The 140,362-nt window shown below is 49.4% G+C and overlaps 5 protein-coding genes, 1 long non-coding RNA gene and 1 pseudogene across 10 annotated transcripts; 4 read left to right on the top strand and 3 right to left on the bottom strand.

Annotated features, from left to right (window-relative positions):
* Window positions 1–4,654: 4,654 nt before the first annotated feature.
* Window positions 4,655–6,062, bottom strand: DEFB121 (defensin beta 121). Its single transcript, XM_025876277.1, has 2 exons — window positions 6,005–6,062; window positions 4,655–4,782 (listed from the first exon to the last, which is right to left on the bottom strand). The coding sequence occupies exons 1-2, from the start codon at window positions 6,060–6,062 to the stop codon at window positions 4,655–4,657; spliced, it is 186 nt and encodes a 61-aa protein (XP_025732062.1).
* An 18,020-nt stretch (window positions 6,063–24,082) lies between these two features.
* DEFB123 (defensin beta 123) lies at window positions 24,083–31,421 on the top strand. The gene is made up of 2 exons (XM_025876197.2): window positions 24,083–24,337; window positions 31,179–31,421. Exons 1-2 carry the CDS (start codon window positions 24,280–24,282, stop codon window positions 31,322–31,324), a joined length of 204 nt encoding a protein of 67 aa, XP_025731982.1. The 5' UTR covers window positions 24,083–24,279; the 3' UTR covers window positions 31,325–31,421.
* A 9,123-nt stretch (window positions 31,422–40,544) lies between these two features.
* LOC112827946 (U6 spliceosomal RNA) lies at window positions 40,545–40,638 on the top strand (annotated as a pseudogene).
* Window positions 40,639–45,556: 4,918 nt separating this feature from the next.
* DEFB124 (defensin beta 124) lies at window positions 45,557–48,929 on the bottom strand. The gene is made up of 2 exons (XM_025876676.2): window positions 48,872–48,929; window positions 45,557–45,749 (listed from the first exon to the last, which is right to left on the bottom strand). Exons 1-2 carry the CDS (start codon window positions 48,927–48,929, stop codon window positions 45,595–45,597), a joined length of 213 nt encoding a protein of 70 aa, XP_025732461.2. The 3' UTR covers window positions 45,557–45,594.
* Window positions 48,930–50,391: 1,462 nt separating this feature from the next.
* REM1 (RRAD and GEM like GTPase 1) lies at window positions 50,392–59,147 on the top strand. Its single transcript, XM_025876675.2, has 5 exons — window positions 50,392–50,493; window positions 51,519–51,893; window positions 52,970–53,052; window positions 56,961–57,162; window positions 58,400–59,147. Exons 2-5 carry the CDS (start codon window positions 51,554–51,556, stop codon window positions 58,669–58,671), a joined length of 897 nt encoding a protein of 298 aa, XP_025732460.1. The 5' UTR covers window positions 50,392–50,493; window positions 51,519–51,553; the 3' UTR covers window positions 58,672–59,147.
* Window positions 59,148–68,352: 9,205 nt separating this feature from the next.
* On the bottom strand, window positions 68,353–80,512 carry LOC141370572 (uncharacterized). Its single transcript, XR_012374734.1, has 4 exons — window positions 80,362–80,512; window positions 77,987–78,174; window positions 72,072–72,182; window positions 68,353–69,646 (listed from the first exon to the last, which is right to left on the bottom strand). It is a non-coding gene; the product is annotated as an uncharacterized lncRNA (long non-coding RNA).
* A 137-nt stretch (window positions 80,513–80,649) lies between these two features.
* HM13 (histocompatibility minor 13) lies at window positions 80,650–120,276 on the top strand. 5 transcript variants are annotated; one of them, XM_073880599.1, is made up of 13 exons: window positions 80,650–80,947; window positions 90,519–90,617; window positions 95,579–95,661; window positions 100,732–100,820; window positions 102,509–102,648; window positions 102,745–102,870; window positions 104,108–104,165; window positions 107,356–107,439; window positions 110,429–110,465; window positions 112,439–112,541; window positions 116,909–116,994; window positions 118,755–118,958; window positions 119,821–120,276. In XM_073880599.1, the coding sequence occupies exons 1-12, from the start codon at window positions 80,765–80,767 to the stop codon at window positions 118,903–118,905; spliced, it is 1,239 nt and encodes a 412-aa protein (XP_073736700.1). In that variant the 5' UTR covers window positions 80,650–80,764; the 3' UTR covers window positions 118,906–118,958; window positions 119,821–120,276. The 5 variants fall into 5 exon arrangements, with proteins under 5 accessions (XP_073736700.1, XP_025732187.1, XP_073736701.1 ...); XM_073880600.1 differs by having other exon boundaries at window positions 80,651–80,947; window positions 102,563–102,648; XM_025876400.2 differs by lacking the exon at window positions 118,755–118,958 and having other exon boundaries at window positions 80,651–80,947.
* The last annotated feature ends 20,086 nt before the right edge of the window (window positions 120,277–140,362 follow it).

Below are 140,362 nucleotides of genomic sequence, written 5' to 3'. Positions count from 1 at the left end.
TTCCAGGCCCCGCCTTGTGACAGTCCTTTGCAATATTTCATAAGCCCCTTTATGAATCCTTGTAGACAAGAGATTGCCTGGAAGCACTGGGATGATTCAGAGAAACAGCCTTGACTGAGTTAAGGAGAAACAGAAAAAGATGGGTTAATTGCTATAGCACGTCTCTAGTTGGGTATCTGAGATTATATTTGCCTTACATTGTGTTTATATGTACTTGTGTGCATGAGTAAATTTGTGCATAGCTGTGTATGCTCACATTTTGTGCATTTTATGTATATTTTGTGTGCCCGGGTTATTTGTGTGTACTTTGTATATGTGAGTACTTGAATATTTATGTGTGAGTATGTTTATACTTGCATGTCATTTGTGCATAGACGTGTAATTGGGTGGGTGTGTGTGTGTATGTTCTTGAGTACATGTGAGCATGTGTATTTGTTCTCAGACCATCAAGTGCCAGGGCCTAGAGTTCTGTCCAGTTCAGCCCCATGGTCCCCCTCGAGTCCCTACGTGCTCTGACTCCAGAGTGTGACAGTTGCCTGGTGATTTTCTGTTAAGCCAGGAGACGGGGCCAAGGCTAAGGGCAGTGGGCAGCAGGGGGCACGGGTTGCCAACGTGGCCAGTGTGGGAGAAGCCACCATGGGAGAAGAGACCAGGAGACAGGGAAAGAGGCAGACCTTGGTCAGAGAGCCAACTTGGCCCCGGGGAACTGTGTGGTATCTCCTGGATCCTGCCAAGACCAGAACAGACTGTAGCTTCAGCCTTGGTAATGCCTCCCACACGGTACAGCCCGGCCTGGCCAGTTCTCTAAGACCTGTACCCCCCACCCCCTGAAATCTGCACAGTTGTATTTTTCAGCTCCTGAAAGGCTGCCCACGGCCCGCAGCCTGAATCCCATGGTGCAGAGGGGGAGGCAAGTGCTAGTGATCGAGTTCCCAGCAGGTCCCACCTGGGCCACGTACTTTTACTCTGTCTCAGCGAACCCTCCCTCTAACCTGTGAGGTTAATAATATGACAAGAAGGGGGGCGCCCTGGGGTGGCTCAGTCTGTTAAGTATCTGACTTCAGCTCAGCTCATGATCTCCGAGTCCTGGGATTGAGCCCCGAGTCAGGGTCCCCGCTCAGTGGGGATTCTGCTGGTCCCTCTCCCCTCCCTCTGCCCCTCCCCCTGCTTGTGCTCTTTGTCTCTCAAACAAATAAATAAAATCTTTTAAAAATATATATATGACAAGAAGGTGGAAGAAACGAGCACTGTAAAATCACAGCCTTCTACAGACTTCTTTGACTTGCACGTACTCACGTCTTCTCCTCGCCTTCCCAGTGAGGCAGGAAAAGTATCCAGATGAGGGGCTTTGGCTTGAGAGAGGCGATGAGGCCAAGTTTGCATGCAAGTGTGAGCGAGGCTGTGAGAGAGGGGCTGGCGGTTGGAGATGCCCCTACGCCAGTATATCCCCGACTGCGTCCTGCTTCAAGCAATGTGCCATGACGCGGTGCTGATGAGAGTGTTGCTTCTGAGAGTCATTAACACGTTAATAGCCACACACCAGTCGTGAAGGCGCCACCACACTCAAGCCTCAGCCAATGCTTTATTTATTTATGTGCATTTTAAATTCAGCTCCAAGATGCCACTTACCAAGTTGGGGAGATGCCCAATGTTAGTGACTGTTGGGGTCTTCTGCCTTCCTCCCCTTGACCCTGCTAGGACCCCACGATTCTGGGAAATGAGGAGGAACCTGCTCCTTACTTCATGATGACGATCTTCAGTTCTCTTGCTCTTCATGCTCAAGCTACTGCTGATGACTTCCACCAGCCATTCATCGGGCAGCTCTGGGCATTGGAGAATTATTGCTCACCAGGGCCTTCCCCGCTGACCACAGGCCCAGCCATGGAGGCTTGTGCTGTGTCTCCCAAGACCACAGCCATCACGGTGGCTGTCTCCACACCCGCGGTCCCATCCAAGGACTTAGCACCTCGGGGCGCTTTATCAAACAGCCTGGGAACCAAACCCCCATCTCTTCTCCCTGTTGTGCGGAGATTCAACACCTCCAAACGCCAGGCCTCTCCTCTCCTGAACTTGAAGCTAAAATCTGCATCCCACGCCTCCTGAGACAATCCTGTTTAACTGCATTCCTTGTGCCTGGGTCTCTCTAACAAAGATGGGGGGAGGGGGAGAGTTGTCTTCAGGGCGCCCCTGAAACTCTCTCTCTCTCTCTCTCTCTCTCTCACACACACACACACACACACACACACATTTTTTTTTTCAGTTCCCCGGTGGCAGAGGAAGGCCAGGATTTAGAATAAAAAGTCCTGGCTCCCCTTCCAATAACTGGGCAGAAAGAAAATGAACTTTTCACTCCAGGCTGATGCCTGCTCAAGTAACCTGGGGGGAAAAATTATCAGGTAACCACTACATTAAATTCTTAATATATCACCCTGCCACATTTGTTTTTAATACGAAATATGTTTTTATAATTGATCTTATTAATAGGTAATGATTTTGCTTTTAAGGCAAAGCCTGGTGTCCACAAGAACTCCAGACATTCAGAGAAGACACCACCTGACTCACGCAAGTGCATCTTTCTTTTTTTTTTTTCAGTTTTTATTTATTTGACAGAGAGAGCGAGAGAGCACAAGCAGAGGGAGCAGCAGAGGGAGAAGGAGAAGCAGGCTCCCTGCTAAGCAGGGAGCCCGATGCGGGGCTCAATCCCAGAACGCTGGGATCGTGACTTGAACCGAAGGCAGACACTTAACTGACTAAGCCACCCAGGTGCTCCAGCAAGAGCACCTTTCAATCTGCTCTGCTATAATGAAAGCGTTGACCAATGGCCATCCCAGTGATGGATGATGTAACCGTACCCACCCTGCTAAGTGTCTTGTCTTACAATCACAATATGAATCTCTAGTATCATTCCATGATTCTTGAATATCAAACACTGATACTATTCCAAGGTGAAGTGATGCCTAAAAGAGGGAATTCTCTTGTGAGATCATTCCTGCTATCTATTTTAAGTCAAACATATATCTCATTAAGTCGAAATTGTTCAACTAATATTGACTGAATGCTTGATTTGTGCTAGATTCTGTTCTGAGATACAGAAAATAAATCAGCCTCTGTGCTGGACATTTCCTACCTGTTATTTCATTTAATCTTACAACAGCCCTGTGCCTCGGGTAGGATGAATCCTCTCTTTAGAGATGAGAAGATAAAACAGAGAAGGTTAAATGGCTTGCCTAGCGTCATGCAGCAGATATGTGGTCAAGGATTTGAACCCAGACCTTCTGATTCTGAATCCAGTGTTCTTCCTTTGACACTTTCATTAAGACTTAGACACTGAGGCTGGAAGTTTCGGCAGAGGGGTGCGCTGGGGATGACGGAGGCAAGCCATACGGCTAAGGCCAGTTTTAGTGTTCTCATATGAAGGGACTGGAGAGTGAGTAGGTGATGGGAAGATACCCATTGTCTCAGTTCAGGATCAGTCCTGGAAAAAGACTAGCCCACAATTCAATATCATATGGCCCCAACCGGGAAGAAAGGAAAGAGATGGAGCAGGAACCCACATGGGGCCTGATACCAGCTCTCTCTGCAGGTTGAAGAAAATGATGAGACATGATCCTGGAGTCCCTAACAGGTAGAATTGCAGGTCTTATCCAGGGAGGGTTACAGCCTTTTGGAGTGAAAGTAGAGAAAAAGAAGCAGCCTGTATCTCAAGAGGCTAAATCTACAGTGTCTAATATGATAACCACTACCCACATTTAACTATCTAAACATAAGTATAGATTACATTACATTAAATTAAATACTCAGTTCCCCAGTTACACTAGCCACGTTTCTTTTTCTTTTTCTTTTCTATCCTCATGGAGCTTAATGTCTTTTCAGGGGAAAAGATATTAATAAAAATCACATAATATGTATTTGTGGAATGATTTAGAAAACAAATGATCTGCATCTGCATTGTTGTCCCCTGCTGACTTTATACATATATACACACCTTTAGAAAACATATAGTATTGGCTGATGTTTTGTTTTCCATTTGAGGGGATGTCTTTCTTTTTTCATCCCACAATATGTCTTGCGGAGTTAGGTATGTTTACATCATCTTTTTTAGGTGAGACATAGTCGTCATTAGCATGGAGACTTCATTTTCCTACTGATGGACATTTAGAATGCTTTTGGGCTTTGCTTTAGCATGACAAACAAGGATACAACAGGTCACTCTGTGCACTTATTCACTAGCCACATTTTGAATGCTCAATAGCCACATGTGGTTGGTAGTTACCATATTGAACAACACGGAGATGGGACTTTCCATCATTGTAGAAAGTTCTATTGGCAGTGCTGGTCTAGAAAACAAGAATCAAATGGATAGAATGAACGTTCTTCATTTATATCATCTGGGACGAGCTATGCGCCAGCAGGCTAGGAGCGATGTGCAAAACAGACTATTACTACCTACTGGTCCATCCCATTCTCCCTGATCCACACACACACTTTCCTTTGTTATTGATTTGTAAGTATAATGAGGCTGAACTGCCAGACACAAATGGTACAGCCAAGAATGATTTAATAGAACTGTGGGTTCTAATGATGTTGGACTCAACGTTGGGCTAGAGGGGTCAGACTAAAGAGGTTACCCCAGGGTTCCAGGTGCACTTAAGGATCAAGTTTTGACAGGCACATTCTTGGGGTTTACACAACACTTAGCTTCATCTGTGCATAATATATGGAATACTTCATTCTGTTCACACGTTGTTTTGCACCTTCCCAGCTTACCCCAGCAATACATGGCTGCAATCAAAAGGGAAGGAGAGAACAAAAAAAAAAAAAAAAAAAAAAAGGAGAGGGCAGGGTCAGTCTTGAAATAAAGCAGAGGGGAAGGGGGAGATCAAAGTCCAGCAGAGAAGCCAGTAGTGAGGGAAACAGGACATATATGGGGAAGAAGCCCTTACAAGGCATCCTCCCCATTTAGGAGAGATGATGGACCATTATCCTTTCTTCTCCCCTTTGTGTCAGTCACAATCCCAAAGTCCTCCCCACTCCATGGCCTGGGACCTATTATTGGGCAGCTTCCCCTCCCTGGCCAGCTCCTTTGGGGGAGACAGGCAGTCCCCCTCTCTCCATGGTTTCGTCTCCCCCATAGTATAGTGTAACCAGGTGTCCCGTATCAGTTCCCTCTCCCCTTTGCCCTCAGTACCCTCTCTGACCATATCAATGAAACGGGACAGGAATCTGAAATAAATCCATCTGGACATCTTCTAAGGCATTGGTAAAATTCCCAAGAATGTCATACTCCCTTCTCCACAACATCCTAGGCCGTTTTGCTGGTCTTAACCAGCCAAGATAATTAGGAACAGCTGCTCTGCAGAACCTGCAAGCTAAAGTAGCCCGGATAAACTGAGCTTGCCTGAGGATGGAATTGGAATCCTTAGAGGGGCACCTGGGTGGCTTAGTCGGTGAAGCATCTGCCTTCAGCTCAGGTCATGATCCCAGAGTCCCGGGATCAAGTCCTGCATCGGGGGGGGGGGGGGGCCCGGGGGGGGGGGGACCCTGCTTCTCCCTCTCTCTCTGCGCTGCTCTCCCTGCTTGTGCATTCCTTCTCTCTCTCTCTCTCTCTGATAAATAAATAAAATCTTTTAAAAAAGAATCCTCAATCAGAAATTCAGGAACCATTTTCATGGAGGCAACAATAGATCAAAATTCAAATCCTGCTCCCCCACCACTGTTTTTGGGAAAGTACCTATTTTTACTGTCTTCTACATCCAAATCTCTTTCTTGCACATACCCTCTGCCCAGATCATCATGTTCCACTTTTCCAGAGAAAGCCAGAGATCAGAGTGTCAAGTAATGGCGCTGGCAAGGTCAGTTGGAACCAGACAACTCAAATTTTCCCTTGGCTACAGAGATCATCCAAAGGCCTCTGTGGAGCCTGCCATTCTCCTAGCGCAGGCTGTCAGAGACCCTAGAATTCCCCGAACATGACCCACTGCCCCTTAGGAGAGATCCTGTTTACCTTGGGTGACCTGGATCAGGAGCAGGGTAATAGTCAAAACCAGGAGAATGAGCTTCATGGACGCTGGGGGTTCAGGGGGAGATTAGGAGGCTTGGAGGCTTCTGGGCTGGCAAGACAGGCAGAGGGCTCCATTCGGGGCAGTCCAGACTGGTATTTATTGCCCCGAGGAGCATGGCAGACTCATGATCAGTGAACCAGAAAGGGAACAGTCACTGAAGATTGGACAGACGGGCAAGTAGTCAACCACACTGGTGGATTGGCTACTGAATACACCACCTTGTCTGCAACTTCCAGAGGAGGCTGGGATAGGAGGGGAAGAGATGTTAACAAAGAGAGGACATAGCCTTGCCTTTGAGGAAGTTTATAATACAACCGGGGAGCCAAGAAGGGGGAAAATGTTTTTACTAGTAATTCAAGTCTGGGAAAAGAAAAGAGAGTGAGCAATGAGACAGGAAAGGAGTGCTACTTCTGTGTTCCTTGGGTCTCCTCCAGCAGGGAGGACACCCTACGATGTTGGTGGTTCATTAGTAAAGGAAGGGCAGAAGCAGAGGGAAATACCTAATGGCCCCATGGCCATCACCACCGGAAACTCGCTTGTCAGCATTTGTGGAGTGCAATGAGCAGGGAGGCCACAGACCTTTCTTTTAACAGTGTTAAAAGAGGGCATGTGTTTGGGAAGAACAAGTAGCATCTTCCTAGGTGCCAAAGGAAAGGCCGGTTTGCTCCCATTGTGGTGTTTCCTATAATATACGGTAGATGGCGTTATCGGCCCCAATTTTACTCCCACTTGAACTCACACATTTGTAAGGTCTTACCCCAGGGGGAAATGCACTTTGCTCTCCCTCACTTTTGTCTTGGCTATGGGACTTGCTTCAGCCACTGACACATGGGCAGAAGTGACAAGGTGCCGGTCTTGAGCCTAGGCTTTAAGAGGTGATGAATGTTTTCACTTGCCTTGTCATGCCTCTGCCGTCCCCAGGAGAAGAGCACGCCCCCGTGGTCCAAAGACAATGAGAGATGCACAGAGCAGGGCCACCCCAGCCCACCCAGAGATTTGCGGTGAAAAATAAAGCCGCCCCTGCTCCTCCAGCCCCAAGCAGAGCCATCCCGCCAAAGTGCATTTACCCATTGGCACATGAGCAATAACAAAGCATTTCTGTAGTGAGGTCCTGAATTTGGGAGTGGAAGGAGGTAGAGTAATGGCTTACAGACACATAAGGCTGGCAGATACATCAGAAAAGAGCCAAAGGCTTTTTAGCACAATAATGGAAAGATCTGGGTGCTTGGGTGGCTCAGTTGGTTAAGCGACTGCCTTCGGCTCAGGTCATGATCCTGGAGTCCCGGGATCGAGTCCCTCATCGGGCTCCCTGCTGGGCAGGGAGTCTGCTTCTCCCTCTGACCCTCCCCCCTCTCATGCTCTCTCTCTCTCATTCTCTCTCTCAAATAAATAAATAAAATATTAAAAAAAAATAATGGAAAGATCTATCATATCAAAATGGGCAGAAACCGGGGCTCACCGACAGGAGGACTATCTCCTTTCTGATATGGAATAAGACCATTGTCCCCAAGAAAAATTAACCCTCTAGACCCGGGGTCATCAGACCTTCTCTGTTAAGGCCCACATAGTAACTGTTCAGGGTTTGCGGGCTGTGTGGTCTCTGTTGCAATGCTCAGCTCTGCCTTTGTAGCACAAAAGCGACCACAGTGTGTGAGCAAATGGGTGTGGCTGTGTTCCAATCCAACTTTATTTATAGACACTGAAATTTCATATAATTTTTACACGTCACTGTTATTCTTTTCATTTTTTTCAACCATTCGAAAATGTAAAAACCAATCTTAGCTCATGGGCCATACAAAATCAGGCAGCAGGCTGGATATAGACTGCAAACGTTAGAAAGCTGAATAATGCCATAAAATGTCAGGGAATTGAGAAGAGAGGAACCTTCACGGACTGCTGGTGGGGTGAGGATCAGAGGCAGAGCGACTATGAAGTTCATGAAGTTTCAGGGCCCCTCGCTTGCTTGGACTCTTGTGAGTGCTGAGAATTCTAGAATGTTCTAGCTAAGGAGGGCAAACAAGGTTGCAATCAGGAAACGTTAGTAGGTAAGCATTTCAGGCTAACGATCTTAAAGGGTCCCAGTAACCTACTGTAATTTCTTAGCTCGTTCTCAATACATATTCACTTTTGGGCCTAATTTTGAATTTGTAATTTCATGTTCTTCTTGAAAAGAATCCCAAAATTCTAAGAGTAGCAAGCCCTACAAAACCTGGCTCCTACTCTGAGATGGAAACACCCATTCTGGGGAGGATCTAATGATGTGTAGTCCAATTAAGTGTAAGCATTTGTCGTGACTCAGAATTTTAAACCTGGGTACATGTTCCAAAGAAATCCCCACACTTTCCATAAGGGAATATGCTGAGGGCTATTGTAAGCTGGAGAATTAGGTGCACACAAATCAATATGGCTGAGTGTTGAATACCAGTGCTCCCTGTAATGGTATCACCACTTTGGAAGTCAGTTTGGTGGGGGTTTGGTTTGGGTTTGGTTTGGGTTTTTTTTTTAAAGATTTATTTATTTATTTAAGAGAAAGATGTGGGGGGAAGAGTCAGAGGAAGAAAGAGAGAGTATCTCAAGCAGGCTCCAACACTCAGCACAGGTCCCGACGCGGGGCTCAATCCCAGGACCCTGAGATCATGACCTGAGCCGAAATCCAGAGTCGGCCGCTTACCCCACTGAGCCACCCAAGCACCCTGGGGGTTTTTTTTAGTTTGATGGTTTCTTATAAAGTTAAACGTACTTACCATACAATCCAGCAATTCCATTCCTAAGTATTTATCCAAGATAAAGAGTTATGTCGACTCCAAAAAGTATACATAAATTTTCACAGCAGCTTTATTTATCATAAGTAGAAACAACTTAAATATCCATCCAGTCGCAAAGAAATAAATGGCAGTTTATCCATATAATAGAATACTACTCAGCAATAAAGAAGCTTTAATTGCTGTTACACACAGCATGTAGGAATCTAAAAAGAACTGGACTGAGTGAAAGAAGCCAGACCAAAAGAGAATATACTGAGTAAATCTACTTGTATAAAACTCTAGGAAGGACAAATCTAATCTACAGTGACCAAAAAACCCACATCAGTGGTTGCCTGGGGCTGGTGAGAGGAGTGGGCATTGACTGAGATGGGACAGGAGAGAACTTTTAGGATGATGAAAATGTTCTATACACAGGTGTCAAAACATCAAAATTTACACACTTAAAATGGGTGCATTTTATTTTATGGAAATTATAGCTGAGTGAAGTTGACTTCTCCAAACTACTGCTAATTTTAAAAGATAAACAACAGAATGAAATATATTACCTAAAACCATTTATGTAAAATAAAAATACATACACTCTAAAAAGGTACATATTAAAACATCAGAAGAGTTGCCTATGCAGGACATGGATGGGAGTTGATTGTGGGGATAAAAATCAATACATCAGTAAAAATAAAACAAGAGAAGGGCTTCGCCTAAGACCAACAATGACAAATTTGCTGTAAATAACTAATCCTCAAAACAGAAAACTAAAAGAAAGAAAAGAAAGAAAAAGAAAGAAAGAAAAAAGTGCTCTTTGACAAGGGGCTTTCTTCTAAGGATCACTAGTGAGGACATCAGCCCTATGGACTGGAAGCATTTCCTTTCCTTCCAGAAAGGGTGGCTGAAAAGAAACCCAAGGTGCCATTTGAGTTTACAAGGCTCAGGGCCAAACCAAAGGCATAACTTCCTCCATTCTTGAGGAAGGAGATGGTTTCTAGAGTCGTGAAAGACTGAAGAGAGAGAGAAAGGAGAGGAACTCATGGGAGCCCCATTCCTGCAGAAGCCTTAGTCTTGAAGGGACTTCCTTTGCACATCCAAAGAACCCTTAAAGGTACAGAGTTTCTCCTACACTAAACTGTTTCAAGATCTACTTCTCCTCCAGTAAAGAATGTCATCATAACCCTGCATGCTTGTTCTTGTGGATGCTGATTAGCAGACTAGTGGCCTAACGAAGGAAAGACCTGAATCCATTATGTGCATTATTTAGCACCATCAACACTGGCTTTCAGCAGTAGAGGAGACTCATAAAAAGACCACTTCCCATCTACATTTTGCTTCATTGCAGTCTTTGGGGGTGGGGACATTGGAGGGTGGTGGGGAAAGACAATGAGACTACTGGCCCTCGTGAGGCTTGGAGATTTTCTGGCTTTCTATCTTTATCTCTATTACATTCCAGCTCCTTGGCTCCTGGTGCTATGTGTAATTAGCAATGGCAGCAGATATGCTGGCACTTTTTCTTCTAGTATCTTGAAAGGATGTATGACAATCTATCACCAGGAATTAAAAAAAAATGGGGGCGCCTGGGTGGCTCAGTCGTTAAGCGTCTGCCTTTGGCTCAGGTCATGATCCCAGGGTCCTGGGATTGAACCCCGCATCGGGCTCCCTGCTCGGCGGGGCGCCTGCTTCTCCCTCTCCCACTCCCCCCTGCTTGTGTTCCCTCTCTCGCTCTCTCTCTCCCTCAAATAAATAAATAAAATCTTAAAAACAAAATGAAAGCTTTGAACCCAAACAAATCTGGGTTTAAATCCTCACTTTACAACTTATCAGCCATGTGACCTTTTTTTAAGTTTTTGTTTAAATTCCAGTTAGTGAACTTACAGTGTCATATTGGTTTCAGATGTACAATATAGTGATTCAACACCCGGCGCTCATTCTGATAAGTGTGCTCTTAGTCCCCATCAGCTCCCCCCCCACCTCCCCTCTGGTGACCATCAGTTTGTTCTCTAGAGTTAAGTCTGTTTCTTGGTTTGCCTCTCTCTCTCTTCTTTTCCACTTTGCTCATTTGTTTTGTGTCTTAAATCCCACATATGAGTGAAATCATATGGTGTTTGTCTTTCTCTGACTGACTTATTTCACTTAGCATTACACTCTAGCTCGGTCCATGCCGTTGCAAATGGCAAGATTTTATTCAGCTGTGTGTGTGTGTGTGTGTGTGTGTGTGTGTGTGTGTGTGTGTCACTAACCATGTGACTTTTAACAAACCAGTTCATTTCTTTGAACCTCAGTTTTCGTTTCTAATATGGAGACAACACTGCTGAGCTCAGAGGTTTGCTGTGAAGATGAATAAGGTAATACTTGTAAAGCACATAGAATGGTGTAGAAGAGTGTCTGACATACAGACAAGCCCTAGTGACTGGTCGCTGTCGGTATCTACCATGAATTCTCAGCTGCCTTGACTTCTTGGAGCGTTTGACCGTTTATCTCCTTCCGCCCTGCGCCTCTCCTAGCTCCTCCCTTGTCAGCACTGTCAGCATTCCAAACAGGGGGCAGGGATTGTCAGTGATTCAGAGACCTCTCTGCTCCCTGTGCTTTTTCAAATCAAGGTTGAAAATTTCCAAACTAACTAAACTAATGTCAAGTCTAAGATCCAGGGTGTTTACCCAGAATCCAGGCTCAAGGACAGATCTGTCCTCTGTGTTTGAACCATAGACAATGTTACCTTTCTGTTCCAGCTCCAGGGAAAGAGTATAACTCTTTCGTTTCCAAGTGTATCCCTGTCTCTAGCTCTCTTGCACCTCTCAGGATGACTTCACTGGCTTCTTTACTGTGGCCCAGACCTTTCTAGAAGCTGCTCTTTCTCTCTCACTGCATCATTTCATTTGTCTTCTTTCCCGGGAATTAACCACGGCTGTGTCCAGGTCAGGTCACGTTTTCATCCTTCCTAGAATATCTTTCTCTAACTGCCCCTACCCCCACAACCTATCCCCCCCTATGCAGGCCGTTTTAAGTTTCCTGTGGACCGGTGCTCGGGACATAGTGGCAGAGCAATTATCTAAAGAGGTTCCTGGCCCTAAAATGCTTACGGCTTCTTCAGGAAGATGGAAAGGAATCATTTTTAGATGAACTTCCAAAAACACTTCAGAAAGGTTTGCTAAATAAATCAGATCTTGATTAAGCATCTACTATGAACAAGTTACTCTGTTGAGCATCAGAAATACAAAACAGTGTAGGATACTCTCCCCTAATAGCCAACCGTATTAGGATAAACTAGGTTATGGGGCGGGATTGGGCGGGGGGAGACTCTGAGTGGCTTATAAGAACAAAGGTTTATTTTTCACTCGTGCTGCGTGTCCACCTCAGGCTGGCTGGAGACACTGCTCCACAGCTTCTTACTCAGGCACCCAAACTGATGGATAGCCACTCAGTTGTTGCTGATCACCACGGCAGAGGGCAAGACTGGTGGGTCTTGAACTGCCCCTTACATGCCGGGACCTTGGAAGTTATGTGCAGCGCCTAACTCCCTGACTACAACAGTGACATGGCCCCATCCAGCCACAAGAGGGCCAAGAAGTGCGATCCTATCACAGGCCTAGAATGCAGAAAGCAGGAAATCTATCATCACAGTGGTCAGGTGGGATGGCGCACATGAATAAAAACAATACAAAGTTGTCTGTGCTGCATCCAAGTCAAACAAAACAAAGCAAAAACAACAACAACAAAAAAAACCATATTCCAGTAGAACAGAACATGGGACAGTCAGCAAAGGCAAAGGCCAGGGTGGTCAGCGAAGCTTCGTGGAGGACATTCTCGGAGCCTCGAAGGAAGATGGGTTTCAGAGAAATGGCAGAGGGGAGGGTGTGAGAGCGTACTGCAGGGAGGGGGGTGGTGCACACAGCAGGGGCAGCCGGCATTTGGAAACAATGAAAAACACTGCAGGGATATAGCCGGGAGCTCATGTACAGAATAATGTTGCAGAATTGCATAGCCAGAGGACTTTTAAAGTCTTGAATGCAAATATAAGAAACTTAGACTTAGCTCTGGCTTCAAAATTAGAAAATCAAGGTTAGGCTAAGATGGTAGGGCTTTGGTCCCTCCTCCCTTCTCCCTTCCAGCTTTAACCTGAACATCTTTCCTTTGATCTGTTTGATGCATGGAATTCCATTTAAGTTTTTGTTTTTAAAAAGTTTTCTGCTGCTTTAGAAAGAAGATTGAAAATCCTTGGTGTCAACAATAGGGAGGCTTTTTTTTTTAAGTTTTTGAGCATAGATTCTTAGAATTCAGAACTAAGAGGCTGTTTCATCTGTGATGTATCAAAAGCAAAAATTCACTCTAAACAACCCTCACATTTTCTCTTAAACTCTTCCAGTGATGGAAAAATTAGTACATGTCAACATAGCACATTCCATCCTTGGACTCCTGTCATTTTAGGAAGTTATTTCTATTGAACCAGAATGTACCTTCCATAACATTTCACCATCATCCTGACTTCTGCCCTCGAACAGCCACAGAGAAGGAAACCAAAAACAACTCCATGTCAAATACTGGAAGACAGCTACCCTGGTCTTTTCTCCTCCAGCTCATCACCTCAAATTTCTTCTCTCCACGCTGAAAGCAGGACAACATGCTCTCTTCTTCTGGTGAGATCTCTCAACATACTTCTCTTCCTTTATTAAAGCGGCAGACACCTCAAAAGAGATGTTTAAAAAAGAAGAAGGCCCAGTAGCTTGTCTATATAAGGCCTCCCTCCAAATTAGAATATATTCTGGGTCTGGGAGAAAACTTATGTGGTCCTTCAATTTGAACCCCCAACTAACAACCAGGGACCTAAGAAGACCAAGGCACCTCAGGCAGGATCCTGTCGTGGTTAAGAGCAGAGGCACTGGCAGTAGACCTATCTGGGTGATACCCTAGGTCTACTCCCTATTAAATGGGTGATACATATATCGTTTAGCTTCCTTGAAATTTTTCTGATCAATAAAATAGGTTGTTTCAGGTCCAGTTTTCCTGGAGGCAGAGTCTGAAAGAGGGATTTGGGTCCACATGATTTCCTGCAGGAATATTCTCAGGAAAAGGAAGGTGAAGGAACAAGACAGGACGGGAGAAAGAGCTAAGCAAGGATATGGTCCCAGGTGGAGAGCACCTTCAGCCTGACCTCACAGGGAACCTGCAGTGTGAATTGTACCAGAGCTGGTCCTGCCTTGAGGCAAGGAAACCCTCTTATATATTTCAGTGTCAGTCAGTCTTGGTGACAGACTGCCCCTGAGGGGAAGATGATAAAAGCTTCCGGGCAAGGCAGCGCCCATGCCGTCTGGTCAAGGGCAATTCTTCTGAAAAGGGGGCAGCTGTGGCCCTCACAGCAACGCCCATGGCCTCTGGGGACGGGTTGCGTTTTGATTTTGTTGATCATTTCTTCCGCTGTGCAGAGGCTTTTTAGTTTGATGTAGTCCCACTTGTTTATATTTTTGTTTTGTTGCCTGTGCTTTTGGTGTCATATCCATGAAATCAATGCCAAGACCAATGTTAAGGAGCTCCCTATATTTTCTTCTAGGAGTTTAATGGTACAAGTCTTACATTTAAGTCTTTAATCCATTTTGAGTTAATTTTTGTGAATGGTGAAAGATATTTTCATTCCTTTTCATGTGAGTATCCAGGTTTCTCATCACCATTTATGAAAAGACTATCTTTTCTCCGTTGAATATTCTTGGCTCCCTTGTCAAATATTAGTTGACCATATAGGTGTGGTTTATTTCTTGACTCTCAGTTCTGTTCCATTGGTCTGTGTGTCATTTTTATGTCAGTTTCATAGTGTTTTGATTACCATAGATAGCTTTATAATATAGCTTGAAATCAGGAAGTGTGATGCTTCCAGCTTTGTTCTCCTTTCTCAGGATTGCTCTGGATATTCAAGATCTTTTGTGGTTCAATGCAAATTTTAGGATTTTTTTTTTCTATTTCTGTAAAAAAAAATGTCACTGGACTCTTGATTTAGGAATTGCACTGAGTCCATAAATGTCTTTGGGTAGTATGGACATGTTTACAATGTTAAGTCTTCTGATCCATGAACATGAGATACTTTTCCATTTATTTGTACCTTCTTCAATTTCTTTTATCAAAGTCTTGTAGTTTTCAGTATAGAGATCTTTCACCTTCTTGGTTAAATTTATTCTGGGAAATACTTTATTGCTTTTGATGCTATTGTAAATGGGATTGTTTTCATTTATTTCTTTTTCAAATACTTTGTTGTTAGTGTACTGAAACAGAACTGATTTTTGTATGTTGGTTTTATATCCGGCAACTTGGCTAAATTTGCTTATTACTTCTAAGTTTTTTGGTGGAGCCTTTAGGATGTGTTATATATAAGATCATGTCATCCACAAACAGAGAAAATTTTATTTCTTCCTTTCTGATTTGGATGCTTTTCGTTTCTTTTTCTTGCCAGATTGCTCTGGCTAAGACTCCTAGGACTATATTAAATATAAGTGGCGAGAGTGGACACCTTTGCCTTGTTCCTGATCTTAGAGGGAAAGCTTTCAACCTTTCACAGCTGAGAATGACAGGCTCTGAGGTCGGGGTGGGGTGGGGGGGCGGGTGGGCAGGGGATGTTGTGACTCCACGGTTGGGTGGGCCTGCTGGCTGGGCTCTGCATTCAGGCAGAGCTGCCGGCTGTGCCCCATGGTCGGGTGGGACCACTACAAGGGCTCTGCAATCACCTTTGTTTGGATCAGATCTCAGGCTGTTTCCTGACATGGTGGTACCACTGGGTGTACTCTGCTGTTGGACCCGGCTAAGGCTGGGCTCCATAATCGCCCCTGGTCAAGTGGGATTTCAGGCTGTGCTCCCAGACAAGATGGCACCACTGGCTGGATTCCATGTTCAGGTAGGGCTGCAGCAGGCCTTTGTGGTGTGGTCCAATGAGACCTCACATTGTGCCCTGCCAACAGGTGGGGCTTAGGCTGTGTCTTGAAGCTGAGCAAGGCCACCGGCTGTGCTCTGCTGTTGGGCAAAGTTGCTGACCATACTCTGGTCAAGAGGTGCCTCCAGGGCGCCTAGGTGGCTCAGTCGTTAAGCGTCTGCCTTCGGCTCAGGTCATGATCCCAGGGTCCTGGGATCGAGCCCCACATTGGGCTCCCTGCTCTGCGGGAAGCCTGCTTCTCCCGCTCCCACTCCCCCTGCTTGTGTTCCTGCTCTCGCTATGTCTCTCTCTGTCAAATAAATAAATAAAATCTTAAAAAAAAAAAAAAAGAGGTGCCTCCAGAGGTATTCCACAGTTGGGTGGCACTGGAGGCTGTGCTCCGTGGTCAGTGGGGTTGCTGTTCAGACCCCCTCGTCACACAGGGCTACAGCCTATGTGCGACAATTGGGTGGAGACACTGGCTGGGTTCCCTGCCTGGGTGAGGCCACAGGCTGTCTTCAACCATTGAACAAGGGTGCAGGCTGGGCTGGGCTGCAGCAAGGAGGTAGGGCAGGGATGTAGGCTGTTGGCTCCTCCTCTGTGAAGTGCCAGAGCCTGGGTTCCAAAGCTGCTCAGGGTCACTGTTCAGGTTCCTTGATTATGTAGAGCCAGAGGCTATATATGTAACAGTTGGACAGAGCTGCTGGCTTGGTTCCCTGCCCAAGCACAGCTGTAGGATAGCCTAACCTGTGGCTGCCCAGGTTCTCCAGCCAGGCTCCCGGTCAGCAGGACTGGAGGCTATACTCTGCAGTTGGGCAGGGCTGCAAATTTGCTTCCCTGCCTGGACAGGCCATAGAATGAGCACCATGGCAGGTGTGGCTCTTTGGCTGGGGACATAAATCAGATGGAACTGCCCACGGAGTTCCCTAGCCATTTGGAATCACTGGCTTGGCTCTGCAGAGGAACAGAAACGCTGGCTGGGATCTCTGCTCAGGTCTGCTGCAAGCCGGAATGCAGTCCAAGAACTGAGTACTAACTGGTGTATGCTTTGCCCCCTTCTCCATCTCTATCTGATTCCCACTAATCAAACCCTGCAGATTCTCCCAGTGACCCCCGTGAAGCAAGACCCCCGTGAGCCCCTCTGAAAGCATCCCACAAGGCCCAGCAGGATGTCCACCTTAGGTTCTCTTTCTCCCCCTGGAGAAATCATAGACCAGGGGGTCCCTCTGGGTGCAGCACTGTTCTGGCCTGGGGGGAGGGGTCGTACCATCGGAGTGTACACTTTTACTCCATTTCTGAGGTCCACATTTCCATCTCACCCCCAGGTTCTGGAATTGCCATAATGCTGTTTTGTCTGTAGAGAGTTGCTAGTTGGTCTTTCTGTGAAGGGGACTGAGGTGGAGAATGACCTATGCCACCTTCTTAATGATATCACTCCCCCCTCTTATTTCCTCGAGGAACTTAGGAAATCAGGGGACCCTGATTGGATGGAAACCACATTGCTACTCTCTGGAGGAACGACGCTTTATAAGTGATACAGACTGTGTCACAAGAAACAAAACTGTACTTCCTGCACATGGAGAGAGAACTCTCATGGGGGTGACGGAAGGCTAGGTGGGAGGCAGGGGACAAGTCTGTAGGGGGAGGGTAGAAAGGACTCCATAGCTGGTAAAGGAATCAAACGAGTACTCAGCCCCACAGTGAACACCCAGGTTTGGAATCAGAGCCAGAAGAGCAACCATGTTTGGGGGGGGCACTCTTGGTGCCAAGTCCCAAACTGCGGGGCTGACGATGGTGAAACCCCTGCTCTTTCTGGCCAGTCTGGCTCCAGGGCCAGGGCAGGGGAGCAGAAAGCTATGAGGCCAGGCAGTGTCTGACTGTCCCCCTCCTTCTGGGTGAGTATAGCCCACTACGCTATACATGCCTGATGCTATGTCAAGTGCCAGAATTGCGCAGAACTGCAGGTGGAGAGAGAAAGAGAACATGTAGCTTTTTGCAGTGAGGGTAAAGAGGGGAGGAGGTAGCTCCTTCTGTCTAACTCTGGTGACCTAAATCCACACTTGCGTGTTCCCGAAACACCACCGAGCCAACAGCAAAGGGATTTTATTTGTGGTATTAAAACCACAAGGACGAAAGGAAACAGGAAAAGAAACAATAACAAGCCGTTGTGAACACTGGAAACGGAAGCAGAAGCGATTCTTAAGAGAGCTGAGAAGAGAAATTGCTAAGCCAACAGCTCAGAGGAGGCCAGATCCGGGCCACCAAACTCCCAGGAGTCACGGGCTTGGCGGTGGCCAGCTCTCTCTGGGAGTGGGGTAAATGGGGTCTCCAACACCAGGATCCATGAAAATCTGCACAGCCCAGGTCTCCTCCCCCGTGTGACACTGACTTTCCTTCTCCTATCTGAGTGGAAGTCTAGAGCTTTCTTATCTGCGGAGGCTAATACATGGTCTCTGGGCAGGGGAGAGGCGACATGATGCCATGTGAGAGCAGGGGTAACCTACTGAACACCGGAGACTTAAGTGAAGTTGTACATATTCAATTTTCAGACCCAGCATTCTTTCCCATCTCAGCTTTGAGGCCTGTGGCAGGCATATTTATACATTTTGAGCAGGGTTTTGGAGAAATCTGACCAATCCCAGAGGAAAAAAAAACCTGAAGATGCAGACACTGTTTTATTCTGTTCAGGCTGCTGTAACAAACTACCATTGACTGGGTAGCTTCAACAATAAACATTCATTTCTCCCAGTTTTGGAGCCTGGGAAGTCCAAGATCAAGGTACCAGCAGATTCAGTGTCTGGTGAGGCTCTACTTCCCGGTTTATAGGTGGGGACTTCTTACTGTTTCTTCACGTGGTAGATGATAGGCTGAGAGAGTTCTCTGGGGTCTCTTCTAAGGAAGACACTAATTCTATTCATGAGGGCCCTAAGCACCTCCCAAAGGCCCCACCTCCTGACACCATCACACTGGGGGTTGGCATTTCAATGTATGAATTTGAGAGGAGCCAAACTTTCAGGTCATAAAGATTGCAGAGGATTCTTCCCAGGAAAATTTGACCAGTTCAAGACGAAAAAACCCGAAGACACATACACTGTGTGTCCTTCAATAAAATAAGCCAGTTAGTGGCGGCCCACCCAAAATAGAAGCAAATAACCAACAACTACTAGCCAGATGAGGAAAGCTTCTAATATACAAAAAAAAAAAAAAAAGAAGAAGAGGGGTGGGTGGCAAAGAGAAAAAAAAAACTTAAAAAAAAACATTATGCAGCAGACAATGTCATCAGAAAAATCATCAAAAGAAGAGAAACTATTAAGACCAGGACACTAAAACAGGATACTGTTTTTAAAAAGAAAGAAAAATAATGAGAAAAAAACTTTAGTGAATAAAAGTACAAAGATAAAACTCCTAGAAATTAGATTCAATGAGAGAGAGCAAAGCAGCAGGGAAAATAGAAGCACATGAGAGAATGAGTCAGGGAATTCCCCGTTGGAAAAATAAGAATTCCAGAAATAGGGATCAAGAAACACAAAGGGCAGGAAATCATCAAACACCTAAATCAAGAAAAAAATGTCCTAGAATTGAAGGGTGTATGTTTCCAGACTGATAGGGCTCACAGAGAGCTCAGGGGAACTGATTAAAATAATCCTACAGGGGCGCTGGGGTGGCTCAGTCATTAAGCGTCTGCCTTCGGCTCAGGTCGTGATCCCAGGGTCCCAGGATCGAGCCCTGCATTGGGCTCCCTGCTCCGCGGGAGGCCTGCTTCTCCCTCTCCCACTCCCCCTGCTTGTGTTCCCTCTCTCGCTGTGTCTCTCTCTGTCAAATAAATAAATAAAATCTTTAAAAAAAGAAAGAAACTAGAAAGTGCTATTAAAAAATAAATAAAATAAAATAATCCTACAAAAAATGTAGGCACATCGTCATGAAATTTCAACACCCTGTAGTTAAGAGAAAATCGTGAAAGCTTTCAGAGAGCAGGCACAGCTTATATACAAAGAGACAAGCTTCGGAAGGGGCTCAGATTTCCCCATGGTGACACTAGATGTTGAAAGGCCACGGAGCAATGCTTTCAAAATTTTGAGAGGAAATCATTTCCAATATGGAATGAGCAACCACACTATTAACCAAGTGTGAGGTTGGTCCATGGAAGTCAGACATTTTCCAGAGGCCATCAGGAGATGCTCCACCAAAAGTAAAGGATCAGAAAAGGCCTTGGATCCGGAAAGCAGGCATTCATCTCAGGAGGGTATCAAAGAGAATCCTCCAGGATGATGTAAAAGGAGACCCAAGATGACAGCAGGTCAGCAGGTATGGAGGCACCCAGCTCAGTGTGGAGCAGGTGCAAGGGTCCAGGGGCAAGGTCTCCAGGCAGATAAAATTGATAAGATACCTAATGATTCTGGACATACTCAAAGGAGATGACAGAGAGCTAAATTCTCATTTTTCAGAGCAGGAATTCAATGCGTAATACCTAAAAGTGAAAAAAAATAACAATAGTAAGCATCTTATTTATAGATATGGAAGTGACATCCAAAGAAACAACCAAAAGATACGAACGTGGTTTTCTATGGAGAACAAGGAATGGAGAAAGGGAGATATGTGGCACCTACACTCTTATTCAAAGCTGACTCTGAAAAGCATGTGGATGTGTGGGTTTGATGAAAATTTAAACTAAGTATAAAAAATTAAAATAAGGCATGCCTGGGTGGTTCAGTTGGTTAAGCGTCTGACTTTGGCTCAAGTCATCATCTCAGGGTCCTGGAATTGAGCCCCACGACAGGCTCTGCACTCAGCAGGGAGTCTGCTTCTCCCTCTCCCTATGCCCCTCCCCTGACTCATTCTCTCTCTCTCTCTTTCCCTCTCTCTCTCAAATAAATAAATAAAATCTTTTTTTAAAAATTAAAATAGGGCGCCTGGGTGGCTCAGTTGGTTAAGCGACTGCCTTAGGCTCAGGTCATGATCCTGGAGTCCCGGGATCAAGTCCCGCATCGGGCTCCCTGCTCAGCGGGGAGTCTGCTTCTCCCTCTGACCCTCTTCCCTCTCGTGCTCTCTATCTCATTCTCTCTCTCTTAAATAAATAAATAAAGTCTTTTAAAAATAAATAAATTAAAATTAAAATTAAAATAATACACATAGAAACAATGGATTAAGAATTAGGCCTGGGAATATATACAATTTTCTGCTTAACTCTTCAGCTTCTAGGGGCACCTGGGTGGCTCAGTTGTTAGGCGTCTGCCTTCGGCTCAGGTCACGGTCCCAGGGTCCTGGGATCGAGCCCCGCGTCGGGTTCCCTGCTCCGTGGGAAGCCTGCTTCTCCCTCTCCCACTCCCCCTGCTTGTGTTCCCTCTCTCGCTGTGTCTCTCTGTCAAATAAATAAATAAAATCTTTAAAAAAAAAAACTGTTAAAAAAAAAAAAGATCCTCTCTCTCGCCCTCTGCCCTTCCCCCCACCCCTGCCTTTCTCCCTCTCTAAAAAAGAAAAGGAAAAAAGAAATGAGTAAATTGGAACAGAATTAATAAATGGTGGAACAGGGTCTAGCTCGGGATCTGAAGGTGCTTCCCTCTTCCCCAGGTGAGTGGTATTGCACGCATGTGTCTACCAGGAGCAGACGCGAGCCATCCCTTCACATCCTGACCCTGTGGAAAGATTGGAGAGATGCCGAGGGTGGCAGGGGTAGAAGCTTCTGTCAGATTGGAAAGAGGGGCCGGTGCTACCACCTTGGGCTGGGCAAGTTTGACAAGGACTCTCGTCTACTTAAAACCTTTCCAAGGCTCGGGTACAGGGGCTGCTACAGACAGGCAGTGGTGGTTCGGGACCCTGTCCTCCCTAAGGCAGCTGTGAAGGGTGCAAAAGCCAAGTGATTTCAGGGGCTAGTGTGAGAAAAGGTCGCTATTGCCTCCCTTCTTTCCTGCTTTCCCTGTCCTCCCCCACTCTCCTCGCACACCAGACCTCCTCCCCCGACCCCTGGGGCTAGGAGAGGAGGTCTGGGGGCGCCAACCGAAAAATCTGGAAGTTACACTTGGCGCCTAAGTTCTGGCACCTGCCCCTAGAGAAGATGTCTGGCTGGGTGCCAGCTCTCCTCTTATGAGGGTTTAGAAAACAAAGAGGCTACATTTGTTGCATCAAATTTCAGTGTGTTCCGGGCGCCTGGGTGGCTCAGTTGGTTAAGCGACTGCCTTCGGCTCAGGTCAGGATCCTGGAGTCCTGGGATCGAGTCCCGCATCGGTCTCCCTGCTCAGCGGGGAGTCTGCTTCTCCCTCTGATCCTCTTCTCTCTTGTGCTCTCTATCTCTCATTCTCTCTCTCTCAAATAAATAAATAAAATCTTTAAAAAAAAAAATTTCAGTGTGTTCCATGTTGAGCCCTCAAACCTGATTTATTATTCTAAACCGAAGAATGAGACATTGAAACTCAGAGGAGCCGAATAGTTTGCTGGGGGTGTCATAGAGCTAGCAAATGGTGGGGCAGGGTCTCTCCTAGGATTTGGGGGCTCTTCCCTCTTCCCCAGATGAGTGGTGTTTCACGTTGCTGCCCGCCAGCCCGTCCTCCCAGGCATTGGAGTGCCCACGCTCTCCCTCCACTGAAGAGACTTGGGACAAGGTCTTCAGCCAAAGTTAGCAAAAAGGGCTTCATCACTCCAGGTGGCTCAATGACTAGTCTCTGGTCTGACGAAGTGACAAGCAAGTGGTTGTCCTTGGCCCGGAACAGCCTGCCTCCCTCAGACCTCTCAGTCACCACCCTGACTCCCCCACACCCACAGCTGGACCAACACCCCGGAGCTGACACGCCTCCCCTTATCCACTTTTGCCTTTTAGAGACCAGTAGGGAACATCACACAACAGCCAGAAAGTTTTGTTGTTTTTTTTTTTAATATGTCAGCCCTTCTCATAACTCAACTTAAAACCCTCCAAGACTCCACATCATACGTAGAAGAAAAAAAAAAATGCACAGTCTTTACTGTACCCTACAGAGTCCTGCATTATCCGGTCTAGAGAGCCACCATTACCATGGTTTGAATGTAAGTTAAGTAAGCTCCTTTTTTCAAATGTAGTTTTCCAGTTTGGGAGCAGAAAAGTAAAGAAGGAAAGACATTCATTCAGACCTCGGGAAGAATATGTCTATCCAACTCTTTTCTAGAGAGAAGAGAAGAGGCCCCACCATCCCTGCTCTGTGTCAGGGAGGATTCGGGCATTGAGGGGGAGAGAGAAGTGAAAACAGTCAGCTCCCTGTGCAAACCCACTGGCAGTGTGACCCTAGGAGGGACACTGATTCCCTCGCTGGGCTTCAGTCTCACCAATGAGCAGATCGGAACAGCTGGGCTGTCGGGATCCATCCAGTCCTCATACGCTGTGGTTCTCTGGATGCTGAAAATCAGGGAAAATGGAATGCTGCAGAACGTCATGTTTTTGCCAACACAGGTCCCATCTTTTCACTTTTGCCTGGAATGCAATGTCTGGAACAAACAGTATGGGTCACCTATGGTACCCTGAATGGGAAAAGTGGCTGTGTTTTGAGGAGTCCCAGAGGCTGGCACTCCCATGTTTGTGGTAAAGACCAGGCTGCCTGCCCATGACTCTTGTGGTTTCATCATCATCTTAAGGTGCCACATGGGCCACCGGGCCTTCCCCCAGTGCACCTGTGGTCACCGGCAGATGCTGCCTCTGACAACACCAGCACCCCCAACAAGGTGGTGTTGGAGACCCAGGCAAATGTTTTAAGGAAGGCACCCCAGCCTGGGTATCTTTCTGGAAAAGCTATAAAGAGCCCCTCATCCCCACTACCAACAATCTCTTTTCACAGTTGGCTTTGTAGAATCTTGATGCTGTCCAGACCACAATGGCATTCAGCCTTCGAGGCTTCTGTGTTGTCCAGAACATGCCAGGGTCCCACTTTTAGCATTAGTCAACATTAATACTTAGTACATCTTGGGGCGTCTGGGTGGCTCAGTCAGTTAAGTGCCTGCCTTCGGCTCAGGTCATGATCCCAGGGTTCTGGGATCGAGCCCCGCATCGCGCTGCCTGCTTGGCGGCGTAAGGCGCACGGCGCGGATGGCACTCGGATGGCGGAGGGCACTGCCAGGCTGGTGCTGGGAGCTTCGTCTCTCACCACCATTCTCCCGGTTTCCCTCCAGTCACATCATGGGTCTCACTTTCAGCCCCAGCGTAAGCCTCTGGGCGGACTTCCTCTGCCTGGGACGCCAGGTGGGCTCACCTGCAGGGGCCGTCACCTCGGGGAAGTCTCGCCCGCCCCTCTGCGTTCCCCCGTGCGTGGCGCCCCCTGGCGGTCCCTCGGTGCAGGCGGTTTAGAGCGGGTGGAAGGACCTTGGACCCGGTTGCCTGCCCCACCCTCCCGCCCCCGGCTGACCAAATGACCGCAGGAGGCGTGCCAGCTCGGAGCGTGTGGCTGGCAGACCCTGGGCTCCGGGAGCGCGGGGGCCGAAGCCGTGAGCGGCTGAGGGCACGTGCGGGTGACATCGGTCCGGCTGAACAAAGGGACCTCCAGCCGGAGAGGCCGGAGCCTGCCCCATTCGTTTTGCCGTCGCCTCGGACTTGCAGCCTCACCTTGGGCCACTTCCAGCCATGAAGCTCCTTTTGCTGACTCTGGCTGCACTCCTGCTCTTGTCCCAGCTCACTCCAGGTAACGGGGACCTCTTCGGGGAGGGGCAGGGCGAGGAGACCCAGGCCTGGTCCCGGAACCCCCAGGCCTGGGAGGATGGGCTGCCCTTTTGGAAACACCGAGAGAAGGCGCCCTCGCCCGCAGCAGGTGCCAGATCTTAGGTACCAACCACGACATCCAGAGCTTCTGGCTCAGCCACCCCGTCCGTCTCGGCTCTCTCAGGGAGCAGCTGCAGGTGCCCGTGCACGTGAGAAGGAACGGAAGGCGTGCGCAGGAGAAGAAGGAAGAGGGCAACCGTGGGCCTTTTACAAAATAGTCCCCAGAATGTTCGAGGCTTTGTAAAGATCACAACCACCTTAACCAGAGAGAAAAACTCACATACTCTGTCCCTCTGTGCCAGAGACCCTGTGTTGGAGGCTAGGGCCACAGAGATAAATGACAACGGCCCTGGGGGAGACAATGAACGGCATTTACAACCCAGGGTGACATGAGCTGTGACAGAGGGGGTCTAAGGATCTGAGGTGCACATGGGAGGGACCAGCCCAGTCTGAGGGCCAGGAGAGTCCTCCTGATGGGATACCCTGAGTCCTGAAACGTATGTTGAGATTGGAAGGGGAAGGAGAAGAGAAGGAAGTAGGAAGGGTGTCCCAGGCAGAAATCAGCTTATGTAAAGAAAGGTCCAGCTGTGGGAGAGAACGTGGCACCTTCAGAAAACTGGCACACCATTGAGTGGGTTAGGGGCACGGTGTGGGGGAAAATGAGGAAGCATTCAAGGTCCAGGTCTTGATGGGCCTTCACTACCAGGTGAGGGAGCCATGGGAAGGCTAACCATGGTCAGACTTGCCCATCCCACCACCCCCGGCCTCGCTATCCGCCCACGTCAAAGGCTTCTGCCCACATCAAGGCTTTCACCTAACATTTCCAAAGGGGCAGAATGTGTAATTTCCTCAACCAATCTGACCTCCGCCCTCGTATCTGCCTGTGGCAAATGCCTGACCCACCACTCACCACAGGGTAGAGACGCAAGCATCAGAATCCGGGTCAGAATGCCCCACCATTTGCTAACTCCCTGACCTCCTCAGTTTCAATTTCCTCTTCTCAACCTGCTACAACAGTAACGTTTTTGTAATAGTATCAGATTGAGGGAAGACACAGAACACACTGAAGTGCATCTTCTTTATTTTATATGATTTTCACTGGTTCCTGGAAATTTATTATACTAAAATAATAAAGACACTCATCATCTACTGTTAGGTTACTCAGTGGGACAGTTTATATAAGACAGAATAAATGCTTGGTGATTTTCCTGTATGTGTGAATCCACCCGATAATTTTTTTTTCTATCATCCCCCAAATGTGACAAAATAGTTTTTAATATATTTGATGAATTTTCACTCATTGCAATCTTTATTCTTGCTGAAATTCAAATTGCCCCATCTTTGGCTTGTGGTAGCCTTTTTTTTTTTTTTTTAAGATTTTATTTAGGGCGCCTGGGTGGCTCAGTTGGTTGGGCGACTGCCTTCAGCTCAGGTCATGATCCTGGAGTCCCGGGATCGAGTCCCGCATCGGGCTCCCTGCTCAGCAGGGAGTCCGCTTCTCCCTCTGACCCTCTTCCCTCTCGTGCTCTCCATCTCTCATTCTCTCTCTCTCAAATAAATAAATAAAATCTTTAAAAAAAATAAAGATTTTATTTATTTGACAGAGAGAGACACAGCGAGAGAGGGAACACAAGCAGGGGGAGTAGGAGAGGGAGAAGCAGGCTTCCCGCAGAGCAGGGAGCCGGATGAGGGGCTTGATCCCAGGACCCTGGGATCATGACCTGAGCCGAACGCCTGGGTGGCTCAGTCGTTAAGTGGCAGCCTTATTTTTACGTATATCCCTGCTAGTTTGTAATAGTTTCCTTGTGATAAAGTCCAGTTTATAGGCACCACGAGAGACACACTTGCAGTCGGACAGAGTTAGACATATTAACTTGGCACAGCAAAGGAAAATACACACCAAAGGAACTGTGGGCAAAAGAAGGAACAAATAAGGTTTCTATAGGATTAAGGAGAGGGAGAGAGTTTAGGTAAAATGTAAATGAAGTTATGTGTTTTGTTTTCTTTCAAGTTTTTATTTAAACTGTAGTTAGCTTATAGTGTAATATTGGTTTCGGGAGTAGAATTTAGTGATTCATCACTTACATACAACACCCAGCGCTCATCACAAGTGCCCTCCTGAATGCCCATCAACCAGTTCAACCAGTTAGCCCATCCCCCCCAAACTCCCATCCAGCAACTCTGTTTGTTCTCTATAGTTAAAAGTCTATAATGTTTTGCTTCCCTCTCTCTTTTTTTCCTTCCTCTATGTTCATCTGTTTTGTTTCCTAAGTTCCATATATAATCATATGGTATCTGTCTTTCTCTGTGAAGTAGTGTTTGATAGACTTCATGTATAAACGGATTAACATCAGGCCGAGGCTCAGAAATGGATTCAAGGTTCCATTTCCATGGAAAGTACAAAATTAAGAGAGATGTGGAATTTCGTATCCCAAAACCCCTTCTCTGACACTCTGCCCTTGGCTCTGAAATCAAGGACACTTTTCTGTATTGAAAGACTGGCTCCTCAGAAAAGAATGTAATGTTCCAGTCCTGCCCATATGATTTCAAATACAAAATTTCAGAAAGATGTGACTTCAAACTTTGTCCTTTTGTTAAGTGACAAAAGCAGTTTCACGGGTTCATAAGTGGTTATCTGGTGTGACGAGATAGTCTAGGCTCATCTTGTACAGTTCCTGCCCCAGATCTTGAATTCCCCATTTCCTCAAGAAGCTCTGATTTTTTTCTTTAAGTAGGAAAATGGTATTTCAGAACCGTGATTTAGATGCTAGAGATATTCAATCCTATTAAATTAGTCCTTCATTCCACATCTTTTCAGTAGACAGAGCTAGGTGGGAAAATCAACCCATTGAATACATATAAACTACCTCATGAATTATTATTAATACTTCCTATTTAAAGTGATCCTGATTAGGCACGATAGGGCACACTTAATGAGAAAAAGCATCACTAACAAAAATGTGCACCTAGGACCAGAGTCCTGTTGGGAATATCCAGGAAAAGCCACCAGAAGCAAACTCACGGGTCCCAGAGGTCAGACTATATTGTTCACTCAACAAATGCTTTGGTTGCTTACACGGATGTATACACACACACACACACACACACACACACACACACACACGCACGCACCAGAAAGGTTTCTGAGAAATGTGAATGTGGCAAGCATTACCAACAATTCCACATGTGGCTCCCTCACATGGCAAAATGATGTCTAATGCAAGTTGATGATGGACAGTGGTTTTCTGGAACTCCTAGAATTGTCAAGAGACTACGGTAGTATTTTTAGTGACATTGTCAGCAGCTCGGATGACTTCACGAATGAGCACATGGAAAACTCAGGCACTGCACTGAACTTCTCCAGTACCCTCCAGACCGTTTCTCTAGAAATTGCCATAGCATAAAACCTCACCCCAGTGCTAGTAAGCCCATCTAGCTTACCAGGTTTTTCAGCTCCTTCACGCAATTCTTTTCATCACCATGTGAGAACCAGATGTTTTGCAAAGGAGTGTATTTATCCCCAACCACTGATTTCCTGACATGAAAAGGCAACAAATTGTTCCAGCTTGATCCAGTTGCACAGCAAGAAAAAGAAAAAGAGCTGGGCAAGCTATCATGGCCCTTTACAATTCACGGGGCGGGGGGAACGGTGAACATTGGACCCACAAACAAACTGTGAGTCACTTAGGCTCTTCAGGGCCTTCTGTCAGTTTAGCAAGTTTTAATTTTAACTTATGGTGAGTTCTTTCTATTTTTTTCTGAGGGTTGAGAAGGATAAGGACATATGATTTTTGGCAAAACTGCCATTCCTTAATTAAAGTCCCAGTAAAAATAGCACCTCGGTCACTAGAAAGTTAGATAGGCGTTCCCAAATAGGAAAGACAAACCACAATTGTTTTTAGTCACAGGAAACACTGTTGCTTTCTGGCAAGGAAAAGCATCTAGTCCTTCACAGAAAAGGCAGATGGTAGTGAGTACAAATCCTTGAGATTTAGGGAGCTGTATAGAGTCCCCGAGACAGTGGTTCCTTTTCGCGTCCCTCTTTTACTGTTTTTCCAACGGTTATTAAGCTGGCAGGTGGCACATATACTGGAGCTACCCTCACTGATCAGTTAAAACTTCTCCACCAGTGTTGTCTTAGAACAGTTTATAAGTTTTCAGGGCACCTGGCTGGCTCAGTCAGTGGAGCATGTGATTCTTCGTGGGGTTGTGAGTTCAAGCCCCACGTTAGGTGTAGAGATTACCTAAAAATAAAATCTTAAAAAAAAAAGAAGGGTTTATAGGTTTTCTTTACTGTGATGGGTCAAATTTTCCACCAAGCTCCATTTTAGACAGTCCAGAAACACCAGTTAGCCATCTTAGTGTCTCCATAACACATCAGATTTCTCTCAGTATATTTTTTCAGAACCTAGTTCTTGTGATGGCAGTTTGCCCAAGGTTCAAAAGAAGTTTTAAAAGATAATTAGAAAAAAACTCCTGGCACATATATATGTGTGTATATATATAAATATATGTATATCTATGTGTGTATATATATGTATTTAACACGTGTTCATATGTATATATGAACACGTGTTAAAGATTTTATTTAACTCATAATGAGAGAACAAGGCAGATTTTATAACTGGATCAAAGCATAAATAGAAACTGGCTTTTTTCCCCCCATGGTGCAGGGGAGGAGAGAGAGAGTCAAATGAACCTCTTTGCAACAGAATATACTTGCAAATATAGAGAAATAATTATTTTTGCCCTACTATTATTTATCAACAGCTCATAGAGTTGTAAAATAGCTCCCACATAATCAAAATCAGATAACCCTGAAGACTGTGATCTACCAAGACCAAGGACTATTGACACTATTGGTGATTATTGACCTTTTGACACTATTGATGTTTGGGGCCAGATAATTCTTTGTTGTGGCTGCGCTATGCATTGTAGGATATTTAGTGGAATCCTTGGCCTCTACTGACTAATTGCCAAGAGTACCTCTCACCTGTTGCAGCAACTAAAACTGTCCTCACACATTTCATTGCCAAACATCCCCTCAGGAGCGAAATCACCCCAGTTGAGGACCCCTGCTCCGGACGATGCGAGTTTTCTCCTGAAGCACACATTTCCCCCGAGAGTCTCCCCTGTATTGGTCTAAAGATCATCTCAAAGAAAGCTTACTCCCGATCACAAAATACACCTGGTCAAAACCTACAGCCAAAAAAAGGAAATAATAAAGGTTACAAATTAATGAAACTTGCAATGAACTTAAGAATGAATGAAACAGAGAATAGGCAGGGCTTGAAACTGCCCAAAGAAAATGGTTGAACGACATAACTAGAGGTCCCAGGCTTCATTCAGCTGCCAGAGCCCCTGAAGACTCGAGTCAGAGCAGGCTTGGGGCTTTTACAGAACAAAGAGAAGGGTACAGGTCCTTGTTTGGCTCAAGTAGAGGATTTCATCTTTAACTGCTGCAAAACTTGTGGTTGGAATAGCAACTGTCCCGGATTTGTGTGCCTCTAGGTTGAGGTCATAGGTGCCATCCCACCCCCAAAACTGTCAGAACACTTCTTTCGGGAGCTGTGTTTGTAAGCCTTGCAATTTGTTGATTGGTCAAGATTCCAGAACAGGAAAGGCATCAACAACAACATGGATGGGTTGTTGTCAGGGGCTCCAGGGGAGGGGAAAATGGGGGTTACTGTTTGATGAGTGTAAGAGTTTCAGTCTTATGAGATGAAAAGGGTTATGGGGGTGGCTGGGGATGATGGCTATACACGATGTAAATGTATTTAACACCACCAAACTGTGCACTTAAAAATGGTTAAGATGGTAAATTTTATGTTATGCGTACTTAACTACAATTAATGAAAAAAACCTAAGTACAGCCACCTCGTAATGATAGGACCTTGGCAAAAAAAAAAAAAAAAAAAAAAGGTAAAATTATGAAGAAAGTGATGGAATGTTAGCCAAAAACAAAAACAAAAAATAGCCAGTATGGATGAACATTGAAAACAAGCTAAGTGAAAGAAGCTAGACACAGAAGGCCACATATTATAATTCCATTGGCATAAAATATCCACAGTAGGCAAATCTATAGAGAGAAGGGCCGATTGGTGATTGCCCAGGGCTGGGGAGAGGGGTGCAGGGTTTCTCTCTGGGATGATTAGAAAGTTCTGGAACTAGATGATGGTGATGGTTGCACAACACCATGAATGTACTTAACGCCCCTGAACCATGCACTTTAAAATGCTTGATGGGTGCCTGGCTGGCTGGCTTAGTCGGAGGAGCATGCTATCTTGGTCTCAGGGTCATGGGTTTGAGCCCCACTTTGGGTGTGGAGATTACAGAAATAGATAGATAGGGGCGCCTGGGTGGCTCAGTTGTTAAGCGTCTGCCTTCGGCTCAGGTCATGATCCCAGGGTCCTGGGATCGAGCCCCGCATCGGGCTCCCTGATCTGCGGGAGGCCTGCTTCTCCCTCTCCCACTCTCCCTGTGTCTCTCTCTGTCAAGTAAATAAATAAAATCTTTAAAAAAAAAAAAAGAAATAGATAAATAAATAAATAAATAAGCAAGCAAGCTTTAAAAAAAAAATAAAATGCTTGAACTAGTAAGTTTTATGTTCTTTGTATTTTACCACAATTTTTAAAAAGGGAAGGAGAGAAAAAGGAGGGCAATGGTCAAAGGCGAGGGAAACCGAGGACCCTCTATCACACCTGCTCTAATACCACCTCTCAGGGCTGACATTGTCTCCATTTTTCTTTTTGTGTGTGTGTCAGGCGGCACCCAAAAATGCTGGAATCTTCACGGCAGATGCCGTCAGAAATGCTCCAGGAGAGAAAGGGTCTATGTTTACTGCACCAATAATAAACTGTGCTGCGTGAAGCCCAAGTTCCAGCCAAAAGAAAAGCTATGGCGATTTTAAGTTCTTTGAAGCCTGAAGCCATGAAAATGCAGACGGAGCCGCCCTGAGTCTGACCCCAGTGGATTCCTAAATTCTATCAATAAACACATGCGGCTGATCTCTGTGTTCGCCTCTTAGTCTACCCCAACAAGTTCTCAGGAAATCCCCTTTGAGGTGAAGTCAAAATATTTTCATAATAATAATAAGACAGTATTTGCCTTCTTCAGTCTCACCATCTCACAAGTGTGCAGTGGAATCTTCTGGAATCTATGTGACATATGATGATACCATTTTTCCATCAGCTAATGAAAAGTGTGTTTATGTATCCTTATGTTTCTAGAATTTTTTAAGATAGCAGGCTTAAAGTATGAGGGTGTTCATTTTCAGAGATTAACTCAGGTTGTTCTCAGTAATTCTATTGGGCTCTTACTAGCCATCTTTAGTTACATCATTAATCTCTGTAACCTCATGCTCATCTAATAATAAATCAATACTTTGAAGGGGCACCTGGGTAGCTCAGTCGGTTAAGCATCTGCCTTCGGCTCAGGTCATGATCCCAGGGTCCTGGGATCTAGCCCCTCATCGGGTTTCCTGCTCCACGGGGAGTCTGCTTCTCCCTCTCCCCCTGCTGCTCCCTCTGCTTGTGCTCTCTCTCTCTCAAATAAATAAATAAAAATATTTTTAAAAATCATTACTTTGAAATTCCAAAATGTTCCTTTGTACCTGTGTGCAAACCCAAGGAGAGCGAAGAACACTTTATTACCTTGGTTTGCAGAGGCTATACGCTCCCTGAGTGAAAACAACACTTACTCTACACTCTGCAGGTCTTTCAAATACAATTTCTAGCACACAATTGAAAAATATTAAAAGACCTTCACAGAGGAAGGAAAATAAGATCCATAACCAAGAATAAAAATCGTGGGTGCCTGGGTGGCTCAGTTGGTTAAGCGACTGCCTTCGGCTCAGGTCATGATCCTGGGGTCCCGGGATCGAGTTCCGCATCGGGCTCCCTGCTCAGCAGGGAGTCTGCTTCTCCCTCTGACCCTCCCCCATCTCATGCTCTCTTTTTTTCTCATTCTCTCTCTCAAATAAATAAATAAATAAATAAATAAATAAATAATTTTTTTAAAAAGTCAATAGCAGCAAATCCAAACATGGCACAGGTGTTGGATTTCACAAACAACTTTAAAATAACTATTATAGGGACACCTGGGTGGCTCAGTCATTAAGCGTCTGCCTTCCGCTCAGGTCATGATCCCAGGGTCCTGGGATCTAGCCCTGCATCGGGCTCCCTGCTCAGGGGGAAGCCTGCTTCTCCCTCTCCCATTCCACCTGCTTGTGTTCCCTCTCTCACTGTCTCTCTCTGTCAAATAAATAAATAAAAATCTTAAAAAAAATAAAATAACGATTATAAATATGTTATAGAAATTAGAGGGAAAGATTGAAAGGATGAATAATTTAAACCAATATACAGAAAAATACTCTATCAGTTTTCTATTGCTACATGACAAATCACTCCAAAACTTAGTGGATTAAAATAACAACTATTCATTAATTCTCAGATTTCTGTGTGTGAATTGAGTGGTTCTTCTGATATTCTCACCTGGGGTCACACATATGACTGCATCTCTGTCCATGTGACCCTTCCGTTTCAAGGAAGTTAAAGCTAGGTCTAAGAGGGTAAGCCCCAGTATGCATCATTTTCAAACTTCTGTTATCATGCTTTCTTAAACCCCATTGGCCAAAGCAATATTTGCTTTTTAATTTAAATTTTAGTTAGTTAACATACAGCTCAATATTTGTTTCAGGAGTAGAATTTAGTGATTCATCACTAATATATAATACCCAGTGCTCATCACAAGTGCCCTCCTTAATGCTCAACCTCATTTAGCTCATTCCCCCCACCGCCCACCTCACCTCCATCAATCTTCAGTTTGTTCTCTATCGTTAAGAGTCTCTATGGTTTGTTTCCCTCTCTCCTTTTTTTCCTTTCCCATTCCCATATGTTCTCTGTTTTCTTTTTAAATTCCACATTTGAGTGGGATCATATAGTATTTGTCTTTCTCTGACTGACTTGTTTCACTTAGCATAATACACCCTAGCTCCATCCATGTCATTGCAAATAGCAAGTTTTCTTTCTTTTTTTTTTTGATGGCCGAGTAAATTCCATTATATATATATATACCACACCTTTATCCATTCATCAGTCGATTGGCCAAAGCAATATGACCCACAGTCAGTATGAAAAAGGACTACACGAAGGCATGAATACTGGAGACATGATTCATAGGGATCATCAATGTATCGGTCTACCACAAATGGAATCTCTTAAGAATAAATTTGACACTCTAAATTGAAAAATACAAAATCTAAAGTTAGGAATTTATTGGATGGGCTTAACAGCAGACTAGGCTGAGTGGAAGAAAGAATCAGGAAACTCAAAGACAAATCAATAGGAAATAAAATCAAAGCACGGGGAGAAAAAGTATGCAGAACAAACAGAACAGAGAATAAGAGAGTTATGGGACAGTTTCACATGTTCTAACATATATCTAATTGGGAGTCTTAGAAGGAGAAAAGAGAGGAAACGGGGAAGAAGAAATATTTTTTAAAGTATTGGCTGAAAACTTTCCAAAATTGTTGAAAGACATCAATTCACAGACTCAAGAAGCTTAATGAACTCCCTGCAGAATAGACATGAAGAAAATCAAGTTTAAACATAGCATAGTCAAACTGCTAACAAACAAAAGAAAACACACTTCCCAATACCTGTGAATATTTCAAACAAAATACGTTCAATAATTTTATGGAGAAAATTAGAAGCCCTTATTGAAAGACAATATAGAAAGTCTAAATTTATAGAGACATACCATGTTTATGAATTAGAAGACTCAATGTCTTAAAGACATCAATTCTACACAAAGTGTTTCCCAGATTCAATGATATTCCAATCAAAATCTTAAATCTTAACCAAACCTTTTCCAAAACTTGATCAAAATTGTGCACTTATTAACAAATGTTTTATTAGGGGTATAGACATAGATGATGAAATGAGAAGTAAAGCACATATTGAGGATAATGGTCAACTCTAAGTATAGGAATTGGAAGGGGTAATGCTGATACTCTATTATTTTATCTGGAGGGTAGGCATGGAGATATTTGTTGTCTTATCATTTTTACACTTTTATATATTTTTAAATATTCTTTTGACTTCTCAATCTATAATAAAAATCAAGTTTTTCAAAAAGAGATAAAATCCATGAACATTAAGTGTCTCAAAATCTTTAAGCCCAGAAAAAAAGGAAAAGATAAATCAATCATGAAGACCTAGAGAAGAATATATGTGAAAATTACATGGTGGGAACATAAAACAGTGCAACCACTTTGAAAACACTAGACAGTTTCTCAAAAAGTGTAATGTACCATATGATCCAACCATTCACATCTAGGTGTTTACCCAGGAGAAACAAAAGCATATGCCCACACAAAGACTCATAATATAATTGCTCACAGCAGCTTTATTTGTAAAAGTCCAAAACTGGAAACACTCTAAACATCCATCGACAGGTGAACTGACAAACAAGTTGCGGTATATCCATACAATGGACTCTTACTCAGTAATAAAAAACAATGAAGTACTGATACATGCTACAACGTGGGCGATTCTTCCAATAATTATGCTGAATGAAAGAAAACAGACAAACCATGAGATATTCTTGGTCCAAAAATGTCTGTGTCATCTGACCTCCGTGCATCCTCCAATTTTGACACATGGCATTTTGGGTCCCTAGTTATTAGAGTCAACTCAGAAACAGCATTGCCTTTCCCAAATATAGAATCACCCTGGTCAATGGCCACAGGTGCCCTGGCCCAAAGAAAGATTTTCAGCATGTGCTTGTGGTGTTGTTACAGAGTCCTTCCTCAAAGGGACCCAACCCCCACTTCAGGCAAGGGCTTTTGGGTCTATGAATTTAAATGAGAAGACATGGTTCTCCACAGAGGCATCTCAACAAAGGGTTTCCCTCCCGCCCCAGGGCAGGAAGTTATCTGTTTTTGTCAGCTGCTGAATCCTCAGTAGTTAGAATAATGCCTGGCACCCCTAGTAGGTAGTCAATAACTGTTAGTTCAATTAATGGAAAACAGAAAAAGTAGAGTGTTGATGCTGGTGAAGTGAAGGTGGGCATCCTGAGCTGAGTATGGTTGAGATGGCAGTGGAAATCATGAGGCGCGCCCGATCAGGGAAGCCTGAGCCTCAACCAGATGCTCACTGGACTGTGGGTTCAAATTAGGGAAAAATGGAGAAAAATTAATGAACATGCACATAATGCTGGAAATATATCATTGAAAACCGTATCTAAATTGTTGTAAAACTAAGGATTTTTTTTACCATGTCTTAGAGCTACTGAACCATATTTCCCATAAAACATAGATCCATTTGTTCATTTAGTCATATAACAAGTACTTTTTTTTTAAAGATTTTGTTTATTTATTTGACAGAAAAGGAGAGAGCACAGCAGGAGGAGCGGCAGGCAGAGGGAGAGGGAGAAGCAGGTTCGTTGAGCAGGGAGCCGGATGCGGGGCTCTATCCCAGGACCCCGGGATCATGATCTGAGCCGAAGGCAGACGCTTAACGACTAAGCCACCCAGGCGCCCCAACAAGTAGTTATTTTTTTTAAAGATTTTATCTATTTATTTGACAGAGAGAGACACAGCGAGGGAGGGAGCACAAGCGGGGGAGTGGGAGAGGAAGAAACAGGCTTCCCGCGGAGCGGGGAGCCCGATGCGGGGCTCGATCCCAGGACCCCGGGATCACGACCCGAGCCAAAGGCAGACGCTTAACGACTGAGCCACCCAGGCACCCCATCAACAAGTACTTATTGATACCTGTTATTTGCCAGATGCCAGGTTAGTCTCTAGCTATAATGTAGTAAGTAAAACAAATACGCACTTTGTCGTCGTGGAGCCTACAACCTGTGGAGGAAAAGGCATTAAAGAAATAAATTCATAATTACATATGGTAGCAAGGGCTATGAAGAGTGTAGTGATTGAGAATAGGAGTAGGGGCCTCATGAGGGAGGTGGACCTCCATGTGCTGTCGGGGTAGTGCTCTCTGAGGGGGTGGCCTTCAACCTGGGATGGGCAGGGTGAGAAGTCATGCTTGCGGAGAGTTGGGAGTGGGTCTGCAGAAGAATATTCCAGGTAGAACAGCATGGGCATGAGCCTTTTTTAGGGTCAGGTGGCTTGTTCCAGAGACTGAAAGAATGGCCATTTGGTTAAAGCCTGGTGTGCAAGGGAAGAGACCTTCGGGAGGAGATTTGAGAGGCAGGCAGTGTGATAGGCCGCACAATATTGTGATGTTTGTATTTTTTTTTAAGATTTGTTTATTTATTTGAGAGAGGAAGAAATGGGGAGGGGCAGAGGGACAGAGAGAGAGAATCCTCAAGCAGACTCCCTGCTAAGCAGGGAGCCCCACTCAGGGCTCCATCCCAGGACCCGGAGATCATGACCTAAGCAAAAGGCCGATGCTTAAAGGACTGAGCCAGCCAGGTGTCTCGTGCTTGACTTTTACTAAGGCATCTTTTCAGCTTTCATTCCAATTATAAACTGCTTATTCTCTGCATTTCCCAATTCTGTTCCCAAGTTCTTACTGATGCAATTCGTCATTTTGTACCAACCCACTTCCTAGGTCGCTGGCCAGCCTATAGGATTGGTTTGGCTTGGGGAGGTGCCAACCTCTTGTCTAATCAACTATGTCTGGGGCATGGGGGAGAGTGGTCTCCTGGTCTGCATATGACTGTCAACTTCAGTCAAGGCTGTGAGCAAGGCTACAAGAGTATACATGGATGAGTCATGCAGTGTTCCATGTATTCACATTTCCGTGTATCCTTGCTATAAACTTCTATAGGGAGGAATATGTTCGCTCTTTCTTTGTGAAACACTGAACCCCTATGCTTAGGGAGAAATAGACATCAGTGAAATGTGGGTGTTCTTGGCGAAATTCTGAGGAAGGGTATTTATGGCCCTTCTCTCTATCCCCAAATGAGGTCCCACTAATCAATTGGTGAGAGCTCGACATTCCCAGGGTCCTATTAGACCCAATGCTCCTTTTTATACTAAATATTTTGCAGGGGCACCTGGTGGCTCAGTCGGTTAAGCGTCTGCCTTCCACTCAGGTCATGATCCCAGGGTCCTGGAGTGGAGCCCCCACATTGGGCTCCCTGCTCAGCAAGAAGCCTGCTTCTCCCTCTCCCTCTGCTGATCCCCGCCCCCTGGCTTATGCTCTCTCATTCTCCCTCTCTCAAATAAATAAATAAAATCTTTTAAAAAAATGAATAAACAAATAAATATTTTTGCAGGGCCCCCTCTCTGTCCTAAAATAAAATTCATAAAATTGTAACTTATCTTCTCACATAATTGCAAGATAAAGATCAAATTAAGTCCTAACCATAATATAAAGGAGAAAAGAGACTATTTTATAAAAATACGTATTTTGATGTGTAAATACACTTAAAGACATAATGAAATACGTCAGATCTTGTACCTATACATAGTATGAGTGCAAGAGCTACAATTGCAGGCTCAAATGTGTGTGCCATATGCACAATTCAAGCACTACCCTAAGGGTCTGCTATCTGTATCCTCACTTTCCAAATGGTAAACAGCTTGGGCAAAGTTCTGACCAAAACAAAGTATAATCATTCCTTAATTTACACAGTAGTTTCATTCCAGGAAAATTCAATATGCAAAAAGCGCTTGCAAAATAGCCTTAGATTTTGGGCTCAGAGAATTATAAATGGGTTTCTCACTTACATAAATGTCTAGCAGGACATTTGAATTTTGGTTGGGAAATGGGTCAATACTTCATTTTCCAGGACAGTCACACACATTGCGTGCCATCTTGCATCCCGAGTCGCCAACCTACTAAATTACAATAAGGACTCCTTTAATTTTGACTATCAAAAGAAAAAGAAAAAAAAAGCCATCAGCAAATTCCAAAAATAACCCCTAGAGGACAGTGTCTTCCCATTGAGAATCATCCATTCGCCATTAACAGAGTCCTTTCTCTTCGGTGTGTCTATTCTTTGTGAGACGAATGGAGCTGCAACATAATCACAGATAACTTACCCAAATTTAACTAAGTGTGCTCAAAAGAAAAGAGATAAGGGAGAAATGAGTTGTTTCAGGTGTTTTTTTTCTTCAATCTTTTTCTTACATTTTTTTTTATTTATTTATTTGAGAGAGCAAGAGTGCGCCCGCGTGTGCATGCATGTAGGAGGGACAGAGGGAGATAATCCTCAAGACGACACCCTGTTGAGTGCAGAGCCTGACAGGGGCTCGATTTCAAGACCCTGAGATCATGACCTGAGCCAAAGGCAAGTGTCGGACACTGTAACCAACTGAGCCACCCAAGCGCCCCCCTTTCTTGCTTTTTAAGTCAACCTAGTTTTGCCTTTCTGAACGTGGTATAAATAGAGTCATTCAGTATGTTCATCTTTGTATATGGCTTCTTTTGCTTAACATAATGTTTTTGAGATTAACTCATGTCATGCATATCAGACTATATTGTTACTGTTGTTTATTGTTTATTGTTGTTAGTATTGTACTGTATGGATATAATTCAATTTATCCAGTTACTTGCTGGGTTGTTTCCAGTTATGGGATATTAGAAATAAAGCTGCTATAAACTTTAATAGAGAAGTCTTTGTATACACATATTTCTATTTAATTTTATAAGTAACTCTTATAAAAGTTATGTACCAACTGTTTTTCCAAAGGGGTTGTCCATGTTACATACCCATCAGCAAGGTATGAGCATTCCCGTTGCTCCATTATCTTCACCAACACTCACTTTGGTCCAATTTTTTTTTTATTTTAATTATTCTGGTGGGTGTGTAATGGTATCCCATTATAGTTTTAATTTGCATTTCCCTGATCCCTGATTATTTTGAACATCTTTTCATGGGCGTATTGGCCGTTTGTATACCTACTTTTGTAAAATGTCTAAAATATTTGCCTACGGGGCGCCTGGGTGGCTCAGTCGGTTAAGCGTCTGCCTTTGCCTCAGGTTGTGATCCCAGAGTCCTGGGATCAAGCCCTGCATCAGGCTCCCTGCTCTGCAGGAAGCCTGCTTCTCCCTCTCCCACTCCCCCTGCTTGTGTTCCCTCTCTTGCTATGTCTCTGTCAAATAAATAAATAAAATATTTTAAAAATAAATAAATAAAAAATAAAATATTTGCCCACTATATTATTAGATTGTCTTTTTCTTGCTGGTTTATAGGAGCTCTTCATCTATTCTGGAAATGAGTCCTTATGTTCATGCAAATATAAGCAATAGTAGTCCAAATAAACCAGAAGAATCCCTCCTGGAGCCAGCGGCTGTGTGCATGAGAAATGGGAATTGCCTCGATTGCCCTGCAGGAAAAGCACACGACAATGAAGACATCACACTGTGTTGTGTGATGCTACTGTGGAGAGATACTTCTTTTTCATACAAATGGCCCATTGATAAAAGGTGCTGCATACGGTATATAGCCCATGGTATCGTAATAGTGCTGTGGTGCTCACATCATAACCTAGAGAGCTGTCAAATCACTATGTTGTACACCTGAAACTAATGTAACATTGTGTATCAACTATACTTCAGTGAAAATATAAATAACAAGGGGCGCCTGGCTGGCTCAGTCAGTGAAGCAGTGTGCGACTCTTGATCTCGGGGTTGTGGGTTTGAGCCCCACACAGGAGTAGAGATTACTTTAAAAAAATAAATTATTTTATAAATAAATAAAATACATTTTTTAAAAATAAGTCTATTTTTCTATTTTTTTAAAAAAGAAAAGAATATCCCCTAAACATAACCAATAACTTCCTTTGGTGTATTGCCAGAGAAGCCTGACGTGTTCCACTGATGGAAGAAAGTTCACTCTGTATGTCAGTCTCCAGAAAGGTGCCTTCCTGAGCCATTGTCAAGGATCATTTGGGCCAACATGTGATTGTTGCCTGGCTCTCAGACTTCGAGGCAGCCCTGGAACAATAAGCAATTCCACTCAACACTCTGCCATGGAAAACCCAGGTGGGGAAGGGAACAGGGAGTCACCAAATCTTATCCCAAACCCCCTACCCTACCTGTCATCGTCACCCCCTTGTTCTTTTCCTTTCTTGTAAGCCCAAAGAGATCCACCCATCAGTGAAACAAGAAACTCCTCTAATCTCTAATACAAGAATCTCTGTGAAAATGCGGATGGTGCTCGCTTTGGCAGCATATATACTAAAATTGGAACGGTACAGAGAAGATTGGCACAGATGACACTCAAATTCATGAAGCGTTCCATGTTTTTTGCCTGTCGGGTTCCCTGCTCTGTGAGCCTGCTTCTCCCTCTCCCTCTGCCCCTCCCCCCAGCTCGTATGCGTTCTTTCTATCTCAAATGGATGAACAAAATCTTTTTTAAAAGCATAGATATAAGGGGTGCCTGGGTGGCTCAGTTGGTTAAGTGACTGCCTTCGGTTCAGGTCATGAGTTCCAGGATCGAGTCCTGCACCCGGCTTCCCTGCTCAGCGGGGAGTCTGCTTCTCCCTCCGAGCACCCCTCTCATGCACTCTCTCATTCTCTTTCAAATAAATAAATAAAATATTTTTTAAAAAGCGTGTATGTATATGAATATAATATATATTATATATTATGTATTATGTATTAATATTATATATATGAATAGTATATACATGACATATAATAGTATATATATACACATACAAACAGGTTTATAACTTTTTAAAAAATATATGGGTATCTCCATCCCGAAAAAATATGTAACAAAAGCTAACGGGGGGAGGGGGGCACCCGGCTGGCTCAGTCAGAGGGGCATGTGACTCTTGACCTCAGGGTTGTGAGTTCAAACCCCACTCTGGGTGTAGAGATTACTTAAAAATAAAATCTTTAGGGGCGCCTAGGTGGTTCAGTCAGTAAAGCATCCAACTTTTGATTTTGGGCTTGATTTTGGAGAGAGCATGATCTCAGGGATTAAGATTCTCTCTCTCTCCCTCTCCCTCTACTCCCCCTGCTCATGTGCTCACGCATGCTCTCTCTCTCTCTCTCAAATAAATAAATCTTAAAAACATAAAATAAAAATAAAATCTTTTTTTAAAAAGCTAGCAGAGATTATAAGAATGGTAAATATTTTGAAGCTCATCTATGTTTTATTTTCCTACAATGTGTTCTAACCATTCTACTCAAGTAATAAAAATTGGAAAATTTCAAAGAAATTTTGGGAAGCCTTTTAGTGCTAAAAATCTTGTTTTGGAAGACTAAGCACATATGGAAATGCTCATGATACATTGGTAAGTAAAAAACAAAACAAAGACAAAAAACCCAAAACACCACAAATTTTGTTCAGTTTTATTCCTTTTATTTGCAAATCACACTTTACATATATTTTATTTGTGGGTATTTATGTATAGTGAAAACTGGTGTTGTTTGCTTTCTTATTTGTGCTTCTGTTTTCCAAGTTCTCTCCAATGAACATACATTACTTTTACAATTAGAAAAAAAACGTTATTTTAAAAAACACAAGTAAGGGTGAGTCTGGAAGATAAAATCAAGCGCTAGAGGACCAGAGTGGAGGCCCAGCTCCATTTACTAGGTGTATGACCTGGACAATTCACTTCACTAAGAGCTTCAGCTGCCTTCTAGAAAAGGAAGGGATAAGAGTACCATGACTGTGAGAATTAAATGAGCTGAGGTGTGTAAAGCAGTTGGTCCTCACTAATGGCCGATTGATAGTATTGTTATCACTAGCTCAGCCATTCAATGACTCTTTGGGGAATGAATGTTTGTACCCTGAAATAGTACTTCAATACACAGCAAAAATCCCTTCTGTAGCATTGTCCACCCCCCTAGCTCACCTTGCATATGTCCAGCGCCAGGGAGCTCTCTTCCTCCCAAACCTGCCCCTTCACGATGTCCTGTTCTACCAGTGTGTGGTTATTGTTCTGTCTCCAAAGAAGCCTTGACCCGAAGTCCAAAGATTTAAGTCCAAGTCCCGGCTCTGTGCCTCGGGAGCTGTGTGGCTTTGGACAAGTCACTTTCCCTCTCTGAGCTTGGGGGCCTCATCTGTGAAGTATCCTGAGGAACCTTCCACCCTAGAATTGCCTCATCTCCTTGGCCTGTTAGGTGCATCCGTGTGACTTAGGAGGTGGGATGTAGGCTTAGACGATGGTCTGTTAGGGTGCTGGGTGGGAAACAGCCCTGCATGTGTGAGGGGTGAGCTTCAGAAAAAACTGTCTAGACTGCTGGGTCTTGGTTCAGCCCCCAGAAGGGTGATGGCTGCCTCCAACATGATGCTCTGAGAGAAACACGGCATCGCTTCTGGAATATTCCTGCCAAAAGTGCATAAGCTGAATTCAGTCATGAGGAAACATCAGACAAACTCAAACTGAGGGAAATTCCACAAAACAACCGGCCTGGACTCCTCAAAGACGTCATTGTCATGAAACACTGAAGAATTGCTGCAGGTTAAAGGAGATCAAAGAATCTTGACAGCTGGGTGTACTATGTGATCCAGCGGTTTTGTTTCGCTATAAAGGACTTTCTTGGAAGAGCTGGTAAAAGCTGAAGAAGATCTGAAGATTAGACAATAGAATTTTGTCAGTGTGAATGTCCTGAGTTTTATCACTGTACTGGGGTTATATAAGAAAATGCCTTTGTTTTTAGGAAAAACCCACTGAGGTATTTAGGCATAAAGAGAATCATGTCTGATATACAGATAAATACACACACATATATTTATATTTTTTATACACACACAGAGAGAGAGAGAAGAAATGATAAGGTAAAAGTGATAAAATGTTAATATTTGGAAAAACTGGGTGAAGGATCTATGGGAATTCTTTGCATTGTCCTTGCAGATTTTCTGAAGTCTGAAATGCGTGAAGAAGGCAGCCAGCAGCGTGCCGCTTGCTCAGGAGAAGAGACAGCTTTACGGAGCCCTTGCAAAGTACGAGAGGATCTCATCTGACCCCACAGCCACCCCATTCAGAGCTAGAATGACCATTTTGCAGAGGAGGATTCTGACATCAGACACAGGAAGTGACTTGCCCCGTTCGCACAGCCCGTGGCCCAGACATGGCAGAGCTGGCGTATGAACTTGAATCTGACTCCTCACTCCTCAAGCGCATCACCATCTTCACTGCAACAAGGTCACAGACTCCCTCGCACCGTGTCTGGGACTGAGCAAAGAAAACATAGCTTCCTCACTCTTTGTAGAACAACGCAGAGGGGAGGGGGTGGAGCGCAGAACTAAATTTAGTTCACATGAGTTTAAAACTTAGTCTAATTCAACAACTTAAATATTCTCTGGAGGTTTCTTGAATTCGGAGAGACTCAGTCTCTTTGGCATAATTGCTCAGGCTTCCCGATTCCTCCTCTCCTCCCCTGCTCCTCCCAAATATGACGGCTGAGCTAGGGGTGAGGAGATTCAATGATTGGGTGTTGGCTGGCACCTGCTGGGATCTGGATGTCACTGAAAACATCCACTGGCTTTCTAGCCACAGCTGGTTGCTGGTGAACTGGTCAGGCCTCCTGCTGACTCATCAAGGCCTAGTGGTGATACTGGCCAACGCCACCTCACATTAGCTCGCTGTGGTTCTGTGCCTGGCTCTGGGGTTCTTATCTCGTCCTCTTTCTAGGCCCCCAACACCAAGCCCACCTCATCCCCACCACATCGGGTCCTAAAACAGACCCAGTGGCCATCAGTTCAATGTCTAGATTACCCAGAAATTAAGGGGGGTACAGAGGCAGGGCTGATACTCAGAGGGTATGCTTTGTTATTAAAATAATTCAGTGCTTCCCTCCTGGTTGGTAAAGAGCTGCTGCCCAAGACCCTTCAGTATCCCCTCCTCTACTCCAGCTGCCTCTGGCACATTCCCAGGTCCCTCTCATACCAGAAACTAAAGGGTTATCACCGCAGCTAGTCTCCAAGACTCTGCACCAGCCCAGAGACTCACTCAGCATCCTTCCTGATGTGAAGTATTTTGAGTATCACCACTCTTCTTAGCCAGGCCAAGCAGGGTCCTTTCTCTTACTCCAAGACTGCCCCGGACTTCTCTGAAAAGTCTCAGAGGACAGTGGAAAAGAGCCCCTCTGTCCTAGGCATTCCCCTCAACTTACTTAACATGCCTGCCCCTTTCTGGGCTCTACCCCAGGAGAAGGTGGGCCAACACTGGGGGTCTTCCCCCATCTCCGTTCCCCCACCCCCAGGTCTCGTCTACTATCCGGGCAAATACATTCTTCCCAGCCTCCCTGACACCGGGAGTGGCCAGCCATAGCCATATGACAACCCTCTGGCCCATGAAAAGGAGGCAGAAGTCTGCTGAGGATGGTTCCAGGGACAATGTTTGCTTTCCTGGTAAAAGTGAGAAACTAGCTCAATCCAACCCTCCCCCTGCTTCCTGCTTTAAACAATGATGTTGAGCCTGAAGTTTTGGCAGCCATAGGGGACCCAGCAGGATCCCAAGATGCTCGCCCTGATGTGGTTGCTGCCTAACTCCAGATAAGCCCCTGCAAGTTGAGCTACCTATTTTTTCAGCCAGACGTAATCCTGATGCAGGGTAATTGGCATGTGAGTCTGTCGGCCTACCTCCCTGACTCTGCTCACATTTTCTCCCTGCCTTCCCGTGCCCACGGTTCCCTGGGTCTGGCCGAGGCCCACTTCTCTCTCTGCTTTCCCTGTGTACATGAAAACTGCTTTCATAAAATCCTGTGGTCTTTTCCACCTGGGCAGGCCCTTGCAATGCTAAAATAGGAGATAAAGGAACATAGAGAAATCCTGTCGCTCTCCAGGGCCTGCCTTTCAAAATGCCAAAGTGTATTAACTCTACCATTATTCAGCCTTACTATAATTAACTCATTATTATTATTAACTCATATTGTTACTATTAATTCTAACCTCCTTTTTGCATTCTTTCTATAAAGTCCAGTTCTCCTGATATTATAATTTATCCCCATTTTATGGATGAGAAGACCCAGAATGCTTACGGAGATTGAGTAATTTTTCCGGAGCTGGAGGGAGTGTAAGGGATATTATAGGCAGGCCTGGAACCATTTACCGAGGTCATTAATACCCACTTGCCCCGGGCGCCCCACCTCCCTCCACCAACCATCCCTCCACCCCTCCCATACCAGGACCTCGTGCTCCCCCATACACTCAGCACGGGGGCGGGCAGGGTGGTGAGCAAGCAGCAAGAGGAGGCAGGTGCAGCAGGTGTTTATTGGAGAGCAAGGGTACCAACCCCAGAACCAGCTACACATATACAGGCTTAGAGGCCAGAGGCCTGGTTCCATAGGCGAGGCAGCACAGAGAGGCATCTGGGCACATGTGCATGTAGATTTCTTGCCTTGTACAGTAAGTCCGGCAGGCCCCCTGGCCCTTCCAGCAGCGCTTAAATTCACTTCTCCCTGTGCAGAGGAAGACCACAGGTCACAGAGCAGCCCATGGGTTGCAAGTTAGACCGCTGTTCACAGCTTTGACCATACATCAAGAGTTAGGCCACAGGTCACAGATAAAACCACTGACCACAAGTTAGGCCACAGGACCCACATTAGATCACAAGTCTGGTCTTTTGTTAGCTCTCCAGTCATTGTGTTGGATGACTGGTCATACAACAGCCCACAGGTCCTAACTTAGGCCAAAGGACACGAACTCTGACCACAGGTCAAGGGGTTAGAGCAGATGGAACAGACTAGACCCCTAGTCACAGATGAGACAACTAGTTACAAATAAGCCTACCAATATCAGTCCGGGTTAGTCCACAGGTCACAGGTTAGACCACTGGTTATAAGTTAAAAACCAATTTCCCTTTTTTTTTTTTTTTTAAGATTTTATTTATTTACTTAGAGAGCAAGTGGAGGGAGGGGCAGAGGGAGACAGAGAGAGAATCTCAAGCAGACTCCACACTGAGCTTGCAGCCTGACATGGGGCTCCATCTCACAACCCAGAGATCATGACCTGACCCAGAATCAAGAGTCGGATGCTTAACCAACTGAGACCCAGGCGCCCCTGGAAACTAATTTCTTGTCCAGGTTAACTCACCCCCTGCTCAGGTACACTCTAAGCCCTTTTCATCACAACACTATACAATTATAGTTGGTCTTATTATGATCCCCATAATACAAGGTAAGGAAACTAAGGCACAGAAAGGCTAACAACCTTGCCCAAGATTACAGTCATTAAGGAGCAGAACCAAGATTCAAAGCCAGGTAATCAGACTCTAAAGTCCACACTGGTAACCATGACATAAACTGCTTTGCACACATAGGGACCTGTTTAATGTTAGTGGAGGAATTTCCAGCCCTGGGCCATGGAAAAGGTAGGACTTTGGAAGAACAGGTCTGTACCCCCTCTAAGGGTCTTCCGTCATAGCATGAGGCATCTCCTTCATTTATTTCTTCAACAAACATGGCACATTGGAGATACCACAATGAACAAGATGGGCCAAGGTCCATGCCCTCAAGGAGCTTCCAGAAGGAAAGGCAGTTAAAACCCTAGCAAATAAATACAATTAGTAGAGTTGTGGAAAGTGCCCCGAAGGAAACCATCAAGATGTGGTGATGGCCAATTAGGACAGGTATACAAATGTGAGGAGAGAGGCCACTCGGGCAGGCCTGTCTGTTACAGCAATATTTCTAGACATGTGACCCAGATAGGCAGAGAGCAGCCTCTGAAGAACCGGGGCTGAGCGGGAGGTGGAGGGGAAAGGCTTCCCTCCCTCTCCCTGGATTAAAAGAGATCCCTTGCGGGCGCCTGGGTGACTCCATCAGTTGGGCGTCTGACTCTTGATTTTGGCTCAGGTCATGATCCCTGTGTTTGGCTCCAGGCTCAGTGGGGAGTCTGCTTGGGGTTCTCTCTCTGCCTCTCCCTCTGCCCCTCCCCCCATGCTCTCTTACTCTCTCTCTCTCTAAAATAAATAAAGAGAGAGAGAGGGAGAGATCCCATGGAACCCTCACAATGGGCCAACCCATGGATGTTATTCTGCCCTGTCCACCAGCCATCCTTCCATCCTGCCAAGGTAGAGAATCTTAGCCTGAGACAGACCTGGCCTCAAAATCTCTACAAGGAAAAGGATCCACACTCTGAAGAAGGTGTGTGTGTAATAGTTAGCGGCATGCTGTGAACCCAGCTCAGACCACCTTCGTCCAAATCCCAGCTCTGCTATTTCCCAGCTGAGTGACCTTGGCCTCAGATTCCTCCTCTGTGGAACTTCCCCCCTTTCAGGGAGGCAGTTATACGGGCTTTAATCACCCTAGCACAGTGCCTGGCACATAGTAAATACCCAATAAATGGAAAGGGAGATTACTGGAATGACTACACAGAGGGGGGAGCAACCAGGGCTCATTCGCGGCCAAACTTCTCCTTTTATAGCTCAAGAAAGGAAGCAACTTACCCAGCTTTTCCTAGCCAGTAACTGGTAGGTTCTGGAACCAGAACCCAAGACCCTGATTCCCAGGTAAGGGCAGTTCCTATAACTCCTCTTAACACATCATCACATTTCGACCTTCTGATGACCCTGAGACCCAGAGTTGCTATTTTCTCCTACGTGATCTGTAACCACCCCCCCAACCCTCATCTCTTTGACTTCATCTTCTCTCCTGGTGCACCCCCACTCCAGCCATCCTGGCCTCCTCACTGCTCCTCAGACACCATCAGTCACCTTCCTGCCTCCTGGTCCCTGTAAAGATCTTCTTAATATTCTCACTGCAGTTAGATCTCTGCTCACATCAGCCTTATACAAGATAGTTAAGATACCTGAGACTGACTTCACGACAGTTCACTAAAACAAGACTGGTTCCAGTTGACAATTGTTGAGATTGGGTGAAGGTACACGGGGGTTTTTCATACTATTTTTTAATTTATGTTTGACATTTTCTAAAATAAAAAGGTTTCTTTTAAAAACTTACATCATTACATTATTCTCTATGTTTGCAGAAATTTATATTTTTCTACAATAACATGCTTTAAAAAAAAAAAGACTCACCTTGTTCCTTATATTATTCTCTCTACTTTCATGTAAATTTCAAGTTGTTCAAAATAAAAACTTAGAAAACAACCCCTTACACAGGGCCTCCCTTGACCATCCCCATCAGCTCTCCCATCCACCCCTCCCACGTGCACACATCACACTGACCCCGGGTCCTGCTTCTACTCTTCTGAGCACTTATCACCACCTGACATATAGTGTTTATTTGGTTCTTTTCTGTCTAAAATATCAGCACCATGAAAGCAAGGACCTTGTTTTCTTTCCTTCCTGGTTCCCCGATAGCTGTCATGGTGCTGGCCCACAGTAAGTATTTTTCAAAAAAATATTTGTTGAGTGAATCCCATTTTAAAGATTAAGAAACTGAGGTGCAGACTGATTTAGGAAGTTGCCCTAAGGTGCCCAGCAAGTCAGAGGTGGCACCAGGACACATACACTGGTCTAGGCCTCCTCCATCCTCCAGAACCTGGGAGGCTATTCCTCATTTTACACACACACACACACACACACACACACACACACACACACACACACACGGCTGGTTACCTGGAGGCATATGACCCAGGGCCAGGAGAGCCACAATGAGCAGAAGCAGCTGTGTCATGGCCGCAGGGCTTCTAGGGAGGTCACTGGGGAGAACACCAGAGGAGCCAGGCATACTGAGTTCTGCTGCCTGCAGCCCAGCCTTTTTCAGGCTGCAGATCAAGGCTGGAGTGTGGGCAGCAGGAGACCTGAGTGGGAGGCGGAGGTTCTGTGATCCCAAGGATGTAGCTGGATCTCAGCCAGCTATGTGGGGGACTGCTCAACCATACAGCAATTGAGCTGCAGAGCTGGGACTGGAAGCTAAGTTGCCTCATTCCCAGACAATGTGTGACATGACACCAGTCACAACCCATCTTGTGGGTAGGAAAGGGATGCCAAGAAGGCCAAACCACAGAAGGAGGCCAGGCGTGAGGGGGTCCATTGTCTGCCCCCAGCCCTGCGGAGGCTGAACTAATCTACAGGCTACTGTGGGAGTTGCTCTGAGCTGGACACCTGGACCCCCTCAGCCATGACAATGAACCCCACCCACAGGTACAGCCTGGTCTGCAAGGGCCCACATACAAACCCGCCCCGGTCCCTCAAGACCTCAAAGGAAGCATCCTGCCCAAAGAGCCTGGATCCTGGCTCCTTGGATGGCCAAAATCACCAGTTCCCAACTGCCTTACTCTACCAGGATCACAGTGTGTCTCTCCTCCTCCAAGTGCCTAGGAAGGCTTTTTTTTTTAAAGCCATGGGCGGTGATGGAAAGGGACAGTTGGCTAAGAGGCAGAATCCTGAGTCCCAGACCCAGGTAAGCCTCAGTGTAATCAGCCTTTTAGTGTTGTGCCGGGATTAAATGAGCTAATACTCCAGGCAATGTGCTCAAAACATACCAGCCACAGCCCAAATACCCAGTAAATATTTATCAGAGTGGGGACAGCCACTCTCCAGGCACAGGGCCGCCCCCTGCATAAAGAGTGCTTAACCTAGAATTTGGTAAATGAATGAATGGGATGCCAAAATCAGATATTCAGAAGTCTTCAGTGCAGACTTCCTAGGCTCCCTCCTCCCCTGGAGCCACCTCCCAAAATTAATTCTCCATCCAGAGCTGAGTTTCTCAAAGTGGGGTCCATGAACTCTGCAAGATCATTGGGCACTTGTTTAAAAGGCAGATTCCGGAAGCCCTCCCCCAGAACGGCTGAATCCTCCGTTCTTGAAGGGTGAGACCTGGAAATCAGCAGTCCACCAGCTCCCCAGGTGGATTCTGCGAGGGCTAAAGTTGGTGCGCCCCGTTGCTGGCGTGGATGCAGAGGGGATGCAGACCCAGGAATTCAGAAATCCCTTCTTTCCTCTCTCTCGCTCCCCACCCCGACACTGCCACCACCACCCCAGGCGAAGACCTTGCGGCAGTGGGTCAACTGAGCTCTGCGAAAAGTCTTAAAATCATTGGGCGGCCGCGGCCTCGGGGCGGGTACCCCGGGGCTGCCCTGACGGGGCGGGGCTGGACGGGGCGGGGTCGCGGCTCCTCCCCCGGCCCGGGCGGCGGGGCGGGACTGGCCGGAGGGGCTGCGCGCCGAGGCGGTGGTGCAGCCTGGAGCAACCGGCAGCTACGGCGGCCGGGGACCCTGGACCCCTCCCCACGCGAGGTAAAGGCCCGCGCAGCCCGCCGCCAACTTAGTCAAGTTGGAGCGGAGTTCGCCAGGCGCCTGCATGGGGGGCTCTGCGGCGCAGGCAGGGACGAGGGAGGCCTCGAACCCGCGTCCCGGGGGGAGGGTCCTCAGGCCTGGGGCCTGGTGGGTTGCATAGCCTCGGGCAAGAAGCCCTCCCGGGATCGGGGGACTCACACCCAGCACCCGGGGCGGGGGAAGCTTGGATTCAGACTCCGGGAATGGCACATGCGCCCCCGGGCCCTGTAGGTCCCTTCCCCACCCCCCGCCAGGACCCTGTCCTGTCACCAAAACCGGGGCCCCGCTGCCTCGACACCCCCCCCAATAGCCGCTGGAGGCCGTCGCCCGGCCTCTCCTGAATTTTTCACGTAGGGGGCGGGCCGGACACGCCGTTCCCATGGCACCAGGGCGCTCGGGTTACAGCCGAGGGAACCCCCAGACTCCCCTCGCCCTTCGGAATACCAACCCACTCCGTCCTGCCTCTTCCTCCGCCCTCAGGAGATGGGGCAGCGGAAGTGAACCCCCCAGGAGCCCTCCACCCTCCAACCCCGATCTGAACCTTGGGGAAGAGAGCTGTGGGGAAGAGGAGGACTGGGGCAATTCAGGAGCCTTTCAGAACGTGGGTCCCATATTCCAAAGGGGGGGGGCACGTCTGTGTACACGGGTGTGTGCATGCTTGTATGGACATCCCACCTCGCTGCTGCCCCTCTGTCTGTCTCTGTCCGTGTGTGCTGGGGTATTGGGTCATCCTCAAGGCAGAGGAAGTCACCTGAGGGTGTGCATATGCGTGTGCTCGCTGCTTGCATAGTCACCCCACCCAGCCTGACCCAGGTTTACTCCGTCCCGAAGCCAGGAAGCCCCCACCCCAAGGAACTGAGGTGCCTCCTCCTGTCATTTGAACAAGAGAAGGTTTTGGAGGAAGTCCTCTCAGAAGCTCATCTGGACCCTGCAGAAGGGGCTCACAGGTGCCTGGCTCACTGCCCATTCTTGCTTCTTGCTTACAGAAGGAAGGAAGGATCAAAGCCCCTCCCCGCCAAGGATGACACTAAACACCCAGCAAGAAGCAAAGACCCCCCTGCGTCGGCGAGCCAGCACTCCACTGCCCCTGTCCCCCCGGGGCCACCAGCCTGGCCTCCTGTGTACAGCACCTTCCACAAAATTCCAGCATCCCCGGCTGAGCCAGTCAGCCTCCCTCAATCCTCCCACCCGGCAACCTTCGCCTGCCCCCAATGGTTGGTCCTCTGAATCCAGTGACTCTGAAGGCTCCTGGGAGGCCCTCTACCGCGTGGTACTGCTTGGAGACCCGGGCGTAGGGAAGACCAGCCTGGCCAGCCTCTTTGCAGGGAAGCAAGAGCGGGACCTCCATGAACAGCTGGGAGGTAGGGACCCTGTGGGCTGGGCTGGGATGTGGCCAAAGGAGTGAAAGCCCTGTTGTCAGGGGCACAAGGCTGCCAAGAAGAGTTGTGCAACTCACACACTGCTCAACTCTAAAGGGCATCATTCACATAGACTATGAAGTGAATGATGCCCCCCCACCCAGAGTGGTGCAGGGCACAGCCAGCACAACAGTCTACAGGAGGGAAATGCCTTGAATAGTGAGAAAGTTGCCAAGTTCTCATGGATGAGGTATATGATTAATTTCCATGTCATAGGGAAGCAATTCTGCGTTCCATGAGTCTCAAGTGGAAAGAAATCGTAGGCTTCCACCCCACTCAGAAACTCCCAGCTCCAACTTCCCCTGACTCTCAGATCCTCCCAGCTCCAGACAACCATCTAAGGCCACCAACAACCTGCAGCGAAACTAAGATCCTGCCCCAAAAGGAGACTCCCCAGTTCCCTTTTCTCCTGAGAGATGCAGTGAGCCAAGAGGGCCAGGGGCCCCAGGATGCAGGGAGGAGACAAGGGCAGGACAGAGGAAATGAAGATGGGTTCCTATAGAACCAGCCGGGAGGACACAGGCTGAGTGCAGTGGGAGGGCGGTTAAGAGCAAAGAGAAAGTGGGGACACTCTGGCCAGGCCCCTTCTCGAGCCTTGACCCCTCTGAGTGTGAGAAGCCTAGATGAAAGGTGTAGATACGTGCACCTGTAGGTGTGACAAGCAGGGAGCCTGAGACCCAAAGAGGATACTGTGACCTGCCCGAAGCATACACTAAGTCAGGGACAGAGAAGGACTGGGAGAGTCCCCAGCCCAGCTTTAACCCCACCATCCCGCACTCATCAATAAACCAAACTAGCAAAAGCTTTCTCAGCACCTACTATTTGATTCTGGCAGCGGGGGAAACATGGGCTCCTCATGGAGCTTCTTGAGCTGTCAGGAGAGACAGACATCAAACAAGGGGGTGCGCACTTCCAGCACAAGTGGAGGGGGCACTGTGACCAGAAAGGGGACTAGGGGGGCCACGTCCTCCTCACGCCTGCCCCTCCTCCCTGAGATCTGGCTCTTTCCTCGGTTGCAGAAGATGTGTACGAGAGGACCCTCACAGTAGATGGAGAGGACACAACGCTCGTGGTCATGGACACCTGGGAGGCTGAGAAACGGGTATGGCACCACAAGCAGGACTTGGGGGGAGGGGTGCTGAGCCTGGTACCAGACCTCTGTCTGTCCCCTCCTTGGACACGACACAGCAGGGACATGGCAGAGGTCATCCTCAGCAGCCCTGGAAACCCACAGCTCCCAAGCAGCCTTTGCAACCAAAGGCAGAAGAACCTCATAACCCCGAGTCCTTTTCTCACTCCACTGATTCCCTCTGTAGCCATCCAGGATGTGCTTCTCCCCCTGCAAACCTCCACCTCATCCTCAGCACCCTCAGCCCACTGCCCCCCCCCCGCCGCCCACACACTGTGCAGAGGAAGGAACGCTGCATTTAACACCAAAATGCCTGAGGGTAAACCCGCCACCCCTTTCTTTCCTTACCAGTTGCGTGGCTTTGTGCAACTTGCGTGGCTTTGTGCAACTGACTCACCACCCACCCTGAGATGACTTCAGTTTTCTCACCTGATAGATGGGTTAATCATTACCGCCTTCCTTACCAGCTAGTTTTTAAAAGTTCTTATGCAATTTCCCAGCAGTGAGCACAGTGTGGAGCATGAAATAATGCTGAACATAGGTGAAGAAATGTAAATAATGATCATTCTTATTCCTCATAACTTGGTAGCTAGTAAAGAAGGAAAGCAAAGGATGTCCTTCCCCTACCCCGTTCCAGAATAGGAAGAAAGCAGCAGGCAGGGATATGCCCCTGTTATGCTTTTCTTACCTTGAGTTTTCTTTTTTCTTGCTATACAGATAATACATGTTTATTGTAGAACTTTAAAGAAATACAACCAAGCAGAGAGAAGGACGTAAAAATCACCTGGGAACCTAGCTCAGTAAGGGGGAGGCCCCGCCCACAGGGTGGAGCTTAGGAGGGCACTGTCGGGTGATTGGTAAGAATGACTGACAGCCCCAGTGATAGGCGGGAGGATAGGGATGAAGGAGCTAAGTGGCCAATTCCTTTCCACGAGGATTAAAAGGACACCCAGCTCCAAATGAGCATGATGATGATGATCATGGTCCTCCTAGCAGCAGGGATTTATGGAGTACCCTCTTCCCAAGTGTCAGCCCCTGTGCTAAGCGCTGGATATATATTATGGCGTTCAGTCAAAACAAATACTATAGGTGAGTATTCTGATTCCCATCCTAGTGACGAGGAAAGCAAAGCTCAGAGAGGTTCAGTAATGCGTCCAAAGTTCTCAGAGATCAAGGGGGATTCAAACCCAGATCTATAAGCCCCTGAGCCTGTAATCTTATGCACTAGGACTGTCGCTCCCATTCCCACTGGGAACATCACCTTCTGAGCCTTCAGCTGGGGTTTCACTCCTTCACTCATTCATTCACTAAGAAACCCTGGCTGGGTATGAATCATGGGCCAGGACACTGAAGACCCAGCAGTGAGTAAGACAGACATGTCCCTTGGCCTCATGGAGCTCACAGGCTGGGGGGGGGGGGGCACTTTTTGAATACAGTCGAAAATCCAGTGGGGCAGAGTCCAGTAAATTATGAAAAGTGATCAGCCTGGGAGTCCCATTTAGGAGACCGGGGAAGAAGAGTACTGGAACTGGAATTCTGTGCCCACCTGACTGTATGGCCTTGAGAATGTTTTCTCTTCTCTGGCCCTTGGATTTCCTACAAATAAAATGGGAAAACAGAACCAGTTTCCCTGGCTGGTCACGGTGGAGGCAATTTCCACAGAGGGTCCACCCAGTAGCAACGTCACTGGAATAAGCATCCATCCTTTCGGTAGATGGTACCCTTTGATGTCAGAGAGGCAGGATCTCCCAGAATTGGGTGGACCTTTGGCTCATGCAGTAGTGCCCTAGCTGGCCTGACCATCAGGGTCACCTAGAGAGTATAAAAAAATCAAATATCTGGGGCACCTGGGTGGCTCAGTTGGTTAAGCGCCAGACTCTTGATTTCGGCTCAGGTCATGATCTTATGGGTCGTGATATGGAGCCCTGCATAGGGCTCCGTGCTCAGCGGGGAGTCTGCTAGAGATTCTTTCTTTCCCTCTCCCTCTGCCCCCCCCCCCTCGCAAGCTCACTCTTTCTCTCTCTCAAATAAATAATCTTTAAAAAATAAAATAAAATTCTCAGGTCTCACCCCAAACCTGATGAATAAGAACCTACAAAAATGGGGTCCTGTAACCTATATTTCTAATCACACCCCCAAGGGGTCCTACCCGCCAATCCATGTTCCAACCGGCTTCTGTGATCCTAACACATATCAAATCCTTCATAAACATTTGTGCAATGAATGAATGAATGCTCAAGCCCCACACTTTCATTCTACAGATGGGGAAACTGAGCCCCAGAGGGAAGAAGGAACCTGTCCATAGTAAGGTGAAGAACTCACATGCATCTGACTCAGCCCATGGTTATTTGGCCTGGGGAAGGATCAGAAAAGCTGTTGGGAACTTAATCCCTCTGACAGTGTGTTGACCATCGATCTGATGCTTTCATAGTCATCTATCTTATCGGGTTATCAGAAAATTCTTCTGGGGCGCCTGGGTGGCTCAGTTGGTTAAGCGACTGCCTTAGGCTCAGGTCATGATCCCGGAGTCCTGGGATCGAGTCCCACATCGGGCTCCCGGCTCAGTGGGGAGCCTGCTTCTCCCTCTGACCCTCTCCCCTCTCATGCTGTTTCTCTCTCTCTCCCTCTCTCAAATAAATAAATAAAATCTTAAAAAAAAAAAAAAACAGGAAATTCTTCTGGCTTCTTCCCCTCTCAAAAACAGTGCCTCCACCACACTGGGTATTTCCTCCCCCTGGCCTACTCTCCGCTCCTGTTCATCCTCTCAAACCCCACTCGCCAGTCCGCTCTTAAGCCCTCCCCGCACTCTGCCTGGCTGAGTTCTTCTGACCTCCTCCCCTCACCCCCCATGGCTCCTCCAGCCACATGCTCCTGCCTCTTAATGGTACTTATGACAGGGCATCAGAACTCTCGACTTCCATAGCATCCCTTCCAGACCATGAGCTTTTGGAAGATAGGAATGGTGTCTTACTAAACACTTGTGAAGTTGTTACCCAGATGGTCCAGTCTCAGCGTGCTGTCCCTGACAAAAGATTGCCACCCAAATGGCCTATCAAAATTGCTCCAGTTCTTCCCTTCCTTGTCAAACAACTTGCAAAGACTCTGCTTCTTAAAGTGCCCCACCTCTCCACCGCTTCCCTTATACCTCCTACACTCCACAGTTGCTCCTTCACTTCTCTCTTCAACGCTGGCCTGGAAAATGCCTCCCCTTGAAGTCAGCTCCCTTCTCTCTTCTCTCCCTTCTTTTTGCCTCTCTTTTTAAAAGATTTTGTTTATTTATTTCTTTAGAGAGAGAGAGACATAGTGAGTGCGGGAGGGGCAGAGGGAAAGGGAGAGAGAGAATCTCAAGCAGAGTCCACACTGAGCATGGAGCCCGATGCAGGGCTTGATCCCATAATGCTGAGACCATGACTTGAGCCGAAATCAAGAGTCAGATGCTTACCCCACCGAACCACACAGGCGCCCCGCCCCCATTTTTGTCTCTTAATTGGACTGCAGAAGGCCACAAGAACTGTCTGGCAAGACTGAGCCCTCCTCAGAAACCAGACAAAAGAGCTGAACCCTCCTTAGCAGGAGGGGGAACCAAAGAAATCTTTCATCTCCAGTGCCTGGCCTATAGAAGCAATCAACGGATGAGAAAATGTAGTGAGGTGTTATTAGCCCAGTTTTTCACATAGAGAAACTAAGGCTCGGGGAGGACTGGTGGCTTACCCAAGGTGACACAGAATAATGGCAGAATTGGTCCCCCAAACCTGTCCAAAGTATAAGCCTCAGCTCCAGCCCACCCTTCAGACCATCCCAGCCCTACCTTTCTCAGCCAGGGCCCTCTGGCTGAGAGGTAGGTACCCTTGGGGAACGGGCCTGGGGTCGCTCTGTTGCAGGATGAAAGCTGGAGCCAAGAGTCGTGCCTGCAGGTGGGCAGCGCCTATGTCATTGTGTACTCCATCGCGGACAGAGGCAGCTTCGAGAGTGCCTCTGAGCTCCGCATTCAGCTGCGGCGCACGCATCAGGCGGACCACGTGCCCATCATCCTGGTGGGCAACAAGGCCGACCTGGCACGCTGCCGGGAAGTCTCCGTGGAAGGTGAGCGCTCTCTACTCCCCCCTCCTCCTCCAGCTTCCTCTCAACCTGCTGTCACTGCTCCTCCTCCAGTGCTCTCCATCTCAGGGACTGTCACCCCACCCCGCCCTCATCGCGCACCTACATGCCTAAGCCTGAAAGCTAGGAACTATTCTCGTTTCCTCTCCCACTCCCCCAAACCAGCCCCCAAATCCTGTCAGGTCCACCTCCCTTAACCCCACCTGCCCTTCCCCCTATGCCCACAACCTCTGCCCCATCCTGGCATCTCTACCTTAGCCTGGGCCAGCCCCTGTACTTCTCCCTATTCAATCAGTTCTCCTCACCAGCTGGCAGAGTTTTCCAAAACCAGATCTGACCTTGTCACTCCTTTGCTTAAAAATTCCACTATGGCTCTCCCATGCCCTCAGTCAGAGACACTTTATCCACTGGGCATCACAGGCCCAGTGCGTACAAGCTTTCCAAGGGCTTACATCTGGGATCTGAAACTATTAGCTCCGAAACACAGTGAGAAAATTGCAAATTAAAATTTCACAAAGTTTGAATCATCCACAAAACACGATATTGTGGCAGCTGACAACTACAAACCAAAACGTTTAGTTATATATAATTTGTATTCAAAGTGGGATAAGGAATATTTCAATACATTTGATAATATCATGTGGGACCCACAAAGATCTCAAAATGGCCCGTCTCACGGGCAAAATATAAAAATTATGGAAACTGAGAGCCGGAGAGGGTAAGCCAGTTCCACGGGGTCACCAGCCTCTAAGGGCTAGAACCCAGGCCCCTGTCTCCCAGCCCAGTGGCTTCCTGAAGTTGGAAGACCATATGCTTTGTGAGCAGACAGCCCCACACTCCCCAACATAATCCCGAGGAGATTTTGTTAAAACACTGGTTCACAGACCTCATCCCAAACCTACCGAATCAGATTTTTTGCTGGTGGGCTCAGGAATTTGCATTTTAACAAGCTCCCCCAGATAATCCTGATGCACAGCTCAGACCCCTTACCTGGCATTCAAGCCCCTTCCCAGCCTCTCTGTCTTCCCAGCCTCGTTCTGCTACCAGTATCAGTCACTAGCCTGTGAACTAACTCCGCAGAGCCAGGTCTCATTTACCTAAGAGTCCCCTGGCACTCAGCACAAGATAGGACCAAAAGAAAAAGCGCTTGGCTTGAGACTCAACACACCTCTTCCCACCTTTATGTCCCCCTCTACCGGGCCTGCCTGACCCCGCCCCTCAGAGGGCCGCGCCTGCGCGGTGGTGTTTGACTGCAAGTTCATCGAGACGTCGGCCACGCTGCAGCACAACGTGGCCGAGCTCTTCGAGGGCGTGGTGCGCCAACTGCGCTTGCGCCGCCGAGACAGCGCGGCCCCGGAGCTGGCCGCGCCACGAAGGCGGGCAAGCCTCGGCCAGCGGGCCCGTCACTTCCTGGCCCGCCTGACGGCCCGCAGCGCCCGCCGTCGGGCACTCAAGGCCCGCTCCAAGTCCTGCCACAACCTGGCCGTGCTCTGAAGCCGCCCGCCCCCCTAGGGCTGGCGGAACACTGGGCTGCATTCTGAGCTCCACCGATGCCATCGAGGGGCCACGACGTAGTTGCCCAGTCTGCACGGTGGGCCGTGCCTGCCCGCTGTCCCGAGGGCCAGAGCATCTCCCGGAGCCGCAGCTTCAGGGACCCCTCCAACCTGGGGAAGCAGTGGACAGACTATGGGGCCGAAGCCTCAAGCTGCACACAGAGTAGGGTTTTTTGTTTTGTTTTGTTTTGTTTTTTACGCGGTACGAGCCTTTTTGTAAAAATCTTCCTGGTCCTTGGGCTCTGGCAACTCCCCACAATAAACCAGACCAGAAGGGTGTCCAGTCTGAATGCCCAGACCTCTTCTTTTGGGCTCTGCCAGGTGTCTCCACCTCCCACCGTCCCATCTACACTGGCTGCAGACCGGGTTAACCTGCTGACCTGGGCGAAGGTCACTCAATAAAATCGCTGGACCAGTTGTGTGTTCAGGCCTTCTCCCAACCACTGGGCATGGCCCCTGGCGCCGGTCTTTGGGGAAGACCCAGTGGTGCACAGACAACCACAATTCAATGTGATTGATGACCTATTTTCTCATAAGCCCATTTTTCAGATTATAGATTCATAAAGTCTTATCTGGAAGGAATCTCAGCATTCATCCTCACAATATAGTAGCTTTTGTTTGTTAAGAGCTATGGTTTAAGCTGTCACAACTAGTGATTAATCTTCACAAACCCTGTATACCTCTATTAGAAAAATAGAGGCACAGGATGGTGATGGTTCATACTCCAGATCATATAGCTACCGGGCGCCTGGGTGGCTCAGTCGTTAAGCGTCTGCCTTCAGCTCAGGTCATGATCCCGGGATCCTGGGATCGAGTCCCGCATCGGGCTCCCTGCTCTGCGGGAAGCCTGCTTCTCCCTCTCCCACTCCCCCTGCTTGTGTTCCTGCTCTCGCTATGTCTCTCTCTCTGTCAAATAAATAAATAAACTCTTTAAAAAAAAATCATACAGCTACTATAAGTGAAGTAGTCAGGATTCCAACCCCGGCTTGTCAGGCTAGAGTCTGTGCCCTGTCCACAATCCTCTTGGAGAATGTGACAAAAAGCTATAGAGTCCCAGGGAAATGGACTTTCAAACACAAGTTTACTTACAATTTAAAGTGGAGGGGGATGCTTGCCTCCATGAAACTCCATCCACTAATCCCTAAGACAGATACCCGATTTAATCCATCTCATTCATTTTCCTGAATATGGAAACTGAAGCCCATAGAGGGCAAGTGAGCATCCCAGGGTCACCCAGCCAGTGAGGGTGAGGACTAGACCCCAGGGCCCAGCCTCCTCCTCTGTCTGTGCGGGAAGGAGGAGGTAGTGGGGCATCCAGCTGTGGGGCTCGGGCCGGGCCTTAGGGATCAGGTCAGGAGTTTCCAGCTGAAGGGGAAAGGGGTGTCGCGACTTTGAGAGGAGAATAAGATGCAAATGGTTTGGACCATCATGTCCCTGAGGCCTGACACCCCTTCCCCCAACCAGCTGCCTGCCCACATGCTTCAGCCACCAAGAACACAGTGCCAAAGAAGACCGGAGCTTGGGCAGATGAGCCATATCCTCCTTCTTCAAGCCCCCAATCTTGCCAGCAGGGCACTGATAGCACTTATTTCCCCATCCTAACTCCAGCTTGGGGAAGGGAGGAGGAGGAGGGTCTTCCCCCACCCCAAGCTGGCTCTGGCCTGCGGTCGTGGGGGAGGGGCTATAGTTGTGGAAAGTTGGCAGAGGCAGCCGGCAGCGGCCGGAGAGTGGAAAAAATGATATCAAACCCGGAAAAATGCAGGCCGGATGGAGGGCCTGAGTTGGCCCTGGGAGGTGAGAGGGGAGGGAAGGAAGGAGGGGGGCCCACAGGCTGAGAAAGGAAGAGGGGCCAGGGAAAGAGCACAGGAGCTGGCTTTGAGAAAACTGTAGGTAATCGCTGTCATTCCTTTCTTCACCCACAAGTATTTACTGAGGGCCTACTAAGTGCGGGGCACAGTGCCAGGCTCTAGGGAGATAGAAGTGAACAGAAGCAGTAGGATGCTGCTCCCTGGAGCCCCCCCATCTGGTGGGGAAAGCAGACTAGAAAACAAGTGAATAAAATGATTACAAACTGATAAGGGGCTGAAAATCAGGGTGGTCATGGAAGGCCCTGAGGATAATCCAGTGCAATCCTCAAAGTCCACAAATGGGGAAACTGAGAACTGCGGGGGGGGGCTTACCCCAGGCTACTCAGAGTGTGGAAGAAGTCCTTGAGACCAGGACTGGGAATGGAAGGGGAGGAAAGAAAGAAGGAAAGAGCACAGACCCGGGTCAGGGGGAAGGAAGAGCATGCAGCCAGGATGGCAGGACAACGCAGTGGTTGAGGTAGGTCATGGGTCCTGAACCAGAGGGTCTGTGTTCAATGCTCCCTCTCTCTGTTTCTTAGCTCCCTCATCTGTAAGATAGGATTCATGGCAATTCCCTCCCTCAGGGTTGATGTGAGGATTAAATGACTTAGGATGTTGGGCACCTGGGTGGCTCAGTCTGTTAGGCGTCTGCCTTCGGCTCAGGTCATAATTTCAGGGACCTGTGATCTAGCCCCGAGTTGGGCTCCCTGCTCAGTGGGGAGTCTGCTTCTCCCTCTCCCTCTCACCATCCCCATGCGCTTTCTCTCTAATAAATAAAATCTATTTTTAAAAATGACTTAAGATGTGTAAAATACTTAAAACAGTTCCTGTGTCTAGAAAGATTCAGTAAATGTTGGTTCCTACTAGCATATCTTAAGACCTTGAGGAAACCAGGCCTTGTTAAGGGTAGGATATTCTGGGACTGTGAAGACTTGCTTGCAAGTCTTTGCCCTGCTATGACACTGGAGGACTTTAGGAAAATCTCTTCCCCTCTTAGGCCTCAGTTTTCCCATCTGTAAAATAAAGGGATTGAATGGGAACTTGTATCATCTATTCATGGACTCACCCATTTACTGTCTATCTCCCGCAGAGGAATAAAAGTCCCATGAAGGTAGGGCCCTCGATGCTGCTCTCTCCCCAGCACCTACAACAGTGCCTGGCTCACAGTAGGTGATCAGTAAATATCTGTTGAATGGATTGATTAACGGACCTGTAAAATGGCCCCTCCAATCCTGACCTCTCTGATTCTAGCAGTCTGTGGATAAGGCATAGCTGGGAAATCATGTGACAAAACCACAATACTCCTCCCAGGGACATGGCCCATTATAGTTAAGAAAGTTCTTTCTCATCCATTAAAACAAAACAAAATAAAACAAAACTGCTGTTCTAGCTCTTTCTATGTGCCAGGTCCCAGGCTACATGCTTGGTACACATTTTCTCATCTAATTATCACCACACCCATCTACTTAATAAGTACCATTTAGCAGATGAGCAGATTAACAGATTGAGGCTAAGAAAACCTGAGAAATCTGTCCTAGAAAGGGTTGTCAGGATTTGCACTCAGGTCAGGTTGTAACTGCTTTCTTCATTGTACAGTTGGGGAAACTGAGGCCCAGAGAAAGGAGAGGAATTGTCCAAAGGCATGTAATAACAGCAAGCAATTACATCACTTTTACTATGTATTGGATGCTGTTCTAAGTGCTCTTTGTATATTAAATCCTCAAGACTGGTCATATTATCACCATGCCAGTTTTCAGATGGAGAACCGTAACTCATAAAGGTCCAGAACCCCTGCCGAGGTTGCACAATTAGCAAATAGCAGAGCCAGGATTCAAACCAGGGATGTCTAGTCCTGTGGCTTGTTAAGGGCTACATTACACCCCCTGTCAGTACAGCAAGTCCGGAGCAGGCTGGTATAAAAGAGAAGGGGACTTCACCCAGCACCCCGCTGCCTGCACTGGGGGCAGGGTGGAAAACAAAAACACATTGAGAGGATCCTCAGCCGCCAGCTGGGACTTTCCACCTTGAAGGGAGAGTACTGTTATGGAAAAAATGATAAAGCTCTGGAAAGATGAATGTCTCCCAAGGGGCCCCCAGTCTCTTCAGAGTCCCTCCTGTGTTGGCCTGATCCAGATGAGATGAAGGCCACCTGGAACCCAGCACACCCCAGCCAGGCTGCTTGATTACTGAGGATCACTGGCCTCGATGGAAAGTTCCAGTTTCTCAGCCAAAGGGCACGAAGCTTCCACTCAGGGACCCCCCCACCCCCTGCCACGTAATCAGTTTCAGGCTGACACTGCTTGTCCTTGGATGGTGGGAAATTCCCATCTCCTAGGGGCAGCTCAAGCCTCCCTTTATTCAGCAAACTTTGACAAGGATGTGTACTCTGAAGGAGGGTAAAGAGCATCACAGCTGGCTGCTTTATAAAGACTAAGAATCTCTCAGTTCTGCCACGACCATGTGGCTTTAGGCAAATCAAAATATACAGAGTGAAGGGGTTAGGGTAGAATTCTCCACGTGACTGTCTCTGTCTCAAGAATATTTGAATATTCTAGTTCAACAGCTTGAAAAAATATACAGGTTCAGTTTCAATTTCAGTAGTGTTCCCTTCTGTTCGGATCAGGGTTCAGTTAAAAATAATACTAATAAGGGGCGCCTGGGTGGCTCAGTCATTAAGCGTCAGCCTTCAGCTCAGGTCATGATCCCAGAGTCCGGGGATCAAGCCCCGCATCGGGCTCCCCGCTCAGCGGGAAGCCTGCTTCTCCCTCCCCCACTCTCCCTGCTTGTGTTCCCTCTCTCGCTGTGTCTCTCTCTGTCAAATAAATAAATAAAATCTTTTTAAAAAATAATAATACTAATGATGGGATGGGAGCTCTGGGTTCAGCAATGCATGCAATTTTCCCCAGTTCCATCTGGTTCAAGTTCAAGGCTAGGATAGTCACCGTTCCTGTTACTATGCTGCCTAACGAACAACCCCCAAAGCTTAGTGGCATAAAAACAATCATTTTATTATGCTTCTAGATTTTGTGAGTCAGGAATTCGGGCAGGGCAGAGCAGGTACAGCCCCTCTCTGGGGCCTCAGCTGGGAAACTTGAAGACTAGAGTGACTGGAGTCAGCTCACAAGTCTGGAGGTTGATGCTGACAGTGAGCCGGGATCACACCTACCCGTGGCCTGGTGTCTTTCCTTCCTGTTGTTACTGTAACAAATCACCACAAATGTAGCAGCTTAACACAGCACAACCTTATCACCTCACAGTTCTGTATAGTAGAAGTCCAACGTGGGTCTCACTGGGCTAAAATCAAGATGTCAGCAGGGCTGCATTCTTTTCTGGAGGCTCTAGAGGAGAATCTGTTTCCTTGCCTTTCCCGGCTTCTAGAGGCCAACCACTTTCCTTGGCTCATGACCCTCCCTCCATCGTCAAAGCCAACAACTTTCAGACCAAGTCCATCTCTTGTTTCCATCTCTCTGGTTCTCCCTCGTCTGCCTCCCTCCCTGCCCTTGTGATCACATTCAGCCCACCTGGATAATCCAGGATAGTTTCCCTGGTTTAAAGTCAGCAGATGAGCAAACAATCCCATCTGTGACCTTAATTCCCTACTGCCATGTAACATAACATAATCACCGGTTCCAGGGATTCGGACAAGGACATTTTGGGGAACTGGTTTTCTGCCTATCACAGCAGGATAGAATGGGGGATGTGGCAAGGTGGTGGCTGGGTCTGCATTCTCCCCCAACACACCCACACACACACACACACACACACACACACACACACACACACTCGGTCTTGTTTTAATGAATAAATAGAGAAAACCCTAAATTGAAGGGCTTCCCTTCTATTGGGATGTTTGGGGCAGTAGAACGCTGTTCCTAGAATCTGACCTTGCCTCCCTTCCTCAGGTTAGTGCTTCTCTCCAGGAGCACCAGCTTCTTCAGAACCCCACTGGGCAAATCTCCATCCACCTTTCAGAAAACCTTACTCCTTAGCCACAGATGGAGGTCTTGCCTCAGAATTACCCCTCTCCCCTAGCAGTGCATCTTCAGAAGTCTGGATTAAGACCCCAGGTGACGCACCAGGGCAGTCAAGGGTGCTCTAAGCTCTTCCGGTCCTACAGAACAGCCTAGAGAACAGCTTACTCTGAATCCGGCCTTCTTCAAGATCTGCCCGTATGTGTGAATGATAGATACCTCGTACATGGCCAGTTGCCTAGAAAGCAGTTGTCAAATCTTACGTACACACACATGCACGTGTGCATTAATCCTAAACCCCAAGCCCAGGGGTCACTAACACAAATGCTCACAGAGTCAGCTAGTGAAATAGACTGGAGAAGCAGACATTAGGGAGCATCAAGATCTGCGGCCCACCAGAAGCACCTGCCTTGCGTAAAGGGAGCAACAGATTGAAGCTGCCAGTTACTACTGTTTGGAAATGAAACCAGCATTGCCTGATATTTCAGTTTTTCCAAGAAAGCCAGCAAGCCAGATTTTATGTGAAGTATCCCAATTCTTAAATACTAAATGCTAATTTTAATTTTTAAGAAACCCTGGACAGGATAAGCAAAACATGTCCACCAACCAGATTCCGACGAGAGGCCCACAGTTTGTAACCTCTGGTCAAACCCAAATAGAGAAATGTATTCCCAGCCATTCCCCCCGTCTGCAAGGTCAACCCTCAGACCATGAAGCTAATACTTCATTATAAGGAACAGCTTGTTCCTTTGTTTAGCTCCTACTCCCCTCCTTTTCAAGAGTGCCTCTTCAAGCCTGTTGGGATACCAAAGGTGCCCAATGCCAAGTAGTATATTTTTTAAACTGAACTTTGAGTTACAAAAATAATGCATCTTAATTATCAGAATAAATCAAAACAACAGAAAATATATGGTAAAAAGTAAAGATGCATTTATCTGTTAAGCTGCCCTCTGCTACACATGACAGAAATCCTTATAAGGTTATTTTCTAACAAGATGTCCAGAGGCCTTAAAAATTCCATGACACGGGGTCTGCGTCTCCATAATTCTCTCAGCATATCCTTCATGGTTGCCATATGGCTGCCACAACTCCAAGCATCACATCTTCACACCAGTATCCCAAGCAAGAGTGGAAAGGGAAAGGTCAGAGAAAGGGTTTCTTTTTATCGAAGGGGAAATCATTCTCCCAGCAGTTTCCCTTCATATCTCCCTGGCCAAACAGCATCCTCATGACCACCACTAGCTGCAGGGGATGCTGAGAAAGCAACTATGTGGAAAGAGGTTGCCACAGCTGGCTTGGGCCAGTCACGGTTCATCCCTTTGTTGCCCTAACAAAATGGCTTTTATAAGCAAAGGAGAAGTGGGGAAGGTCGTTGGAGAGGCACCTTTAGGATTTGCTGCCGAACTCCTTTCTCCCCCAGTCCCCCTCCTCTCCCCTGGGGGTTCCCACCATGAGCAGTTTGGGGTATCCTTGTGGATTTTTCAGCATATATATATGTATATATACACACATATATATATAGTGGCAGCCATTTGGCCATTTTTCTTTTCTTCCACACCGTGAAAGCCACAATTTTACTTGGTTGTTCTCTTTTCAAATGGATCAAAAATAAATCTCAATTGCACTAAACCAGAGATTGTTTTAAAGATGGACCTACAACCCAGCTATGGCCAATAAGACGTGAAGGAAGTTTTGCTGGAAGGTTCTAGAAAAAAATTGCTCTTAAAAAAGAGCTGGAAAATAAACAAACAGAGCTACAGCAGGAAGAAACCATCCTTTTCCTTATACTGGTCATTGAAGTGTATGAATGTGATGCCAGGGCCTGTAGCCACATTTCCCAGTTGTGACAGGATCTAATCAGAGGATGACAAGCTAGAAAGATGGGAAGGACCCAAGTACTTGATGATGAAGTCAAGTCACTGAATCATCCATCACTGAATTAAGCTGTTCCACCTCTAGACTTATTGTTATGTAAGATAATATGTCTTCAGGGGCTCCTGAGTGGCTCAGTCAGTTAAGTGTCTGCCTTCAGCTCAGGTCATGATCCCAGGGTCCTGGGATCAAGTCCCACATTGGGCTCCCTGCTCAGCGGGAAGCCTGCTTCTCCTTCTCCCTCTGCCTGCCACTTTGTCTGCTTGTGCTCTCTCTCTGTCAAATACATAAATAAAATCTCTAAAAAAAAGATAATATGTCTTCAGTGCTGAAGCAAATTATCTTGGGGATTTCTGTACCAAAGTCAAAATCATCCATTTGATCTACATATATATAGGTTTGCTATTTTTCACATAAATGGAATCATAGTTATATGCATTGGCACTAAGTTTGTTTGCAAGGAATGAAACCCAAAATAGCAGTGATGGAAATAAGATAGAAGTATATTTCTCCTTCGTTGTAAAGGAAGTCCAGAAGCAGGCAGTCTCAAGTTGGCATGGCAGGGACGTAGACTCCTTCCATCTTGTGCTTCCACCATCCTCAGTACAGTACGCATCTCAAGCTGTAACAGTCACATCCACAATCCAGCCAGCAGGAAGTGGGAGGGAGCAAAAAGCGGGGTGGGGGGGGCAGCCACAGCCACTCAGAAGATACACACATGTCTCTGATCACATCTCATTGGCCAGTGCTTAGTCACGTTGCCACATTTGATTGCAAAGGGGTGTAGGAAATGTATTTTATCCTGAATAGTCATGTTTCAGCTCAAAATCAGGGATTCTTTGTTTAAAAGGGGGGAGAATGGACATTGAGAGGCAACAAGCAATCTCTGCCATGATGTGTATATATTAGATATAATTTGCTTTTTTCATTCAATGTGTCCTGGCTTCCTATTGATGCCAGTACATATAAATGTACCTCACAATGTTGAGGTTTATTTTGTTTTTCTTTTTCTAGAGAGAGCCACAAGCAGGGGGAGTGGGAGAGGGAGAAGCAAGCTCTCCACTGAGCCCGATGTGGGGCTCAATCCCAGGACCCTGGGATCATGACCTGAGCCGAAGGCAGATGCTTAACCATCTGAGCCAGCCGGTCACCCCCTTTTACTAGCTTCTTAAGATAGGAAATTACATCATTTATTTGATAACTTTCTTCTTTTCTAATATGAGCATTTAAAGCTATTTTAGAAAAAAACTATATAATTTATATAAAGCTATAGATTTCCCTCTATACACTGCTCTAGATACAGCCCAGAGATTTTAGAGTGTTGTGTTTCCATGATAATTCAGTTCAAAATATTTTCTATTTGCCCCTGTGATTTCTTCTTCCCATAGGTTATTCAAAAGTATGTTGTTTAATTTCCAAATATTTAGGAGGACTCTACCTATCTTCTTGGTCATTGATTTCTAATTTAATTTGATTGCAAATCTGAGACTTGTTTTGTAGTTCAGCATTTGGTCTATCATGATCCATGTTCCATTGTGCACTTGAAAATAATATTCATTCTGCCATTACTGGGTGTAGTGTTCTAAAATGTCAATTAGGTCAAGGTAACTTACAAATGCTGTTCAAGTATTCCATGTGCTTAATGATTTTATCCCTCCTGTTTCACCAATTGCTGAGAAAGGCATGTTGAAATCTCTGATTATAATCGTGTTGTCTCTATTCTGCTTTCTGTCTGTCTGTTTTGTTTTGTTTTTACCTTGCTCTTTTTCATGGGTATAAAATATTCCACAATATGGATGTACATAGTCTACCCTTTGAAGGACATTATGTTACATTATGTTATGTAAATGTTTTGCCCTTACAAGCAATGTGGCAGTGAATATTTTGGACGAAGAGGAAAAATTACCAAATGCAAATTTACTAGGTCAAAGAACATGCACATTTTATGTTTTGTCAGACGCCGCCAAATTGCCCTCCAAAAGGACTGCTTTTGTTTATATTCAAACTAACAATGCCCAATTCCCCACACCATGAACCACATTAGATATCACTAGTTTTTTCTCATTTGACATTTTCTTGGGCACAGGATGAGGGAAGGTTGGAAACGAAGATGCCTCATTGCTTACTTTGCATTTCCCTAATTGTAACAAAATTAAACAATATTCCTCTCAATGACTGTGCCCCTTAGCTGCCCAAAACCCCAGCTGAAGCTTTGAAATTACAGTTTGTAAGGGCTGGATTAAAATCTCAGCCAAAGCCATTCTGCTCTTCATTATCTGCCTGAAGCAGGGGGGTGTTCTTTCTTCTAGTTACCAGAGCCTTGGTTAGAATAGGAAAGCCGGAATGAGTCAGATCTGAGTTTGAATCCCTCTGGCTCAGCCATTTGATATCTGTGACCTTGAACGTGTTACTTAGCTTCTCTGAAACTTTGGACCCTCAGTTTTACAAAGGGGATGACAAGCACTTTGCACAGGTCTTGTATGGATTAGAAATCGGGTACATAAAGCCCTAACACAGCATCCGGCACCAAGTAGGCTCTGATTGATTAATTAATTAATTAATTAAAAAATAGGTACTCATTGACACTTGCCATGTGCAGAGTGCTGAGCTAAATCCTTTCCTCAGCTTATTTCATTAATCCTCACAACAGTAAGAGAGAACACTATCTACAGATGGGGAAAACTGAGCCTCCAAGATGTTGAGGATCTTGTCCAAAGTCACACAGTAGCTCACAGTTAGTGAGCTAAGGATTAAATCAGGAATGTCTGACTCCTGGAGCGCCTGGCTGGCTCCGTTGGTAGAGCATGCAACTCTTGATCTAGGGGTTGTGGATTTGAGCCCCACGTTGGGTGTAGAGATTACTTAAAAATAAAATCTAAAAAAAAAGCCTGACTCCCAAGCCTGCTTCTCAGGGTAGCTAGCTCATTTCATAGATTAAGAAACTGAGGCCCATGAAGATAAAATGGCATACAGAATGAAGGGGTCAGGGAGCAGCAACCAGTTGACCAAGTATTTCCCCTCCTTCTGGGTCCTGGTGATGGGCTGGAGAGAGTGGAGGCAGGGACAGCTACCCAGCAGAGGAGTCAAGAGTATGGAAAATGTCTCTTTCAGCCAATTTTCCTGAGGAACCCTGGCGGAGGCTCAGGGCTGGGAATAGAAAGTGTGCAGGGAGGAGGGAGCAGCCGCATCCATCCGTCCATCCGGAGAAGCTGTTTGCAAAGTCCTGCTGGGAGAGACAAGCGGGCTGGGGGTGCGTGGAGAGGAACAGATCCCAGAGGCCAAGGGTCTGGCATCTGCCCAGGGGCTGGTCTCCTGGGAGAGGAGGGGCAGGTGTTCCCCCCGAGCTCTCTGCTTCCTCCTTGGGCCCCCCTGCTCTGCCATTTCCTGCTGTGCCCTCCCCACTGGTCTGGGCATCAGCCATTCTGGAACTGAGATGCTGGCAGCCCTGGCTCTCCAGGAAGTGTGCACAACCTAGTCAGAATGTGCAGCGAGCCACCGGGAAGAAGGATCAATCCTGCTCTCTGACGAGGGCAGGGCTTGAGAGCCCTCGGCTCCCTCAGTGGCCTGATCTCTATGACATCAGCGTGGTCCCTCTGCTCAGAAAATCTCCCTTCACTACTCACAGTGCCTGTAACTCCACCATTATAGATACAGCAGAGGCTCATGTTCAGCCAGTAGGCGAAGGTATGGCCATACCAGTTGTCAAAATATTTAGGTATTTGCCTACTCGTTGTTCATAGCCCCTGCCCTGGGCGCCCTCCATGTACCCCTCAAGCAGACAGGCTGCTCTGGACCCTCCTCTGGGTCTAACCAGCCCTCCCCACTTCTAGCTGCTAAAGGGGTAACACCTACCTGGCAGGGCAGTCCAGGCCTGTGTGGGGAGGTCAGGAAGTGACGGTCATAACAGTTGTTAATACTTTTCATATCATTCCTGGAAACAACCCTTTGGCTTAAAAATTGTCTCTTATGTAAAGGCAAATTGATAGGAATTTAGAGTAAAAAGGGCCCTGGGCAACCTCTTCATCTTCCAGATGTGGAAAAAAGGCCCAGAGAGAAGCAAAGACTTAGCCAAGGTTACACAGCCCGTCGGTAGAAGACAAAGCACGGCAGTGTGTAGGTCCCTGACTCCTGACACCTCTCTGGCCCCACCAATGCTGAATTTTAGGGGAAATGGAAGGAGGTGACAGGGAGGGAACTGTCTCGAGGCAGAACTGATAGTCATTTGGCTCTTGGACCTTGTGATCATAGTCATGTCAACAGTGCCCTTGGTCACTATCTCTACAGGTTGTCATAGCAACCACCACCTGGGGCCCCAACTTCCTGACACCAAGAGCCTTAAGATAAACCAGAAGCAACTCTGTTCCACCGCACTGACCCAGATCAGAGCTCCAAGGAGCAAAGAGTCTTGCCCAACATCACACAGCAAGTTGATGGTGAAGCCTGGCTTCCTGAGTCCCCAGGCCAAGGATCTCACAGCTGCCCCGCCCTTTGGCTGACACCCCCCACCCCTGACCCATTTTTCTGCCTGCCTTGGTGCTTCCCACATTCCTCCAGGCCTCAGTCAGGATCTCCTTCCCACGGCATCTCACCCTTGGCTGCCTGTCAGCCAGATCATCCTCCTGGGAACAGGCTGACATGAGCTTAGTGTAGGACTCATCACAGGGGTTTTCATCATTAGTCGGGGCTCCCTAGAGACCAAAAAGCCTTCAACACCCCTTGCTCCCCAAAGGAAGTGATCTCCAATGACAGAATTTCAGGCACTATTAGAATTGAGGGGCTCTTTTTGGGCGCTCAGACCCTGCTCTCTGTGTAACGCCAAATGGAGTTACTGCCCCACTGTGGAAAGGGCTCTGGGCTGGGAGACCAGCAGCCCAGGTTTTAGCGCAGCCCTGAATCTGATCCCCTGCTTCACTTTTACGAAGTCCCTTCTTCTCTCTGGGACTCTGCATTCCCACCAGAGAGATGGGCACAAAGGATACTGTTCTTCCGGCCTCCTCCGGCACCACCATCATCATAAGGCTGCTGGAGACCAGACGCAATCCAGTGTTTTAGTATTACCAGAGAATGACATGGTTTAAAGACCTGGCCTCCCTTCCCAGTTTCTCCTTTTAGAAGAATGGAATCTCAGGATTGGAAAGATGGTCCCCGCACAAGGAAGAGCTTGAGCCAAAGCAGGGAGGCTGAAAGAATCTAGGGGCTTAAGAATGGTTGGTATGTTGAAGTGTAAGTATAATGCTGAGAACAAAGAGAGAAGAGGCTAGATGGAGAGGCCGGATGTGACTAAAAATGATCAATCACCAGTTCTAAGGTGAGGACATCGCCTCAGGGACTCCCTGACACAGTGTCCTGCCTGGGTCTGACCCAAGTACTTCCGACATTGTGGGACACAGCTGTGTAGGATGAGGGAAAGCCAGGGGGCCAACAAGAGCACGCCAGGAATCAGTCCCTCATCCATTCATTCATGAATACTTACTAGGCATGACCCAGGCTGTGTGACCTAGGGCAAATTAGTCTTCCTGTACCTGAGATTCCTCACATGTAAATGAGGACAATGAAGATGCCTGCCCATAGGGTGGCGTGAGGATCAAACGGGTTAGTTATATTATATATAAATGTGAAGTAGGTACCCCCTGAGTGTGCGTTATAATTACCAGGATGATGATTGAGCATCTACTATATGCCTGATGCTCTCTAGACAGTGGATGTGCAGGGTGAACACTGGTGAACACTGTACATCATTCTGCCATCAAGGGGCTCACAGTCTAAAGCAAGAGACAAACCAAAAAAGAAAACTTCATAAAAGCAGAAATAATAAAAAAAAATTACAGACTGTTGCATCAGATCTAAATCTTAACCCCCAAACTCAAGCGTGCAAGAAATACTCATTTCTTTATTTTCTCAAAAACCGAATTAATTTTAGGGCGTCTGACTGGCTCAGTTGGAAGAATATGCGACCCTTGATCTCTGGGGTTTTGAGTTTGAGCCCCATGTTGGGGGTAGAGATTAGTTAAAAAAAAAAAGAAGAAGAAGAAGGGGTGACTGGATGGCTCAGTTAAGCGTCTGCCTTTGGCTCAGGTCATGATCCCGGCGTCCTGGGATCAAGCCCTGCGTCGGGCTCCCTGCTCAGCGGGGAGTCTGCTTCTCCCTCTCCCTCTACCTGCCACTTCGCCTGCTTGTGCTCTCTCTCTCTCTGTCAAATACATAAATAAAATCTCAAAAAAAAAAAAAAGATAGTATGTCTTCAGTGCAGAAGAAGATTATCTTGGGGACTTCTGTACCTTTGTGTCTCCCGCTGTCCTTACCCTCAGAAGAAATGAGTTACTCTCCCTACAACAAGACTTTACACACTCAACAATAAAAAAAGTGTGGAGCTTGGTAACTAGAGAACACATGTCCTACCTAGAGCGGGCAGCTCAGCTCAGCCCACAAAACTGCTATCAGGCAGCATGGTCTAATGGTTAGGAGCCCACATTCTAGAGTTTGCTGCCTGGGTTCACTTCTGGTGCTACTGGTAACTGCCTGTGAGTTCTCGGGCAAGCCACTTAACCACTCTGTGCCTGCTTCTGTAGCCACGAAAAAGAATAATACTTGTCCCTAGCTGGATGACAACCTCACCGGAGAAAGCACTTTGAACAGGGCCTGCCATCAGTAGGTAGTCAATAAATATTAGTGCCCATCCCATGCAAATGCAAACCCGAGATTGCCAGATCCTCTAACTGTCCAAGAGAAGCCAAATATCCAAATTTCTATTTTGAAATTGCTCTATGTTTTAACTTTGGCCACAGAGTGAAAACAGGTGTTGAACCTGTGAAGGTAAAGGTCATACAAAACACATCTGTGAGCGGGACTGGACCTAGGGAGCTGACAGTTTCCCTATCCGTTCCATCCACCTGTTCCCTATCTGTTCCACCATAAACGTATAGAGAATGGAAGCCAGAAAGGAAGGAGTCTTGGAGGCAACTTCTGCTTTGAACTCTATGAGCAAAGCTTCCCTAGGCAAGAAATACAGAAAGGGAAGGAGAAAATAGAGACAAAAAACACAAATTGATTTATCAAATTATCCTGGTACTTAGCACATTGCACACTACAGTGTTATGTGCTATGAGGATTTTTTTTTAAGACGCTGAGAAAAAGAATTTAAGGTAACATTTAAGCTAAGACCCGTGAGAAGGAGCTAAAAAATCCAGGAGAGTGCACCTGGGTGGCTCAGTCAGTGAAGCATCTGCCTCCAGCTCAGGTCGTGATCCCAGGGTCCTGGGATGGAGCCCACATCGGGCTCCCTGCTCAGCAGGGAGCCTACTTCTCCCTCTCCCTCTGCCCCTCCCCCCTGCTCGTGCTCTCACTCTCTCTCTCAAATAAATAAAATCTTAAAAAAAAAAAAAAGAAAATCCAGGAGAGAGGGGCGCCTGGGTGGCTCAGTTAAGTGTCTAACTCTTGATCTCAGCTTAGTTCATGAATTCAAGCCCTGCGTTGGGCTCTGTGCTGGGCATGGAACCTACTTTTTAAAAAGAAAGAAGGAAAGAAAATTGGGGAGAAAGAAGACGAGGAAGGGAGAAACAGCTTATGCAAAGGACCTGTGGCAGAAAAGAGCTAGATGCAAAAGAAGGAAGCGATAAGGGATGGAGCTAAACATCTTGGCGGGGGCAGTGTATGCAGGGCCTTGAAGGCCATGGTGAGGAGCATGAGCTTACCATGAGGGGAGGGGGACACTTAAGGGGTTTCAAGCAAAGATACAAGATGCAGAGGGGTCTCCAGGAGATGAATTAGAAAGCTATTGAAATAGCCTGGAAAAGATGATGCGGCCCTGAATTGTCCAGCAGCCTTGGACATGGACAGCCCCCAGATTTCTGTGTCGGGATTGACCTCAAAGTCAAAGGCTGGATTTAAGCCTCAGAGAAGACCTACTTCTTTTCCATAAGCCAGACAACCTGGTTTCCATAGCCAGTGTCCCTAGGACCATCTGGGCTATCCCGGTACCGCCCACTCTGTGCCTGTTCATTGGCCTAGGCTGCCCTCTGCTGGCAGGAGAGGACATTAGTGCAAGGGAAGCCGCAGCCTCCCACAGAAACAGAATACCAAATTGAAAGAGAAAGATAGAGGACGCCTGGCCGCCCAAAATCTTCCCTCTCTCCGTTAATGGCATCTTTATCATCCAGTAGCTCAGTTCAGAAATGCAGGAGTCGGTTTCTCCTCCTCCCTTACACCCCATCAGGGAGTCTTGTTGATTCTATTTTCTAAATGAAATCCTAATTCAGAAATTTCCTGAGTGTAAAACTTAATCACACCCGCTTGTCTCCATCTCCACCAGCCCCGCCTAGCCAAAGCCACTACCATCTCTTCTTTGGTCTATTTCTCTTGTTCTGGCCAATCCATTTCCCACTCAGCTGCCAGAACTCTCATGATATCCTCTGATTCCAAAAGTCTTTCTCCTCAGTTGGTACCCCCTCACTCCATTCGGTGTTGAGCCCAGCAGGAATTTCCCCCCTCTCTCCACATGGTGTCTCAGACTCAGGCCATTTTGCAGGCTCCTATCCTTCTTCCAACCTCCCCTTCATTTCTGTTTATCTCTTTCTCTCCCTCCTGTTCATTTCTAACGCAAAACAGATTTGCCGTTTCTGTTTCTTCTGCACTTGCCATCCAGGGTTCTTAGGGTCTCACATTCAGCTCATGCAGATTGTCAAGCTATCTTCCCATACTCAACATACACACCGTGCCCTCCCTAGGGAAAGTACCAATGCCAAGACAATAACGCTTTCACCCTGAGCACATTGGGATGCTAACATCCTGTGACCCTTAACATTTCATCACTCCAACATCCCATGGCTTTGCCCGTGATTACGGAAATCCTCACTGACCCCCGACTCAGACTGTTGTATTGGAAGTCTCACCCACCCCAGAGGCCTTTTGATGGTGGAGCTGGACATCATGACAACACTGAACCAAGAGGGTTCATGAACCCAGGAGCCTCCGGGTTCCTGAGGCAAATCATTACATGTTAAGTCAGCTCGTGGTACCATTTGTGGCACACGGGTTTGCTATGAAGGAGAATAAAGACAGTACGCAGAGATGAGCAGAGAGAATTCAGCAGCCTGGATGCCCTGGTTGCTGGAGGTAACTGAGGCCCAGCTCTGTCCCTGCGGGTCCTGTCCAGCAGTCCAGTGGTTCAGTTACTTACAATTTCCTTGGAGTTCAAGAGCCAAACAATCCCACCTTTGCCCAAAGTGCTTCCAGCCAGGCCTTTAGCTCTTGTAAACCAAAGAACCCGACTCACTGTCAGAGGGGCACTTGTCATTCCTTTTGCAAATCCAGCCTCTGTCCCCAACCCAACAAAGAACAAAGAGAACGCTGACATGACAGCTTTTTCTTAAAGTCTTCAAAGATCTTGTATTTTCTTTTTTCTCTCTCTCTCTTTTCAGTGGGCTCCAAGCCCAACGTGGGGCTTGAACTCACGACCCAGAGATCAAGAGTCACATGCTCCACCAACTGAGGCAGTCAGGTGCCCCATGTATTTTCTTTTTTGAATCTCAGAAGCAGAGGGATGAGTTCATCGCACTCATTCCTTCAGGGCAGACTATCTTCACCATTTTCCGGCAAAGCCCCTGTTTTATTTTATTTTATTTTTTTTTAGATTTTATTTATTTATTCATGAGAGACAGAGAGAGAGACAGAGAAAGAGAGAGGCAGAGGGAGAAGCAGGCTCCCAAGGAGCAGGGAGCCCGATGCGGGACTCGATCCCAAGACCCTGGGATCATGACCTGAGCCGAAGGCAGACGCTTAACCATCTGAGCCACCCAGGTGCCCTACCCCTGTTTTATTTTACTTACACACATTTTGTTGCTGCTGTTGTTTAAAGTTTATTTATTTTTAGTAATCTCCGCACCCAACATGGGGCTCGAAGTCATGGCCTCGAGATCAAGAGTTGCGTACTCTACCGACCAAGCCAGCCAGGTGCCCCTGTTGTTGTTTTAATCCCCAGTTCCCACTCTCATTCCCATCCCTCTATAGGGAACCATTCTAATAGGCTTGATGTATATTCTTTAATATGTAAATATTCTTGTTAGATTTTCAATGTTGCTATGCAATACTTACTTTTATGCAATCATATCACACATTTCTTAATGCTCAGTTCCACATTTTAGAATTCTATACATGTTCTTGAGGTTAGGGGGATTATAGGAAGGCATTTGGTGCCCCACCCACATCCTCTTTACCAGACATAGTGGCCCAACCCCCAGCTGTTGAGAGTGTTGACTGAAAGCCGCTCACAACGGCCACCTTCTCTGGAGCATTGCCCTTGGTCACACAGAAGCCAGCTAGCCAGGGTACCTCAGCCCTGGACTCCTACACTGTGGCCAGTGACTGACAGGTACAGGGTACAGGAGGCCTGGTCTCAAAGCAGGAACAATTCTCTGGTGTGGTCTGTGCCCCAGAGCTCTCCTTGGGGTCACAGTGAAAGGAGTCTCTGGCCAAGACCCACTCCTCATTTAGCCTTTTATCGCCTGCATGCCCTCATACCCTTCCTCCCAAGAACACTCCCCCTCGGAATCGCTTAAACAAGAATCCTCATCTCAGGCTCTGCTTCTACTTGACCCATGAAAGTGACCAAACATTATCGTGCCAACTGGTACCCTTTTGAGAGTGCAAGGGATTCTATTAATAATCAGGCCAGGGCAAAGGGCATATAGCCTAACTGTCCTCCCCAAACCAGGAGGCAGCATCACCCCAGCTGAGCGTGCTCAGAGATTATTGCTTCTTGCTGCTGCCCAGCATCCCAGAGTATACATCCAATACATCTTGTCGATCCCTTTCCCAGCGACACACACCTGGGTTTGCTCCCACTTCCTGCTACCAAGAAAAATAACAAACACTGCTGGAAATCCTTGGATATGTCCCCTCATAGACATGTGGGAGAATTTCTCTAGGATGGTGGAGCTGAAAATAATTCACATGAGCAGTTTAGGCCTCCAAAAAGATTTTCCCAAAAGAGGATTCCAGCCCTAAGGCAAGGCGGTATGGAGGCACCAAAAGTGTTTCTCCCTGTTTCTTTTTTTTTTTTAAGATTTTATTTATTTATTTGAGAGAGAGAATAAGAGATAGAGAGCACGAGAGGGAAGAGGGTCAGAGGGAGAAGCAGACTCCCTGCTGAGCAGGGAGCCCGATGTGGGGCTCGATCCCGGGACTCCAGGATCATGACCTGAGCAGAAGGCAGTCGCTCAACCAACTGAGCCGCCCAGGCACCCTCTCCCTGTTTCTTTGATCTTAGTAAAATCCCTGGGGCACTCATGCCCGCCACACCCTGCTAGAAATATAGGGGTTCCTTGGGGTTCCCCGACATTGGAACCCGACATGGAGCTGACATTCGACTCAAGCTCTGAGGGATTGTGAGGTGAGAAAGTGAAGGTTAGGTGGAGAGAACAATATATTCGTTCATTCATATACAAAGAGTTGTTGAGCACATATATGTGAGGGCTCTATGGTCTTGGCAGATAATAAGAACAGTAAATATTTATACAGTTTTACCGCTTGCCGGCCCATTCTCTCACAATGATCAAGAACATGAGGTTACCTGGGCCCTGAGGCAGACACATACCACCCTCGAATAAGGAGCTTCTCCTACACCAGCATGTCTCAGACTAAGTGTGCGTGTGGATCAGCTGGAGATCCAGTAGCTCTGGGGTGGAGCGGAGATTCTGCGTTGCTTCAAGGCTCCCAGGTGATGCTGATGGGGCTAACCACACCTTGATTAGCAAGGTCCTGCAGTCACAATACAATCAAGCCCAAACAATCCATATTCAAATTTCCCCATTCATCTGAAAATTTTCTTTACAGCCTATTTAAAAAGGTTGTGACCCAGAATCCAATCACAGATGGTACTTTACACTTGTCTCCTTTCATCCGTAACAATCCCCATGGAGTTTTTGGGTTGTTTTTTTTTCACAGCGCTGACATTTTTGAAGAGACCAGGCTAGTTGTCTTGTAGAATATTCCACGGTCTGTATCTTTTCTGACTTTTTCTGATGTTCCTTCCTGAGTAGACGTGGGTCAAACATGTTTCGCAAGAAGACTGCACAGATGATGTGTCCAGCACATCACAGCACAGCCTGTCATGTTATCTCATCCCATCCCATTTTGCCACTCCATCATAAAGGAAACTTCTTCCTTTGTAATTAGTAGGTAATCTGTGGGGTGACGCTCTAAGACTGTATGGATATCCTGTTCCTCAACCTTACAACAGTTTCAGCATCCATTCATGATCTTTACTTTTTATTTTCAGAAGTAATTAAACATTTAATAGTATGTGTAAGTATGGGTGAGTGTGTGTGTGAGCATATATGAGAAAAAAGTTGGAAAATCTGAAATCCATTCACAGGGACTGGATACAGGAACAAGTGAACAGGAGAATGGGGCCGCATCCTTCTCTGGAACAAATATTTGGTAATTTAACTATCCCAGGCTCTAAACAAGCTCTGTTCTTGACCTCCAGTTCAGATAGCCTCTTGGAAAGTAACCCCATATAGGAGGCTTCAGCGGATAAAGCCTCAGGGCACCCACCTGCAGACTGTCTCATCTCTGTTTTCAGACAATATCAAGACACGTCTGCTCCAAGCCAGAAATCCAACCCTCCAGAAGCCTTGACAGGATCTTTCTGAACGTGGGTCACCCCCTTAGTTCCCTGGGTCATATTCACAATCTCCCACTCTGGAGTGTAAAGAGAGATGGCCAGATCTGCCCTAGAACACACTAAATCAAATGTTCAGCCTAGGGGGAAGCAGAAGTGTCTCCAATTTCCAATCATGTACTCTCAGATGAGGAGGCATAGAGCCATGAAGCCTGGTTGCTGGGCAAATCCTGTGGCCTGAATTACTGATGGATGAATTCAGCAGGCAAACTGCCTTCATCCATCCATTCAGGTCATGTTCGGCTTATTGAAAAACACAGCCTGAAACTGTACACCATCTGCCCAGAACTAAGTTATTCTGGTCCAAACTCCTTAGCCTCCTGTGTAGCTGGAATGTTGCAAAGAGCAAAGGCTTTGGAGTCCCACAGACCTGAGTTCAAGAGTCTCCTGTTCCACTTCTGGCTGTGTCACCTGGCCTGGCTAGTTTAGCTTACCTCTGTGAGGCTCAGTTTCCTCAACTGTAAAATGGAACCAATCATCTCTTACTAGTGTTATGGAAATAAAACACACACACACACACACACACACACACACACACCCCTACACACACATGTTACTAGTTCAGTGCCTGGCACATACTAGGCAAACAACTCTTTTTTTTTTTTTTTTTTTTTAATGTAGGCTCAACAACCACCGCGGAGCTCAATGCAGGGCTCGAACTCACAATCCTGAGATTGAGACCTGATGAGATCAAGAGTCAGACACTTAACCGACAGAGCCACTCAGGTGCCCCAAAACAACCCTGTTATTCAAACTCTTATAGTCTGGGGCACCCGGGCTCAGTCGGTTAAGCGAGTCGACTCTTGATTTCAGCTCAGGTCACGATCTCAGGGTTGTGAGATCGAGCGCTGCACGGAGGCCCGCCTGGGGCGCCTTGCTGGGTGTGGAGCCTGCTTAAGATTCTCACTCTCCCTCTCCCTCTGTCCCCGCCCTCTAAAAACAAATACAAACAAAACAAAAAAACTCTTGTAGTCTGAGTCCTTACCTTTGTCTGCCCTCACCATGAACCCCATGCTCCAACCCCACCTCACCACCTGTCAAGCTTGGACCAGGCTATGGGATTTTATACCGTCTGTGTCATTCAGCAACTTATTGCTTCTCAGCTCTAAATCCAGTCTTTTTGCCTGCTCTGTACTAATGGAGCTGGGCCTTCTAAGTATTTCTCCTTTTCCAGATGACACAGTTAAGCTTTTTCACTGCCGTGTACTAAAGGGACATTGGAGGGGAATGGATCTTCCTTTCCTGGTTTCAGGTTGGCTTACTTCCTGGGGTTCCTGGAGAGCATGCTAAGAGTTATCTCTTAGTTATCATGATGAGGACTTGTGGGGAGCAGAACAGCCTGGGATTGAGGAAGTCGGCTGGGACTGGCGCATGCGATCCTCAGGTCTCCCTCGGGATGGATGCCCAGCACAGTGGTTCAGTGTTCCTTTCCCGACCAGTCACGAGTTGCTTAGCAACTGGTCGCCCGGCCCTCCGCTACCATTAGAGGGCGCGCGGGCGGGGAGACGTGAACGCGCACGCGTGCGCGGCGCGGACCGGCAAGGGCAGCACGTCACTTCCTGTTTCTTTAAGGGAACGTGGCTTTTCCCGCAGCGCCCGTCTTCCCGTCTTGCGTCTCTGCTGCGGCGGCGGGAGCTGGAGTCGGACCCGGAGCGCAGCGTCGCCATGGACTCGGCCCTCAGCGACCCGCACAACGGCAGCGCCGAGGCAGGCGGCGCAGCCAACGGCACGACGCGGCCGCCTTCCACGCCCGAGGGCATCGCGCTGGCCTACGGCAGCCTCCTGCTCATGGCGCTACTGCCCATCTTCTTCGGCGCCCTGCGCTCGGTGCGCTGCGCCCGCGGCAAGGTAGGGTCGGAGGCAAAACCGCGCGCGCTTCCCACCTCCCACCCGTGACATGACTGACGAGGACCCTCCTCCCGCCCGCGCTGACACCTCCTCTCCCCAGACGCTGACCCTTCCCGGCAGGGATCACCACCGCTTCCCCACCCCGAGCCCACATCCGGGAGCTGGCCTTAGGTGCTCTGGGATCTGACACCTTCTCTTGTAGGGGCCGGCTTCTATCCCCACTCGGAACCTGACACATTGTTCTCTCTGTGTATCATGCTGCAAACACTGTCAGCCTCACATTGCGATTCGGGCAGTGTATTGTTCTGAGCCTACTGGACCCAGCCAGACCGGCCCCACCCGCTGCTCTGGCTGCTCATCCCATATGGGCCACCTCTTCCTGGGCTCCGGGTCAGCCCCCATCTGTACCTGATGGGGTGCTGGTCCTGACAACTGAATGGTACAATCCCCTGTCATTCCTCCGTTGGGAACCCTGCCTCATCCACCCTAGGGCAAATTCTAGCATCCAGACCCATTCTGAAACTGTGACACTTGTCTAACTGGAATCTGTGACCCGTAGTGTGCTCTTCTAGAACCTCCAGAACAGGCCCTTGTGCCACCTCAAAAAAATTAATCCAAGGATATAGCCCCAGTTCAGGCGCCATTTCTTTGCTTCACTTCTCAGACCAGTTTCACTCAGCCAGTCCCTCAGAATCTGGCACCGTAGTGCCTCTCTTTTTAACCAAGCATAGACTCCTTCTTTTGCTGGTTTGCCCTCCCTGGCTGGTAGACACTCCCAGTCGTGGACCTGTCCTAGCCTGAGCCCAGGCCCTGTTGCCAACTCCTCACCCTGTTCCCACCCCAGACCCCAACCCTACCTCAAAGTAGCTTTTCTCCCTGTGCTCCCTAAGACAGGCCCTCCACCAAATTGGACTTACCTGCTGAGCAGCTGAGCTGCTGTTGGCCTCTCTTAGGAGAGCAGGCCAGACCCATTCCTGACCTTCCTCAACATATGTCCCATTGGACACCTAGGAGGAACCCCATCATCTCCCCCCACCCTCCCTCTTCTTTCCTGTTAAGCCCTCTCCAGCCCCTTGGACCAGTGGTTTCTCACTTCCTGGCACCCTCTCCCCTCCTAATCTGTAGCTCCTCCCCCACCCAAACCTGAAATTGAACTTAAGCGGAAGCTTTCTTACTCAAAGAGGGCAGGTCCACAAAGCAGTTGCCACTTTTGAAACTGCTCGAGTACGGGTTTTCAAAACATTACCCAACTTGAGGTCTGCCACCTTCTTTACCCAAGATCAGAGAACTCTCTGTTGGCTCCTTCTATGGGCAGACACAAAGGGAAATAGGCAGGGCTTAGATGGCCCTATTTGCCTTTCTAGGCAGAGTTCAGGTGGCCTTCAACTTCCCTGCCATCCCTTTTTGGCAAACACTTGGTGCAGGGGAAGGTTCTGAAATAGACTAGGGCAAAGGAGGTAAAAATACCGTGGCATGAACTGGGCAGCTTGATCTGAGGGGCTCCTAAAACTGAGTAATTCTCCTTGATGTCTTCTACACAAGGATCACTAGTCTCTTAAGAAAGCATTTTACCAACAACAGAATTTCCTGAACCTCCACTGTTGACCAGGGGGGTGAGGGAGGATGCAAAAATGAGTGGGTCAGAGCCCTGTCACCAAGGACTTTAGGTGCCTGGACAGAGGAGGAATAACTAGCTATGTGATTGCAGTACAGTAGTGCTGTGGGGTTCAGGGAGAAAGTTTGAGGCACCTCAACACCTGAGGAAGGGCAGAGAGGCTTTGTGCTGGAGATGGGCTTGAGCCTTGATGCAGAGGTAGAATTTCAGCCAGAAGACATTCCAGGCAGAGGAAACCAGGTAAGCAGCGGTACAAGACAGTTTAGGAGAGGGGCGCCTGGACGGCACAGTCGGTTAAGCATCTGACTTTTGGTTTCTGCTGAGATCATCACGTGATCTCGGGATTGTGAGATCGAGCCCTGCATCCAGCTTTGCACTGAGTATGGAGTCTGTTTGGGATTCTCTCCCTCTCTGCCCCTCCCGCTCATACTCGTGCACTTTCTCTCTTTCTCAAATAAATGAATCTTAAAAAAAGAAAAAAGACAGTTTAGGAGTTGGCAGAAGGTCTGGTGTGGCAGGAACAGAGGGTATGCATAGAAGAGAGCTTTGAATCCACCGTAGCCTCTAAATACCACCCTCACCATCTCCTGCAGGTTGCATGAAATTGCAGATGGCCAGACCCACCACCAATAACCAGGATATTCTGAAATTTACAAAGCCTTCACCGTCTTTGCTTCTCCCAGTAACTGAATGTTACAGATGGAACCAGTTTTATTTTCCTGTCATACAGAGAAAGAAACAGGGTCAAAGAAATGACTGCTTACAATCCCTCTGCCAGTAAGGGGCACAACTAGGTGTTGCTAGACCTAGTCCAGGGCTGTCCTTGATACAGATGACTCTGTAGACCCACACAAGTGGCATTTGGGCCTAGGGAAAAAACAGACAACTCCCTTTTTCTACCCTGAGTCATGTTTCCCTGGTCATGTGGCAAGGAGAGAGAAAAGTTAGTGTGGGGGCCCAGGAGTTTTGATTTCCCACCAGTGTTAGACCTTAAAGCCAGCTGAGAGAGGGCATGTGGGGACAGAATTCTCCCTGGAGCCAAGTTGTCCATAACAGGCAGAGCAGATTGTGAAATCATGGGGAGAAGAAGGTGAGCATCCAGGAGTGTGTTGGGAAGAAGTAGCCATGGGAGGAGCAGTCTTAGAGGGGTGCCCATCCCTGTCCGAGACCTGTGTTCCCAGAAGGGAGCAAATCCCAGCCCAAGTAATAGCTGGGGATCAGGTTACTTCAAAGGCCCTTGGCCTGTAAACCCAGAGGAGCCCCTCAGCCAGCTGGACTGGGCTTCTGCTCTATGCCAGACCCTGGGCTGGGTACCAGGGGTGCTGGGACAACGAAGGCCAGGCCCTGCCCTCCCAGAGCTCAGTGCCCCACAGAGAAACAGATGTGTGAGCAGTCAACTAAACCGAATCCTGATACACCTTCCAGAGGAGGCCGCAGCTGCCTTTGCATGGATGGGCGAAAGTTCAGGCAGAACAGGAGAGAGGGAGGCATGGCACTGCGGGGTGCACTCAGGGAGGCAGCGAGCAGTGTGATGTGAGCCCCGGGGCAGGGCCTTGGAGGCCATAACAAGATGTTCAGGCAGCCTGCAGCCTTTCTGCATGACAGAATCCTGAAGGCAACACAGTAGTTCATCTTCATAGTTACAAAATGACCGTACACTTGCACCTGTAAAAAAAAAAAAAAAAAAAAAATCCAAGCCATGCAGAAGTATAAAGGAAAAGCCTCCTCAGTACCACTCCTTGAAGGAACCCAGGTAGCTCTTTGGTTTGTAACCTTCCAGAACTTTTTCTTTGTATATATAAACGTGTGTGCCTGTGTGTATACACAAATGTAAATTTACTTTTATAACAGTGGGATTTTACAGTACATACTGCTCTGCAATTTGATTTTTTTTTTCTTTAACACTGTGTCTTGGTCATTTTCCTGTCAGTACCTGCAGATCTGCCTCATTATTTTATGGCGGGGAGGGTAAGTAATGCCTGCCTGTGGTATAGAATTCCAAAGGTGCAGAGGGCATCATGAAAGCCTCTGTCCTACCCAGCTACCCAGTTTCCCTCCCCAGAGGCAGCCCCTTTTTCTTCGATATCCATCCAAGAAATTTGGTGCCTTTACAAATAAATAAGCATATGCTTTCTCCCTGTTTTTGTAGTATAACTGATATTTTGTTATAAATACACTTTTTTGCACCTTGCTTTTTTCACCAAATATATGTTGGAGATCAAATACATCAGTACATATGGAGCAGTCTTGTTCTTCTGTGACAGCTGCATGGTATCCTACCAATATCCCACAGTTTGTTTAGAGCACTGGTTCTCAAAGTGTGATTGCTGGACCAGCAGCAGCAGCAATAGCCTCACCTGGGAACTTGTTAGAAATGCAGATTCTGGGGGCGCCTGGGTGGCTCAGTCGTTAGGCATCTGCCTTCGGCTCAGGTCATGATCCCAGGGTCCTGGGATCGAGCCCCACATCGGGCTCCCTGCTCCGTGGGAAGCCTGCTTCTCCCTCTCCCACTTGCCCTGCTTGTTTCCTCTCTTGCTGTGTCTCTCTGTCAAGTAATAAATAAAATCTTTTAAAAAAAAAATGCAGATTCTGGGCGCCTGGGTGGCTCCGTCGTTAGTCGTCTGCCTTTGGCTCAGGTCATGATCCCAGGGTCCTGGGTTCGAGCCCCACATCGGCTCCCTTCTCAGCGGAAGGCCTGCTTCTCCCTCTCCCACTCCCCCTGCTTGTGTTCCCTCTCCGCTGTGTCTCTCTCTGTCAAATAAATAAATAAAATCTTAAAAAAAAAAAAGAAATGCAGATTCTGAATTAGAAACTCAAGGTGGACCTGGCAGTCTGTTTTCACAAGCCCTCCTGACAATTTTTCTCTGTGCTCATGTGAGAACCTCTGATTTAGAGTCCTCCACAGGTTGTTTAGACGGGTGTCAGTCTTTTACAAACCATGCTGAAATTAATCTCCTTATATGTTTGTTACTTCACATTTGTCTACATGTGTAGGATTTTTTTTTTTTCTTTGAAATTGATTTGCTGGGTCAAGGGCTATGTGCGTGTTTGATATAGATGGATCTTACCAAATTATGCACCCTAGAGGTTGTATAAGTTTATACCCCCACTAGCAGTGACCTCAATTCCTGTGTAATGGCTACGCAATAGTCCAGTCTCCAGGGCTTTCTGAGCCAGGTGTGTGATACAGTCAGGTCTAGGCTTCAGAAAGAGCTCCTGGCAGAGTCAGTGATGGGCGGGAGGGAGAACAGGAAGGAGGCTGGTGAGGTGGTCGCGGTGAAGATTGCAGTGGGGCACAGGATTGGAGTGGGAGGGTGAGTTCTAGAAATGCTTAGGAAACAGAGTCATGGTGAGGTAGGTGAGTGAGTGAATGTGGTGGAAAGAAGAGGAGACCCTGGGGTCTCCAGCTGGGGTGACAGAGTAACAGAATGGTCCACAAGTCCCAGATCATTTCTAGGGCATGGCCTGGAAGCAACCCTCCCAGAGCTCGGGCCAAGCCAATGACTTGAGGCCGGGCATCTGTCTTCCCTTGCGGCTTTTGCTTCCGCCCTGATAACTGAACGTCCAGAATGTCACTGGAAGCTAAATTTATTTCTGCTATTTGTGTCAGCTTCACACACACACACACACACACACACACACTCTGATTATGTTTTGTGTTTTGGGAGCTATTGCATTTGCCTAAGAGCATCCAGTTTGAAAATCCACATTGAGGGGCACCTGGGTGGCTCAGATGGTTAAGCATCTGCCTTCCGCTCAGGTCATGATCCCAGGGTGCTGGGATCGAGCCCCACATCGGGCTCCTGGCTCAGCAGGGAGCCTGCTTCTTCGTCTCCCTCTGCCTCTCTCCCTGCTCATGTTCTCTCTCTTTCTCTGTATCTCTGTGTCTCAAATGAATAAATAACATTTTTTTTAAAAATGCTTTAAAAAAAATCCACATTGAATTGGTAGAGAATCCTAACAACTTTTTGTATTTTTGTAACGACAAGAGTTAACTGTTCTGGATTTGTTTGTTTTGTGGGGGGAGGAGCAGAGCGAGAGCAAGAGAGAGAGAGAATCTTAAGAGGCTCCATGCCTAGTGTAGAGCCCGACATGGGGCTCCATCTCACAACCTTGAGATCAAGACCTGAGCCGAAGTCAAGAGTTGGATGCTTAATCAAATGAGTCACCCAGGCGCCCCAAAGGTTAACTGTTTCATTGTCACAGCCTCCCTGAGCATCTTGTCACAACTTGCCAGCAGAAATTTCCAGGTAGGAAAGGTAGAGGTCATCTAGGAAGTAGTGGCTAAGAGTTGGGACACTGGAACCAGACTGCCTCCGTTTGAATCCCCACTCCAGCACTCACCAGCTGTGTGACCTTAAGCAAGTTACTTCACCTCCCTGAACCTCAGTTTCCTCATCTGTAAAATGGAGCTCTTAAAAATAGCTGCTTCGTAGAGGATGAAATCATGTATAGCACCTAGAATAGGGCTTGGCACATAGAACGCTCTTCGTAAATGTTGTTCTTATTACTGTAACTGTCAGATTTCCAGTCTCCCATTCTGACACAACATTGCAGCATGGATATTTACACAGTATCCACGGAGGAGACCAGAGCCCTCTGTGTAGTGGGACATGTCTCCAACCTTGGCTTGTCATCAAGTAATTTTAAGCCTTTTCCCACCTAGGACACAGGGCTAAAATAAAAGGAATATGTGGAAATGAGCCATAACACTGGTTTGTAGGTGAGTCCCATGTGCTCTGCACCTGCAGGTCCCTCTACCTCATGTTTCCCTTCCTTGTACACAGAGCAAATTCCTCAACTGAGTGTGTTTCTGGCTCCTACCCCCTACCAGGACCTGGGCTTAACCTTCAAGGCTTTGCCTAAGTGCTGTCTGCTTTCTTGTGATTCCCTAATATGTACTACTACTATTATAATAAGAGTCTAGGGCGCCTGGGTGGCTCAGTTGGTTAAGCGACTGCCTTCGGCTCAGGTCATGATCCTGGAGTCCCGGGATCGAGTCCCACATCGGGCTCCCTGCTCAGCAGGGAGTCTGCTTCTCCCTCTGACTCTCTTCCCTCTCGTGCTCTCTCTCTCTCATTCTCTCTCTCAAATAAATAAAATCTTTAAAAAAAAAGAGTCTAGACAGCTCGTGTGACAGCTCGAGGCACAACACTAAGTATTTCCATGCAAAAGTCATAGAATCCTGGGATGCCTGGGTGGCTTAGTTGGTTAAGCATCTGTCTTCAGCTCAGGTCATGACCTCAGGGTCTTGGGATCAAGCCCCGCATCAGGCTCCCACCTAGCAGTAAGTCTGCTGCTCCCTCACCCTCTGTCTCTCCCTCCCCCGCCCCTGCTTGTGCATGTGTACTCTCTCTCAAATAAATAAAATCTTCAAAAAAAAAAAAGTCAAAGAATCCTGAAATTCATCGTACAGCTGAGGAGATGGAGGCTCTGAGAGAGAGAATAACATTCCCAGGCCCCACAGCTGGGAAGAGGCAGAGCTGGAAGTCGGGCTGGGCTTTCTGACATCAGGGCCATCTCCCGCCCATTTGGCACTCGTATTGGGTACCACAGCAGTATGTGTCTTGTTTTGTCACGGGTCACGCTATATCGTGATATTCTGCTTACGTGTCAGGGTCTTGGCCTGCCTGCCTGTGGACTCTGAGATTAACAGCTGTCTGATTTACGTTTGTGCCCCCGCTCTTGCTACACAGGACATATATTGAGTTTGTGGAGGTGCACAGAGGGGTGGAGAAGTTTTCCCCAGCTCCACAGCACACTGCTGCCCAAAGCAGACACCCAGGGCTGGGGAAGGAGGGAGAGAACCCTGCCTCTGTGTGTCAGTACTGCTCACTGCCCCACCCCTTCCTCCCAGCAGAGCTGCCCCTGGATGTTCCAGAAAGGAGGGTGTCCCTTCCAGCCACCTCGGTCAGGCATATGTTGGGGTTTGGTGAAGTGCCTCCCCACCCCCCTCTCTCTGACAATCCCAGCTCCTCATACAGTCACGGTACTTTACCATTTGCCAGGCTCTTTCACATCCCGTATCTCATTTGGTTGAAGTCTCTTGGCCCTTTTAGAGGTAAGTAAAGCCTAGAGATTGTGATCCTGTTTGACAGATGAGTAAACTGAGACTCAGCCAAGGATTTGCCTCAGTCACCCAGCAAGCCATTAATAGAGCACTGAATACCTTGATTGTACTTTACATGTATCATTTGCACATGTGTGAATTTTATCTGTAGGAAAAATTCCCTGAAGTGGAATTGCTTGGTCAATGCACTTGTGATTTTGACAAATACTGTCAGAGTGCTCTCTACAGGAAGACCAGTTTACCCTCCTGAAGGTACCAAGGGTCAGCACCTGTTTCCCCACAGCCTCACCAGCTCAGTCTGTTCTCCAGCCATTCTGATAGATGAAAACTGGAATCTCAAGTGTACTTCAACTGGAGCTTCTCTTATTAAAAAGTGAGGATGAAAAGGAAAAAAAGAGTGAGGATGAACATTTTTTCCTGTGAATAAGAGCTTTTTATGGTTCCTGCTCTGTGAACCTTCTCTGTGTTCTTGGGCATGTGCAAATTACAATTTGATGCACCTGCTGAATTGCCCTCCCCAAAAGGCTGGACCAGTTTGTACTAAAACCAACAGTGTGTGCACATCCCAGCTCCCCAGCCCAGCTCCATTTTGTGACTGTTCCATGGGCTTACTGCTCTCTGCCCCCATCTCCTTCCCTTTCTGCAATTTTCCTTCCATCATTGAGCAGAAGGTCTGCCTGACCCAAAATCTGCCCTCTGCAGGCAGCCTCCCTTTTAGCATGTTTTGTCCTGTTGATTTGTAAGAGGCAGCTGTGAGCCAAAAAAATTAATGAGACTCTGCAGCTGAAGATGATCCCCTGTCCCAGGGGTGCTGGTACCTTATTCACAGGATGGACATGGTGATGGTGGAATCTCAGGCATTGTGATGAGCCTGTGGAGAGCACTTCACTTTGACTTTAGCAGAAGTCTCATCCAGGAGCTCTGGTAGCTAGGATATAAAATAGAATAGACACATAAAATGCAGGGGAAATTGCAGTGAGAGAGTAGGCTTAGCCCAGTGGGAAATCTGGGGATGCTTCCTGGCAGTGACATTGGCCAGGTCCTTGACTGAGGATTCTGCTAGCAGAGAGGGCATGAGGAGAACATGCTGAACTTGAAAGCTTTCAACTCTGTGTTTTTTAATATAAATTTAAACCAGAATTATACTACCATTGATGGATTCTCATTAGAAAGATTTCTGGCAGGAATTCTGTGAAGTTGATAAAATCCCTATGCTGTGCTGTTGCTACACTCTCAGGTTTTTCCTTGTTTAAAGTACTGAAATTATTTTGACTACATTCAGGTTTTTTCATGTAAATATTTATCCTCTGTCATGTCTTTACCCAAAGCACATTGTCGCCAACTATAGCATCTGCCATTGTATATTTAATTGTGGCTTTTACTCTTACCAGATTCAGTTTTCCCAGATTTCTTAAGTGTAAGTTTTGTCAAGATTTGCTTCTCCTTGTAGTTGGCATCTTCCCACGTACAGTTTCATTTGCTGTCAGTTTTATCTGTTGTTGGTTTATTTCTACTCATACTTATTGGATAACAAATTCATCATGTTTACCTGGTAGCTAATCCATAAGGAGACTGGGAATAGTTCTCATGAGGCCTAGGACTACTCTATTGTCACAGTTTCCAGGGTTTTCTCTCAGTTATTACATGCCGTAACTGCCTCTGCCATCGCTCTTCTCCCCAGATTATGCCCCACGTGCACTGTCAGGGTCCAGATCACCCCAGTGGCAAAACAGTGGGGTGGAGCATCTTGCCCCAGCATGGGCAGAGGGAACCGTGTTGCCAAAGCCTGAGGTCGGGAAGTGGTGGAGGGGGAGATGAATGAGCTCTGGGCCCCAGAGGCCAGAACTGCACCCCATACTCACAGGCACCTTTCTTGTCTGCTCTAGAACGCCTCAGACATGCCCGAGACTATCACCAGCCGGGACGCCGCCCGGTTCCCCATCATCGCCAGCTGCACGCTCTTGGGGCTCTATCTCTTTTTCAAAGTAAGTCCTTTGCCACCTGTTGTGTCATTTGGTTTAAATAACTTTGTTTTGTTTTGTTTTTCCCATCACAGGAGATATGCATGTTCATTTGTAGAAAATAAACAGCAAGGGGGAAAAAAAAGTCCTAATAATTCACCTCTAGACCGACTACACAGAGATAACCACGGATGGCGTTTAGGACTCTTTCCCATAGTCATTATTTCTTTTCTCTGTGTGGCTTTTTTGGGTTTCTTTTCGTGATACCATTTTTGTTGCATTGTACTGTTTATGCTGGGAACGGGGTATAGCTTGGGTCTCCGATGTGCCTCTACCATACTAATTGCCTTTTTTTTTTTTTAATTTACCGAGGTTTATTTTCCCAATAAAAGTTACACAGGCTCAGTGTTGAAAACGTGGAAAACACAGAAAAGTAAAAAGGGGAAAACAGCAGTCATCCAAAACCCCACTACCAGAGACAATCACAGATTCCCTTTGGAGGTGTGTCCTTGCGCTGTTTTCCTGGTGCATGGTTTCTCCGTAGCTGTGGCCACGTGGCGTACTCAGTTTTGTAGCTGCGCTTTCACTCCCCATTAATAACATCAAAGCATTCTCTCATGTTACTGCAAACTCTTCTGAAGCTTTTCTTTTTTTTTTTTTTTTTTTAATATAACACGTACTATTTTCTGATTATGAAAGTAAGATATGCAGAAAACTTAGTGGGGGAAAAATACACAGAGGTAACAACCACTATTAACGTTTGGACGTGTCTCCTTTCAGGCTTTTAATAAGCATGCTTTTCACATAATCATAACCCTACCCTAGCTGTAGTGTTGTGTCTTGTTTTTTGCAGTCGTGCCTCCCAAGTGCTTTTTCCCTGGTCACTGAAAAGCCCTCAAGGACGACTTTTAATTCACATGTTAAAAACAGAGGTAGATGGCGAAAAAAATGTTTTCAATCTACGGGAAGGTGTAAATGAGCCATAATCTTCTCCCCAGTATAGTTTCTTGTGAATCTTATGCATAGGTCTACATTTTTGTTAAAATATAAAAACAAATATATGTATGAGATACAGGATTTTTACTGTAGAGATCTTTTTATTATCAACACAGTCACATCTACCTTATTCTTCTTAACACCTCCCTGTGGCTCTGTTTTATGGCTGTGCCCCTCAGGGATGTCTAGTGCTGGGATATCGCAGCAGTGCTGCTGTGGGCACTGGGCACGTCCTTTCAAGTATTTCTGCAGTCGGAGGACCCAGTCACGTAACATCTGCATTTGTAAGTTGAACAGATAGTACCAAATCCCCACAAAAGATGGCACCCATTTACATTTCCCCTGGTAGTTAGGAGTGTGCTGGCTCCCCTATACTCTCACCAGCATTGAGTAGCATCAAAATTCCTTATCTTTACCAGTCTGTGAGTGAGTCAACAGTGTAAGTTTTACATCCGTTTCCTGTCCCATCGCCCCCTCGTTGTTGGATCAGAACTACACTTTTTTTTTTCTCAGTGGTTTCACAATGCCCCCCCAGGCCAGATTCACCACAGCTCACCTCCAGCATCCCCCTCACTTTAAACAGAAAAAGTCATCTCAGTTTTTACTCTTACAAATAAGAGTGCATCAAATAACATTAGGTATTCACTGATTTTTTTTCCCCTGGACCTTGGGTGAAGAGTTGAATTTATTCCATGCTTTGGTTCATAGCACACCATCATCAGTCCATGCCAGGCTCCCCCTTCACCCCTAGTGCCCGCCTCCATTTCCCACCTTCATTTCCCTCCACAAGAAGCACCTGCTCTGATGCGTTTGCTTTGTCTTCAGATGTGTGTCTCCTTATAAAACGTATGGTGTCAGTATATCTGTGTCTATTGAGAGTCCAGCTTCCATATATAGAGTGCAGTACATCTCCCTCTGTTTGCTTTTTCTCTCCCCTGTACTTTTGAGATCTCTCTGAGGCTGTCTGTACATCTAGCCCATTGCCTCCAGCTTGGCTTTTGGCAGGTATTTCTCAGGTCTCTGCTGTGCTGAGTGCCAGTGATATATACCCAGGCCCTTGCCTCAAGACCTTCTAACATTTTTAGTAGTTAGGATTCTTTCCTTCAGCTAGGTTCTCTCAGAAAGAAATTTCTGGCAGTGGAGGGTATGAGCGTTTTTCTTTAAGTCACTGGATGCTCAGCCTGTTTCCCTCTCCAGGCGGGTAAGCCCCAGCCTGCCTTGCGCCAGAGGACATAGCATAGCTCTTGCCCATGTCTCTAGAGGGTTCACACTGAGATTTTTGAGAAGCAGCTGCCTGGACAACACAGCCAACAGATTGCTCCCAAACTCCAGGCTGGCGGCTTGTTGTTAATTGGTTTGCCGAACGGCAGTATCCCTCAGCCCCTTTGCTCCTCTCCCCCCCCCGGGGGGGGGGCATTTCTCAACATCCTAAAATTTACCTTATCCCACTTCATTTAAAACTGCTTTGAGGCAGCGTATAAATAAAAATTACACGCTGCCTCAAAGCAATCAGCAGCATAAGTAAAAGAAGTAAAGGAAGAAATTTGGGTAAGGAGAAAATTAAAATAGGATAAAATGAAGCCTTGGGTGAGGACCATACCCTGAACCCAGGCTCTACACTTGAAAGACATGTACTCTTGTCAGAGTGAGTCTAATACGGGTGTGGCTCTGAATTTCTAGCAGCTAAAGCACAAAGAAAGCCAGACTTGAGACTTGGTGCATAATTCATAGGCCACACAGCCAAGCCAACTGGTGGCTATAAGTTGTAGCCAGAGACATTTTCCCAAGGGCCCACGTGGAAGGAACACTACTGAGGGGTATACCACGTCTTCATAAAACATGGCCCACATGCCTGTGAGATAGTTCATGGGGCTCTTTCTATTGGTAGTCACGTTCTAGGTCACTGCTTTGCTCATCCATTCATTCTGCAAACATTTACTGAGTGCCTGCTGCGTACAAGGCCCAGAGTGAGAAAAACGACTGACCGTCCCTGCCCTCAAGGAGTTTCTTGTTAATTGGTGGAGATGGACACCAGTCAGTCACATCGATACATGTGAAGTTACAGTCCTGGGAAGTGCCGCAGAGGCAACGTGTGGCACCAGGAAAGCAAAGAAGAGCCCCCCTGTCAGCTAGCATGGACCTCTACTCCTGCCCCACCCGCACCTCTGACAGCAGCACCTCCATCTACCTCACTGCTCGGCCAGCCGCAAACCCCGGGAGCCGTCCTCCCTGCTCTTCCTGTCTTCCAGCCGAGGCACCATCCTCTGTCTGCCAGACTCTGCACTACCCTCCTCACGGGGCTGTCTGCTTCGCCCCTCACCCTGTGGAGTCTGTCTTCCACACAGCAGCACAGGGTACTTCTCAGGCCATCCAGTCACGTCACAGCCCTGCCCTCAGCCTCCAGTACCGACCTGGCTCACACAGAGGAATCCAGTTTTTCTCATGGCACTGTAGGGTCTCCCTGCCTCTTAACCTTCCCAGCTTCATCTCCTGACACCATCCTATTACTCTCTCAGCTCTAGACTCACAGGCCTTGACTGTTCCCCACACACGTAAGCAACATACCCACTCCAGGACCTTTGCACTCACCCTTCCATCTGCCTCCCATGCTCTCCCCCTCGAATACCCTCACAGTGGCTCCGTTACTTCGTTTAGGTTCTATACCTGAATGAGGTGAGTATCTTCCCATTGGGAGGCTTTCACTGGCCATCTGTCTGAAAGAGCAGCTCTCCTCTCTTCTCTCTGTCTCCTTGCCCTGCTTTGCTTTTTTTCTGAGCATCCATCACCACTTGACAATATATTGCATATCTGTTTCCTTTGAGATTCTCTCTTTCTCACTGGCACATGAACTCCATGAGGGCAGGGACTTTTATGCCTTATTCCTTGCCGTATCCTCGGTGGTTCACATGATGCCATGCACGTAGTAGGCAGTCAGTACCTGTGAGCTAAATTAACGAGGGGTGGTTGTATCAAGGAGAGCTGCTCTGAGCTGAGGGTTGAAGAAAGAAGGGTGGCCTAGCTGAGGAGAGGAGAATGTCCGGGGCAGAAGAGCACGTGTACAGGCCACCTGTCTGTGGCGGGGCTGTGGTACAGATAGGGCCCCACAGAAAGGCCAGGGTGGCCACAGCTGAGAAGGTCTGCTGAGGCCCAGGTGAGGGTGTGGGCCTGGAGCTTGTGAAAGCGGGGCGTTGGGCAGGGGAGCCACGCGGGCGGACAGGCATTTAAACAGATTCTGTAACAGCCTCCTTGAGAGTGCCCAGTGCCCCTGTGCCCCATACCACAGCACATCGTCCCCTCCCAGCCGGAGGCCCTCAGGAAAACAAACTCAGCAAAGGATGAACGGGAGGGCGAGGCAGAGCCTTCCCCAGAGTCCAGAGTCCACAGCAGTGACATGTGGCTTTGGAGTACCATGAAAGGGAATATTTCCCAGTTTTCACCTGACACACTGAGAAGCAAAAGGCAGGGCCTGCTGTCACAGCTTCCAGCCATCACCATGGGAAGAGTCCTCCAGGAGAGCGTCGTGTAGACGTTGGGACAAGGCACAAGCGACTTATAAGTAGCGTGCTTGGGGCCTTGGTGGCCACCGTAGGGGGCCCCCTAGATTTTTGGGCAGGGAGAAGGAAACGTGGAAGAGTGCATTCTGAGGTTCAGATGGCTCCCTTGGGGCGCTGCACTCAGGACTGTCCTCCCCTGCGTTTCCATGCCAGGACTCTGAGCACAGACAAAATATTGCCTGTCTCCAGATAATGGAGCCACCTGGCACAAATATACAGACTCCTTTGGGTGTGCATCTGGGGGCCTGAGGGTCCTCCCTTTTTTTCTATAGCCACAGAAGCTAGAAGGCCCCTAGCACTGTCTAGATTCTTCCTGCCACCGTTCCCAAGTTCCAGAGGGGTGAGACCAACCTCCAGAAGAGAACCGGGGATTCTGGTTTCATCATAGCCATTGGCAACCCTGATTTCCTGTTTCTTTTTTTATTTCTGCCTCAGATATTCTCCCAGGAGTACATCAACCTCTTGCTGTCCATGTATTTCTTCGTGTTGGGGATCCTGGCCCTGTCCCACACCATCAGGTCAGAAGGCATCTCTGCAACATTTGAAGCAGCTTTCTCAGGAGCCAGTACAGGGTCCTGGATGAGAACATGACCTTTGGCGTCATTCAGAGCCAGGTTTGAATCCTGGCTGTAAAATCCGAGGGCAGCTTTCCCTTGGGGTACACCGTGGATGACCTAGAATAAGAACGATAACCTCTGTGGGACACAGTTTCCTTACAAGGACTGATAAGAGTATCCAGTGGGTGTTTCCCACCACCACAGTTGTTGGGAAAGTTATTTGTGAACAGTAACATGATGTTACTTGTCACGGCACTGAGATGGGTAATACCAGCACCACTTGCCAGGTGTTGTAGCCTGCCCTGCACCAGGCGCTAAGCCCAGCTTCTCACACATGATCTTATTTCCTAATGAGAGAGAGGCAGTATAGTGAGAACTTAGGAGTGCAGCCTCTGGAATTTGATTACCTGAATTTGAATCCAGACTCTGCTACTTAATAGCCCTATGACTTTGGGCAAGTTACTTAATCTCTCTGGCCTCGATTTCCTCAGCTGAATGTGGAGGAAAATAATCGAACCTTCCTTATGGGTCATGGGAAAGCTTTTAGCCGAGTATCTGGCACTTAATGTGTCCAGTAACTGTTAACTGTCATTGTTACTATTACTTCCTGTGCTACCCTGCCAGGTAACTTTATGAGGTTAGCTTTTGCTTTTAATCCTCTGTTATCTTTGGAAACTGAAGCTCAAAGAGATTAAGAAATTTGCTAGGATCACACAATAGATAAGCAACAGAGCCAAGATTCAAACCCAGGTCTGAGTGGCCCCAGAGCCACCTTCCCACTGCCACCCTGCTCAGACGGCCACGTGCTTGTGTCTGTTCAGTGGGGATGAAGGACCTAGGCCGGGGACCTCGGGGTGCTGCTGTTAGTGTCGTGGACAGGCCAGTTCTCCATGTGTTGTAAACATTTGGCATTCCCTAGCCCTGCTTACTAAATGGGAGTTGTGTCCCCAGTCCACCCCCTAGCTTGTGACTACAGAAGCGTCCCCAGTGTTTCCATCTGGCCCCTTGAGGTGGTACAGTGTCAGGTTGAGACCCACTGACCATGAGGTGGCCAGCAGACCAGGCAGGGTCCCAGAAGGACGGAACGCAGCTTAAAGTCAGCTTTGAAGGGTGGGAAACCTGGAAGAGGCGCGAAGGAGAAAGGGAAGCTAGGAGCTAGTGAAGGCATAGTCGGGATCTTTCTGCAGTAGTCAGAGAGAAAGCTGGGGAGGAAGTGCTGGGCCTGCTCACAAGAGGCATTGAAAGCGGGGTGAGTTTGGCCTCGTTCCTGTAGGCACGCTGTCAGGACAGTGTGGTACTCAAGAGCGTGGGTTCAGGAGACAGTTGGCCCTGGGACCAAGGCCTGGCTCTGCCAGCTCTATAATTTGTGTAAGCTTCTCACGCCCTCTGAGCATGAGTTTCTAGAAAACGGAGACACCATGAGCACCTCCTCACTGGGGCATGGGAAGGATCAAGTGAACCACAGCTATAACATGGCTAGAGCACAGTGCCAAGTGCACTGTGAGTTGTGCTTCTTGTCCAGGGTCACACAGCTGGGACTGGAATTCTGGTCTTTTGACTGAGTTCAGTGTTGACTTCAACTATACCTGCACTTTACCCATAAAATCTTGTTCCAGCCATCTTACAAGAATTTTAGTCCAGTCCCCTATCCTAAAAAATGAAGGTGCAGAGAACCTACCTCAGTGACTGGGACCTAGCAAAATGGTGGCAGACCCAGCCTCAAAGGGCAGAGCTCTCTATCTGATGGGTCTGGGGTGGGGTGGGGTGGGGGTAGTCGCCTCCAGGCACTGGAACCCCTCCTTCCCCATGTTGATTAGGATCCCCCTAATTCTCATCCATCCTACCCCTGCATCTGTGAGAGGCTTGAGATTCCTAGGCCTCCCAGTGGCCCAACCACCACCTCAGAGAACCCGGTGTGTTTTGTCTGTCTGTCTTTTAACTAATTAATAATTTTGACTGGTAAAAATTATTGACAGAACCAACAGCAACCGAAACTGCACGTGGTGAAATATATTGGTGACTAAAACTTAACAGAAGAATCATTTTCTTGATAAAATTAGAGCACAATATTTGACCTGGGAAAATCAGACCTCATAAACACAATTGATGACCATGGGCAGGAGGGATGCTCACCACACAGTGTCAGAACTGTCCTGTGAAAAATTTTATATGGACCAAAAATGGAGGGATGAGAGAAATTGCTTTGAAAAATTTACATGGAAAAGAACTGAATCAGATGCACATAATTTTAGCAAAAAGGGGGGAAGGCATAATTTAATCATGTTATTTAGAAAGCTGAGCCAAAAATTAAATTTATTTTTCTCCTTCAGTTAAATTGAGTTTTCTGAAATACTTTTTCAAAGAAAGTCTATGATGTAGTCAGAATTTCCATGAGCTGTTTATATCCACAAACTTAGAGTCAGACCTCCGTCAGGATCTAAACCAGAGGGTCTGAAGGTGGGATTCAGGGAAGGTGAGTCTCTGAGTGGTTGTGTGACCGCTAGGATTCACAGCTGGTAGGGGCAGAGGGGGTTTTGAGCCCAGGTCTGTCTCACTTCACGGCCCATATTCTTCCCAGTTGGCAAGAGTGGAGGGGAAACAGATGTAGAGAGTGGGCTGGCCACCCCCTCTCAGCAGTCCTGCGACAGTCCCCGGAGGACTGGGGGGACAGACCTGCTGGAGGGCTGGAGGCCCCGAGCCAGCTCAGCCCCCGGTGGGGATTCTTGTGGATCCTTCCACGCCTGCCGCCACCCCCCAGCCTGCCACCTCCCTTCACCTTGCCAGCCACCAAGACTTGCAAGACCATGCCAGAACCCTTCCTGCCAAGGGAACCTCAGCTTATTTTTATCATCTCTGAGCTCACACCCCATCCAGCTGACTTTAGAGGGAAAAGGGCCCATAAGGCCAAAATCTGCCACCCCAGGAAGAAAAGGTCAGTTTTATCGACCCTTGTTTTCCACTCAACCAGGGGAGAAGGGCACCAGGATGTGGTTTCCCAGCAGGAAGCAGTGACCTTTAGGTTTGATGTGAGCCATTGAGGGCTGGAAAATCTCTGCCTGCTACAGAAGTTTGCATTCAGAGGCGTTCAGCAACCATTTACCAGCTGCCTCCTAGGCACCAGGCCTGCCATGGGTGGGGTGAAGGTGATGAGACAGGACCCCCACTCTCAAGTTCAGGCTTGCCAGCCAGGTTGCTTGACTCTTGCTCTCTGTTATCCAGCAGCGCTTCTTTGCTCGGGATAACCAAGTCATCAGTCTGGAGACTTCTTACTTGAAGTCAAGGTGGCAGTTAAGCTTACAGGCTGGGCTGCCAAGCATTCATTGAATCCTCTTAGTAACTAAGAGAAAGATAACTAGTGCAGTGTTCCAAATGAGGAAACAGTTGCACAGAACAGTTAAGTAACTTTCCCAAGATCACACAGCTAATCAGTGGCAGAGTCAGGATTTGAATCCAGGAAGTCTGGCTCCAGCATCCGTGCCCTGAGCCACCGCGCTCTGCTGGTTCAGAAGCTAAGTATCAAGCTCCTGAGCAAGAGGCCAGCCTACAGTGAGGGGCTTAGCTCCTCGGGCCTTTTCTCTGCCTCTGCCCACACACTCTGGCTTCAGGCTCTCCCAAAAGTGATTCAGTGAACTGAGCTGAAAGTAGCTTCCAGCCTCATCTGTCCCAGCTTCTGCCCCCCACTTCTTCAGAGCCCTCCTGTGGAAGCCCACTCCCAGTTCCATCTGTCCCAGCTTCTGCCCCCCACTTCTTCAGAGCCCTCCTGTGGAAGCCCACTCCCAGTTCCATCCTTGTGCCTGCCACACTTGTGTTCACAAAGCTCTCTCGTTCATGCCACAGCCCTGCAGACAGGGAAGCTGTTTGACAAGTGGGGAAACAGGCCCTGAAATAGTTCTTAACTGCACATCCTCTTTCTCCAACCCCCAGGGTCTTAGAAAGGGAGCTCCCTTTCCCTGCCTTTACTGCTGTGCCCTGGGTACCTCTTGGCCCGCCTCTTTTTGGGAACACCATTCTGGATTTGCCCACCTCATCAGTCATTGTCAGTCTGATCCAGTATTGCCAAATGCTTCTGAGGTCAGGTTCTGGACAGGTGCCAACGCTGAAGGAAGCTCAAGAGTTCTTATATCCCTGTTGTGGGTCCAGAGGTGGGCTAAGCCTCTCTCCTGCCTTCTCGCTTATCTTCACAGCAACCGTTTGAGACACGTGGTATTGTTATCCCCACATACAGCTGAGGAGATGAGCCACTGAAGTGACTCGCCCAAAGCCACACAGCTGGGGTGTGGCCGCATAGTCTTCTGGGCTGAGCTGCCCCGAGGGCCAGGCTGGGCCGGAAGGCCCTGATGTGCACATCTTTTTCTGAAGGTGATCCAGAAAAGAAAGTTTCTGTTCCCTGCCTGGCCAAGGCATAGAGTATGCTGGGTGATCAGAGACCATTTTTCCAGAGATGAGGCTGAGCCCTTCCTGAACAACAGAGGCCTCATGGAAAGAGTGAATGTGAGGTGCTCCTCCCCCCTCCACCCTGAGGCTGTGATTCATCTAGCTGATTGAGTCCAGCTGAGTTTATAAAAAACCCAGGCCTGACAAGTCATGGAGTTGGGGGGTAGGCAGTAGCCATCAGGTCATCTGACTTAATAGGTCTGGAAGAGAGTCGAGGAATACGCTTTCCCGACCAAGGACTCTCATAGTGCACGGACCAGCTTTGGCATCAGTTCCTGTTCTAAAACTGCATTTTACATGGAAGTCTAGGCCTGCTTTGTGTTTCTTGGGCAATAACCAAGAGGCAGTGCAGAAGCAGTAGGATTCCAGAGACCTATGTTTGAGTCTCAGCTCAGATGGGGAGTAAACCCTGGGCAGTGACTTAGTCTGGGGGCCTTTGTTTCCATCTGGGGAATAGGGCTGATAAGTCTTCCCCATCAGGGCCGCTGTGACGGTGCTGGGAGGAAAGAGCTGTGAATGGATGTTTCTGGGATGGTGTTGGGGCTGCGACTGCCCATGGGGGCCCTGTGTGCCGACCTGCTTTGTCTTTCCTTCCAGCCCCTTCATGAATAAGTTTTTTCCAGCCAGCTTCCCAAATCGACAGTACCAGCTGCTCTTCACGCAGGGCTCTGGGGAGAACAAGGAAGGTCAGTGCTGCCCGCTTTCCCTTGCCTTGGGGATCCCTCACCTCCGTTCCCCTTTGTCTCCAATATAGGGTCTCTCCAGTAGAACAAGGGATGGAAAAGGTGGGCTCTGGAAGGAATCACATTGCCTGGGTTCCCACCCCTGCTCTGCCACTGCCTACACAGGGGACTCTGGGTGAATGCCTTTTACCTCTCCGAGCCTTGGGTGTTTTCGATTTTGTTTCATCTGTAAAATGAAAATGATACATCTAGTACCTCCCTCATAGGCGTGTTGTTAGGACTGGGAGTCAGCGATTAGGGGAGCACTCAGCACATGGCCTGGCTTACGGTAGCACTCACTAATGTTGGCTAGCGTAGCTCCTTGTATCATACCTGTTTTTAATGTGATGACTCTCCCACCTAAGACTTAGAAAGGGGGTTCTTTGTTTAAAAAAAAAAAAAATGAAAACTCTGTCACCTTGGAGAAATCCTGGGCTTTGGGGGTTTGTTTGGATATGAGTTCTAGTGCTATAACAGGGTTGGCAGTGGCTTGACCAAATGAAAAGTATTTCTTGCATAAAAGCCTGAGCTTGTGAATGCCACTCTCTCTCTTACGGGTGTCTGCCACATTCTGCCTTATTCCTAGAGAATGGTGACTTAAAGTCATTCCTTTTTGCATCTCGAGTGCGTCTGTGCCCAAGAGATGATTGTTGAATTTAAAAAAGATAAAAAAGGCTAAGCTTGCACCACAAAGTCTTTGGGGTCCAAGGTTCCATCTGTCTGGTGCTCTGCCACCGGGTGGCCCTTTAGGCCCAGGATGGTGTACCGTTACCATATATCATGGGCCCATTTAGCTACAGGGCAAGCCAGAAGATGTGGCCATGAGCTGATTGGCTTCATGTCCAATTTAAAAATCACCAAGATGCTTCCTGAAACCAATACTATACTGTATGTTAACTAATTTCAAATAAAACCAAAAAAAAATTCCCCAGGGTGCTGTTACCACAAAAGAGAGCACAAAAATTGCGGCCAACCAGCAGGCTGTTCCACTCTGGAACCTGAGAGGGATGGCTACGCTCTGTAACCTTGGGCAAGCCCCACCACCTTCCTGGGCTTCCTCACTAGGAAACTTGGAAGTGATGGAGAATGGCTAAGAGGAGTGTCTACCACAGGGCCCCCCTCAGGAGCACACAGGGACTCCCTCCTGCTTTTTCTCCAGGCCTCCAGCTCTTACCTTCTTCCTCTTCCTCTTCCTCCTTTGCTGGTGATGTAGGGCTGCCAGCAACCTTCCTGGTTTCTGTTGATGGCAAAGTAGGAAGATTCCTGAATGGACTGGGAGCTGGCTAAAGACCTGGGCTCAGTAGCAGCTGCCATTGATTGAGCACCCACTGTGTGCCAGGCACTGTGCTGAGTGCTTTGTGAGGACCATCTCACTTGCTCCCCAGAGCAGCCCTATCGGGGAGGTGCTGCAGTCCCATTTTTACAGAGGAAGAGACTGAAGCTCAGAGAGGGAACTGCCTCCCCCAAGGTCACCTGGCTATAAATGCAGAGTCTGTGCTTCCAGCACCAAGGACCACCTCCCACTGACCCTGTGCCAGGCCTTTGTTCTCCCTGGGCCTCCAGTCCCTCCTCTAGGAAATTGGGGGGGGGGGTTGCTGGGGAGGCTCTGACAGTGCCCACAGCCATGCCCTCCTCCGTCCAGGGGCTGACAGGTGGGAGGGGCAGCCCCGCCCCGGGGAGTGGACTTACCCGGCCTCTCTGCCCAGAGATCATCAATTATGAGTTTGACGCCAAGGACCTGGTATGCCTGGGCCTGAGCAGCATCGTTGGCATCTGGTACCTGCTGAGGAAGGTAAGGAGCCAGAGCCTGGGGCGGGATGAGGGGAGCATGGGAGGGGGCACGGGGCAGGGTAGCCAAATAGACCATCTCACTCCCACCTTCCCCCAGCACTGGATTGCCAACAACCTCTTTGGCCTGGCCTTCTCCCTTAACGGGGTGGAGCTCCTGCACCTAAACAACGTCAGCACCGGCTGCATCCTGCTAGGCGGGCTCTTCATCTACGATGTCTTCTGGGTGAGTCGGGCTGGGACCCAAAGGGCCCCTTGGCAGTTGCCTGGGTGCCTCAGTTGGTTAAGCATCTGCCTTTGGCTCAGGTCATGATCCTGGGGTCCTGGGACCCAGCCCTCTATCAAACTCCCTGTTCAGCGAGGAGTCTGCTTCTCCCTCTGTGCTCTCTCTACCTTTCTCAAATAAATAAATAAATAAATAAATATATATATTTATTTTTTTTTTTTTTTTAAAGGGGGCCTTGCCTCCTCCATCCCTGTCTCACGGCAGTCCTCTGATGGCCTGGAGATTGAGACCCCAGAGCAGGTTCTCTCTGGGTCCACTTGCCCTCATCTATGAAACAAATGAGAGAGCAGATTCCCCACATGGCTTAGAGCCCACCCTGTGCCCCAGGCCTTCCAGCCACCTCACTTCTTCCTCCCGGTGGTCCCAGCAGAGCTATTCCTTTCCTGTGTCTTCCCAGCAGTCAAGTTGAGACTCCCGAGAAGTTCAGGCAGGGGTGGTTAATGCTGATGAATGGGCCCAGTGAGGGCACCAGTCTCAGGACAGAGGCTGCTGTTGGCAGCACGCTCTGGCACACACCAGCCCTGGGCTGAGGGACGTGCCACGCTCACTCCTGACAGGCATCACTGAGGGATCAAGGTCAGCCTGACTTAGGCACCTTTCCCTGGCTTCAGGCAGCCTCTTTCCCCCTTAAGTGGGTGGTGCTAGAGGACTTTATGTCCTAGGAGGGGCAGAGCCCTGAACAAACAGGACACCTGGCCTGGGCCATCAGAGGCCCTTTTCCAGCTCCTTTAAATTGCCCTGTTTATTGCCCAGAACCAGGAGTCCCATGAGGTGTCCATATGACCAGTATCAGTAGCCACCTAATCTCAGCTTCACATCTGCTCTGGAGCACCTCCTCACTCCCTGCCCCTGTCCCTGTGGATCTCAGGCAACATTGCATCAGGAGTCCCTGGGACAGGGCACCAGGGTGGCTCAGTCAGTTAACCGTCTGACTCTTAGTTTCTGCTCAGGTCATGATCTCAGGGCCTTGAGATCGAGCCCTGCGTCAGGCTCCAAGCTTAGAGAGGAGTCTGCTGGAGTTTCTTTCTCTCTCTCTCCCTCTGCCCGTCCCCACATGCGCTCTCTCTCTAAAAAAGTCTTAAAAAAAAAAAAATAGGAAAGAAAAGGAGTTCCTAAAACAGTGTTCCTTTCCCACCTGGCCCTCACCTCCCTCCAGACTCCTGTCTTCTCCTCCTAGGTATTTGGCACCAATGTGATGGTGACAGTGGCCAAGTCCTTTGAGGCACCAATAAAATGTAAGTGACCACATCCACCGTGGGGAGCCCCTCTGCTTCTACCTCGTGGCCCTTCCCCCTCGTGGTCCCTCTTTTGGTTGGTCCCTCTCCCTTGGCTCTTCCCCACACATCTCTTCCTCCTCCAGGCCGTCCCGTGTCTCCAGCCTGGTTTCCTTCCCCTCCTTGATAGATTCATCTGGCTGTGTTCACATGCAGTCAGCCTCTGCCCAGGTCCTGGTGTCCTGCCTCTTGGCCCCAGTGTAGTGTGATACGGGATGAGCCAGAGGAGAGCAGGCACAGAGGAGGGTGTCTAACATAGCCTGCAGCGGGGCATGCGGGGGCTCTCCAGGAAAGGGGACTCCACACTGAGGCCCAAAGCCTCTCCCTGGGTGCCTTTAGCTGGCGCGGTCTGTCCCACGCCCCTCACGTGGCTCAGGTTTTGTTCTTCCATGTAGCTACCGCATTGTTGGTAAAGATGAGATAATCCAGCGGCCGGCATGTGGGCGCCAGTAAGCAATGCAGAAGTGTTGTCATCTCACTCTGTAGCAGGCCTGTGGCAGAGCGCCTCAGCAGCGCCTTACCCTCACCACGTGCCGTCACCGAGAGCTGGCTGTCCACCCCACTGTCTTCCGCATGCCCACCTGTCCCTTCAGCTCATCACCTCGTGGTCCCAAGCTGGCTGCCACAGCTCCCAGTACTGACTCCTTACCCAGCCATGTCCAGAGGCAGAGGGAGGGAACTTTGCATCTGTCTCATTAGAGAAGGAGGTCTTTCCCCACAGGCCCAAATCCAAACTGGTCATCAGCAGAGGGGGTGGGAAAGCCTGATTAGCTTTGAGTGGAAGGCTCAGACACCCAGGAGCCCCCTCCTGGGATCGCGGGACCCGAAGAAGAGGGTGGAATGAGTCAAGCTGGTAGCAGGGAAGAAGGGGAGAGTCCTGTTGGGAAGGCCTTGGTCTTGGGAAGCAAAGCACCATGGGCACTGGGCAGCTAGGGTGAAGCTGGCCCCAGAGAAACAAGAAATAACTGTCCTCCTCAAAGTCTTGCTCTCCACTGCTGCAGACAGGCCTCCATGAGCCGGACAGACACTCCTGGCTACACACAGCTCCCAGGTGCTATGGTCCCAGCTCAGTGACCCCGGGGGAAACAAGTTTCTGCCAGCTTTGGTTTGAATAAACCAATGGGCCCATGAGCCAGGCCCTCCTCCTGGGGAGACAGGATCACGATGGACAGGCCCGGGTCGCTGCCCTCCCCAGTGTCTGGGAACAGAGTATTTGAGTTGGCAGCCCCCCGGAACCAAGGGTGTAAAGCAAGACAGTTCTGCAGCAGGAGAACAGATGCTGGGCCAGCTAGAGCAGCAGCTATTCCCTACATGCCATGATAGATGGAGCCAGCCAGGGTGCCAGGAAAGCTTTCCTGCAGGATGAACACGTGTTTACCAAGGAAGCAGGGGCCGGGTGGGCCTTTGAAAGAGAGAGCAGGGCTTCAGTAAAGGGCAGAGGCAGGGAAATGCACAGAGGGCCCTGGGAGCAGAGAATCAGGGAGGGAACGTGGCTGAGTTTAGGGGAGCAGCAGAAAAGAGACCAGATTTGGGAAGCCAAGAGTATCATGCCAGGAAGCCTGGACTGCCCAGTGGGCAGTGAATGAGCCACTGGAAGGCTCTGAAGAAGACAGTGACACGATCATACTTGGGTTCTGGTGTGGGGAGAAGGCCCATCGCCCTCCACTGCTAGGCGTAGAGCTCAGGCAGGATAGCAGAGCCCTGTCAGGCTGCCTGGACCCAGATCTGACACTAGCTGGTTGGGTGACCTTAGGCAAGAGACTTCATTCACCTCTCTGGGCCCTGGTTTTCACATCCACCTCTCAGAATTGAATGGTGCTAGGATTGGGAAGATCGAATGCCGAGAACTGTAAATCACTGTGACTATGCATTCAGGGTGGGAAGAAGTAGGTGGCGAAGGGCATCTGTGTGTTCAGTAGGGAGGCATAAGCTCACCTAGAACCCCCAGTGTACCTCTGCTTACAAAGCATTGGCCAGAGCTGGGTCATGTGGCCACCCCTAGCTGGAAGGGAAGTCGGGAATTCAGGGACCAGGGTTGTCCAGATTGTCCCAGCCTTGTGCCACTTGATCCATTCCCTGGGAAGGCTGCCCCACCCAGAGTCAGAACTGGGTTAGTAAAGAAGGCATAGGGTGACAGTTAACGATGTGCCAATCATCTCATTCTCACCACAGCTCTATGGGGTCAGTTCTGTTATACCCATTCACAGGTGAGAAAACTAAGGCACAGAGCAGCTAAGTAACCTGTGCAAAGTCACAGAGCAGAGCCAAGATTCAGACCCATGCAGTCTCACCTTGAAGCCCACACCTAACTGCCCTTCTGCTTATAAGGCGCTATGGAGGAGCTCCTGGGTGACTCAGTTGGTTAAGCGTCTGCGTTCAGCTCAGGGTCCTGGGATCAAGTCCGCATCAGGCTTCCTGCTCAGCAGGAAGGGAGTCTACTTCTCCCTCTTCCTCTGCCCCTCCACCTTCCCCCCCCCACTTGTATTCTCGTTCTCTCAAATAAATAAAATATTGAAAAGAAAAAAAACAAGGCGCTATGGATGAGATCCAATTATAGTCACCTCTTGCCATAACTAGACACAGAGGAGGCATTTCTTTCCATCTGTGTTTATCTAAACAAGTCGGTCAGCATGATTTTTGAGTGAAGGCCTTCAAGTAAGGAGTTTGTAGGAGTGTGGCCTTTTTCCCTTTGGCACATCCAGGAAGGGCCTCCAGCCCAGGCTACGCCTGCTGCAGAGCAAGGGCCACCAGCTGCCCCTACCCTTGCTGTAGTGAAACGGAAAGCCTATTAGATGTCAGCACTGCGTGGGCTCTTTGGTCTCTTTCATCCATGTGGCTTTTGGGTCAATCCCACTTCACCAGAGGGTTCCATAGCTACCGGAGAGCACTGAAATGGTGTGCTGTGTGAGTTCTAGCTCAGTAAAGGCAGGCAACCTTTGATCTCGATGGTCCTAGATTCTTCCCCCTCTAACCCGCTGTGGTTCCAGATGGAGACTTTGCCCTTCAACCTGTCACCATCCTTGTGCCTCTCTGCTTGCCACCCCCCCCTTTATATGCAGGTGTGTGAGTTTCATGCAACAGAGCTAGGGGGCTGGGAGGCCATCTGAACCTGCCTCTCACCGATGCCTTGCATCCCTGTCTCCCCCCACAGTGGTGTTCCCCCAGGACCTACTGGAGAAGGGCCTCGAAGCGGACAACTTTGCCATGCTGGGACTCGGAGATATCGTCATTCCAGGTGAGCAGGCCAGGGTGGGGGCCGCAGTGCAAGCGGTGGAGGGTCCCGAGGGGAGGAGGAGGACGAGTACTATGATGCAGCCTCGCCACCGGGAACGGGCCAGGGAGAGGCCAGGCGATTCCAGACACCCAGCGCTGGGTCAGCCCAGGGTCGAGCACAGTCATGTACCCGGCCCTGAGCCAGGCAGCGGGGGGAGCAGCAGTGAGCAAGACTGTCCTCACAGAGCTTCTGGTCTGACTGAACAGACATTACTCCAGAACAGCAAAACAGGATGTCTGTGACAGACTGAAACACATTCTGTGAGAAGCGTATCTCGTGAGCCTTCGCACGCATACCTGCCCCTTGCCGGTGTTTACGAGTGGTCCCGATGTGCCCAAAGTGCCAGATTCCCCGTGGTTCTCCTCCCCCAGTCCCAGGGAGAACATGGCTGTGTGTGTGGACACGGGGGCACCGTGAGTGTGCGCGCCTGTACTCTTCGGCAGAGGGACGTGTGGTACACACCTGCCCGTCCACATGAGCGGACCTCGGGACCGTCTGCATGTGGGTGCTAGTCCGTGCACCTGGGCTCTGGGCACACAGCCCTGGGGGCCCGCAACCTTGCCTGGCCTTGGGGCATCAGCAGCCTAAACTGCTGGTCCAAAGCCTCAGGGCAAAGCCAGGCTGCTGCTCTGTGGGTCACTGCCATGGCTGAGCCTCGGATGTGTGTACCTGCAGATCCAGGCCTGGTGCCAGGTATCCAAAGGGCACACTTGTTCCTGTAGTCCAGAGGCTCAGAGTCCAAGGATGAGAAGTACCCCTGGTACTCGCTTGAAAGAAGAAAGTGTGGAACAAATGAAAAGCCAACCTATTTTCCACTCTAAGAAATGATGGTAGTTCTAATATCCTGGGATGGTACAGGCACTTCCGTTGTGACACTTCGATTTTGTGTGGCAGTGCAGGAGAGGTTTTCTCTTTTACCAGCGAGGAAACTGAGGCTCAGAAGTGAAGGGACTTTTACAACTTCATGCACCGGTAAAGCCCAAGGCCAGGCCCCAGCCCAGGTCTTCCGTCTGCAGAAAAAGCCTTCCCTGTCAGAAATGGGCCATAACAATAATGACAATAAGAAGATGATGATCACCCCAGCGGCCACGGGTCAGGCGCCTGCGGGGTGCCCGCCACCGTGCTGGCTGCTTCTCCCACGTTGTCACTTTGCTGCTCCTAGCAGCCCAGTGAGGTAAAGGGTATTTCCCTTTTACAGACAAGTAACTGAGGCTCCAGTTCCCAGGCACATGGGGGTATGGCCTTGAACCCGAGACTTTCCATAACTTGCAGTGCTGTGTGACGGGGAGACGCAGCTCCATCAGACTGAAGAAATCGAGTCCCCGCAAGCAACCAGCTCACCGTGCAGGGCATGGGCTGCCCCAGGCTCCCCCCACCCCCCAGACTTTCCCAGTATCCTTGGCGGTCATAGTTCTGCGCTTGAGGTGTGCACAGGACACCCCTGCATGTACCTGCATATCTAAGTCTTTATAAACAGTTTCAGTAGTTGAAAGTCCATTGCACCCTCGGAGCGCCCCAGTGATATTCCTCAAAGAATAGGCTGCTGCAGACCATTGTTTTGAGGACCAGATGCATGATTAGCGGTGAAAGCTCTTAGCAGAGCTCTGAGCCCCGGATGAGTTGGAGCACAGTTGTAGAATTCGGCCGCCAGGGGGATGCTGAGTTCCCAGCTTTGTTTCCAGAAAGGCAGCATTTGTCTTCTCTCTCACCCACCCACTCCCTACTCCCACACAGTCTCAACGTCTTTGGGGAGGACTAACTCCTTTCCCGATTTAAAATCAGTCATATATTGAGGCGCCTGGCTGGCTCATCAGTGGAGCATGCAACTCTTGATCTCGGGGTTGTGGGTTCAAGCTCCACATTGGGTGTACAGATTGCTTAAGGATGGAATATTTAGAAATAAATAAATAAATAATAAGATAAAATTAGCCCTATGCTGCCAGTCAGTGCTTCTGATCAGCTAAATGAGATTCAGCCCTTACCCTGTCTGAGCCCAGAGACCAATGAGGGAGACAGACACAGATGGTTGTGGTGTGTGAGCAACATGCAGAGGTTGGCCTGGCTGTCTGTGTCTCGGGGAGTCTTGGGCTTCTGGGGTGTCTGGGCTGGGATTTGAAGTGCCAGTAGGAGTGCAGTGGGTGGACAGAGTTAATCATCCTCTACTGCGCTCCCGCAGAGCCTCCTGATGGTCGGCTTGGTCCTACGCCTCCCTCTAACCAAGCAATCGCCACACGTGTGTTCAGAATCTGTTTAGGGTGTGTTCCCTTCCTCAGGGTAGAGACCCAGTTCCTCCTTGTGCCCCACGGCCCAGCATGGCTGGTCCATCCCCTTCATCTCCTGCTCGGGGCTGCAACCTTCCCGGCTCCTTGACCCATGCCACACCCAAGCCCCTCTTCCCTCAGGAGCTTTGCATGCGCTTTTCCCTCTGCCTGGCAAGTGTCACTTCCTAAAGAAGCGTTTCTTCCTCTTCCCTTCCACTCCCCCTGGTCTGGCATATCCCCGGATATACCTTCCCATGACACAGAAAGCACCCTTTCACAGTTAGGATCTTATATTGAGTTTTGTTCCCGTTTGATCAGCATGTCTGCCTCCTTTCGCCTTGGTTGAGCTCTGTGGGTGCAGTGATTTTGCTCCCTGTTGTCTACAGTGCCTGGTACTCAGACACACTGGGCCCAGTGTGACACAGTATGGTGCTGTGTGGTGCCAGGTCAATGTTGGTCCCAGACCAAAGCAAACTCCTGGGGGCTTCTCATTGTTCTCATTGTTCAGGGAGGCCTGATGGTAGAGGGGCTGTGTTGGCCTCCAGTGACTGCTCCATGACTGGGAACACCAGGTTGCATGTTAGTTCACTACCCCGCCCCTCCCTGTCCCAGGCAGGGGACTCCGTCCCCAGGCCTTCCTGAGGTGCTGGCTTCCCTGCCACCGTCTAACCCTGGCTCTCTGCCCACAGGGATCTTCATTGCCTTGCTGCTACGTTTTGACATCAGGTAAGCTACTTGGAAACTCTAGCCCTCAAGCTCCATGAGTGAGGAGCCTTCCCTGGGCAGGGTACTCCAGGGGTTCCTTGGTGGCTTTCAGGAGCCCAAAGGAGGTGACCTGTGATCAGACCCTCCACCTCTGCAGCAGCCAGTGCAATTCTGATTCATCTGCACTTTGAAGTTCTGAGTGTTCAAAGACCCTGTGGCCAAAAGGAAAAAGGGATCACACTCCCAAGAGATTTAAACCCAGAAGGTCCTAGTGGTACTCAGTGCTTTCTCACTGCGTGACCTTGGCAAGTGATCTGACCTTTCTGGGCTAAGGTTTTTCGTTCTTCACTTTGTGGTAAACAAGAGCTCCGACCTCGGCATTACCAAGAAAACCTGGAGGGAGCGCTGAGCACAGGGCCGCAGGGAGACCCAGCCGCAGTCCAGTCGTCATCGTGCATTATCAGCCCGGGCTCAGGTCACTGTGTCCCAGCTGCTCTGGCTGCTCCCCGCATTCCCCTCACTCAGATTTGTGCAGTCCACTGTGGAATGTAAGCACAGGGAGGGAAGGGGGCCAGCTTGAGTCACCACTTCCGACAGAAAAGGTTGCACTGTTAGCGTAGCTGAGCGTGCCACCAGCAGGTGGCGCTGTCTTCCCAGTGGAAGGTTCGCAGTAAGTGCACTGAATTTTTTTTAATTTTTGTTATGTTAATCACCATACATCATTAGTTTTTAATAAGTGCACTGAATTTAAAGGTGGTTTGTGAGCTTTTCTTAATCTCCTTGTGCCCAATAATCGCAAAAGCAGTAATAGTGTTGACAGTGATAACAAGAAACTGTACCAGTGTCCGTGAACTCGAGTTTGCCTGTGAAACTTGCCCCTGTTCACGTACATGTGGGGTATTTGTATAGTACCACTCAGACCTCACACCCACGGGCTTCCAGACAGCCTTTGGGAGGGACCTGGCCAGTCTGTAAGTAGAGGCAGGTCTGTGCCAGCTGGCTGTACTCCTGGCTGTTCAGAGGTGACACAGAGAGAACCCCATGAGCGTCCCTGGACCACTTGCTAGTGACACAGATTCACGTTTGGCTGCCGGCACCCTTAGAAGCAGAATCTCATTCCTAGCCTGGATGGGCAGGATCCGCCTGCCTTTCAGAGCTGGTTCCAGAATCCGTGCAGCGTGCCCACAGCGGTCAGCTTCACCGCCAGCCCACACCAGCGGGCCCCCAGTGCACTCGCAGCTCCGGGCTCAGCAGCATGTGGGGCAGGGAGAAAGGGGGTCGCGAGTACTCCTTCGGTCCACAGATGGCGCTGGGCACTGTTCTGGGTGCTGGGGACACGCAGAGGTCATGGAGCTGAGGTCGCAAAGGGAAGTCCTGTAACGGCAGTGTGATTCAGTCCTGAGGCTGCTCTCGGATGGCTCGCCTCCAGGAAGCCACTGGCACTTTATCCACATAGTCAGCAGGTCACGGAACTGTCACGTCCACTGCACTGAAGAGTAAGTCAGCTTTGCAGCTTCTGCATCAGTGTCGCCCAAAGCATGACTCACCCAGATCAGATTCACCTGGGTGGTTTCTCAAAATGCAGATGCCTAGACTTTGCCCCAGACCTAGTCAGTCAGACTCCCCGGGAATTGGACCTGGAAGTCTGTTATTTTTTGTTTTGGGGGTTTTTTTGCAAGTTTTCTAGGTGATTTGTATGCTGGCTAAAGTCTTAAAGCCGCTGTTCTGGGTTAGGCACTCGATATTCACAACCACTGAGCAGATGGATCGTGGTTTTCCCATTTTGCAGACGAATAAACTGAGGCCTAAGGAAGGGAAGTGAATTGTCCAAAGACCTATAGCTGGGACAGTACCAGAACGCACGCCCAGTGCCAGCCTCTCAGCCATCCCACACAGCCTCCCGGGTCTTCCCCAGCTCCCCCCTCAGAAGAGATGGTGCTGCTCCCATGCCTGCAACTAACCCCCCTCCTCTTTCTCCCCACACCTTCCTGAAGCTTAAAGAAGAACACCCACACCTACTTCTACACCAGCTTTGCAGCCTACATCTTTGGCCTGGGCCTCACCATCTTCATCATGCACATCTTCAAGCATGCCCAGGTGAGTGGGACTGTACTCCGTATGTGGGGAGTGCTCCCACTGGGGGTAGCAGGGACTTCCAAACATAGGGCTTATTTGTCACATACCCATGCAATCCAGAGGTAGGTGCTCCCCAGCAGTGTCAGAGTGGGCATGTCTGTGACCCTTGGCCTTTCGCCTACGGCTGTTGCAGAATGCCACCAGCTGCTCCAGGCAGCACAGTCTGTGCTTGTTGCCTTCATCAGGAAGGCAAAACCTTTCCCAGAACCCTCTTGGCAGATTGCTGCTCACATCTCAGGGGCCAGATCAGTGTCACATGGCCCCCACTGCAGGGAGCCTAGGAAAGAGGGGCTGTGGCTTCTGAGCCTCTGTAGTGGGGCAGACAGAATAGTATTGGGGTGGGTGTTGGGTGTTTCAGCCCAGTGCCCACCTTACCAGATGAGTGATAAGGTGTCAGGGGCTCTCTCCTCTGACTCCCCAAGCAGGCCAGCCTCTGCTTCCTCCTCCCACCAAGGTGGGTACTGAGCTGCCACAAAGCGAATCAGGTGAGGTGAAGGCTGAGAGTTGTCGCTGTGGCCTGAAGAAGGTAAGACCAGGAGGGAACAGCCAGCAGACAGGATTACTCTCTACTGGACATCAGAGCACTTCCCGCGTGCCGGGCTCTGCTGAGTACTTCATGCGGGTCCTCATGAGCAGATGAGGGGACTGGAGGTCAGGTGCCACACGGCCAGCGGGTGGTAGAGCCAGAGTCCAAACCTGTGTCACCTGGCATCCAAGCCCAGGCTCTGAACCCCTGGCAGTGGGAAAGGCCGGGGGGAATGAAAGCTGAGGGGACGCAGGTGGGAGGAAGTCCACACTCCTCCATCTGTTCACTGCAGGGCTCTGGGCAGATTGTTGAAGTTACGCTTGATTTCCCTCAGTGATTAACTAAAAAAAAAAAAAAAAAAAAAAAAAATTGGGATAAGTAATAGTAGCCAGCTTGGAGCTTTTTGAGAATGAAATGAGTTAGTGTAAGGAGAGTGCTCAGAATTTCGCCTGGCCCCGGTGGTATTAGCTGTCATTGTCACTGTCCCCTCCATCCTCCACTCCCCCTGGCCTCCTCCTACCCCCTCCCCAGGGCACACTAAACTCTTTTGCTCATTAACTCACTTAGTCCCTACAGTACCTGTGATAGTTATGAAGTAGATAGTAGTATTCTCATTCTACAGAAGGTCCAAGGTCCGGGGTCCCCTAGCCTGGGGAGAAACCAAGAACCGGTGAGGAACCACCTCTCATTCATTTCTACTCCAGATGGCCTTGGGAGCTGTGTCGGCCGAGAGTGACACTTGACAAGGAGGTCACCAAGAGTGATTGGACCTGGCTTGGGGGACTAGCTTAGAGGCCTCTGGGAAGTCTCTGTTCCCAGCCCCGTTATGTTCCAATCTGAGAGCCATTCCCCCAGAGGCCACCAGGTGGCAGCCTTGCCTTCTGCCTGGGCTAGACTCCAAGGATCCCATTGGGAGCTCCCACACTGGCTGGAGAAGCGGTCCTCTGTGTGGGGACACTGTAGCCTAGAGAGAAAAGGAGTCTTCCTGGGTCACGCAGCAAGTCGAGGTAGGCCCCAGCTGGAGCCCTGGACTCCTCACCCTTGGCCCCAAGCCTGTGCTACTCCCCAGCGGCAGCGCAGCCATTGTCCCATCATCCACTTGGGCATCCCCCTGGAAAGCTTGGAAAGAGAATGCAGGACACAAGGGGAACCTGTTCCTTGAGGACCCTCTTCCTTTCCAAGACCCAGGCAGTCCCAGTGCCAGCAATTCCGTAGGTGGAAGTCACCACTGGTTATGTGATCTTCAACTCATGGAGCCTCTATCAAAAACCCACTCCAGGGGCACCTGGGTGGCACAGTCGGTTAAGTGTCCTACTCTCGGTTTTGTCTCAGGTTGTGATCTTAGGGTCGTGAGATCGAGCCCCGCATTGGGTTCCGCGCTCAACGTGGAGTCTGCTTAAGACTCTCTCTTCCTCTCCTGCCCCTCCCCATGCACTTGTACTCGCATGCGCTCTCTCGCTCTCTATCTCCTTCTCAAATAAATAAATCTTGTTTTAAAAAACCCACTCCAAGCCAGAGGTCTGGCAGTCTTCTAGAAAGGCCCTTCAAGATGATCAGGTGTCCTCATTGTACAGAGAGAGGGAAGCAGTTTAGTCAGGGTCACAGAGCCGAGCCAAGGCTGGGTGGAAAGCCAGGAACCCTGACGCCCACCTTGCTGTCCCAAGCTGTACGTCCCAGCCTCTCCACAGCACTGACCTTGGAGAGGTCCCCTGGTTCCTTGAGAGGAAAGAAGAGAACTTATAGTCCTCTGATAATAGCAACCTCGCTGCCTCCCACAGCAGCCCTTCAGTGGTTCCTGGCTCTCAAGGCAGGCCTTGGGGGAGCTAAGCGTGTACCATCCTTCCCCTCACCCGCCTCGGGAAGCCCTCTGCTTTGCCTGGTCTGGTCTTGATGAGGACTTAGAGACGGACGCACCAAGACCCCACATCCTGGCCAACTCTGTGGGGGAGGACAGTCCTTTGCCTCTTCTGATTCTCAGTCTCTTCGTCTGTAAAGTGGGTATGAGGAGGCCTTTTGAGAAATTAAATTCTAACAAGTTTATATTTGTTTCATTTCGGTTCTGTTTCATCAGTCTCTGCGTTTGCCGTCACTATTTTCTTTCTGCTTTTTGGTGTCATTCTTTTTCTGGCTTCTTAGGGTGAAAGCTGAGATTATTTCAAGTCTTTTTCTAATAAATGCACCTAGAGTTATGTTATAAATTTCCCTCTGAGTACTCCTTTGACTGCCACTCACATGTTTGGGGTAGACTTTTGTCATTGTCCTTTCTGTCGCCCTCCAAAAGACCTAAAGCCTGACTTAACCCAAAGCCTAACTCATAGCAAATACCTGATACAGCAGGAGAAGCTCAGCCACTTTTACATGCCGCCTGTGACCCTGGGCGATTCCTTTCTCCCTGTCTAAACCTCAGGAGCATCATCGTAGAACTCAGATTGTGTTTTTAGCTTCGAGGGTAGTATGTATGAAGTGGTGTGGTTCACAGGCCACACGTGGCAGGTGCCAAGAAATGGTCGGAAGGTCAGGCTTGGTGAGCTCTGGAGCCCTGTTCTCTGACCTCATTCGCCTTAGGAGTGAGGTCTCCTCACCCTTACTCTAGTCATCTCCCAGACACCCTCTTAACTTTGTGAGCACCCCTGAAGAAGCCATTTGCTTAGTATTGACCAGGCCCTCTCCGGAATGCCAGGAATAGAGCAGTGACCAAGACAGCCGTGGACCCTGCGCTCATGAAGTTCACAGCCTAGCAGCAGAGAGACTGAAGTCTATGATGGCAGAGCGATGCCCCGCTCCAGATTGCTGGCGAACGCTGCAGGGGGTGGCAGGGGGCCCCGAGAGTAGGCAGCAAGAGGGCCTGGCTCCCTGCCAGGGAGGGCTTCCCTACAGAAGTAACAGCAGAGCAGAGACCCAAAGGAGGAGGAGTCTAGGCAGAGATGGGAAGAGCATGACAAGCAGCAGAAACTGCACGTGCAGAGGTCCTGTGGCTAGAGGTGACGAGGAGGACCAAAACAAGGTCCTCCAGAGTAGGACAAGAAGGAAGCAGGGTTCCATCTCATGGGGACTTCAGGCCACTGGGACATTGGGGGTCATGGAGGGTTGAACAGTAATGTCCAGCTTTCAGGTGCTGCAGGGAAAGGAATAGCTTTAGAGTCCGATATGCCTGAGATCCAGTCCCCAGCTGACCATTTAGATATCTGAGGCCTGCGCTGTCCCCTCTCCTCGCAGAGCAGCAGCCTTCCTCCTGTGAACAAGGAGAATGGTCACAGGGGATATAGAGATGGACGGAAGTTCTCAGGAGGCTGAGCTCAGGGTAGTGTATGCAGCAGGTGCACCGCCTTGTCCTCCAAACCCAGCTTCACCAGGAGGCTCCTCTCAGGCTCTAGAGCCAGACTGCCTAGGTCGTCTCACTGTAACGGCATCTAACAGCATCTCCTGGAGCGTTCGTTAAAGGTGCCAGCTTTCACCCCCAGGCTAGGGAAGCAGAATCTCTGGGGATAGGACTGACCCAGGAGGTTGCTTGTGTGAACCTGAAGTCCCAGGGGATTAGGGTACTGCCAGCCAGACTCCGGGGTATCCTTAAAGCCCTGCATGCTTGACTTTGTTTGGGTTCCCTGCATTCCCTCCCAGGGAGGAGCAGCCCTGCTCAGGGAGTCAGGAGCCCCAGCTGTGGGCCCAGGCACCCACTGACTTGCTCTGGGAACCTGGGCAGTCATTGTCGGTCAGTCACACCCTGGAGAGGGTTGGAGTGATGGGCATGGCCCTGAGCAGGTGCGCTGCCCAGGAGTTGGTCACCAGCTCTGTTCTCTCACAGCCTGCCCTTCTGTACCTGGTCCCCGCCTGCATCGGCTTTCCTGTCCTGGTGGCACTGGCCAAGGGGGAAGTGACAGAGATGTTCAGGTAAGGCAGGGCAGGGGGCAGACATCTGCATGGCACAGGTGCACCTGCGGGCAGCTCGTGGAGCCTGCCAGGGCTGCTTGTGCACGTCTCCGGGGGAACATTGTTCCCGCCACCAGCCCCACCCCTTGTCCTTTCTGCCAGCACGTGGGTGCCTGGCCTGTGGCACCAGCAGGAACCTTTCTGCAGGTCTGGGAGCCAGGGGAGGGCAGCCCCCACATCCAGATGCCTGCTGGGTCTTTGGAAGGGACTGGCCAGTGTAGTTCCCTCCCACCCCAGGCTGCCCCACTGTCAGGAGCCCTGGGTTCCCAGCCTGACTGTGCCGCCATGTGACTTCAGGCAAGTCTTTCCCTTTCCCAGCCACAGCTTTCCCATGTGAGTAATAGGGAGGATCCTAGTGCGGTGGGAGGTGCTCCAGATTGGAAATCAAGGGTCAGTCCCTGTTGAGCCGCCTCAGTGGCTCTAACCCATAGCTCTGTCTCAGAGCGAGTGTCTCACTTGCACTCATACCCCTTCCCCACGGCCACATGCACAGCTGCCACACTCTGTGCACAGCCCCACCCATACCCCAAGGCCTGCGTGACTCCGACAGGTGTCTGCTCCCCGGCACCACTGACCCCGCCCGCCAGGGACCCAGAAATAGCCTCCAGCTGCGATTGAAGCTGCCCACTCGGAGGCCTTCCGTCCCGCTCCCCCTGCCTGGCCCCCGGTTGGCCCTCGAGTGCCTGCCAGGGCTGTCTGTGCACCTGGCTGCCTGCAGGGGAACCTGTGACTCACCCCTCCCCCGTCCCTGCCTCTGCCCTCCCTGCCTTGCCTAGAAGCCCCAGGCTCCCGAGCTGCCTGCCCATATCTCCTGGCTGGCAAAGCCCTGTGGACTCTGCGGCCAGGCTGGGGGATGAACTTGGGGGCAGATCTGGGGACAGGGGTGGTATCTGATCCCTGAGCTCAGCACCTACCCTCACCCTCTGGCTCATCCATTCTCATCCACCCCCCTGCCTTGGGGTAACCATCTCCCCCTTCAACCCCAGTCCTGTTAGGTCCACATTGGGTCAAGCTCTGCCCCTCCAGAGCCCGGGCACCCGCTCAGTGCTTGCTTTCCTTAAATGTTCTACACTTAGGGACTCTGCGCCCCTTTCTGGCCCTGCCCCCAGGAGGTTCTCGGGTTGAGGTGAAAAATCAGGTTGGTCTCTCTCTTCATCTCTCTCCCTAATTCTCCACCTTACCTTTTGTTTTACTTTTCCCTTGAGAGGTGCTCTCTCTTTTTTTTTTTTTTTTTTTTAATTCCCTTGGCTCACGTACTCACATGGCTCAAAATTTCATAGCCGGGAGAGGGAAGACCCCCTCACGCCCCAGCCACCCCGGAGCTTGGTCACACATTCAGAGACGGCTTTGCTCCCAACAGCACATGTGCGCGTGCGTGTTCCTGCACAGATGGAGGCACTCTCAGAACATTCTGCATCTGGTTTTTTCACACAAACAGTAGATCTCAGAGATGTTTCTGCAGCAGCACCTGTACATTAGAACGTCCTTGTTCTTTTGCACAGCTGCATAGTGTCCCTTTGTACAGGTGCATTTTTTTTTATCCACCAGTAAGTCCGGCTGCTTTGCCACTGTGTCTGAAAATGCAGAGGAATATAAAAAGAAGACACAGCTCTGCGCCCTGCTCCTTGCAAGAGAAGTCTCTGTCCCTGCTCCCCCCAGTCCCCTCCCCCAGTCTTTTCCTCTCCATCTCTTTTTTTTCTGTCTCTCTGTCTCTCACACAGCTACGAGTCCTCGGCGGAAATCCTGCCTCACACCCCGAGGCTCACCCACTTCCCCACAGTCTCGGGCTCCCCAGCCAGCCTGGCCGACTCCATGCAACAGAAGCTAGCTGGCCCTCGCCGCCGGCGCCCGCAGAATCCCAGCGCCATGTAATGCCCGGCAGGTGCCCACCTGCCTGCTTCCCCCCCACTGCCCCAGGGCCCAAGGTAGGGCAGACACCCCAGCTCCAGTGGACGGGGCAGGGAGCATTGCTAGGGGCAGGCAGCAAGTGGTGCCTCCTCCATGGTCACCAGGCAGTCACTGCACCCCGCCTCAGGGCCGGGAGCAGGGCTCTAGAACCTCGTTGTCCTCACCAGTGGTGTGGGGTTCATGTGAGAGAGCAGATAGCAACAGCCCTTGTTATCCGGGAGTAGATACTCTTACTGCTGGCCTCTCTATAAAACCCTGGACAGATCACTTTCCTCTTCCGGAGCCTCTCTCTGTTCACCTGAGTGGGCACATTCCTGCCTCTTGGGGTTGACCTGGGGAAGAGATACGGGTACCATCCTTGGTGTGAACTCAGTTGCTCAATAAACGGGGCCCATAGCAAGAGCTAAGCCAGGGTGGCAGCCTTCTAGATTGGCACCTTGCCACTTGCCAAGTAGAACAACCCCCTGCCTGCCTGCACCCTTGGGGCTGAGTTGTTTGACTCCTGCCATGCACCCTGGGAAGCAGCCCCTCTCCCGTAGCTTCGACCTGGCTGCCGCGTTTTCTTCTCCACTCTCTCCAGTGGAAGGTGCATGAAGCTTAAAGTTAATCCACCCAAGCCCAACCTCTCCTCCATCTGCCGCTGCCCTTTACCACCTCTTGGCACCACCAGGCACAAAGAAAGGAGAGCAACCTGTCTGAAAACGGCATACAGTGGGGCCGGGGCCAAGTCCTGGAAGACGCTGGGCCGTGAATGCCAGGCTGGTGTTCCTCGTGTGCCCAGGGATCTTCCTGGGATGGCGGGGAGGCGGGGCCTGGAAGTTCTGCTCTCCCGCTCCTCTAAAGGTGTTGTTCTTATTGTTTTGTTTTTTCTTTGGTCAGTTATGAGGAGTCAAATCCTAAGGACGCAGCAGCAGTGACAGAGGGATCCAAAGAGGGAACAGAGGCCTCGGCATCAAAGGGGCTGGAGAAGAAGGAGAAATGATACGGCTGGGGCCTGACCCTCTGAGGGCCAGGCCAGGCAGGCGGGGGCAGGCCAGCACAGGCCTGCGCGGGCAGAGGCATCGGAGGCCAAGGGTGCGGGAGGCCGGGCAGCTTCAGGAGAGGGACGGGGGCAACAGGATCCCTCCAGCGGGGCCTCCCATGGCCTGGTCCCTTCGTCGTCCTTCCCTGGCCTTCCTCTGCCCCTTCCCATCCCCTGCAGGCAGCAGCAGCCCCAACTTCCCTCACCCTCCCAGATGCCAGGCGGGAAAAGTGGATCTGATTTTTAGATTTTTGTATTGTGGACTGACTTTGCCTTACATTAAAAATTCATCCCAGGGGTGCCTGGGTGGCTCAGTCGGTTAAGTGTCCGACTCTTGATCTCAGGATTGTGGGTTTAAGCCCCGTGGTTGGGGCTTGAACTCCATGCCCAGTGTGGAGCCCACTTAAAAAAAAACAAAAAAACAAAAAAAACAGTCATCCCATTCTTCAGGCAGGCCACTGTGCCCCTGGAGAGGTTCTGTGCACCCGGCATCTTTCATTGCCTTTACTGGCTCTCACTCTCCCACTCAGAAACTTCCTGGAAGCCCCTTCCTGGGGACTGTGAACTCACAACCTCGGGGAGAGGCCCTGACCTCCGTCCAGGTCCTTCCCTCCTCGTGGATGCCAACCTAGTGGCTGACTGGCTCTGCACGCCAGGGCTGCCTCTGGCCAGCAGAGGGGGCCCACGAGCCCTCCTTCATTTCCCCCTTCCTCCCCATTCAGCTTGCTTCACATTCCTCCCAGCACTTGGGGGCGGTGAGGCAGTTCGACAGGTGCTCCACGTATCATCCACCTACCCCAGCGCGGCAAGGCGGGGTACCAAAAAGCTGACCTGATTCAGCAGGGGGACCAGTATCTGTAAAGCTAGAGAAATGGGCAGGGCCTCATGGATCCCAGGGAAGAATTTAGATTTTATTCCCAGGCTGGCAGGAGCCAGGTCTTTATGGCTTCAGCTGGAGAGCACATGGACTCTGGGTGACCCTGGAGATCAAGGCCCCGTCATTCCTATTCTGCTTATTCCCATGGTTCTTCCCAAAATGACTATGCAAGGCCGGAAGGATACTGATGCTAGAAGCCACCCCCTCCACACACTGAGGCCAGTCACAGCACAAGGGCCAGGGCCTCTGAGGCTGGAGTGGGAAGGGATGGGGCCCAGAGCAAGTTTGCTGGAGACAGCAAGCAGCCCTGGCCTGCAGGAGAATCCCCAGTGGACCAGGCGAGGTGTGGGCACAGCCCTTATCCACCTGCCTGGTGTGGGGTCACTGGGTGGAGAAACAGGTGGGAGGGGATGACCACCAGTCTGGGACTCAGGCCTCCAGCTCCCAACCCAGGGCTCTCTCCTGCCCAAGCTTCAGGTTCAAAGGCTGAAAATAACAGTGGTTTCCAGACAGTTTGGAGGTGGCCAAAAGACAAGTCTGAGCAGAGAATGGGAAGTATCCGTGTAATAATCTCACTAGGTATTAAATTGTTCCCAAGCACCTCAGTAGAGGATTTCACCTCATTTCAGTCTTAGGCTCCAGGTGCTGGTATGAGCCCCATTGTGCAAAGGAGACAATTGAGGTGGATTGCCGCAGATGTGGATCTGACCTCAAGCAATCCACGTTGAATTCTCAAGTTCCTAAGGACTGTGCAGTTCCCCTCTAGACCCCCGGGCCTGAGTCACTGGCTGGTGTTCTGGACACCTTTGAGACAGCCACCCAACGTCTCTGGGCCTATAGAGAAGGAAGGGAAGGGTAGGAAAATTCAAAGGTTTCTCCCAGCCGGGGGGGGGGGGGTCCCTTTCAGGGGCTTCTCGGATCTCGGCCGCCTCCGGAGGGGAGGCCGTGTGGTCCTGGAACAAGGCCCCTCTGAGGGCAGCGGATGGGGCAGGCAGCCCAGGCACACAGCATGGTTGGCTCTGCGGCCCAGGGCCCACAAAGGCTTCATTGAGTCACCGCCGGCCCCCGGCGGAGGCTGAGGTGGCAGTGGCGCCGGGCGCCTGCCACCTAATGACCGGCCCGGCCCGGCCAGATGTTCCACAGACCTCGGCAGCGGCCATCCAGGGCCCGCCCGGCCAGCCAGCACCGCAGAGGCCACTCTAATTCCAATTAACCAGCTTCAGCTGAGCAAACAGCGGGCAGCGGTGGCCCAGCCCGGGCGGTAGGCCCGGCCCGCAGAGCCTCCGAGTCTAGACTCCAGATGTGAACCGCCACCGCCAGAGTCCCATGGAAAAATGGCACCAGGCCGGGCACGGATTGGGCCTGCACGCCGGAGAGGTGGGGGTGGGTGGCTGGGCAGGGCTCTGGGTGGGCCTAGTGCCAGCCTCACCCCGGGGTGGGGGTGGATTCTTGGGAAACCGCTCCAAAATCCCCAAGCTCTGCCCCTGATTTGTTAGGTGTTCCTCTCTGGCCTCAATCTCCCCTGACTCCAGGAGGTGGAAGGGGGCTGCAAGGGGGAAGACCAGTCCTGCTGAGAGCCCTAATACAACTTCATTTGTATTTAACATGTTTCTAGCAATATGTATTTTAGAAATATTTATTCAGTCGTTACAAAAACCCCGTAAGGTAGTACCATCATTTTTACACATAAGGGAAACTGCAGCAGAGAGAATTAAGTGCCGGGGGCGGGTAGGGATTTGAACCCAGGATGCCTGGCTTCCAAGCCCACGATGTTCACCACAGGTGCTGTTTGGCATAAGTGAGGCTGCTGGATTCCGGGTTCCCTCTCTCGGGAGCAGCGCGGGAGAACAGGGTCAGCGTCTGGCTGAGCAGGGCCGGCCTGCCGCACTGTGACTGGAGGGGCCTGCCCGCTCTGTCCTGTTTCCTCCGCTGTGAGATGGGTAAGACCCTCCCAGCGCGGCTCCAACTTCTCCGGGTAAAGCCTCGAGATACACCCTTTCAGGCCTCAACACCAGGAATGAGTTGGGCACCGGTCAAGTCGCTGGGCAGAGCGGGGAACACAGGTCAAGCGCGCTCTCCCGATTGAAACAGGGGAAAACAGACTTGAAATGGCTGAATAAGTGAAAAATGTCAACACTTGGGGCAGGAGTGGTGCCTCCGGGTTCCACAGTCTGGTTTGGGGGTCCCTGGGAGGCAAGGCGAAAGCTAGCGAGATCCAGGAGGTCAGAGCTCATCTGTCATTGCACAGTTGGGAAGACTGAGCACCCCCCCAAAAAAGGGCGAGCCTTGCCCAGGGTCTCACAAGGAGTGGATACGGGGGGCTGCTCCGACCCATCAGGCTTTCCCACCGCTGGGATTCCCTCCGCGACTCCAGGCCGGGTCTTGGGAGGCGGAGGCTGCATCCTGCCCGGGTGCGTCAGGAAGGGCCGAGCGGGAAGGAAGGCACCACCCCCACCCCCGCCGCGGCCACACCTGGGCTCTCCCGGCGGGCGGGGGGCGCGGGCCGGCGCCTGGCTCCAGCGAGTCTGGGCCGCCTCCCCGCGCCGCCCCGTGGGGGCCGCCAGATGGGCCGGCCGCCCGCCCAGCGACGCAGGCAGGAAACGGCCGCCGGGGCTGCCAGGGACGCGGCCGCGAGCGCCGGGGGCGGGGCCCGACGTGGGGCCGGCCCCTATGGGGAGGGGCCAAGCGGGCCCTCCGGGGACGTCCAGCCTGTGAGAGCCCTGACTCCCGGATCCGCCGCCGCTAGCTGGGTTCCCTTGAGAAAGGCCCTCCCCTTCTCTGTGCCCCAACTTCCCCACCAGTGAAGCGGGTCTGTCCTAGCTCTTTTTTTTTTAAGACGTTTATTTATTTTAGAGTGAGCAGGGGGAAGGGCAGAAGGAGAGGGAGACTAGCGGACTCCCCAGTGGGCAGAGAGCCCATATATAGGTCTCCATACCAGGACCCTGAGATCATGACCTGAGCCGAAATCAAGAGTCACACGCCTAACTTACTGAGCCACCCAGGCGCCCCCTCCTCCCTCTTTTCTTCCCACCTTATGACTCAGCAGTTTCTTGCCCTTCTGTTCCTTGGTTTCCTTACCCGGAAGTTGGGTGACAGGGACGAGCCATCTCCACTGGAATACCAACTCTGGGAGGGCTGAGCCGTCCTCCCCACTGTTGTAACCCAACACCAGGCCCAGTGACCAAAAAATGAGGGCACTCAGTATTTGTTGAATGTCCCAGGTCTGGGACAATCCTAGGGGCCTGCCACACAGCAGGCACTTAATAAACGGACACACATTATCTTGGGTCTACTGCTCACCAGAGGTACAGCTTCAAGCAAGTGTCTTCTCGTCTCTGAGCCTGTTTCCCCGTCTACCTCATGGGTGGCTGTGAGTATTAAGTGAAATAACCATGGGAAGCACACATAGGAGGTCCGCAATAGATGATATTTACTGAAGTGTCTACCAGACGTGTAAAAAGAGATACTATTTGGGTATATTTGAGGGCAAGAAAGGTAAAAAGGAATCAGCTTAGGAGGAAATTTCTGTTGTATATGTATCCTTTTGTATATTTTGTAATTTCTTTAAAAAATTTTATTTATTTATTTGATAGAGAGAGACACAGCGAGAGAGGGAACACAAGCAGGGGCGCGGGAGAGGGAGAAGCAGGCTTCCCACAGAGCAGGGAGCCCGATGTGGGGCTCGATCCCATGACCCTGGGATCATGACCTGAGCCGAAGGCAGACGCTTAACGACTGAGCCATCCAGGCGCTCCTATCTTGTAATTTTTAAAAGATTTTATTTATGTATTTGACAGAGAGAGCATAAGCAGGGGGAGAGGGAGAGGGAGAAGCGGGCTCCCTGCTGATGTGGGGCTCGATCACAGGACCCTGGGATCATGACCTGAGTCAGAGGCAGACACTTAACAGACTGAGCCACTCAGGCGCCCCTGTATATTTCGTATTTTTTAAAATTTTGAGCCAGGTGAACATGTTTTTCCCAAAAACAAATACAACTGAAACAATACAGATACAACTAAGAATAAAAAGAAATCTAGCCCAGGGCGCCTGGGTGGCTCAGTCGTTAAGCGTCTGCCTTCAGCTCAGGTCATGATCTCAGGGTCGTGGAATCGAGACCCCGCATCGGGCTCCCTGCTCGGCGGGAAGCCTGCTTCTCCCTCTCCCGCGCCCCCTGCTTGTGTTCTCTCTCTCTGTCAAATACATAAATAAAATCTTTTTCAAAAAATTAAAAAAAAAAATCTAGCCCTAGCAGAAAGAAATATTAACTATTACTTCCATGTGGCAAAGGAGGCATCTAAAACTCAGAGGGGTTCTGAAACCACGCAGGGTCACAAAGAGCTAGGAAATGGGAAGGATGCACTTTGAATGGCAATTTGTTGGACTCCAAATTAAATACACAAAGGAGGGATCACCGCTTCGGGAGGGATCCCAGGCTGAGTAGAGGGGGAAGGCCAGCAGAGTGAGAGAGAGTGAGAGAAGAGGGAAGGTGAGCAGGTCCAATAGGCCAGGCCAAGGAGTGTACGCTTTATTTTGGAGGCAGTGGGGAGCCAAGGAAGGATTCTACGCAGGGTGACATAGTCCTTTCTAAGCATTAGAAATGGAGGTCAGGAAGCCAGGAGTGGGGCTACAGGCCCCAGATGGTGATGTTCTGCATGATAAAAGGGCAAGGGCCATGGATGTGAGTGGACAAGAGAGACTGGGAAGTCCGAGCCAGCCAGAGATGGACCCACAGCCATCCAGATGTCCCTCTGCAGCATGGCAGGGCCACAAACCCAGATGTCCCAACTCTCCTTTTTCCTGGAGGTTATTCAACCCATACCTGTCTCACTCTTAAAAATGTCCTAAGACCCCTGAAGCAGCCCTGGGCCTGGTGAGGTGCCAGAAAGATCCTAGGTTTCTAGGCGCCTGGGTGGCTCGGTCAGCTAAGCATCTGCCTTGCGCTCAAGTCATGATCCCAGGGTCCTGGGATCGAGTCCCACGTCAGGCTCCCTGCTCAGCAGGGAGTCTGCTTCTCCCTCTGCCCCTCCTCCCACTCGTTCTCTCAATCTCTCTCTCTCCCTCCGTCAAATGATAAATAAATAAAATCTTAAAAAAAAAGCCTAGATTTCCAGCGGTTTGAACTGACAGGACCCAGGACCAGAGTGCAGGACAGGGTGAATTGAGGTGGTGTCAGCATCTCCCACCAAGAGGCTCTGGGCCAAAGACCTGGCTCCTGTTTGCATACACTTGTGCATGTAGCTGATGCCCCACACTTTGGGGGGACCTTTATGCGAGCGAACCTGCACGTGCGGTCAGCCTAGGGAGACTGGGGCAAACCCTTCCCTGCAGGCACCCAGGAGGCGTGCAGTCCCTACTGGGCAGTATAAACAGAAACCTGCACTGGAAGATGAAGAAGAGCAGCTATCCTTGGGGCGAAATGGGTGGTTCAGTGGTTTGTGTCTGCTTCGGCTCAGGTCATGATCCCGGAGGAGTCCCAGGATCGAGCCCCAAGACGGGCTCCCTGCTCAGCCGAGAGTCTGCTTCTCCTTCTCCCTCTGCCCCTCCGCTTGCTCATGTTCTGGCTCCCTCAAATAAATAAAATCTTTTTTTTTTTTAAGATTTTATTTATTTGACAGAGAGAGACACAGCGAGAGAGGGAACACAAGCAGGAGGAGTGGGAGAGGGAGAAGCAGGCTTCCCGCAGAGCAAGGAGCCCGATGTGGGGCTCGATCCCAGGACCCAGGGACCATGACCTGAGCTGAAGGCAGACTAAGGTTAACGACTGAGCCACCCAGGTGCCCCATAAATAAAATCTTAAAAAAAAAAAGGTGCAGCTACCTTTATTGAGCACTTACTGTGTGCCAAGCACCACTCCAAGTGTTTACATGCATTACATCCTTAAAGCTCACGTCACCCTCCACATGACAAGTCTCCATTCCACAGATAAGGAAATAAAGGCCCAGAGAAGGGACCTGCTCACACAGCGATCAAGAGCCTGTCCAGGCTCTGGGCTCACGTGTGGCCACCCCCTCGTCATTTTTTATATCATTAAATAATCATTTACAAAAACCTTTCATTATCCAGAAGCTGTTTCCATGCCTTGGAGAAGATTAGAATATGTGTAAAAAAAAAAAAAAAAAAAATGGAAAAAAAGCGGTATATTCCTGTCCCCCAGAGATTATTGCAATTGACACTTTAACATACACTTAAGATTTTTTTTAATGCTTATTATGTCTTTTTTTGTAACGCAAATTATATCTACTGCGCATCTATTTTGACATCTATTTTGTTTCCACAGTTAACAACCTTCCCCTTCCCATTTTGGTCAGTGGTCCTCTCATCTAATACCCTGACTGCATCCAACCCTTTTGTCATTTAAAGGCAGACCAGGTGAGACAAACAGGCTATCTGCATGTGAAGGCAGACCCCTGCGTGGCGGATGAGGCCCGCTGGGCTCTGCGGTGAGCCCTTCCTCCCCTCCGCGCCCTGCCCGCCCCAGAGCTGTGGAGTGGGGGGGCCGGCCCTGTGCCCGCCTGGCAGCAGCCCAGCGCGGGGAGGAGAGGGGAACCGAGAAGAATGAGCCCCTTGGCTCTGCATTCAAGGCCTCCACGTGCCTGTCCCTCGCAGGGAAGGGACCTGCTCACACAGCGATCAAGAGCCTGTCCAAGCTCTGGGCTCACGTGTGGCCACCCCCTCGTCATTTTTTATGTCGTTAAATAATCATTTACAAAAACCTTTCATTATCCAGAAGTGCATGCAAGAGCTGCTGAGAGCTGGGTGCCCACCGCTTCTCCGGCTCCCCCAGGGTCCAGTGAGGGCCCTGGAATAGGGGGAGGGGAGGTGGAGGCACCTGAGACCCTCGCGTCACGGATGTGGGGGGGGTAGAGAAGACCCCAGGGGCCAAGGCTGGGAGGGGGGGGGGGGGGGAGGGGCCGAGCCCCTGTCTGCCTGACCCAGGTGCTTTCTGCAGGAGAGGTCCTCTGCGCTTCTCTGGGGTATGTGTGTGTGCGCGAGAGGGAGACAGAATGTGTTCTTGGGAGAATCCCTGCCTGCCCGGGTCTGGACAAGCGTGCAGGAAGCATGAGGGTGCTGACATCTTCTGTGGAACAGTGTTGTGCATGTGTCCCCTCCTGGTTGCGTGGACGTGTACTTGTGTGTTTAAGAGTGTGTGTCTGTGAGGACAATGTGAGCAAAGCAAATAACTGCATTGGTGTGCGTGTGAGAGAGAGCAAGATCATGCGTGGCTGGGAGAGTGTCTGGCTTGTAAAAGGGTTTTTGGAAAGGCTCGGCGCAGAGGAGCTTCTACAACCCCCTTCCTGTCCATGCGTGTGTGAGTCCGTGTTCCAGGTCTCATTCTCTGGTCCCCGCTCCCCTATGCACGGGTCACTCCGAAGCCTCGGTTCCCTCATCCGTGAGATGCAGATCCTTAGTCACTGGACATCGTTGTTCTGATCACTCCTACTCTCTCGCCACGGCCTGCCTCCTTTCCAAACTCTGGCCAGTCCTTTCTGCTGCAGCCAAACTGATGACATCTTTGTTTCTGAAGCCTAAAACCTGCTTTTCCCAATTTGCTCACCAACTATTGGCTAATCCCCCTGGATTTACCTAGGACAGATTTTACAGGAATGAAAGAGCCATTCAGGGAAGAACAGACTGGAAAATGCCCCCACAGAGCTGCTGATCGGGGCTGCATGCCGCACAAGGCTCGGACTTCAACTGTTCAGGCCCAAATGTGCACGCTATCAACGGGAAGGGGAAAAAAAGAGGGTTTTGTCCTTTAAAAAAATCTTTTTGTTTTCAGCCTGTGTCTCTCTCAAGCCCCACAGGATGGAGATGTCCTAAAATAAGAAATTAAACAAGAGGGGAAATCCCATTATCTAGGTTTTTGTGATGGGTCCCTTAGGATTCCACGGGGACCCCCTTCCCAGCTGCTGTGTGGTCCAGGCCTGAGAACGCCAAGCCCCCCGCCCTGGGGCCCACGCCCACCCACCACCCAGCCCTAGCGGCAGTTTCCCAGGATTCACATGGTAATGAAGGCATCCATCTCCCAGACACACACTGGGCCCTCCGACCCTCCCAGGCCCCCCGCACAATGGCCCCCAGCGCCTCGGCCTGCCACCTGTTGGACTTTCCCAGGGAAGGGAGGGAGAGGGTGGAGAAGAGCCCCTTCCTCCCAGCCCCCAGCCCCATTTGCCCCTGGTCCTGGGAGTCAGACAGGGAGAGCGCCCTTGTCCTCAACTGCCCGCCCCGCTCAGCAGTCTAAGCCCTCAGTTTCCTCATCTGCAAAATGGAAGTGAGGGTCCCTGGGTCCCAGTGTGGCTGGAAGGATTCCTGGGGTAATGGCGCTAAGAGCCAGGCTCCAAGAAGCATGGACTGTGGACAGCGGAGGGCCTGACGGATGACAAGCTGTTAGTAATCACTGCGTCCTTGTCACTGTGTGTCCCCACCACAGCCCTTCAGAGTGGCGCCGCTAGGATCCCGTTTGCAGAAGAGGACACGGAGGCCCAAGGAAGATGGGCGGAGTGCCCCAAGCACCACCATCCCCCAAAGAAGCAGAGCCACAGTTGGAATCCAGTTTTGCCTCACCCCAGAGCCTGAAGTCTTAACCACATTAGATCATTACCATCATTATTACCATCACAATTACTGAGTTAGATAATGATCCTGGAAAAGGTCACAGAAAGTCCTTCAAGAAGCTAGGAAGGGAAGAAGGCCAACATGTTACTCATCTCTGTCTCCCCAGGACTTGGCCAGAGAGCCTGACACACAGTAGGTGCCTAATAACTGAGGCCTGAATGGGGGAGGTAACTGAGAAATGAAGCAGAAGTCTATTCTCTGGGTAGTGGAGCCGGCTTCCTCATCTCCCCCACTCTGCTGAGCATCTCCCGCATGCCGGGCCCTTTGCCCTGCCTGGTTTCCCAAACTCTCCACGTTGCTTACTCTTTGAGTGAGACTAGCAGTGTTATCCCTATTTGGTTTCCACCCCCAGGAACTCAAATGCTCCTGAATAAATGATTCCCCAAATAGATGCATAGTTCTGCCTTGCGACAAGTTACAGGGACGAGAGTGGGGCTACAGGGGAAGAGCATTCCCAGCAGGTCTCCGGGAGGAGGGAAGAGTTACCAGTTACAGCAAGCAAGAGAAAGTCAAAATCACTGCCTCTTTATTTTTTTATTTTTTTCACTGCCTCTTTATTTATTTTTATTTTTTTAAAGATTTTATTTATTTATTTGACAGAGAGAGACACAGCAAGAGAGGGAACACAAGCAGGGGGAGCGGGAGAGGGAGAAGCAGGCCTCCCGCCGAGCAGGGAGCCCGATGCTGGGCTCAATCCCAGGACCTGGGGATCATGACCTGAGCCCAAGGCAGATGCTTAACAACTGAACCACCCAGGCACCCCCTCACTGCCTCTTTATTTATTTATTTATTTTTAAAGATTTTATTTATTTATTCATGAGAGACAGAGAGAGAGAGAGAGAGGCAGAGGGAGAAGCAGGCTCCCAAGAGGCAGGGGGCCCGATGCGGGACTCGATCTCCTGGGATCATGACCTGAGCCAAAGGCAGACGCTTAACCATCTGAGCCACCCAGGCACCCTTCACTGCCTCTTTAAATATTTTTATTTTTTTATTTTTATTTATTTATTTGAGAGAGAGAGAGAGAATGAGAGATAGAGAGCACGAGAGGGAAGAGGGTCAGAGGGAGAAGCAGACTCCCTGCTGAGCAGGGAGCCCGATGTGGGACTCGATCCCGGGACTCCAGGATCATGACCTGAGCCGAAGGCAGTCGCTTAACCAACTGAGCCACCCAGGCGCCCCACTGCCTCTTTAAATGGAGTCTTGGGGGCACCCAGCTGGCTCAGTCCTTTAGAGCACGTGACTCTTCATCTCAGGATCCTGAGTTCAAGCCCCACACTGGGCGCAGAGCTGACTTAAAAATAAATAAATAAATAAAGGTATTACCTATTGGAATAAATACATAATAAATAAATGGAGCCTTGGGAATCGTTGGATTCTGCCCCCACCACCCCTGCTGCTCCCCAGTGGAGAAATTGCCTTCCTGCAACTTGCCCCAATCCAGCACCCCAGGCACACATTTGAATATTCAGAGGTTTTCTCTCTGCATTTATGAGTGCAAGAATAGGATTAAGGATGATTTTAATTTTGTTTAGAGTTGATCTATATTTCCAAATTCTCTATAATGAGTATGTGTTATCATTTTAATCAGCTTTTATACAAAGAATACATTAGTATGAGAAAGCAGATCATACAGAAGTACACACAATGAAAAGGAAAGGTCCACCTTCAATCTGGGACCTCCGAGTCCCCCGCTTATATGAAGTATCCAGAATAGGCAAATCTAGAGACAGAAAGTAGATAGTAAGGGGGTGCCTGGATGGCTCAGTCGGTTAAGCGTCTGCCTTCGGCTCAGGTCCTCCTGGGATCGAACCCCGCGTGGGGCTCCCTGCTCAGCCGCGGGTCTGCCTCTCCCTCTTGCTCTGCCTATCTGTGCTCTCTATCTCTCTGTCAAATAAATAAAATATTTAAAAATAAGTAAATAAATAGATAGATAGATAAAAGAAAGTAGATATAGGTTAGTGGCTGCCAGGGGCTGAGAGGTTGGGGTAAATGGAGCGTGACTGCTAAGAGAGTGGGGTTGCTTTTTCTTTAGAACATCTTGATGAAGGGACGCCTGGGTGGCTCAGTCGCTAAGCGTCTGCCTTCGGGTTCAGGTCGTGATCCCAGGGTCCTGGCATCGAGCCGCTCATCGAGCCCCGCCCACATCGAGCCCCGCCCACATCGAGCTCTGCGTTGAGCCCCGCATCGAGCTCCGCATCAAGCTCCGCATCGGGCTCTCTGCTCCGCGGGAAGCCTGCTTCTCCCTCTTCCACTCCCCCTGTTTGTGTTCCCGCTCTCGCTGTCTCTCTCAATGTCAGATAAATAAAATCTAAAAAAAAAAGAACATTTTGATGAAAATGTCCTACAATTAATTGTCATGAAGTTGTACAAATCCATGATAGACTGAGAACCACTGAGTTGTACACTTGAAGTGGGTACATTGTATGATATGTGAATTGAAATTCAATAAAGCTGTTAAAGAAAAAAAAGGAAATTCTAGAGAGGCCCTTGTCTCTGGGCCCTTAGCCTAGAAACATGGGGGGGTCGTTCACTACCTCCAAGCGCCACCCCCTTCTGGGTCCCACTTCCAGGTGGTTCTGATTCTCAGGTGCGTTTCTCGTACTCAGTGTTCCCAGGTGTCTCCAAACCACACAGTCCCTCCTGGGATACAGCACTGGCACTCTCCTTTCATCTTGTCTGGGTCTAGACCTCTCCCCTTTACGTTTTCATTTCATTTTTGAATACATAATACAAGCTTACAGTACAACACTTTAAAAGTGTAAACATCTCACTTCTCCTCCTCAGAGGCACAGACGGTGATCAGTCTCAAAGTGAGATACAAGTAAACTCGAAACAGGTGTATGATCTTGTTCTTTTCTTTTTCTTCTTTTAATTATTTATTTGTTTATATTTTTTAAAGATTTTATTTATTTATCTGAGAGAAAGCGCGTGCCCAAGTGGGGGGAGGGGCAGAGGGACAAGGACAAGCAGACTCCCTCCTGAGCAGGGAGCTCCATATGGGGCTCACTCAACCCCAGAACCCCAGGGTCATGACTTGAGCCGAAGGCAGACACTTAATCGCTTAACCGACTCAGCCACCCAGGAGCCCTTCTTTGAATTTTAAAATATTTTTTTCTTTTTAAAATATAAATGGTGGCGGTCTATGCATACTGTGCAACTCATTTCGTTTGGGGTTTATTTCCACTTAACAATGTACCTTGGAGATCTTAGCAGATGCAGATAGCAGGCAGCTTCCTCCTCTTTTACAGCTGCTTGTATTCCGTTATATGGGGAGAACATCCTTAATTCAAGCAGTCCCCTAGTGATGAACATATGGGTTTTTTCCAATTGTCTGTTCTTCCTGTACATACATCATTTCCCACATCGGAGTGTGTCCTTAGTATAAATTCCTGAAAGTGGAAGTGCTGTCTCATGATTTCCCAGGGCCACATGGTATTTCATAGTTTATTTAACCATTCTCCTTTTGATGAACACTTAGATTGTTTCCAATTGGTTGCTCTTATGAACAAATCTGCTATGAACACTTTAGACAGCCCTCCCAGACCCCTCTGGCAATGTGTTAGAAGCTGTGGATCCTTCCCCACACACACACCGGAAAAAAAATGCATCAAATTCACCCAACTTTGGGGTGCCTGGGTGGCTCAGTCGTTAAGCATCTGCCTTCGGCTCAGGTCATGATCCCGGGGTCCTGGGATCGAGCCCCACATCAGGCTCCATGCTCAGCAGGAGGCCTGCTTCTCCCTCTCCCACTCCCCTTACTTGTGTTCCCTCTCTCACTCTCTCTGTCAAATAAATAAATTTTAAAAATCTTTAAAAAAAAAAAAGAATCCCACCCAACTTTGACCTACCCAGAAGCATCAAAGTGAAGAAACTCTGATCTAAACCAAGGGCCGTCATCATTCAAATGGAGAAACATAAGGCCCCAGGCGGGCAGGGCCATGCCTCACACAGTGGGGAGAGAAACCTTGCAGCGGTAGCATCAGAGCTGAGATTCAGCACAGAGTCAGGTCACTGTCCTCTCTGCTCAAAACCTGCCCATGGCTCCTGCCTCACCCAGAGTAAAAGCCAGAGTCCTCACTGGGGCCTACATGATGCAGCTATGGCCACCACCCACTCCCCCATATTTCCTTGACCTCACTTCCTAGCACCCTCCTCCTTGCTCGGTCAGCTAAAGTCACACTGGCTTCCTGAGCACACCAGCACAGTTCTTAGTCTTAGCCTCAGGACCTTTGCACTGGTTGTGACTTCTGCATGGAACGTTTTTCCCCTGACAGCGGAAGGATGTGAGAGAACAACTTCTTTACTGAAATATCACCTTCTCAGAGAGGACTTTGCCGACACCGCCCCCCCAAACCTCAGCCCTCCCTATCCCCTTCTTCCCTGACTTACTTTTCTCCATAATATTTATCACCAGATAAGATATACTGCACTGACCCCGTCCACTGTGTGCCTCCCTCTCCCAAATACAAGCTCCCCAGGACAGGGACTTGTGTCTGTTGTGTTCACGACAATACCCCGGCGCTGGCTCAGAGCCAGGCATGCAGTAGATGCTCCACGGACACTAGACGATGGAGCGAAAGAAGGAGGTTCCTAAAGCACTGAGCCCACAGGAAGAGAAAAGAGGTGTGGTATCCAGGAACCCACATAATATTATGGTCCTGAACGCCAACCCTAGCCCCCCCACAAAATTGCTGGGACCTTCCCCGAGTCACTTATCTACTTCAGGGCCCCCCCGTTCCCCCCCCCCCAGAAGGGGGAGGTAGTTTGCGCCAATTTTGGGGGGGGGGGGGGGGGGGGGGGGGTTGGTGGTGACTGTGACAACTTAAATAAGGAAATGATTTAAAGCCCGATAAATGCTTAATAAATGCCCGCCAGCATTGCTGCTATGACGGCGACGGTGGTGTAGCCCCGGGGGTGCGCACGGACACCTCCACCTGTCCACCCGCAGGCGGCCGCTCCAGGACCCGAGGCTGGCGGGGGGTAGGGCGGAGGGGCAGGGCGCTCCGCCCAGATTCCTCTCTGGCGCTTCACAGCCGAAGAGTGGGACGGTTGAGGGCGGGGCCAGAAGTAAACTACTTTTCGCGAGAAGCCCTTAAACTCCCCCCCCCGTCTCCCCCTTCCCGGTCGCCCCCGGCGGTGGACACCCCAGCCGCACCTTGCTCGCGGCACGCCCTCGGCCGCCGCAGGGGGAGGGCGGCGGGAGAGCAAGCTGGGTTTTCCCAGGCTCCCCCCATCCCGCGAACATCTGGCCGCGAACATCTGCCCCGAGCCTTTGTCGCACGGCCCCAGGCCGGCCTCGCACCCATCTGCCGGCGCCCGCGGCCCCCGCCCCCATCTGCACGCGCCCCCCCACCCCACCCCCGGCCCCCGGGGCGGTTCCCGGCGCCCTCGCCCCCGCCCGCCAGGCTCGGTTCCCACGGGTCGAGCGCGGGAAGCCGGGCGGCCCATCTGCCCGGCGCGGCGGGTCCAGCCGCCAGGCGTCCCCAAGGGGCGGGGCGCCGTGCCCAGGAATGCCTTTCAGGCGGGTGCGCGCCCCGAAACAAAGCCCGGGGTGCGGGGCCCCGGCTGCCCGGCTGGGCCCCCCGTCCCCCCCCCCCCCCCCCCCCCCCCAAAGCGGGCGGCGCGCCGCCCCCCCCCCCCCCCCCCCCCCCCCCCGCCTCCCTCTCTTCCCGCTGGGCCCGTTTGCCAACCTGCCCGCCAGGCGCCCGCCCCCACCACCACCACCTCTGCTGCCCGCAGCCAACCGTCCGGGTGCCGCTGCCCTTTTCTCCGAGACTTTTTGCCACCTCCTCCCCAGCTAGCACCATGACCGTGCATGTTCCCTTATACTTTTACTGCACATAAATGTGTTAGCGTTGCTTGTGCGTGTGTTTCTGTGTTTATGCTTTTTAAAGAATCGTTCTGCATGTTCCCTAAGCAACATCAGATTTTGCGTGTATCCAGCAGAATACACACGGGGCTCATTCATTCCCACGAACTGCTGTCTGTCGACGTGCCACCCCCGTTTTATGTGCCCATTCTGTGGTGGGACGCTTGGAGGGGGAGGTTTCCATTTGCTGCTACTCTAGACACAGCCGCAGTGTTCATGTCTTGGGCGCAGGACTTCGAGGGGAATGTCCGTGGGAGTGCATTGCTGGGTCAGAGGGTGCTCCAGTGTTCACTTTTACTCAGTATTGCCAAACTGAGCTCTGAAGTGATCATACCAGTTTATGAACTCACCAGCAGGGGATGGGAGTAGTTTTCCCACATCCTCACCACATTTTATATTATCAGACTTCCAAGCTTTTGCAGTTTGATGTGGCAGCTGGGTCCCTTGCACATCCCTGATGTGCAAATGCTGGGACTCAGGGGCATCTGCCTGGTCCTTCCTCCCCTTTTCTCTTCTCAGCTGGGGTAGGGATACCGCCTCCTCCTCCAAGAAGGCCCTCCCTGACCTCCCTTGGTGAACTGAGGCCTCTCCCCGGCCACACTTCCCCGGCCCCTTGTGCGTCCCCATCACAGAACCGGGGATTGGCAAGTGGCCGGCTCCCCCACCGGACTGGGAGCTCCCCGGGCAGGCCCAGATTTGCAGGGCCCCCGAGCAGGCTGTGTGCAAGGAGCACGAAGAGGTGACAGAGAGTGCCCTTGGGAAGGCTTCATCTACTCAAAATAAAGGGCTTCTCTTTCTAATTCCTACAAAGTGCCCCCTTGGGCTGGCAGCAGCCCACATTTCAGGGGCATCCATGTCCCCAGCACGTGGACTCAGCTGCCAGGAACCAACCCACCTGGTCAGTGCCGTTCATTTCCACTTGGTCACTCCCAGGTGAACATGGCTGGCTCCCTGAAAAGCGTGAACCCACATCGTGTTCTTTCACTGCTATGCCTAGTACCCAGTGGTGCGCGCTAATGGTTTATGGGATGAATGGTTGGCACTTAACGATTCTGAAGTTTTGTAATTCTGTGGTGGAGCATATACCCAATTGCTTAACAGGGGTTACCTGGAGGAGAGGCAGAAGAGTTACAGCTCTAATAACAACTAGAGTCGGAGCACCTGGCGGGCTCAGTTGGTGGAGCACGTGACTCTTAATCTCAGGGTCATGAGTTCAAGCCCCATGTTGGGCAAGGAGCCTACTTTAAAAGGAGGGGGGCAGTAATAACAACTAGAATCTATTGAAGGTTGACTTTGCCAGGCACTGTTCTAAGCTCTTTGTGTGACTTAACTCTTTTAAGCCTCATAGATATGGGAGCTCATACCACACTCACGTTCACAGATGGGGGCAGGAGGCCATGAAGTGACTTGCGGTCCCACAGCTCAGCCAGCAGTCTTCAGGATGTCACCCCAGGCTCTTTGGCTCTCTGAGAGACCTCACACTTGCAATCTTCTAGGAAAAGGGTCCCTTTCTTCCGTAAGTGTTTCTGAAATGTCACTTCCTTTTAACCAGGACAGCTCTGCTTTTGCATCAGCAGAAAATAATAAGCCTTTTTAAAGACTTCAGAGATTGTCATGAGTCATAGTATTTGAGGAGTATAACCACTCCTGTGACCTGAGGCAAGGGTGCAGCTGGAGGTGCCACCCCCTAGTGACAGGGTACTTAGGGTTGGGGTGAGCTGAGAGGGTGGGGACTGCTCCAGGCTCTTCTGGGTGGGCAGGGAACAGGGCTGGTCCTGAGAGGCGCACCCTCCTCCGGTTCCAGGTTCCAGGTTCCGGGCCCTCAGGCAGCAGGAAGAGCCAGGTGGAAGGCAGGTGAGTCAGGGGAGGGCTTGGCTGGGCACCTGGCAGGAGAGGTGGGAGAGGTGCTACTTCTGGGAGGGGGGCCTCTGGGGCCTCCTGTCCATCCCCCGGACGGCGCAGGGGGAAGCCACTGAAACCCCCCTGGAGGCCTCTTGCCCAGTCTCCCCCATCCCACCTGTAGCCCTGCATGAGCCTTACAGCAGGGCCAGTGATCTCTGCCGGGCTCTGCAGGGCCCCCGACTTGGGGCGCTTCTGGCTGGTGGCATCAGCTTCTGGCTGCCACGGTCAGACCAGGTCCCACACCTCTGGCCTGGACAAGACTTAGGCCTGCACTCCCTGGCCTGAGTTCCCTGGGGTCTGGAGGGGTATGGTGGAGTGGTGTGTATCCTCGGGGTTTCTGCAGGATTCTGAATTTGTGTGTGTGTGTGTATGTGTGTGTGTGTGTTGTGGGGGGGGTGATGTCTACACCTAAAAAGCCTGAGGTGGGAGGAGGCAGTATGGGGGCTTGAACTGGGGAAGGTGCGTGTGGGCCGGTGTGTGCATTGTGGGGAGGAGGTGCGTAGCAGAGGCTGTTTTGTTGATTTGCAGAGGGTTGTTTGCTCTGAGGCTGTGGGCATGGTCTGTCAGCACTGTGGTGCGAGCGCTCATTGTGTTTGGTGAGTGCGCGTTGCAGAGTAGGGTGTGTGCGCCTGTGTGCTGTGTGTGTTGAGGGTATCGGGGTGGGGTGTTGCTTTACTGTGTCTCTGTGTTGCCTTCTTAGTCCCTGTGTGTTCACTGGTGTGGGTGTGTGGGTGGTGCAGATTTTGATGGTCAGCGTGTTGGTCGTACGCACGGTGTGTAGCCATGTCGTGTGCATTGGCAGGTTGTGCATAGTGAGGTGCTGCTGTCGATGGACGTGGCAGTTTGCACACATGTGCTGTGTAGGTTGTGTAGATGTGTGCCTGTTTCGCTCTGTGGGTGTGGGTGTGGGTCGCATGTATTTGTGTAGCCCTGCGGGTTTGGCCTGTGCTGAGTGACCTAAGATGGGGGCTCCCTGGGCCCCAACTGCCCTTCCTCTCGGCCCCTGAGACCCCAGGACAGCAGTGGTCCTTTGTCAGGCCACAGGAAGGCCCCACCCCCCTCCATCTGCAGGGGACCCAGGGAGGGGCCCAGACTGGCGGGCTCCAGCCTCCCTGGCCATTGTTCTGGGGCCTCTTTGGAAAACAGGATGAGAGGCAAAAGGTGGACCTAAGCCTGGACCCCTGTCCTCTCTGAAATGACCCAGGAGTCCAGCAAAGAACCCCTGGGGAGGAGGGTCAGCAGCAGATGGGGAAACCAAGGTCCAGCATGAGAAAGGAACTTGGCAGAGGTTTCACAGCTGTTAAGGACAGAGAACTTGAAGCCTCCACACCCTCATGTGCCCATCCATGGCCCCTGCTGGGTTTGGGGGACAGAGAAATGAAACCCCTGGAAGGACACACAACTGTGTTCTGGTTCCCATTTCTGAGTGCTTACCATGTGCTGAGGACTGACTCAGTGTCATAACTGTAGGTTAAGTTGAAATTTTGTCCCCATTTTGTACATGAGGAAACCGAGGGCCATAAGGTAATAATTCATTGGTTCAACAGATAGTACTCTAAATATTACTCTATTCTACGTACCATGCTGTGTGACTTTGACATCACTGATAATTAGTGCAATTTCACACCTGTTTTTTGTTTTTTTGTTTTCAAACTCACAACCCGGAGATCAAGAATTACATGCTCTACCAACTGAGCCAGCCAGGTACCTCCTGTGCTGTGTGACTTTCAACAAGTCACTTACCCTTTCTGGGCCAGGCCCTGCGCTTAGCTCTAGGGACATAGCAGTGACCAAAGGAACCATGGTTCCTGCCCTCCTAGAGCTCACAGCCTGGGGAGAGCATGGGGTGGAAGAAGATGAACAATACCCAAGAAAACAAAGATCATTTCAGGTGGAGATAAATTCTATGAAATATTAAGACCATGAGAATGTGCAAGAAAATGAATACCCAAGGCAGGTTCTGAGAAGGCCTCTGAGGAGGTGACATTTAACCTGAGACTTGAAGAAGGAGAAGTCTTGTGAAGATCGGGATGAGTGTTCTAGGGAGAGGGAGGAGCAAGGGCAAAGGCCCTGAGGTAGGACCTGCTCGGTAGTAAAGGAGGCCTGAGGCCTGCGAGAGAAAGGGCGGGCCAGGCACTGAGTTCTGTAGCGGTGGGCAGGGGCTGCAGGCTGGGGAGGGGTTTGGATTTTATTCTCAGTGTGATGGGCAGAGAGGCAGTGTTGGCAGAGACATGGTTCTGGGGGAAGAGTTGGGGGGGGGGGCTTGTCGTCTCTCGTTACAAGGGAGGGGGTGGGGACAGTCAGAGCCAAAGGTCTCTCCCCCGCAGCTCCGGCAGTCCCAGCCCAGAGGCGCCGGCCTGGCGGCTGGAAGACCATGCTGTGGGCACATCTGGGGAGCAGCTGCCGGGCCGGGGCCAGGTCACGTGGCACAGGCAGGCCCGCCCTGGAGCCTACAAGGCCAAGACTCCGGGGGTGGGGGGGGCAGTGGTGAACGTGCCGGACATGAACCCGCGTCAAAAAGGATGCACTCTGCAGTGTAGACACGCATGCATGCAAGTCCCTCAGCCCCACACAGCCCCTGCCTCGGGAGCCAGACCCCCTAGATTCAGGGTCACATCCCAGCTGTGTGATCTGAAGCAAATTGCTCAACTGCTCTGGGCCTCAGTGGTAAAGGGAACATGACATCACTACATAGGTCATGGGTTGTTTTTCCTTCGTTCGACAAATATTCCCTGGGTACCTCCTGGGTGCCAGGTGCTCTACTGGGCCCCGGGTGACAGCAGGGAAGATGACAGTGTGGTCCCTGCCCTCCTGAGCTCACTGTCTTTGGTTAAAACTTGTACTCATGCCTGATACAGAATGAGCACTTAGAAAATGGGAGTCCCTGAGCCCTGGAGGCCACAAGAGGGAACTTGAAGGCAGAAAGGGAGATGTGGAACCGGAGAAATAATGTCCCTTCTCAGCATAGCTTATTCACTCCCCCAGCCACTGTGCCAAAAGGGCTAAGCATAATCTCCATTTCACAGACGAGGAAACGGGTACAGCCTGCTCCCAGTAGAGGAGCCAGGATGTGAAGGTGCAAAGGGCCGGTGGTCCCTCTTCCTCTCCGGCCCCAGTCTTACCATCTGTGAAATGG

This window comes from Callorhinus ursinus, unplaced genomic scaffold (genome assembly GCF_003265705.2).
Source record: "Callorhinus ursinus isolate GAN/ISIS: 27379988/994484 unplaced genomic scaffold, GSC_fseal_2.0 scaffold38, whole genome shotgun sequence".
In the NCBI taxonomy this organism is placed as follows: Eukaryota; Metazoa; Chordata; class Mammalia; order Carnivora; family Otariidae; genus Callorhinus; species Callorhinus ursinus.
Note: the sequence above shows the minus strand (reverse complement) of the source record. Positions and strands in the feature narration are given on the sequence as shown.

What these genes read in the sequence shown, in the direction of transcription:
- DEFB121 (XM_025876277.1), bottom strand. Translation starts at nt 6,062, where the DNA reads ATGAAGCTCATTCTCCTGGTTTTGACTATTACCCTGCTCCTGATCCAG. An exon ending in CCTGATCCAGGTCACCCAAG is followed by an intron (nt 4,783 to 6,004) that starts GTAAACAGGATC and finishes TTTTGATTGCAG; the next exon opens with CCATGTATTGCTGGGGTAAG.
- DEFB123 (XM_025876197.2), top strand. Translation starts at nt 24,280, where the DNA reads ATGAAGCTCCTTTTGCTGACTCTGGCTGCACTCCTGCTCTTGTCCCAG. An exon ending in CTTGTCCCAGCTCACTCCAG is followed by an intron (nt 24,338 to 31,178) that starts GTAACGGGGACC and finishes TGTGTGTGTCAG; the next exon opens with GCGGCACCCAAAAATGCTGG.
- DEFB124 (XM_025876676.2), bottom strand. Translation starts at nt 48,929, where the DNA reads ATGACACAGCTGCTTCTGCTCATTGTGGCTCTCCTGGCCCTGGGTCAT. An exon ending in CCTGGGTCATATGCCTCCAG is followed by an intron (nt 45,750 to 48,871) that starts GTAACCAGCCGT and finishes TCCTCTGCACAG; the next exon opens with GGAGAAGTGAATTTAAGCGC.
- REM1 (XM_025876675.2), top strand. Translation starts at nt 51,554, where the DNA reads ATGACACTAAACACCCAGCAAGAAGCAAAGACCCCCCTGCGTCGGCGA. An exon ending in CCTGGGAGGCTGAGAAACGG is followed by an intron (nt 53,053 to 56,960) that starts GTATGGCACCAC and finishes GCTCTGTTGCAG; the next exon opens with GATGAAAGCTGGAGCCAAGA. An exon ending in CCGGGAAGTCTCCGTGGAAG is followed by an intron (nt 57,163 to 58,399) that starts GTGAGCGCTCTC and finishes CCCGCCCCTCAG; the next exon opens with AGGGCCGCGCCTGCGCGGTG.
- HM13 (XM_073880599.1), top strand. Translation starts at nt 80,765, where the DNA reads ATGGACTCGGCCCTCAGCGACCCGCACAACGGCAGCGCCGAGGCAGGC. An exon ending in GCCCTGTCCCACACCATCAG is followed by an intron (nt 95,662 to 100,731) that starts GTCAGAAGGCAT and finishes CTTTCCTTCCAG; the next exon opens with CCCCTTCATGAATAAGTTTT. An exon ending in CTTTGAGGCACCAATAAAAT is followed by an intron (nt 104,166 to 107,355) that starts GTAAGTGACCAC and finishes CTCCCCCCACAG; the next exon opens with TGGTGTTCCCCCAGGACCTA.